This window comes from Leptodactylus fuscus, chromosome 1 (assembly GCF_031893055.1).
Source record: "Leptodactylus fuscus isolate aLepFus1 chromosome 1, aLepFus1.hap2, whole genome shotgun sequence".
NCBI lineage: Eukaryota > Metazoa > Chordata > Amphibia > Anura > Leptodactylidae > Leptodactylus > Leptodactylus fuscus.
In genome coordinates this window covers 126,367,819-126,496,500 of record NC_134265.1, presented here as the reverse complement: position 1 = coordinate 126,496,500, position 128,682 = coordinate 126,367,819, and the positions used below count along the sequence as shown (strand labels likewise).

General features: G+C 41.8%; 3 protein-coding genes across 5 annotated transcripts; 2 read left to right on the top strand and 1 right to left on the bottom strand.

The window, feature by feature from the left end:
* Positions 1-18,647: 18,647 nt before the first annotated feature.
* On the bottom strand, positions 18,648-43,590 carry CCDC157 (coiled-coil domain containing 157). The gene is made up of 10 exons (XM_075263024.1): positions 43,343-43,590; positions 40,526-40,688; positions 38,384-39,020; positions 38,210-38,287; positions 32,181-32,368; positions 29,849-30,025; positions 29,535-29,697; positions 25,257-25,396; positions 23,365-23,462; positions 18,648-18,857 (listed from the first exon to the last, which is right to left on the bottom strand). The coding sequence occupies exons 1-10, from the start codon at positions 43,588-43,590 to the stop codon at positions 18,659-18,661; spliced, it is 2,091 nt and encodes a 696-aa protein (XP_075119125.1). The 3' UTR covers positions 18,648-18,658.
* Positions 43,591-50,232: 6,642 nt separating this feature from the next.
* Positions 50,233-65,775, top strand: SF3A1 (splicing factor 3a subunit 1). 2 transcript variants are annotated; one of them, XM_075276649.1, is made up of 16 exons: positions 50,233-50,335; positions 57,800-57,915; positions 58,057-58,258; positions 58,754-59,011; positions 59,544-59,618; positions 59,884-60,034; positions 60,503-60,696; positions 61,431-61,548; positions 61,634-61,819; positions 62,771-62,892; positions 62,990-63,283; positions 63,426-63,636; positions 63,793-63,947; positions 64,033-64,134; positions 64,240-64,311; positions 64,828-65,775. In XM_075276649.1, the coding sequence occupies exons 1-16, from the start codon at positions 50,282-50,284 to the stop codon at positions 64,927-64,929; spliced, it is 2,412 nt and encodes an 803-aa protein (XP_075132750.1). In that variant the 5' UTR covers positions 50,233-50,281; the 3' UTR covers positions 64,930-65,775. The 2 variants fall into 2 exon arrangements, with proteins under 2 accessions (XP_075132750.1, XP_075132749.1); XM_075276648.1 differs by having other exon boundaries at positions 57,797-57,915.
* Positions 65,776-69,035: 3,260 nt separating this feature from the next.
* TBC1D10A (TBC1 domain family member 10A) lies at positions 69,036-107,727 on the top strand. 2 transcript variants are annotated; one of them, XM_075276657.1, is made up of 9 exons: positions 69,036-69,419; positions 89,806-89,905; positions 93,156-93,263; positions 95,463-95,569; positions 96,250-96,368; positions 96,452-96,513; positions 100,260-100,449; positions 104,696-104,850; positions 106,346-107,727. In XM_075276657.1, exons 1-9 carry the CDS (start codon positions 69,238-69,240, stop codon positions 106,829-106,831), a joined length of 1,509 nt encoding a protein of 502 aa, XP_075132758.1. In that variant the 5' UTR covers positions 69,036-69,237; the 3' UTR covers positions 106,832-107,727. The 2 variants fall into 2 exon arrangements, with proteins under 2 accessions (XP_075132758.1, XP_075132757.1); XM_075276656.1 differs by having other exon boundaries at positions 69,037-69,419; positions 96,250-96,364; positions 96,448-96,513.
* The last annotated feature ends 20,955 nt before the right edge of the window (positions 107,728-128,682 follow it).

The following is a 128,682-nucleotide window of genomic DNA, read 5'->3' as shown; positions in this document are numbered from 1 at the left end:
GCTAGCGGTCTACATAGACCACCATGTTAAAGGGGCGGTTTTTGAAGCGAATTCCGCTGTCAAAAACCTCCCCTTTGCCCACGTGTGAACTAGCCCTAAAGGTATTTAGTATACATCAGCCCAGGTATGGCTCATTACTGGGCCATAAAAATCTGCAGAGCCTGCACTTCTGGGAAGACCCTGGCAGATACAGGATGGGTCTGGGTCTATCCAGTCTGGTGAGAAAAGCTTGTTATTGTTGAAAATCTTGTGTTTTGTTTTCCCTAGTGGCTGGTAGTAATGCGGCGTTCACACTTGCGCCTCAACCTGTTTGCCGTTATTCTGCCTAAATCCCCGGAAAAACTGCTTAGGGACAGCTTGCCGGTGGTCAGTTGAAAAACCCATTCATTTCAATAAAGCAAACTGCCAGTGTCCATATGCAGCCTCTCCGCCGTGAAACAGATTATTTTTTTTGCATAGACACAAAGCTGGACATGCAGGACTTTGTGTCCGTGCAAAAAAAAAAAAAAATGGTGCCCTAGAACATATACAGTAGTAATATCTTGATGACTGCATGAACCGTGGAGGGTCTTACAATGCAAACTATTAAGACCCTACTGTGAAATAAGTACAGTATGTATGACAAAACAAAACATCTAATATTAGATTTATTGCTGTATTTTACTGCATGTTTTTTTTATCTCAATGTCATGTTATTACATAATGTCTGCTAAAGCTCAAGAAGATATAAAGTAAACTGATAAAGATAACATTCAGTCAAGTAAAGGCATAACCTTGAACAATATTCCTGCAAACCAAGCGCATCATAAACTGCAATTCCCTAAACCCTTCAGCACATTACGGCATTTCCTGTCACACTGAAGATTGGTGTACACATAACTATTGTTTACTGGGGTCAATCCAAAAATGCAGCTGACACACAGACCATGTAACACAGGCAGAACATGGTTGTATAAATAAGCCATGAAGTGAGCTTTTCCAATAGTAAAATAATATGGATTTGCTTACTCATGCTATTCCTTCTTGTAATCTATAATGTAGCACTAGGCCCCAAGTAGTGAGCCACAGCAAAAAAGCACAGCGGAAAAAAAACACAGCAGCAATGGATTGTGGTTTTTCTCACAGCACTTTTCACAGAAAGTCCGCAAAAGAACTTTCTGTAAAGTTCGAAGAAAGACATTCTGCTTCCATTATATTTATATGGAAAACGTCAGCATTTCTGTAGGTATAATTGACATGCTGCGATATTGTGTAATATACTGACTATAATGTAATATATAGAGATGAGCGAACAGTAAAATATTCAATATTTGTTTCGAATAGCCCCTCAATATTCGACTATTCGAATGAATATCGAATCCCATTATAGTCTATGGGAAAAAAAGTTTGTTTCAGGGGAAACCCAAACTTGTCTCAGGAGGGTCACCAAGTCCACTATGACACCTCAGCAAATGATGACAACACCTCTGGAATGCAACTGGGACAGCAGGGGAAGCATGGCTGGGGGCATCTAACACGCCCAAGTCACAGTTTTACCCCACTATTACAGACCATCAGGTAGACACTTTCCACACTCAAAAAACCTCTATGAGGCCGGGGCCCCACGGGACGTAAATGCCGCTGCGGGAAAAATCGCGGCGTTTTACAGTGCAAGCAAAGGGAATGGGATTCATGCAAATCGTAGCATGTCAATTATATCTACAGAAACACCGGCAGCTTTCCCATAGATATAATGGGAAGAGAAAGTCCGCAGAGGAAAACTCTGTGAACTTTCTCTTCAAAGCGCTGCGGAAAGAACTGCAATGCGATCATGCAACGATTCTTTCCACAGCGCTTTAGAGCTGCGATTACGGCCCGTGGGGCCTTAGCCTGAAAGTGGAAAAATACCTGGAAAACTTCTTTTCTTCCCAATTGTATGTACAGAAACCCAAATTATAAGCTAAAGAAACATTAGCATGCGCTCATCACAATCCCTGACTTGATAGCTGCGTTAAGCAGGGCACCATACTGAACTGGACCGAGCACCAGGAACAGGTGTTACAATGGCTAGCGGATAATGCTTACAGCTCCTTATCCACCAGCCAGTCAGCCACTACCTCAAGTCCTCTTCCTTGCCAAGAGTCTGGTCCTCCTTCCTCCCAACATGCCCAATCTTCCCAGCACAGTCATCCCCCATTTCCCCCCTCCCAGGAGATGCTTTCAGGTCCTTTAACTGTTCCTCACTCTGCCCAACCACTTCACCAATCCCAGGAGCTACCAGATGACTTTGTGTGTCCTGATGCCCAAACACTGGAGCATCCGCCATCTTCGGATGATTTAGTTGTTGTGGACCAGCAACCCGTCCTGAGTGACACCAGTGCTGGCACTGCAGTCCAGACCACCCGTCAGGTCACCTCCACATCTGCTTCTGACACTTTGAGGAGTTCACCCTCATCCTCCCCTTTTCCTGCCACTGCTACTTTTGCCTGCACCATCATGCGCCACTTCCCAGCAACTCCCCATCTCCCGGCAGAAGTACACCCACCTGCCCAAGCCTTCAATGGCCTCATCTTAAAACTGCTGGCCCAGGAGATGTTGGCGTCCTGGCTTGTGAAGACTCGGGCCTTCTGTGACCTGCTGGCAACTGCGGCACCTCGCTATGCCGTCCCTACGTCTCCCGATGTGCCATCCACGCCTTGCACCAGCACGTGTCCCGTAATATCAGGCAGGCCCTAAGTTGCACAAAGTTCCACTTGACCACCGACGCGTGGACAAGTGCATGCGGCCAGGAACGCTACATCTCAATCACGGCACACTGGGTGAATGTAGTTGAGGCTGGGACCGGGTCGCAAACTGTGATGGCCTGCCTTGTCTCCCCACCCAATATTTGTGGCAGGAGTGCTGAAACACCACCCTCCTCCTCCTCCGTTAAATAGACCCCAGCTATGAGCTGGAAACGGTGCAACACTGGCGTGGGGAGACGTCAGCAGGCCGTACTGAAGCTCATCAGCTTGGGGGACAGACAGCATACTGCCTACGTGGTGAGGGACGCCATCCTGGATGAGATGGCAATGTGGTTTTCGCCGCTGCACCTGGGCCCAGGCATTTTTTCATGTGTGATAATGGCCGGAACCTGGTAGCAGCTCTGGAGCTTGCCAGCCTCCAACACAGTCCATGCCTGGCCCACATTTTCAACTTATTGGTGCAACGGTCTTTAAAAACATACCCCAATGTTCTCCAGCTACTGGTGAAAGTTCGGCGCCAATGCGCCCACTTTGGAAAGTCTACAGTAGCTGCTACTAGCCTCAATACACTCCAGCAACGTCTACATCTGCCTGAAGCACCGGCTGTTGTGTGAGGTCACCGCACGCTGAAACCCTAGATACCATATGTTGAGCAGGGTGTGTGAGCAGCAGAGACCTTTGATGGAGTTCCATCTCCAAAACCCAAGGGTTCATCAAAGTCAGCTCCCTTAGTTTTTGCACCATGAGTGCCCATGGATGGCAGACTTATGTGAAATCCTATCCCATCCTTTCCACTGGACACTTTACAAACTCACTAGAACCTTTATGAAAGTGTATAAATAATTTGAAACCTTCTTTCCTCTACATTAATATGGACAGAAACATAACTTTAAACCGAACGAAACATTAGCATGCGCTCATCACAATTCCTGATTTGACAGCTGCGTTAAGCAGGGTGCAGGGTACAACGCAGACCAGGCCTGAGCACCAGGAAAAGGTGTTACAATGGCTAGCGGATAATGCTTCCAGCTGCTTTTCCACCGGCCAGTCAGCCACTACCTGCAGTCGTGTTCATACCCAAGAGTCTGCCCCTCCTTCCTCCCAACATGCCCAATCTTCCCAACAGACTCATCCCACCCTTGCCCCCTCCCAGGATCTCTTTTAGGGTCCTTTTACTGTCTTTTCCTCAGTTGAACCACTTCCCGAATCCCAGGAGCTACCAGACGACTTTGTGTGTCCTGACACCCAAATACATCCGCCATTTCCTGTCAAATTTGTGGTTGTGGACCTGCAACCAGCGTTTCTGGGCCTCAGTGATGATGACAGACACAGTTGCCATAAGGGCAAACTGTGGTTATGTGTGGTTTGCAGTAAAAGGAGAGTGAGCAATTGGAAGAGGAGTTGGTGGACGACGAGGCCCTCGACCCAAAATGGACAGGGGTGATGTCTAGCGGGGAAAGCAGTGTAGATGTGGAGGCAAACTAAGCAGGAAAAAAGGTAGCTAGAGGCATGGACAGGGGTGATGTCTAGGGGGGAAAGCAGTGTAGATGTGGAGGCAAGCGCAGCAGCAAAATAGGTAGCTAGAGGCAGAGGCACGTCCAGAGGCACAGGACAGCTGCTTCACAGAAGCCAGGCCTGAGGCAGCAAGGCCCAAGATGTTCCCTCTTCTAGCCATCCAAGAGAAACTCCCCCATTGAGGCCCCTGAACAATGCATCTGCCATGGGTAAATGAGGAATTAACAGTCGGGGCCCACCGGGGGATTCACAGGTTCCCCAGTAGGCCAGTCCGACCCTGCACTCTATGCCACCATGATTTTAAGGAGACGTTGATCCAGGGTTTTTATACTGACTGCCAGATTTGGAGTCAGGAAGGAATTTTTCCCCCTGAAATGGGGAAATTGGCATAAGCTTCATGGTTTGTTTTTTTTTACTTCCCCTGGATCAACACTGTAGGGGTTATAGGTTGGACTTGATGGACTAATGTCTTTATCCAACCTCATCTACTATGTAACTATGTAACTAAAAAGGCTAACTGCGTGGCGTACTTGCACCCCCTCACTAAACTCACCCAAACCTCAGCTGGGGGAAGCCTCCACTCACCCCAAGGGCCATAGGTCCAACTTCTACACCCAATACGTGTAAGGCACAGAGGGATAGAGGGATGGAGTGTGACTGTAGCCTTATTATGTACATAAGGACAGTACAGTACCATTTCACTTTCATTATATATGGACACTGCACAGTAACACTTCTCTTGTCCTGTATGTTGCGTGTAATTCTTAGTATCTGCTCTTATTCTGTATATAGGGACAGTGCACAGTACCACTTTTCTAGTCTTGTATACTGGGAGTAATTCCGGTGCAGCCCTTTAGCTGACATCATCTATGAAAAATATATGTCATGGACCTCATATTGATTTCAGAAAAATTAATGAATAAATTAGTATTGAGTATTACAGGAGATTACACATGGTTGACAGGTGCTTCCTCCTCATTGGATAGCTTATCACCACAAAATAGACTGTTTGACAACGAGCTGACTTGTGAAAAGCCCACTGCTTACACCCCCAACTCCAGGGAAATCACTGGTGAATCCTGATTTCACTAGCAGAAATATTATTTTAATTTAACTAGATAACCCCTCTAATTGTTATGGTGACCACATACATTAGACCTCTGTTTCCCAAAGTCTGAGTCCTAACCACCTGGGGAGTTGGTTAAAGATCTTTTGGGGGTTGCAGACCTCTCACAGATTTGTGCAATGCTGGGGGGAGAGGGGGCAACACGGTGGCTCAGTGGTTAGCACTGCAGCCTTGCAGTGCTGGAGTCCTGGGTTCAAATCCCGCCAGGAACAACATTTGCAAGGAGTTTGTATGTTCTCCCTGTGTTTGTGTGGATTTCCTCCCATTCTACAAAGACATACTTAAATACAAAAAAAAAAAAAAAAGTACATTGTGATCCCTATATGGGGCTCACAATCTACATTAAAAAAAAAAAGATTTGTGCGATGCTGCAGTTATCCTATTGCAGTTTATGGATGGGGTGGGACACCTCCATCAACAGCCATATCAGTTCATGGACAATGCACTGCAGAATCCACAGTGCCCACCCTCCTGACAAATATGAGCCAATGAGCTTGTGTCCCACCCTCCTAGCCATATATACCAGCACCAATCAAGACAGTTCCCACCTGCCTTCCAACCACCATAACTGGATGTGTATTGTAGTAGAAGTATCCCTAAGAATGACAGCGTTACCTGCTACAACTGCCCTAGCATAAACAACTAGAATAGTTGAGTACAGTACAATAGGGGTAGACTATAGGAGGATGGCAGAATTGAGGAAGAATACAAGAAGATGGAAGAAAAGAAGCTTAATTCTTGAAGAAACTTATTTTACTAATAGGGCAATACAGTATATATATATGGGGATCCCAAACAAGACTGCCAAAAGTTGATCCCAACCTCAGAAAGTTTGGGAATTACAGCAATAGATGATATGCTCAAAAGAGATAAACTTCTATCAAAAGTGCATGGCAACTGCTTATTCCCCTATCCGTATTGATAAGACATTCATTCAGCCAAGCTGAGACTGCATGTTTATGGGGGTGGGAGGAATAAATGTCGGCTAAACAAGTGCTTGAAGAAGTTATTGAAGGTGATTTGGCACCTTTACCCTTGATCTTCAGATCTTTTGAGTTTGTGCCGTATGCTACTTCAGTTATCTTCAGTATAAACGTGATAAACCACATAAAACTCATTGATTATCTGTGATGTAGAAAACTCAGATAGTGCCAGCTCTGTTGCAGTTATATATTAAAGATATATTAAACTTCTGATTACACAATTGCCCAAATCCAGTTTTACAGGTAGAAAATCAAACAAGTGCAAGGAAATGTGCCTGGTCAGGGCTTTCTCTGCCAGCGTCCAGAAGAATCGAGCAGCAATGAGCAGGGAGTGGCCTAAAGGATTTAGCTCCATAGTAAATTTCAACTGACCGGTAACTATGAGGGATGTGCAGGAGTAGAGAACTATCCATAGAGTAAAGGGTTTGCAGCTGTACACAGTTTATAGCTGTACATCAGAGTTTCAGAGTGATGCTTTACAAGCAGTCCTTGTGTTATAAAGCATTTTTACGCTGGGTTCACACAGCCCCGGAACTCAGTTTTCAGGTTTCCCTATTCTGCATGCAGAAGACAGAAACCTGTCATGCCGAGTCCGGACATGAATGCCGGTGAGCGTTTTATGTGCTCCGCGGCGAAACCGTTTTCTTTTTTAAACCGGACACAGAGTACTGCATGTCCGACTCTGTGTCCGGTTTAAAAATAACGGTTTCGCCGCGGAGAGCATAAAACGCTCACAGGCACACACGGCTGGAGACTTTTCAAGCCCATTCAAATGAATGGGATTGCAACATGCCGGCAGGTTTCCATCTCCTGCTCTGTTTTGTGCAGGAAACGGAAACCTGCAGAACGGAGTACGGGCGCAGATGTGGATGAGCCCTTTGTTAGGCTGCATTGTGGAACCACTTTCATTCCTGTGCTAGGGAATTGCATTACAAGCAATTACTTTTCTAATGAGAATAGTTCTATTAAGAAGGGTACCTGGGACCAAAAGCCTCCTTAGGAATGGAGCGCCAGTGTGCTTGCGTAACTAGGGCTCTATTCACTTCAGTGGGTCTACAGGGACTATAATCTCTGTCAGTACTTGCAGCCAAGTAGAGGTGAATGGAGCACTGGTCATGTACCCTGGTGATACCTTCACAAGGATGTTCTGCCACCTAGTCAGGAGCATGCCCAAGCGTTGTAGGGAGGTCATACAAGCCAAACACACTATTGGGCCTCATTTCCTTGTCTTGAGGCATTTCTTGGATATGTAGTATATAATAGAAGGATCTGCAACACTTGTTCAGTAAATTTAAAATCCAATAATTTTATTCATTTCTTCTTCTTTAAAAAATGTACAATAAACACTCCATAAAGATAGGAAAAAACACACAAAGGATAGTTGGACAGGACAATATAAAAACCGCTGTCAGTAACGCATAACTGTAGCTGACGCGTTTCGGGACCGACTTGGTCCCTTAATCATAGCTCTTGTACGTATTTGCTGGCCTACTAGCAAGGCTAGTGAGTTTAAATAATGTTACTTAGCAGATGTAACCCATTAACATAATTAGCTACATCACTGTGGATTTCAAACAGATACTACTCGTAATTCAGTAAATAAAAACAAGTAAGTATAATATGTCAACTTTACCAGAGATACAGCTTTGTCTATCTGATGAAAAAATAGAAAATGTCTTATACCAATAAACATAAATCGCGCCGATGTACATGTAACAAGTAGCTCTAAATGAGCCCTTCATATATTACTTTCCTCCATAATATCCATACCGATGTTACCCTAGGCATTGAAGACAATGTAGCTGGCCCTAGGATTGTAATATTGCTAATCATTATACGTGACATACTTTTACTATACGGGATATCCTGGTCTAGATGTTATTACTTTACATTGCGAGGAGCTCTCGCTATACACTCTAACCCATGGATTCTCCGGTCACGTGATGTTAATGCTCCTATCAGGTAGTCTCATGCTTCTTTGTTAGTACTATGAGACCACGTGACTAAATTCAGCCAATAAGCGGTCTCCTCACTTCTCATGATGCAATGTGAGGGAGTTTCCTTCAACTATTAACCCTAACTACACCTTGAGTCCTATTCTTAACCGCAAACATATCGGAACAGAAATTACCTTGGTCCTCAGTCCCGGAGGCATTGGATGGTGCACCTTGTTCATTTGGAAGGGGTGAGCAATATTGGACTTTTCTTTCTTTTTTGTTATTTCTTGGATATGTCTGTAATTTGATTTTCCACTTTGATTCTGAGTATCATTCCAAATCCAGACCTCCATTGGACAATAACTTAGATTTGCATTGATAATTTTTATGTTTTATTATTCTCATCGCATTACACTATGTAATGAATAAAGATTTGCAACCGGAATATTTAATTCATTGATAGCTAGGATGTGGTATTTTAATGTTTCCTTTATTTTTTGAGCAGTGTAGTGACCTATCCAGTGGATATCCAGTAGAAAGGTCATCAGTATCAAATATGGATTTGGGGATTCTTATCATCTATTATTTTCCACTTTGTCTGCATGAGGACTTGGAGATTGATTCGGGTTATGGTTTGTATAGGGTAATAGAAAACGATATACCTATATAATCTGCAATATAATTTTCATACAAATATTGGTTATTTAACACGTGTCTGAATTGTGTGGCATGCATAAGCGTCCTACATTTTACATTGCTTTGGAGTACATTTTGGTTGCATAAGTGGTCAGCTGGAGCATACATAGTTCCAAAAATGCAATTTTTGCTTAAAATCTTTTTGCTGCAAAGTTGCATGAATGTAGCTTTGTGTTGTTATATAGTAATTATTAAATGGGGTCTTTTACGTTTTTTTTTATTATGTAATAATGGTGCTGAAAAGCCTGTAAACATAAAAAAATACACATTACTCAAGTCTCCTCAGGCCTGTTTCCAGCAGTGGTAGCTCCTTCTGTATACAGATACCCTGGCTAACGTCACCAGTGAAGTCCTGTTTGTAGTAGGAGACCTCTGCAGCCAATTAGGTGTAATGACGTTTTATTAAATTTTGTATGAAACAGAACAAAAATAAAACATAAAACATAACAGGGCAATGCAAATAAGAACCATGACATAAGCCATTACATAGGCAAGTAACCAAGTCAGAGACAGGCAGATCAAAGTCAAAACAAGTATAAAGACAATGGAGATGAGGCATATGACGACAAAGAAACAATGACACGAGGGGGGACAGATCACAAGGGGGAGACACTAGGAGGGAGAAGGGAAGATACCAGGGCGGAGGTGGCCAGGGCAACAGAGAGGGGTCTCACAAGGACAGGATGGTCTAAGAAAAGAGGTTGGTAAACTCCAAAGATTCCTGGAACACAACTCATGGACGCCAGACGCTTCAAACTTAGAAGAGTCAGCTGAATCCTTTGCAACCAAAGCCTCCATTCTACTGATGAGAAGGAACTCCTGTAGCTCCTCCATCAACGAGGGTGTCGTGGTGTTACGCTAGTCTCAAGGAATAACCGTCCTGGCAGCTGTGAACAAATGACGCAGGAGATCTCCCTTAACCTTGGATATCTTGCCCGGGATAAGGGAGAGGAGAGCCAGTTGGGGAGAGGGAACCAGGGAGCGACTGCTAACTGTAGCATATATTGAGAAAACGGAAGATTGAAAGGTCTAGATCTCCCTACATTCCCAACAAATGTAGAAGAAAGAGCCTACGGCGGAACCACAGTGCCAACAAGCCTCAGAGACAGTAGGGTAAAACTTGTGAATGAGGACTGTGCAACAGTACCAGTGGGTCAGGGTCTAAAAATTCTTTTCCTGGGCACTACAGGGCAGCAGTAATTTATGAGCAATCAGGAAGGAACGAGTACAGAGAGATGCAAGCCAAGGTCCATATCCCAAAGTCTGGTGCAGCAGGGGAAGCCTGGGGTGGCAATGGTCAGGAGAATGTCATAGAGGAGCGAGAGGGTACGCGTTGAGGCCCCGGTCTGGAGAAAGATACTCTCCAAGGCGCTGGGAGTAGAGGAGAGCAGGGCCAGCAAGAGAACTCGTGAAGAAAGGTAGTCAATTGGTTGTACTCCAACCAGGAAAGAGGGGTGTTAGGAGTGGATGCACATAGCTGGCTAAGGAGGGAAATGGTGTTGACCCGGCGACCGTACCTAACCTAACGTTACCACTAGCAGACCAGCAAAGAAATCGATGGGCAGAGAGACCTGGCGGGAACATGCAATTACGAAAAAAGAGGGCTTAGGGGACTAGGGACTTTAGCCAGTGAGCCGGTCTTACACACACAGTTCCAGGCAGACAGGAAATGCAAGGTGAAAAGCAAGAGTCATGCCAAATTCAGACAATAATGGGAGGGGATCCATGGCAAGGAAGGAAGCTGGATAGAGAGGAGGTCTGCCTCTATGGGAATCCACTGTTTATCCGAGGCCCTGTATCGTCAGTCGAAGAGATGCAACAAGACAGCTGATCTATAATACAGGCAGAGGTCAGGGAGACACATCCCTCCATTGTTCTTGCGCCGGGTAAGGGTCCGGAATTTCAGTCTGCTGTGAGAAGGGCCCCAAACAAAATGCCCAAACAGCCTCTGAAGGTTTGAAAAGTACCACCTTGGGACTGGAATTGGTAGACCCTGAAAAAGATATGAAAACTGGGGGACTACATCCATTTTTAATGCGTTAATGGGCACGAACCAAGGGGTCATAGGACCTCACGTTGGTCGTGGTTTTCTGCAGCAGAGGGGTGTAATTTAAGTGGAATAAGTCAGATGGGTCAGCAGGACCTGTATTCCTAGATACTTAATAGAGCAAGGCTGACATTTCAAGGGAAACTGGGTGGAAAGATGCGCCACCTCCTTCTGTGGCAAAGAAACATTAAGACCCTCGCTATTACAGAGATTAAATTTAAAGTTAGACATTTTACCAAAGTGTCGGAACTCATTAAGAATGGAGGGAAAGGAAATACGGGGTTGGGTGACATAAAGGAGAAGGTCATCTACGTACAGTGCCTGGAACCGGCCCATCTGGAGACCTCATATGCCAGCCCACTCTCACAAAGCCACTGCAAGACATTGCATCACTAGCGTGTAAAGAAGGGGAGATAAAGGGCAACCTTGACGGGTACCATTGAGGACTGGAAAGGGATCCGATAGGAGGCCATTTAAGCACACCCTAGCTGTGGCGTCACCGTAGAGTGACAAGATTTGGTTTAGGAAAGCCGAAGCCAACTTGTTCCAGGGTGGCACGCCAAAATCCTCAATGCACATGATTTAATGCCTTCTCAGCATTGAGAGAAAGGAGGCAGAGTGAGGGCCACACGGTGACTCAGTGGTTAGCACTGTAGCCTTGCAACGCTGGGTCTTGGTGTTCAAATCCCGCCAAAGTCAAAAAAACATCTGCAAAGAGTTTGTATGTTCTCCCCGTGTTTGCATGGATTTCCATATTCCAAAAAGACATACTGATAGGGAAAAAAAATGTACATTGTGAACCCTATGTGGGGCTCACCATTTAAAAAAAAAAAAAAAAAAGAAGGCAGAGTGGAAAATTATGGAAGTGCTGCAGTTTCGGAAACAAGAAGAGTCTCTAGCTTCCCGACCGGTGATAAAGCCGACCTAATTGGTATGGATCAAGTCGGGCATCAAGAGTAAGAGGTAATTTAGCGTACAGTTTAATATCGATGTTAAGGAGGGAAATCGGGCGGTAACTTGCGTAACAGGTGGGGTCTTTGCAGGGTTTTGGCAGAACAGTGACAAGGGCAGAAAGACACTGTCGTGTGAACAGGGTATCACCATCTAGTCTATTGAACATCCGGAGTAAAGAAGGGGCTAACTGGGCTCTACATAATTCATAGAAACGGGAGGGTGAAGCCATCCGGCCTGGGAAATTTTACAGGATGGGGCCTGATTGAATTACCGCTGACCTCTTTGGTGAAGAGTTTGTCAAGGGCAAACCTGTCTGCCTCAGAAATAGTGGGAAGGGCCGTTTTGTTAACGTAGTCCTTCATATTCGTCATGGCAGACTCTGGATCCAGATCAGCGTAATGTCCCCTGAGGTTGTATAAGTCATGGTAATATAGGCCAAAGGTATCTGCAGTGGCAGTGGGGATATGGACAGGGTGGCTGGAACTTTCTGGAATGCAGGTGAATACACGTGGTGGAGACGCAAGGGTGAAGAGTGTCCCTGGCCTTGCTTCACACCCCTTTACATGGCATCTCAACGATGGCCTCCTCAACGACGTGACCTGTAGATCCGATGTTACCACCACAAAACGGGAGTTCAAGCTTGCCCACACTCATGATCCGATACTTCTCCCGCCGCAGTGGGTAGCCCTTAAATTTGTTCTCTGCGGCATCTTCATTAAACACAGCTCTTGGCTCCTCCTGCCTAGTAAAGATTCACTCTTTTGAGACGGTCCACAAACAGACCCTACTCCTTAACACACAAGAAGAGCTCCGCACCTTTCTGGACTAAATGTATATTCATAACAGGGATAAAATTAGGAAACATTATTATGAGTTTGGCGATAAATGTGGTCACTCCCTTGCCAAACTCTTTTGAGACGGCCCACAAACAGACCCTACTCCTTAACACACGAGAAGAGCTCCGCACCTTTCTGGACTAAATGTATATTCATAACAGGGATAAAATTAGGAAACATTATTATGAGTTTGGTGATAAATGTGGTCACTCCCTTGCCAAACAGTATTGTAAGTGGCCATTTTCTTGTGGCCGGTGGGCATGCGCAGTTGGTTTTGCTTTAGGCCTAGAAGTTTGAAGCCAACCCCCAGAAGAAGACGTGTCAAGACCCCACGGTGGAAAGGGAGGGAGGGAGGAAAAACCACCAAGTATCACGCTACACAGTAGCGCCAGGACCCCGGAGGTAGACGAGCTTTCCAATGATGGTGCTGCTTTCCCCCGGAGGCCCCGGGCAGAGTGAAATAACAAGGCAGAACATCAATATTTCATGACCAACCAGGCTGAGGTCTATAAAGAAATAGGCACAAAAAAGAAAAAAGGGCTAAAAAAAATGTGTACGAGATGGAGGAATGAAAACAGGAGCGGCTGCATCACCCGGGAGCACCAGGAGTGGCAAGGCCGACAACAAGTCCCTAGGACGTAAGAAGGTAATGACATCAACTCCCGGCCCCTCTGGGCAGGCGCCCGCCGCATAGTACAAATTACAGAACAGTGGACAGTTTAATAACAAGGAGGTGAAGCATCACGTCTTGCAGGACTGCCATCAGTAGCGGTCACGTTGATGGCGGCGAGATCTACGTTGAATCCTTGGTGGGTGCTACGCTGTTAGAGTGCCCAGAAGAGTAGGCCAGCTAAGGATGTCCACCGGTGGAGGGAGCCTGAGAGCCAGCATAAAGGAGGGTGAGGCGGGAAAGATCACGAAGAAGAGTCAGTGGGTGCTCCTGGAAGAGAACTTGCTCAGAGTCCCTGGCCTTGCGCAATATAGTTTCCTTCAGCTGATAGCGGTGGATGCTTAGTTTTCCCCATCTAGGGACCAAGATAGCGCCAGTTGGAGCACTTTTGGAGCAGCCTGGAGGCTTGACAAGGTAGGAACGAATAGATGTGCTTCTTCACGCTGCCATAGCCAGCCTCTGCAGTCAATTATAAGCCACCAGTGGTCACCTGGTAAAACCAGCAGAGGAATCTTTAGAACTGAAGATTTTATTTGAAGATGTCAAAAACCGTAAACATTGCTCTAGATACCAGAAATGCAAATTTGCAAAAGCCCCCGGCAGCAAATGATGTAGTCATAATAGCTTTCTAATAACACTTCAGTAGGAATTTACAATAACATGTAGTGGGCATTGTAAGGCAGTGATGAGGACAAGCCTAGGCAGGGATACCTAAGGCTGTCAGATTTGCAAAGGATCATTCAAGATTTGTCAAAATTATTAAGAGGCTCTTAAAAGTTCTGAAAAAAAGGCAGGCTAGGGCAAGTTGCATACATAAATATGAGACCCTACACCCAGTATTTAACAAAAAATAAATAAAATTATACATACAGGTGCCTCTCAATAAATCTGAATATCATCAAAAAATTTTTTGTTTTTTTTCAGTAATTCAAAAAAGGTTAATTAAATAATTAATTAAAAAAGGTAGAATATTATATAAGACCAAATGTAAAAAAAATATTTAACATATTAACAATATTTAAGTATGTACAGTAAATGCCCTCAATACTTGGTCGGGGCTCCTTTTGCATGAATGACTGCATTAAAGGGGTTGTCCCATCTCAAGGATCCTATCTATACTGGTAGCTTATGTAAATTGAAGACTTTTCCTAAATACATTACTTTAGAAATTATGCTTTCTTTGCCTGCAATGTGACCTTATTCCTTCCATTGTTTACACAGCGTTGCTATAACCACAGACCTGGGAGATATGACAAGTGATGTCACTTACTCAGTAAACGACAAGGATGACAGTTTTCCAGCAGGTCAACAATCCAACGCATACGATGAGATTAGAAAAGAAATGGTTAAATGACAATGAAGTAGAGGTGCTTGTTTGATCCCTGGACTTCAAACCAATCAAACATTTGTGGGTAGAATTGAAGAAAAAGTTGTATTCGTATCTGGTTGAGTTGAACAGTATGTACCAACACTGGTACTGGACATGGGATCAGATTTCGGTTTAGACATGCTTGGATTTGATGAAGAACATACCCTGAAGGATTCAGGCAGTGTTGAAAGTCAAAGGTGGATTTACAAAATATTAAAAAATAAAAATTTTATTTTTAGGAGCAAAACAGTAACAAGACAGTTACATGAAAAGAATCTGCATAACTAATCATATGGAAAATAGTTGCCAGCTAAATGTATGTATGAGATAGCCAAGATGATTGTCTATAAAATGATGGTAGTCTCACGTTGGAAGCTGTAGTGGATGGTGAGATATGGAGCCTGAAAGTCAAAAGTTCTAAACATTGTTACCCTTTTGCTCATCAGTGTATGTGGGGTTGGTGTTGGACTCTCACAGTTTACATACTGATGACACATCCTGTGGATAGGTCATCAGTATAAAAAAATCTATTTGGGGCTTGAAAATGCCTTTACATGAAATTGTATTTATGAGCAGTATGGTTTAGTGCGGAAGTAGCTGAGCAGATTGATATATAGTTTTGTGGAAAAAAAGACTAATTATAACTTCTAAATTATTCATGTAAATCTCTGCTCATTCGATGCTTAGGTGTCCAGTGGCTAGTACACCTTGTCAAACAGCAAACGTTGTCAATCACTGCAAAGGATCTGTTCATCATCTTTTGCTCTCTAACATGCTGCCTATAGATCAGATGCCATGTTTAACATGGCAGGTCCCATTTAAAAGATGGTTAGATATATTTGGAACAGTGTTATGTGGGCACAGTTTGTTGGATCATTAGGCACATTTCTGCAGGGACGGAACACTAGTATCCAGATTTCTGCTGAAATACCCATTATTAACCCCTTCCCGACATCCGCCGTAATAGTACGGCGCTGCCAGGAAGGACGTCCTGCAAACCGCCGTAGTACTACGGTGGCTGCATGGTGTGCACACAGAACCTGTGTGCGCACCATGCCCTGCGAGAGTCAGTGTATGTTACGGCTGACAATGCCCTGTAACACCCCCGGTCAGAACCGGGTCCAATCGCGGGTGTTAACCCCTGAGATGCCAGCGGTCAAACATGACCTCCGGCATCTCAGGGGTTTCGGTTTCAATCGGTCCTGATCGGCACCCCCCACGATGGTTTCGGGGGGTGCCGGTGTTGGTAATGGGCATCCCGGGATCTGATCAGTGACCTCGGGTCTGCCCCATCATTTCCCCCTCCACCTGGTTGATCCTGCCAAAATGGAAGCTGTCAGCCCCGTGCGTGTGCACAGGGCTGAGAGCTTCCTGTACACTGCAATACACGTGTATTGCAGTGTACATGTAGTTAAGCAGTGATCAGCAGATCACTGGTTCAATCCCCATGGGGACAGAAAAAAAAAGTTATAAAAAAGTAAAAATAAAAAAGTTTAAATAAGTTTAAAATAAATTAAAAATAAATAAAGCCCCCAAAATCCCATTTTCCCATATAAAATATTTTATTATGTAAAATAAAGAAAATAGAAAAAAAATTACATATTTGGTATCACCGCGTCCGTAATAACCTGAACAATAAAATTAAAACATTATTTAACTCAAACGGCGAACATCATTAAAAAAAAAACGTAGAAAACCGCACAAAATAATGATTATTCACCACCTTTGCTTTACAAAATGTTCAATAAAAAGTAATCGAATGGTCAGATGAAAACCAAAATGGTACCAAGAAAAAGCAGAGGTCATCCCGCAAAAAATAAGCCAGCAACCAGCTCTGTCTACCGAAAAATAAAAACGTTATGCCTTTCAGAAGATGGCGATGCAAAAATAATAGATTTTTTCCTCTGAATTGAATTTTATTCTGTACAAATAGCAACGCATTAAAAAATCATATAAATGAGGTATCACCTTAACCGTACCAACCTGCAGAATAAAGGTAACATGTTACTTATGCTGTACGCTGCATGGGTAAAAAAAAATGCTAAAAAGCAATGCCAGCATTGATGTTTTCTTTTACATCCCACCCAGAAAGAGTTAATAAAATGTAGTCAATAAGTTACAGGCACCACAAAATGGTGGCATTGAGAAGTACATCTAATACCGCAAACAACAAACCCTCATATGGCCACATTGCCAAAAAAAAAAAAATCTAGCTTGTACAATTTGAAGACAAAAACCCCCAAAGTCTCCAAATCATTAGGACATAAGTGGCTGCGACTAGAAGGAATGTATAAGCTGTGCGAGCGTTTTCAGGGGACTCCCCAGATTTAGGGCTTATGAGCGAGAATACACCAGTGCTGATCCCCCAGAATGCCCCTCTTCCCCGTCCATGTAATAGGAGCTAGTGGGAAAATAGAATGGGATTTGGTGTACCCAATTTACTCCGCACAGCTTACATATTCACTTCGGGGTTACTAATGCTCACTACATCACTTGATAAATTCTTTGAGGGGTGCGGTTTTAAAAATGGGGTCACTTTCTAGAGGTTTCCATTGTTTTGACACCTCAAGGGCTTTGTAAATGCGACATGGTTCCTGAAACTGATCACAGCCAGATCTGCCCTCTAAAAGCTCCTTGGCGCGCCTTCCCTTCTGCGTCTCGCTGTGCGTCCATATATTAGTTTACACCCACAAGTGGGGTACTATGGTAGTCCGGAGAACTTGCATAACAAATTGTGGGATGCGTTTTCTCCTTTAACCCCTTGTGAATGTGCAAATTCTAGGACGAAAATATTAGTAAAATAAATTCAAATGTGTAAATTTCACCTCCATTTTGTCTTAATTCCTGTTAAGCACTTATAGGCTTGAAATACTAGGTATATGTTGTTTTGGCTTATTTAAGGGGTGCAGTTTTGAAAATGGGGTGATTTATGGGGGGCTTTAATACAAGGGTCTTTCAAAACCTCTTCATAACTGGATTAGTCCCTTAAAAAATGGGTTTTGGAAATTTCTTGAAAATTTTGAATATTGTTGTTTCACTTGTAAACCTTCTAATGTCCGTAAAAAATAAAAGGGTGATTAAAGTTTGATGCCAACATAAAGCAGAGATCTGGGACATGAGATTTATGATATAATTTTGGCAGTCTGACTATCTGTATGCAATGCACATCATTTCAAACTTTATAAAATGCATATTTTTCAAAATTTCCACCAAATTTCCTATTTTTTCATAATTAAACACAAAACATATCTACCAAAATTTACCACTAACATGAAGTACAATGCGTTACGAAAAAACAATCTCAAAATCACTTTGGTAAGTTAAAGCATTCCAAAGTTATTGCCACATAAAGTGACACATGTCAGTTTTAAAAAATCGAGCTTGGTCAGGAAGTCAAAAAGTGCCATCGGCGGGAAGGGGTTAAATCACATATAAAAAAGACAATAGAACTCTTTCCTTATATATTCTAGCTTTTTCCAACCCTATATATGATAAGAAAGATTGTAGCGATAATGACTCTATATTGCCAAACCACATAGAAATTATGTGAGACAGCTGTCACACTAGCACAGGAAGATTGTAATTCCAAACATAAATGTGATTTTAGTTTATAAAAAAACAGAAATCAGAATACCCAATAATCCCACTTTATACATTACGACTATTTTTCATTTCTGAAGAAAGATATAAATGCAGACATTTCCGTTTTGTTTTGACGCTCATCATTAAAGTTAGAAGCAGCCATTGACTCTATTTCAGCTTGGATATAACCACATAGACTTTTTGGGGGTCTGTATTTTAGTTACTTGCGATCTGAAGGGGTTTGGTTTCTCCCCTTCGCTTGTCTAACACGGGCATAAGCTGCTATGGGTGAGTTTTCAGGTGGGAAACTAACAAGGTTTAAAGAATGATGTGATCCTTTTCTTTCTGGTTGACCAATAGTTGGAGATTTAAGTGTTTCCTTTGCGGGTGTCATTGTTTTTAGTTTGGGACTAGGAGGCCTATAAACAGAAAAAAACACACCGGTAAACACATATAAAAAGATTAATACAATAACACACAATAAAAATAATTATATTAAAATGTCATAATATCCTAAACCGGTCTACCTGAACAAAACCTGAAACCATGTATGGATACTGCACTGCTGTAAGTGTTGCCTTATGGGACAAAACTGCAACAATTCACATAGTAAACAGGCGTAAACAGAGGGACAGTGCAAAGAGTGAAGTTAGGTCACTAAAAATGCTATGTGTAAAAGTAGGTAAGAAGTGACAGGTTAAGAACTGACACGGTCATCTCTATCAACAGTGAGAGCTGGAACTGTACATGCTATTGATCTTTAGAGTAAACGCAATATTCATTCTCTGAAAGACCTTGAAATTAAGGACTGTCATCATTAAATAGATTGTTACACGTAGATAGTAATCCTCTCATGTGGTAATATATTGTATTATTAGTTTGAACAAAATGCAAACAAAATCAATCCTAATACAATTTTAAGAACTAGAATAAGAAAATTGCAAATGGTACCTAAAGCGTACCTGAAATTATAAAACTACTTTTCATAAACTAACAGTACAGGTGAATAATAAGACACCTTTCAATATATCTTATTAAAGAAATAACTTTCCATCTGTATTTATAAAGCTAAGTTACTTTTTACATACTAGTCTATTGAGAGGGGAGGAAGAGGCTACAGCAGGGGTAGGGAACGTACGGCTCTCCAGCTGTTGCAAAACTACAACTCCCAGCATGCATACCGGCTCTGCTGTTCTGGGAACTCCCATGGAAGTCAATGGAGCATGCTGGGAGTTGTAGTTTCACAGCAGCTGGAGAGCCAATGGTTCCCTACCCCTGGGCTACAGGAAAAGAATAAATACCTGCTGCTACACTCTATTCACATCAGAATAGTATTAAGAAAGGCTATTCTTCTCCTACCTTTAGATGTCATCTCCGGGCCGCCAGTCGGTATAAATCTTGGAAGAGAAGAAGATGGAGACGGTGCAGGAGAGTTCTCTTGTAGCATTGGGGACACCCCCAGTGCTGTTTGAGCACAGGGGACCACCCCTAGTGCTGTGAGAGAACTCATTTGAATACTGACGAAAACTGGGATTTCTACTGAAGGCGGCCCGGAGAAGGCATCTAAAGGTAGAAGAATAGCCTTTCTTAAGACTATTCCTATGTGGTAACCTGAAAAAATTGCATTTTAATGATAGAATCCCTTTAACCCCTTCCCGACATTCGCCGTAATAGTACGGCGCTGCAGGGAAGGGCTTCCCGCAAACCGCCGTACTATTACTGCGGATGCATGGTGCGCACACAGAAACTGTGTGCGCACCATGCACAGCGGGTGTCAGCCGTAATACACGGCTGACAATGCCCCGTAACACCCGCGGTCGGAACCGGGTCCGATCGCGGGTGTTAACCCCTGAGATGCCGGCGGTCAACATGACCACCGGCACCTCCGGGGTTTCAACATAACATGGTGCCGATCATCACCCCCCGCGCCGGTTTCGGGGGGTGCCGGTGTTCGTAGGGGGCAGCCCGGGGTCTGATCAGTGACCCCGGGTCTGCCCCATCACTTACCCCCTGCACGTACCTGGTTGATCCTGCCTAAAAAGGAAGCTGTCAGCCTGTGCGTCCACACAGGCTGACAGCTTCCTATACACTGCAATACACGTGTAACACGTGTATTGCAGCGTATCTCTATTGAAGCAGTGATCAGCCGATCACTGCTTCAATCCCCCATGGGGACAGAAAAAAAAAGTGAAAAAAAAGTAAAAATAAAAAAGTTTAAATAAGTTTAAAATAAATTACAAATAAATAAAGCCCCAAAAATCCCTTTTTCCCCATATAAAATGTTTTATTATGTAAAATAAAGAAAAAGAGAAAAAAACATAACATATTTGGTATCGCCGCATCCGTAATAACCTGAACAATAAAATTAAAACATTATTTAACCCGAACGGCGAACGGCGTAAAAAAACCCCGTAGAAAACTGCACAAAATAATGATTATTCACCACCTTTCCCTTACAAAATGTTCAATAAAAAGTAATCAAATGGTTAGATGAAAACCAAAATGGTACCAATAAAAAGAAGAGGTCTTCCCTCAAAAAATAAGCCCTCAACCAGCTCTGTCTAGCGAAAAATAAAAATGTTATGCCTTTCAGAAGATGGCGATGCAAAAATAGTAGATTTTTTTCCCTAAATTGAATTTTATTCTGCACAAATAGCAACACATTAAAAAATAATATAAATGAGGTATCGCCATAACCGTACCGACCTGCAGAATAAAGGTAACATGTTACTTATGCTGTACGCTGCACGGGAAAAAAAAATAAATGCTAAACAGTAATGCTAGAATTGATGTTTCCTTATACATCCCACCCAGAAAGAGTTAATAAAATGTAGTCAATAAGTTACAGGCACCCCAAAATGGTGACATTGAAAAGTACATCTAATACTGCAAACACCAAGCCCTCATATGGCCACATTGCCAGAAAATAAAAATAAAAATCTAGCTTGTACAATGTGAAGACAAAAACCCTAAAAGTCGCCAAATCATTAGGACATAAGTGGCTGTGACTAGAAGGAAATGTGTAAGCGGTGCTAGCGTTTTCAGGGGACCCCCCATATTTAGAGCTTATGAGAGATAATACACCAGCGCTGACCCCCCAGAATGCCCCTCTTCCCCGTCCGTGTCATAGGAGCTAGTGGGAAAATAGAATAGGATTTGATGTACCCAATTTACTCCGCACAGCTTACACATTCACTTCGGGGTTACTAATGCTACTACATCACTTGATAAATTCTTTGAGGGGTGCGGTTTTCAAAATGGGGTCACTTTCTAGAGGTTTCCACTGTTTTGACACCTCAAGGGCTTTGTAAAAGCGACATGGTGCCTGAAACTGATCACAGCTACATCTGCCCTCTAAAAGCTCCTTGGTGCGCCTTCCCTTCTGTGTCTCGCGGTGCGTCCATATATTAGTTTACACCCACAAGTGGGGTACTATGGTAGTCGGGAGAACTTGCCTAACAAATTGTGAGATGCATTTTCTCCTTTAACCCCTTGTGAATGTGCAAATTCTAGGGCTAAACGAAAATATTAGTAAAATAAAATGAAATTTGAAAATTTCACCTCCATTTTGTATTAATTCCTGTTAAGCACTTATAGGGTTAAATTACTAGGTATATGTTGTTTTGGCTTATTTAAGGGGTGCAGTTTTGAAAATGGGGTGATTTATGGGGGGGGTTTAATACAAGGGTCTTTCAAAACCCCTTCATAACTGGATTAGTCCCTTAAAAAATGGGTTTTGGAAATTTCTTGAAAATTTTGAATATTGTTGTTTCACTTGTAAATCTTCTAATGTCCGTAAAAAATAAAAGGGTGACTAAAGTTTGATGCCGACATAAAGCAGAGATCTGGGACATGAGATTTAGGATATAATTTTGGCGGTCTGACTTTCTGTATGCAATGCACATCATTTCAAACTTTATAAAATGCATATTTTTCAAAATTTCCACAAAATTTCCTATTTTTTCATAATTAAACACAAAACATATCAACCAAAATTTACCACTAACATGAAGTACAATGTGTTACGAAAAAACAACCTCAAAATTACTTTGGTAAGTTAAAGCGTTCCAAAGTTATTGCCACATAAAGTGACACATGTTCGTTTTGAAAAATCGAGCTTGGTCAGGAAGTCAAAAAGTGCCATCGGCGGGAAGGGGTTAACTCTGCTAGAAATCAATTGAGATGCTGCTTCCCCTCCCCTCTTCATAGAGTTCTATGTGTCAGATGAATACTGAGACAGAGCCATCTATAAACACACAGAATGAGTGAAGAGAGGGGCCACACGGTGGCTCAGTGGCCTTGCAGTGCTGGAGTCCTGGTGTTCAAATCCCGCCAAGGGCAAAAAACCATCTGCAAGGAGTTTGTATGTTCTCCCCGTGTTTGCATGGATTTCCATCCCATATTCCAAAAAAAGACATACTGATAGGGAAAAATGTACATTGTGAGCTCTATGTGGGGCTCACAATCTACATTTAAAAAAAAAAAAATAAAAATAAAAAAATGAATGAGTGAAGAGAAGGAGGCAAAGAGCAGCCTAATAAATGGAGAAATAACAGATTTCCTTAATAAGATATATTACAGTTTCTTATATTGATTTATGCAGATCAGGTTTATAATTGGTGGTATACTTTCTGAGCTATATTTTTTATGAGCACTGTGCTCTACTTTCCACTTCTTGCCAACTGCAGCATTGGTTGTAATATGAGCTAACTTCTCATTTTCTTCACACAATTGTAGTTTGAAAATATGCATATTTCAAGTTTTTTCTTCCATGTATAATATGACCAACACCTTTAAAAAAGCACTACTTTAAAGGTGCAAAAAATATAATACTTACTTTGTAAAACTAGAGGACAAATGAATTTTCAGTAGAAAACTTTCCATGCTACATGACATTTTCCAGAAGGCTAGTGACAGAATACTTACTTTGTTGTGCTACTTCTGCCACTGCTTTGTATATGAGGTTCGGGAGACAAAGGCTCTACTGTGGCAGGAAGAGTCCAGAGTTGAGTTTGAGGAATTACCTATGATACAAGAGCTGGGTGGTAACATTGGTTTCATAACATGTGCAAAGTACTTATACCAAAGCTAAGAATGGCCATTTATAATCGCAAAATACAAATTTCTGTTTTTGTGCAGTTATATAGTAAGGGTGCATTCACACTACGTAACGCCGGGCGTGTATGAGAGCCGTACACGCCGGCATTACGGCAGACTGCCGAACACTTCCCATTCACTTCAATGGGAGCGCTCGTAACAGCGGCGTTTACGAGCGCTCCCATTGAAGTGAATGGGAAGTGTTCGGCAGCCCTGCTGTAACGCCGGCGTGTACGGCTCTCATACACGCCCGGCGTTACGTAGTGTGCATGCACCCTTACAGGCGTATTTTTACAGGCGTATTTTTTACAGGCGTATTTTTACACTTGTAAAAAAATATCATTGAAGTCAATGGGATAGCAAAATTTACAAGTGTAATTTTACTCTACAAAATAAGCTAGCGTTTACTCAGTGTGAATGCACCCTAAGGGTGCATTCAGACTACGTAACGCCGGGCGTGTATGAGAGCCGTACACGCCGGCATTACGGCAGACTACCGAACACTTCCCATTCACTTCAATGGGAGCGCTCGTAAACGCCGCTGTTACGAGCGCTCCCATTGAAGTGAATGGGAAGTGTTCGGCAGTCTGCCGTAATGCCGGCGTGTACGGCTCTCATACACGCCCGGCGTTACGTAGTCTGAATGCACCCTAACTGTGTGAAATTACATGACAAATGTGAAATTTCATGACTCCAGTTACTAACCCATGGTTAGAACTGTTTATGAAGCTGTGAAATCAGTGTCATTTCTTTGTAATATATTCTGTAAATGTAAGCAATATATTTCCTTAAAACTAATGTCAAGTGCACAAATCATAGCATAGTCTTTAATAATGAATTAAATGAAATATAGAATTGCGGCCAATTGGACATTGGAGTAGCAGATTTACATTCTATTTTGTAGACCCTACACATTTTTGGTGTCTTGCTTTGAAATAGCTGAGCAAGCATGACTCCCATAGAAGTGAACTAGGAGAGCTGCAGTAATGCCTCCCATACCACTAATAGTGCAGTGGATGGGATTTTATTAGAAGCAGACGCAAACCTTTGTGGCCACAAACCAATAAAGTAATGCAGAGATAATCATAATTTTATGGAAGCAACAGAGGTGGGCCCATCTTCCCAGATTGGGCTAAAGACTGTCACCAATGCTCTGTTTTTTTATCCTGAACATGCTTGTTATTATGGGAAGCATTTTCGACTTAACAGGCTCCCTTTAAAGGGGCTCTATCATTGGGAAAACTCATTTTTAACTAAGCACATACTTGCAATGCCTTTAGAAAGGCTATTCCACACATACCTTTTGTATGTTAATTGCCTCAGTCATTTTTGAATGAGCCCGCTTTTATTGATATGCTAATTAGCCTCCAGCGTGCACCCCAGAAGTCTCAGCGAACACTGTCTGCTGTGTGTACAGTATAGGCTGCTGCTGCTGACTCATAAGCCTTCCCTCTCCCACACACAGCAGATAGTGCTCGCTGAGACTTCCGAGTGGCACACTGGAGGCTAATTAGCATATGAATAAAAGCGGGCTCATTCAAAACCGACTGAGGCAATTAACATACAAAAGATATGTCTGCATTAGCCTTTCTAAAGGTTATACAAGTACGCGCTTAGCGATAGAGCAATGATAGAGCCCCTTTAAATAAACTCCCTCTAAAGTAAGAATTTAGTTTATGTTCTCTGTTTTTCACTTTTCTCTGTATTTAGCTTGCACTCACCTTCAGTGCTGCTTGTTTGCTCTTCTCTACTAGTTTATGCAGGCTTACTCGTAATTTCGAGTTCTCCTCCTCAAGTATACTTATACGGATACTGTTAGCTTGAAGCTGTTTTTCCATATCTTCAGTAATGTTCCCAGTGCCTATGATGTGAAACAAGATGGTCTGTATTTACTGTGAAATGTAAGTGTCAGGGTCTGGGGTTGCTAGGTGGGGTGGCATAGATACACAAAAGTCCAGTTTCTTTAGTCCAAAACGAAGGTAGAGTTTATTTTCACTCAAAAAAGGCAGTGCAGCAACAAAAGGAAACAATACAAAAATAAATACCTGCCCGGCTAGGCTCTAACTAAACATAGAATAGGTTACCTCACCTAGAATCACAGAAATCAAAAGCCAGTTGAATCACTCAGGACACAGCTTCAAGAATATGACCTCTCTGTTTGCTCTCTAGCCAAGCTCAGCCAAAGCTGCTGGAGCTGGCTTCTTAAGCCTCCTTGACGAGGAGACTCTCTGCAGCTGAGTCGCTGCCGGAACATCCCCAAAGTGTGGACTGGACTGGAGGGGGATGGAATGACAGGTCCCACTACCAAACCTACCTGTCATTCCCAAAAATCCAGCCCAGTACTGAGCACTTACCCAAATGCTCAGCAGACGAAAGCTGTCTGCTGAGAACAAACATTCCTGGAGTTTTCTCATCTCACCCACCTGAGTAGTCTGGGCGAGATGTACACCCCCTCCATTACCTGAGAAGCCATCGGCTTACAGCGGTATTGCCATAAATAGGTGATGCTAGGTTCACACCTGCATTCGGCACACCGTTCTGTGGTTTCTGTCTTCTGTATGCAAGAAGATGGAAACCACAGACCGGGTCCGACCTGACCAGCCATCGGCTTACATAAGATAAACATTAACCTTTTCCCAATTTACTGTTGTGAGGGTGTGAACTTAGAGGGCGCTGTAGAGCGACCAAAAACAGGGTTAAAAAGGACCCTGACCACACCCATAAGAGAGAAAGGGGCTAAACTCCAAAGGGAATGCACACAGCAGGAGAGTGCTGTTAGTGACCTGCAGAAGCAGGTGCACTGTAGAACAGTTGGAGACAGACAGAAGGTCTGTCCCAAGAAGACTGAAAACCAAATGGGACTTGGTTAAGCTCAGTGTGAGCGAGACTGCTGTTAAGAAGCCTCAGTAAAGGATCTTGCCCTCAGTAGATAAGTCAGGATTCAAGAAGTGAGATATTGCCCTGTGTGTGGGCTAGGCTGTTTGTTATTTTTTTGTTCTGTTATAAGCTGAATAAAGCCACTTATTTTGGATTGCATCACCGGACCTGTTGTTTATTTGGCACCCAGAGCCACCAACACCCCTCCTGCTGTGTGCATTCCCTCTGGAGTTGAGCCCCTTTCTCTCTTATGGGTGTGGTCAGGGTCCTTTTTAACCCTGTTTTTGGCCGCTCTACAGCGCCCTCTAGGTTCACGCCCTCACACTGTATGAAAAATAATTGATGTATTGAAAAAATTTGATTCGAAAACTAATAATAGGTAGACTTATTGAGGTGTTGTTGAGAAAAAAAATGGCTACAAAGATCCCTGCAATCTATTTGTTCCAATGACAGTATAATATTATTTGCTCCTATATGTTTAGGCTTCCAGAAATAAATGTACTATGATAGTAATAGTGCTTCTGCATCTGTCATATGCAATCATTTATCTACAGGCCAGCACTACTAGTCTTCACTGGGGACAAATCTTACAAAATAAGATATAGTAAAGTGGACATGAAGATGAGAACAACTATGATGTAAAAATTGGAAGACTTACTGCCAATTCTATCAATTGGAGTTTTTGCCTGTTTTGATACTGCCTGTGCCAGACTGAGATGTGCCTAATTTAAGAGGCAAATGCCCTCTGTTTGTAAAGAAATTATAAATTATTGAAGTTCAGACCTGGTGAAGATTTGATATATAATTTACAATAGCTTCTGGTGCAAATTATAGTAACAGTCTTTAGCCACAGGAGGCTACACCATGGTTTGGACAGCATAGAAAAGCAAAAAATGGCTGCGAATACAGCCAAACAGTACAAGCTTCTTTGGAATGTTATACACAACTAATATGAGGCAATCAAGACCAAAATAGTGGAAAAACAAACATCTGACTGGTTAGATAACATACCACATAATTGTTTTTCACAAATGACTCCACATGTCTTTCCACTTCTTTAAAGTTTTGAGTATCCTTGTGCAACTTGAAATTCAAGATATTTTTTTACCTACTAGGAGATCATACTATATTCTTTACACGACTATTACTGTCAGAAATACCTACACAATATGTATAAAAGACAGAAAATCTCTGTATTTTTATGCCAAAAAAGCAGACTATATAAAAAAGCATACATAAAAACGGAAGCCAAGATAGTCATACATCATCATTATATAAGTACCCAAATTCTGTAGGCATACATAATACTTGTGAGAATAAATCCAAAATTCTATGTATATCAAATAACCAGTTTTCAAGGTTGATAACTTGTTATTTGATATACATGGGATTTTGGCTCTGTTCTCACTTGTTATGTTTGCTTATTACAAAGACTTTCATTATTGTTGACTACATATGACCATCTTGGCTCACACTGTCTGCAATTTCTTGTTATTGTTAACCCCTTCCCGCTGTTGACATTTTTTGATTTTTGTTTTTGACTCCCCAAACCCCATAACTTTTTTATTTTTCTGTTCTCAGAGCCATATGAGGGCTTGATGTTTGCGGGACAAATTGTTCTTCATGATACTTCCATTTATTATTCTGTACAATGTACTGGGAAGCTGGAAGCCTTCAGAAGGCTCTAGGCTGCTAAGGGATCAGGTTGGCTCCTTCGATCTTGCTGTGCAGGAGCCATCCTGCAACGGAAAATTAACAGGGCTAGTGGGTCCTGGCACCGCGGGCAAGTTTTTTTCTTTGCTGATCAGGGGCATTAGCTCCAGGTCACCGCTGTACATTGCGGTAGAGACCCGGTAGTTGTGGTATCCACTCTGTAGCAGGCAGCCTGCCATCTTTAAAGACCTGCCAGGAAGGGGTTATAGATTTTCTATTTTTAAGAATTTTTGGGTTTGGCATGTAAGTACAATACAAAGAGAGCAAGTGCACACCCTAAATAGATGCTAAAAAAAAAAAAATCATATTTTATTGTATGGTATTAAAAGCAGACTGTTAAGTTGATAAACATTGTGCTCAATTAAAAACTGGTGTCCAAAACTGCTAAACCACAGTTAGCCCTAAGGTATGGGTAAGTGCTGCCACATTATCTAAATGTTAAATCAGTAAGAAGCACATACACACCCACCAATAAAGCTATTGCCATGTCATTTTTCATTACACTGTAAAAACAAAATGTAAAAAATAATGAAGTAATTGTAGGTTTTTTCAGAGACTCCAAAAAAACGTTAAAAAAAAAAAAGCTTAATGAAATTAGTTGCCGCACAAAGAATAAGCCCTATCGTAGCTACACCACGGGAGATGGAAGGCAGAGATGGAAATTATGATAAAAAGTTGATGAACATGAACACTTAAAACCACCCTGCGTCATTAGCGGGTATATATATACCTTCGCCGGTTTCAGTTTTAAAAGATATTTATATTACATGTAGTAAAGTAATGAACAAATACAGTATTCGTACAATATCAAAAGGATTTGTGAATTTCCACTCACCTCCCCTGGGCCTCCACTTATTATACTGTGGGGGTTTGAGAAGACCCCAAAGTACAATATTTCCTAAAAATAAACTGGGGGACAGGGGCAACCTCATGAATATATTATACTATGTGAGATGACTATTGAGTATTATACTGTAGAGGCCTGCGCTGGAGTAATCTTGTGGAGACACTGTGTGGGACCACTGTGAAGCATTATACTATGGGGGGCTAAGGTAGAGCATTAGATAATTTGGGGCCACTGTGAAGCATTATACTGTGTGGGGGTCACTGTGGAGTCATTTTAGAGCATTATATACTGTGTGGGGCCACAGTGAAGCACTTTAATGCACCAAAGAACATAATATTTACCGTGTGGGGACAAAAGAATGGAAAATTATAAGATATATTGGAGGGGGGGAGGAATGCAAATTTTGGTGGTATGGGACCCCAAAATTTCTCATGTCAGAATAGAGTAAAAGGCAGAATACAATGCTAAAAGGCAGAATAAAAGGAAGATTACAGTTGAATAAGAGGCATTGTTTGATGACACAAGCCTGTTGTAGGAAATGCAACACTGTCTTTGTACTTACTCTCAAATTCTGTGAGTGGATGCAAATCTGGGTAACACACCAGTAATTTCTCTCTTTCCTTCTGTTCCTGTAAACATCCTTGTAGCTCTGTAAGCTGTTTGTTCACATCTTCAACAGACTTCTCCAGTGTTACCTTCTCCTGCTGAAGTGTATTTATCATGTTCTATATGTAGTAAAGTGAAAGAAAAAAGAATAGGAGCAAAAATTGATTTTCTTTTTCAATTGTAGTGAAATAGTGATGCACCAAGTACAACTGGGTGATATTCCTAACCCTCTATACATAGTTTTAGTGTACCGCAGTCGTTTAGCAGTACCTGTTGCTCCTTAATTTGGCTCTTTAGACTTTCTTCCTCTCTTTTCATTTGTTCTATTTGCTCTTCTAAGTTGTCTCTTTCTTCATCTGCATCACCAAGGGTACTGCGTAAGTTTTCACATTCTTGAGATAATCTGTCTAACTGCTGTAACAGTGATTTCTGCTTGGCCTGTAAGGACTGGGTTTAGCAGAAAAAAATCAGTTTATTAAAATTATGAACAAATTATGTAACTAAATGGAATATAAACATCAAAAGAAAAAAAAATATGAGGAAGGGTACAAAGTTTATTATGCATAAAGGTAAGTTATACTTGACAAAGTGCTTCTCTGGGGAATCAAATTGTTCTTGTAGCAGTAGGCATGTTCTGTTTTCAGAATAAGCCTTTGTGTGTACAAGACAAAAACATTATTTGTGATCATTACATGACTTGCATCTGATTTTTTCAGCAGTTGCCCCCTCTGTGGGCTTTATAGATGCAGACGCAACACACAGAAAGAAGTGGAAATGCTGTTTGCCTGTCTCTCCTTCATACACTAAGAAAAAGCAGCAGCATGGAGTACATTGCACAACACTACTGAGCAGCACTGGGTGTGAACACTTACTACCCTGTTTCCCCGAAAATAAGACATCCCCCAAAAGTAAGGCATGGGGGGAGGTTTTGTTATATTGCCTAATATAAGGCACCCCCCGAAAATAAGACATCCCATAAAACACTGCAGCCGGCAGAACACTGTGCACGATGTTCCGTGTGCACAGGTATGCCGGCTGCTGCCTCTGCTGTGATACCACTGTTCCTGCTGCTGTAAGATGAGCTGGGAAAGCATCGTATGCTGCGGGGAGTCCACTCTCCCAGCTCATCCCACAGCAGCCGGTACAGTGGTATCACAGCAGAGGAGGCAGCCAGCTTTCCTGTGCACATGGAGCACAGCATTCAGCCGGCTGCAATGCTCACTAAGTGAGGCTCTCCAGCACAACCGCCGGAAGCCTCACTAATCTCTGCTAAGCCCTGCCAACCACTTCCACCACCGTGACCAACAGCAGCACCAGCGCTGCTATGAAGATGGGGAAGGTAACTAGCATACCTCCCCACCACCACCTCTTGCACCACCTACAACCGGCAGTCATGCTGGCACTCCCGCTCCAGCCGCTCCATAAGACATCCCCCGAAAATAAGACAGGTCGTATATTTTGGAAGAGAATTTAATATAAGACACTGTCTTATTTTCGGGGAAACAGGGTAGAAGCAGCAGTGGCATCTCTAAGTCTATCTCTCTTTCTGTATATCTGTGCAGAAACTACGTTATCACTTACTCACTAAAGACAGTTTGCCAGTAAAATAAGCTTAAGTGATCAAAGTGTGGGGCAGGGAAAGAAATTGTTAGCTTTCCACTCCTTGACTTGTAACAACTCATTTATGTATTGAATAGAAGTTCTTTTAGGGCAGATGGCAACAATAGCCCAGCATTATAAAGATTGAGTATGGTTTGAGGGGAGGGGGTGCAATGAAGCTTATAGGGTTCCTTTCATTCCTTCTCTGATTACATGGTGGCACACATAAGGATTTTAATGGCGGGAAAATTATGATGCTGATAATTAGCTTAAAGAGAGTCTTCTACCAGCAAAATTGCTCCTAAACCTCTCAAAAGAGGTTAGGTAAATAGTTAAAAATGTGGCTGCAAAGAAAATTTTTATTCTTTATGCAAATTAGCAATCCAGGGCATGGTTACACCTCTCAGAGCATTTGTTTTTCATGTGTGTTTGTCATCCTATAACAGACTGACATGTACCAGACCACAGCAGAGAAGATAGACATTACTGTAGATGCACTAGTATATGAACTTCCCGCACATGCACAAGATTTACTTCAGGTAATCGTGATGGAGGCTCTGGAACAACATGTCAATCTGTCTCTCTAGAGACAGTGATCATATAGGTAAACCAATGTAGAATAAAAACTGATTTTCACTCCAGCAACATTTCTCTTGGACACAAGAAAAGTATTTTCACTACTCAATTAATGGCCCCAGCAACAACATTTCAGGAGTTTAGTGGCCATTTTTATTGTGACTATAGACCCCTGTAAAAAAAAAAAAAAAAAAAAAAAAAAAAAAAGATCTAATTTGTACTGGATTTTCGTAACATATTTATATATAAGGTTCAGTTAACTTATTATTTTAAATTTTTTTCTGGATAATAAATTATATTTTTAACATACTTAAATTTCGACTTATTTCCATCACTAAAAGTAAAGAAATGTAAAGTTAATACCTGTGACAAAGGGCAGCACAATACTACTCTATTGCCTGAAGATGTTTGCATTTTCAGGTCTCACCTCTTTGTGGTTTTGAAGGCTCTCTCCATGAGCTTTCTCCTTAGACATAGCCTTCTCAGACTCTTGAAGTTTCTGCAATGTATTTTCTAGGTGGACTGTCAAGTCACTAACTTTTTTCTCCAGTAAAGACTTTTCTTCCTTGTGCACCATGCTCTGCATTTCTCCTAAAAGTTTCTGTCTTGCTAGTTCTGAGAAGTATAAATCCCCATGTAAGTGCACACGGTTCCAATTATTTATTCTTTATATATATATATACATACATAAATTATCATTTCTATCATTAGAATCCCTTTTTTTCTAACTAACACGTAGGAATAGCCTTAAGAAAGCTGCAGTAGGCACTGCCCGAGGCCCACTGGCAGAGCCAATTGTGCTTGCGTAGAAGACTGAAAGCCAGGCTGGAAGATGACGCGTAGAGGCCGGTTCCTGAAGTAGATGGACGCGGCACTGGAGAGTTCTCTTGCAGCACTGGGGACGGAAAACTGAATATCTACCGAATGGCGGCGCGGAGAAGACATCTAAAGGTAGGAGAAGAATAGCCTTTCTTAAGGCTATTCCTACGTGTTAGTTAGAAAAAAAGGGATTCTAATGATAGGTTCCCTTTAATACAGACTTAAAGAGGACCTTTCAAGGTTTGTGGCACAGGCAGTTCTATATACTGCTGGAAAGCCAACAGTGCGCTGAATTCAGCGCACTGTCGTCTTTCACGATCTGTGCCCCTGGTGAAGAGCTATCGGTCCCGGTACCATAGCTCTTCACAGTCAGAAGGGCGTTTCTGACACTCTGTCAGGAACGTCCTTCTGCACAGCAGTGCCAATAGCACTGTGCTCTGAGACTGGGGAAAAACGCCCCCTCCCCTCCTGATAATACTTTATCTATGGACAAGCACTGCGAGCAGAGGGAGGGGGCCTTCCTCCCCGGTCTCACTGTACAGCACGATAGGCGCTGCTGTGCAGAAGGATGTTCCTGACAGACTGTCAGAAACACCCTTCTGACTGTGAAGAGCTACGGTATATACCCGGGGCACAGATCATGAAAGTCGACAGTGCGCTGAATTCAGCGCACTGCCGGCTTTCCAGCAATATATAGAACTGCCTGTGCCCCAAACCATGAAAGGTCCTCTTTAAAGTGGACCTGCCACCAAGTACAAAATACTAAATACCATACATCATTTGATTCTCATTGTGTCCCTGAACAGTTTGATGTTTTTAGTTTTAAAATCCATCCATTCAAAAGATATTGTCCCTGGAAGGTTACATATAAACTAACTCTTATTCATCAAGTGGGCGGGACCATTTTGTTTTTCTCATAGAAAATAAAGAGTTCCTGCCCAGCTGCTGAATAATTTACATATAACTTAACAGGGGCTATATCTTCTGAAATAGTGGATAGATTCTACTGTATAAATAAGGACACCAAAATGATCAGGAGCACAGCAAGATTGAGGTGATGTATTGCATTTAGTATTTTGGACTTGGTGACACATAATATTTAAACCAGATTGAGTTGTATGCTATGTGCAGGCAATTTTCAACCTCTAAGTTAATATACCATTAGTTCCATACTACTATATAATGCAGTCTAAACGAGTTAATACTGCAGAATGGAGCATATACTGTACCAGTGCAAAGCACCATCTAGAGGTTATAACAAGTACTGCACTTCTTGGTAACATTTGGCTGGAGGCTACATGTTCTGCACTGTTTTCAAGATGTGAAATCTGTTAAATGAATAATGACTTTGTTAACCAATAACAGTAGGTCTGAACAGCTCCAAAATACTAAAATGATTTACTGCTAAGGGCTCGTTCACATCTGTGCCCCGGTCTCTGTTCTGAAGGTTTCCGTTTCCTGCACAAAACAGAGGCAGGAGATGGAAACCTGCAGGACTCTTTCTCACCCATTCATTTGAATGGGTGAGAAAGCTGTCCGGCCGTGAGCGGCGGTGAGCGTTTTATGCTCTCCGCTGTGAAACTGGGTTTTTTAATCCGGACACAGAGTCAGACATGCAGTACTCTGTGTCCGGATTAAAAAAAATGGTTTCGCGGCGGAGAGCATAAAACGCTCACCGCCGCACCCGGTCTGTGGTTTCCGTCTTCTTGCATGCAGAATGCAAAATGCAGGTGTGAACCTAGCGTCACCTATTTATGGCAATACCGCTGTAAGCCGATGGCTGCTCATGCCTGCTTTTTAAAGGCTATTGAGGCATATGTGGGGCTCATATGGCATAATTTTGCTGATAGAGCCCCTTTAATGTGATAGAAGAAACATTAAAGTTTTATGCATTTTTATGGATTAGTGCTAGAACTCCTTTCCCTGATTTTGGATTTGTACCATACTTGGGACACATTAATGAGGAATGTAGGGACTCATTTACATGCTCAGCTGAGCTTTTCATATGTACAGCTATCTATCTATCTATCTATCTATCTATCTATCTATCTATCTATCTATCTATCTATCATATGTACAGTTATCTATCTATATATTTCTACAGGATATGCCCAAGAGTGAGACTATGGATCTATACACTGGGTTCTTTATTAAAAGGGGTTTCCTATCCTATCTCACTGTTTCATCCTCTCTTCTGTCTCCCCTTCTGCTTTCAAGCTTAGCCTGTGTAATGGACAGCTCATGCCAACAGCGCTCCAGGCTTGAGATTTACATACAGAGATAACAGAAGTGCTGATCAACACCCTTGTTCTAGCTGTTACCAGGGACCAACAGCTAAATGCACTTTCCAGAGCTGTTAGCTGTCAGTCACAATGAGAAAAACAGAATAGAGATGGCTAAGATTTAGTCAGCTGACCACTGCTGCTAGATAGCAGTCTGAAACCTAAGCAACAAACTGAAAACACTGAGGATACATATTTAGCAGTATCTAAAAAAGAGAGCAACATAGATAAAGTATTGTATTGGGAAAAACACTTCAGTTCGCTTAAGTTACAAGTTTAAATATGGGAATACTGCTTTTAAAATACAGTGATACCTCGGTTCTCGAACATAATTCGTTCCGGGAGGTCGGTCGAGAACCAAATTGTTCGAGAACCGAAACAAAAAAACCCATAGGAAATAATGGAAACTGGATTAATTCGTTCCAAGAACCAGAAAATGCCTATTTACTGGCCTAATTTGTATATAATATGTAGAAAAACATGAGTCTCAACAAGAAATAAGAAATAAAAGTGTATTTATTAAAACAAAAAAAAATAAAATGTACTGTACAGTACAGTAAATTGTGTTTCATTTACTGTACCTGTACCAACCTTTATGGCAGGAGGGAATGAAAGTGGAGGGAGGCGGGAAGGGGGATGGTTATTGTTCTGATGGGAAGTCCTCTTCAATAAAAACAGAGGGTAACTGCTCTTTGGGTGTTTCTGTTCTCTGTCTCTTTTGCTGAGGAGAATCAGAATCTTGCTCTGCAGTTGCTTGTCTGATTTCTTTACGGAAGAATTTGTCAATGGTTTGCTGTTTTTTTCTCCTTTGCAAAATTTTGCGGAAAGTGGACATAACATTGTCATTAAAAATGTTAACTGCTCTATTTGCTACCACTTTATCAGGGTGATGTTGTTCAACAAAATTGGCGATTTCTGCCCATTTAGCACACATTTCATGAATAAGGCCACTAGAAATATCCTCCACTCTCTCCTCTTCTTCAGAAGAAATTTCTTCAACCATATCCTTCTGCTGCTGTTGTTGTAGGTGCATCAGATCCTCGGTGGTTAACTCAGCAGCGTGACCTTCCACAAGTTCGTTGATGTCATCTTGTTGAATGTCAAGGCCCATGGTCTTTCCTATGGCCACAACATCATCAACCACAGCAACATCTTCATCAACGACAGGAGCTGACTCAGGTTCTAAAGCCTCACTGTCCCTTTCGGGCCAAAGTTTTCGCCATGCAGCATACAATGTGCGATGAGTGACATTACTCCAAGCAGTGTCAATCAAGTTTACACAATTCAGGATGTTGAAGTGTTCTTTCCAAAATTCCCTCAGAGTTAACTGTGTGTCATTTGTCACTTCAAAGCACTTCTGGAAGAGGGCCTTTGTGTACAATTTCTTAAAATTGGATATGACCTGTTGGTCCATGGGTTGCAGAATAGGGGTTGTATTGGGGGGTAAGAATTTTACTTTTATGAAGCTATAGTCATCAACTAGATCTTCTTCTAAAGCTGGGGGGTGAGCAGGAGCATTGTCCATCACTAATAGACATTTTAATGGCAAATTTTTTCCTGTCAGGTATTCCTTCACTCGAGGTGCAAAAACTTCACGCACCCACTCTGTAAAGAATTGTCGGGTAACCCAAGCTTTGGTGTTAGACCGCCACATCACAGCCAATTTACTCTTCATGACATTGTGTCTTTTGAATGGCCGGGGATTGTCAGAATGATAGACAAGCAAGGGTTTTACCTTGCAATCACCACTTGCATTTGCACAAAACAAAAGAGTAAGCCTATCTTTCATAGGCTTGTGCCCTGGTAGTGCTTTTTCCTCTTTGGTTATGTAGGTGTTGGCTGGCATTTTTTTCCAGAATAATCCGGTCTCATCGCAGTTGAAGACCTGCTCAGGAACAAACCCTTCTGCCTTGACATAGTCACTAAATTCTTTTATGAAGCTATTAGCAGCCTGCTGGTTTGCACTAGCTGCCTCCCCATGCCTAGTGACGCGATGTATGCCACTTCTATGTCTGAAATTCTCAAACCAACCTCTGCTGGCTTTAAACGTGAAAGCACCTTCACCACTTGTACCAGGTGTTTCTGTGTTCAGGTCACTAAATATTTGGAGTGCTTTCTCACAAATAACGACTTCATTGATGCTGTCACCTGCTAACTCTTTTTCTTTAATGAAAATAAGGAGCAGCTTCTCCATTTCCTCCATTATCTGAGGCCTTTGCTTAGTTAACAGTGTAACACCTTTGGCAACACTGGCAGCCTTTATAACAGCTTTATTCTTAAGGAAGGTAGAGATGGTTGATTTTGGCATGCCATACTCTGCAGACAGATCCGACACACGTGTGCCCTGTTCATATTTGCCAATGATTTCTTTCTTGAGTTCAATCGTTGTTCTCACAGCTTTCCGCTTACCTTTGTCTGCATTACCACTTCTGGCTTTCTTTGGACCCATGTCTAAGGGTTAAATTCAGTGTACAGTACAGTAATTTGCAGTACAGTGCAGTACTCTCTCTCTCTCACTGACTCACAATGATGACGCAGGCAAGGCGCTGGGCCGAATGAACGCCATTCGGCTCAACTCGGCTAATCTCGGACGTTCGGCTGTTCGAGTTCCAAATATTTGTTCGGATTCCAAGACAAAATTTTCTCGAATTTCCTGTTCGAATACCGATTTGGTCGAAAGTCAAGGCGTTCGAGAACCGAGGTATCACTGTACTGGTTTTACTATCCAGTTTATGGTATTACCATATAATGTTAAAGAGGACCTTTCACCACCTCCACCAAGATCTTAGTGCAAGTTCTTAGCATCTGTTAACAGGCGCCGCTCCACTTATTGCTATGCAGAATTTCACCTCTAGCCTACACCTATCCCGAACACCAAGTGCAGTTAGTTTTGGTGGTATTTAGACTCTGTAATGTCAGAAGGGCAGTGTCAGGTAGGGTGTGTGATTCAGAGTTCAAATCAGATACAACCAGTGTCAGATCTCAGAGTCACATCCCTTGTCTGCTCCTGTCTGACACTGCCCTTCTGACAGTACAGAGAGTAAATAGTATATCAGGCACCAAAACTAACAGCATTGATTACTCAGGAACGGTGGGGGCAAAAGAAAAAATTCTAACTGTGCCAGAATCAGCAGAGCAGCACTTGTGAAAAAATCATCTGTATTATGTCACAATAAAATGTATGCTTCAAAGGGGTATTGTGGTTATTTCAGGTTAACACCTATTCAGAGGATAAGGGGTCCTGTTTCCCTATCTGAATTGAACTATCAAGCATGTGTACTGCAGCTCCATTCATTCTCTGGAGAACTGCCAGATAAAGAAAAATATGTGGAATTCTGGAGTAACTGGACCTTACCCAGATCTCGTATAGTACAGTGCTGAAGCTTTAACTCTTCTTTCAGGATGTAAACTCTTTCTTCTAGTACGGCAGACCCTAAGTGAAGCAGAAATATTCATAAATGCATACAGCAGGGATCTTAACAAGGATACACACAAATATGTATTAGAAACAATGTAAGATAATATTTACCTTTCCTCAGCTCATCCTTGTCCCTCTCCAGCCTATCCAACATATCTTGGTTCTGTTGTCCTTTCTCTTTTAGCTTCTTCTCATGGTCACTGACCTGTCGCTGCAGCTCTTCTTTCTGTAGCTTTAGCTGGCTCTTGTAGTCTTCTATCTGTTGTTGTAGCTGGTGATTCTCTAAATTAGCAACCTCACACTCATTTCTCAAAGGCTGAATGAGCTGTGTGAGCTCAGTCAGATGTTTGCTGATACGAACCAGATCCTTGCTTTCTTCATTGGCCCAATACCTCATTTCAGAAGGAGACAGGGTGCCGCCAGGTGGCAAGACTTCTTGAATTTTTATAAGAGAAGAAGGCAGGTTCTGACTTTTGCACACACTAACAATGGCATCACTAACCTCTTTTAAAGTACTCTGAGCAATGGCGCATGCATCGCAGGGAACAAGAGCAGACTCCAAAGTCTGTGAGCCAACAGTGCGCATGTCCTTTGCAATGGAATGGTGCGATTCCTGTGGGGCATAGGCAACATGGTGCCTTTCTGTGCATGATAGGGCCGAATGTGCCCTGCGTGAAGATAGACATGAACAGTCTTTTGGTGTCTTGAGCTCTTTTGCCACAATGAAATTATTAGGGTAATTAGATTTCTGGAGATAGAAATAACTGTGAATTGGTAAAACAACTTGAATTTTTTTTATATACGTGTATATTTATGAAACTTCCTGAAAACAGCAACTTATGGTAATTATAAGATGTAAACCAATATAGTCAATATTGCATACTGAAAAGTATATATACTATTGATGTAAATAAGATTACATAAATATTGATCTGTAACGCTTATGACTATGACTCTACTTTTTGACTGTAAGCCCTTGTGGGTAGGGCCCTTTGTCCTACCTGTATAATATATTAGTATTGTACTTGTTTTTGTGTACCTAGTGTTTTGTATGTTAGCCCTCAAATGTACAGAGCCATGGAATTAATGTTATTCTGAAAATTAATTATAATTATAATAGTGACATGGAAAAAGTTTCCAGTGTATACATTATGTCTAAGTGTATTGATAGGAATCCATGAATCCAATGGAGGACAAAAGTTTGTTCTTTTCCCTTGGTCAAACAGGTATAAATCAGTATAACATTATTTTGCAAAACATCTTTGCATAGTAGAGTAGACGTGAAGACCTGACCATTCCATTAGAGAACGGAAAGTCATTGAATAATCAGGTTTGTTGTGTCTTTGTACAACTGGTTCTCAATTGGTGAAAGTAAGTCACACGACTATTTAATCTCCTCCTCTTCTCAAAAACAAGGTAGTACTTGCGGGATATATTATTGATCCATTTAGGTCACGTGAACGCTTGGATTTTGATGAATGTTACCATACTGCTGTATGTCGATATATGGGTTTCGCTTTGTCTATATATTGGTTGATTTGTATTGCATTGGTGAAATCATGTTTGGGAGGCAGTGAACAGTTCACTGTTTATGCAAGCCTGTTGGGAATAGTATATTGGAAAGAGACTATGGTTCTTTAATTAAATGAAATATAGGGTTAAAGAGATCATTATATGAATAAATAATAACAATACCCGGTAAAGTCCAGGTATAATACTTTTGGCTACATTTAGTGGATCCTTTATTAATGCTATGACTATGGGACCTTAGAGTCCCGAAACGAGTCAGCAGCGTGTTTTAAATCACTTTTTTTTGTTCAATTTTCTCTATCTATGTACTTTTTGTATGTGTTTTTGTGCTGTTTTTATTTTCTGATGGAATAAAAGTTAAATTTTAATGAAGCCAGGACGTGGATTCAATCCTTCTCCATTTCTTCACATATGTGAAATGTAGTCTGAAAGCCTGATGTGTACATAGCATTATATATTAAAAACAATATACAAAAAAACAAGATAATATTGAGTTTATTCCAAGTCTGTTCTCTTCTCTGCAGCGTGTAAGGTTTTTTTTCTCTCAAACCCTGTGTAATGTAATATACATTTACTGTACATATCTGATCTGCATTTATATTATATTTTTAGTAATCATAATAAATAATCGCTTATCAGCTTGTGGAAGGATACAGGAAGTGAGAAGAAGAGACAACAAGGACACTGCTGAGAGAGGGAGATGGGAAAATGACTTTAACTTACTGCTTTTTGGTAAACCGTCCCCAACTTCAGCATGTTGCTCCAATATTTCCGAACTGTCAAACCAATTGACATTGAGGGTCCAGGATCTCGAGGTGGTATGAAGCTGCCATCACTGCCTATAAATTCTGTGTATACTTCAAAGCTCTGCAGAAGTAGTAAGAGCCTGAACATAGAAATGCATTGTTATCAATCAGTGCTGCATATTACTACCTGTGCTGTGGAGATACACACATTGCGGAGATTTTTTAAGCATAAAGCGCCAGAATTCCAATGTAATTTGCACCAAAAAAACCTGTCTTAACATGTGTGCCACATTTTTAAGTGTCTTAGACATTTTATGATTTGACTGAAAATGGGAGTGTCCTCATAGGAAAAGGGCATGACTTCAGGGGAAAGGTTGTAGCCTAATTTGTGCCAAAAATAAAGCATGAAATTTTAAGCCATCTAATAGGAGGTGTAAGTTTATGCTAGACAGGCTAAGAATATGCCAGATTTATCAAACATCATACACTTTGATAAATCTGGTGCAGTTTAAGAATGTCTAGTCTTAAGTTTGCACTGTCTTTTATACAGTATTAGTAAATGTGTCCCATTATGTAACCAAACACAATGGACCATTGGAGAAGGTTGCTCCACAATGCATTTTATAAACAATTCAAAGGATAAGCATTTTTTTTTCTGTTGACTGGGAAAGAAGGATGGAGCTGCAGAGTTACCAATTCCTCCACCCTGCCTGTCTGCAATGAAAAGGTGTTTAAATGGAGCAGCACTGAGCATGTGCCTGCCACCCCTTCCGATATTTACAAGGTTCACAGAAACAAACTCTACATCGCTTAGTAGTGTAGATAGTTATTAGAGATGAGCGAGTACTGTTCGGATCAGCCGATCCGAACAGCACGTTCGCATAGAAATGAATGGATGTAGCTGGCACGCGGGGGGTTAAGCGGCCGGCCGCCGTCAAAGCGGAAGTACCAGGTGCATCCATTCATTTCTATGGAGCGTGCTGTTCGGATCGGCTGTTCCGAACAGTACTCGCTCATCTCTAATAGTTATATTGATAAAGTAATGACTTTTTTTCTTAATTTACTGCATTAATCTAGTACCTTAAAGTGAACCTTTCACTGCCTCCACCAATTCAAGCTCTTTGCATTTGTTAAAGGGATTCTAGCATAAAAAAAAGTTTTTAAAATAAAAGCATGTGGGAATAGCCTTTAGAAAGACTATTCACCTATATTTTTCAGGTCTGCGCCAATGTTTTCAAATTTTTCTTCTTTTCTTCATTATGCTAATTGTGCTTAGAGAGCACAGGGGGCGTTCACCTGTGCCCAGAGTTGTCATCGATTCCAGCACCATCTCTGGCTTTTGTTTTTTAGACCTCCAGAGGGTCTGATCTCTAATGCAATGCATTACAATGTGTTAGGGATTTGCCCGTTAAGCAATTCCCCAGTAGTTGCTGCTGGAACCTGGGAGGAGGGGGAAATACGGGGACAGTGAAACCTAATGCTAGACCCACCCCGAAGTCCGTATCTACTTGCCTCAACTACCCTAAACAATAGAGGACAACTGGACGATGGTCTATTCTATATACCCAAAGGGTTGGAACTAGACGGGCAGCTAGCTACAGAATAGGAATCAAGAAGAATAGTTGAAAGGTGAAGTGAAGGTCAGAATACAGATAATCAGAGAAGAAAGTAATACGCTAGCACACTCTAAGAGACTAATAGCAAGCACCCACGTGTGGACTGATGAACTGTATATGGAAAGCCCAGAATCTGCCCCACACGTGATTGGTGGGTGAGATGTCAATTATGGAGAAACTAACTTTAACTATTAGCAAACCAGAGGGAACTCAGAGTACTTGCTGGACTGATACACTGAAACAAACTCTCAGCTGTGCTAACACAGAATACAACAGGAGGCCCAGGTGCAGAAGTCATAAGTGGACATACCACCTGCGCCAGAAGATGCCACAGAAGTCTGAACAGACAAGGATGTTACACAATGCTAATGCATTGCAAAATACAGGCTGCATAGAGACAAGGCTCCTGGCTGTGATGGCAATGGATTGCTGGCCCTGAATCTTGTTTCGGGGGTGGAGATTTTCTCCAAAAAGGCAGCACGCAGGAGCCTCCAGGAAAATGTCAGCCAACCTAGCAAAGATTTCAGGCAGATGTTGGGAAGGGGTTAAGCTCTGTAATGTCAGAAGGGCAAAGTCAAGCAGGGTGGTGTGATTCAAAGCTCCAATCAGAGGCAGTCAGTGTTAGAGCTCACAGTCACACCTGTTGCCTGCTCCTGCCTGACACCGCCCTTTTGACAATACAGAGACTTAAAAACATAACAGGTACCCAAACTAACAGCACTCATTGCTCGTGAATGGTAGGGGCTAGATAAAAAATTCCAATTGTTCCAGAATCAGTGGAGCAACGCCCAGTAATTGATGTAAAGAGCTGGACTTGTTGGAGGTGGTGAAAGGTCCTCTTTAGATGGGTTGTGCCACTAATGACACATATGTTCCATCATGATCATGAGCCAGGAAGTCCATGAATGTGAATGGAGCACTGGTGTGAGGCATTGGCAGTGCTCCATTCACTTCTTACTTTATGTCCTGAAGTTTAGGAACTTATATAGGGTACATGTAGTAATACAGATCTAGCATACAAGTAACTGCTAAACACTAAAAACTGACTGACTCATAGTAATTCACTGACACATAATAATAATAATAATAATAATAATAATAATAATAATAATAATAATAATAATAATAATAATAATACATTTTATTTATATAGACACATATTGGAGGATTTAGCTTACCTGTCAATTACAATCTCCAATAACACAATGTGTGATAGCTGTGTGAACTCAGTATCATCCTCCACATAATCATATGTGCCCAACAACTGCACCAAGTCCAGATCACAGGACATCTTATCTGGGAATTTCCAGGATGGGAATCGTACAGCGCCGACTCTGGAGAACACATCGATCACAGTACCCTGGAGATCAGTAATGTCCTTTCTTAGACTTTCCATACATGAACGATCTCCTAACAGGCACGTCATGTTTCTAGAATTAAAGCAGAAATGTATGATACAACACAAGAAGGGGGAACAGGTTTTATGTTTATGTTGTCGGACAGCAGAGAACACTTAGCAATAAACTCAGGTACAGGTTTAGGATTTGCAATAAAGGGGTTGTGCAGGACAAAAACATGGCTGCTGTCATCTTCTCTGTAAGTGACCTCTCATCTGTTGATCACATGACAATGCCACATCTCCTTCTTCCATTGAAATGAACAAGACTGAGCTGCAGCATGGGCGTGTGGCCAATGGACATGATGTCACTTCCTGAGTAGAAGGAAGCAGCCATGTTTTCGAAGTCCCTTTAATTCAAATGAAACTGGCATGGAAATATCAGTACTGTTTTAATCACATAAAAGTGAGTTGTGAATTGAATGCTACAGGATGTTGCCAGTAAGGAAATGTGCAGGTATGTTCAGGATTCATAGTAAAAAATGTGTGTGTTACTTTGCAAAGGATGAAACCCATAATAATAATCCATGGCAAATATGTGACATAATAGACAGACTGTAGATTGCGTAAACAAAAAATGTGTGCTGGCAATAGTCTTGGAAAGATACCCTTATGGCTACAAACTAATGAAGCAATAGGTATGCAATCCAGCCAATGGAAGCACCAGGGCGCAGCTTGATTTGGGAGATTTGACTACAGGCAGCTATGATGCATGCAGACACTAAGGCCCCATGTAGTGGGTCGCAGCAAAAAAGCGCTATGGGAAAAACCACAGTGGCAATGCATCGCAGTTCTACATGCCGTGCTTTACACAGAAAGTTTACAGAGGTTTCCTCTGCAGACTTTCTGCCAGTATTTCCACAGAATAATTGGATATCATCACTCCTTAGGGAGAGACCACCATGTAGGTGTGTGGAGTCTTATTAAGCCATTTGCGCTCTACTGTGAGGGATCATGGGAAGAATATGCAAACGTATCATCCATGATGTAAATGGGAAGACAGTGCCTCAGTCATGTTGCCCACAAGGGGGAGCTCCCTTTAACATCATGCCCGACCTTCCCAGAGTCCTTTGCTGCAATAATGTGGGATTTTACCAAGACAGTCTTTCAGCCGAGGACAGCTGTTTCGATCTCTTTGGATCTCTACAGCCCGACACAGAGAAGATTAACTTGGCAGAGGTGAGAGGCTTCTAGACAGGGTTAAGGGGATATTGTCACTCCTTAGGGAGAGACTACCATGTAGGTGTGTGGAGTCTTAATAAGCCCTTTGCGCTCCAATGTGAGGGATCATGGGAAGAATATGCAAATCTGTCTTCCATGATGTAAATAGGAAGACAGTGCCTCAGTCATGCTGCCCACAAGGGGGAGCTCCCCACATCATTGCAGCAAAGGCCTCTGGGAAGGTCGGGCATGATGTTAAACGGAGCTCCACCTTTAACATAGAATAACTGACATGCTGGTTTGTGTCCACTACATGTATTACCCATCCACTCAGCTGTGACAATAAAATGTCCAGTTTTCTTTCCCTGCTGTGTTTAAACCGCGTGGGGCGCCTGCCTCAAAATGGAATTTATAGCTTTTTTTTTTTTTCTCACAGACCGAGCTCTATTTTGATCCAATCACACCCGCTATAGTCTATGGGTCTATGAAAATCATGGGAGCTCACAGATGCCATCTACATGCTGTTTTTCACAGATCTTAGATACTGTAAAGTATAGCAATGCTGTTAGAAAAATGGTTGAAAAAAGATCAACCACAGACAAAATACATCGAAAAAATCAATAGGAAGATGTGCTATCTGTGGAGAACATAGACAGTATATGTCCAACAAAAACGGAACTGTGAATAAGCCATTATTTGATAAGTCTAGTCTGCAGTGTGACATAGGGTTTTCCATACATGTACTAAAAATGCTAAAATGGCAAATATTTAAAGAGGACCATTCATGTCCTTAGCAACATGTATTTTACATACTGCTAAAAAGCCAACAGTCGGCTTTCCCATTATATGCCCCTGGGCTGGAGATATCGGTTCCAATACTCATCTCTGTCCACTGTCAGAAGGGCGTTCCTGACAGTCCAGCTGGGCTGTGAGGAATGCCCCTCTGACTCTACTTGTCCATAGATGAGTAATGGGGGGGTGTTTTTCACAGCTTAGTGTCATCGCTGAGTGGTAAGGAACACCCCTCTGACAGTGTAGGGCTATGGGGAGGCGTTCCTCACAGCCCAGCTAGACTGTCCGGGAAAGAAATCGGTAACGGCACTGACATCTCCAGCCCCAGAGCACATAACAGAAAAGCTGACAGTGTGCTGAATTCAGCGCACTGTCGGCTTTCTAGTGGTATATAAAACCGCATGTGCCTGAGGACATGAAAGGTCCTCTTTAATGGTAAATTCTGCCTCTGGACTTCAATTTACATTTAACAATGAAAATGAAAGAAGTAACTTTACATATACTCCACTTTCGGAGACCTCCAGTTATACAATGTAGTATTATACATCACCCATTTGTTTAACTATACATCAGTCTACTGGCTTAAAGTAGATCTTTTACCATCTCCAACTCTTTGCATCCTTCCATAGACACTGCAACAATGATTTAGACATGTTGTAACTTTTTTCTCTATCGTCTACTGTTCCTGAGCAATCAGTACTGTTAGCTTAAAAGGGTTGTCCAGGATTTTTTTTTTATATTAGGCCAGGAAAGGTGAAGAAAAAAGAAAAAACCATACTTCCGCTGGAAGAAAACACTAAAGTAGCAGGTTTGAACAGCATTGGGAGACACCAGGGACAGGTGAGTATGTTTTTGGGTTTTTTTTTCACCTTCTATATATATGTTATCCTGAACAACCCCTTAAAGAGATCCTATCATTCAAACTCAATTTTTTCTCACTAAAACGTCGGAATAGCCTTAAGAAAGGCTATTCTTCTCCTATACTCTGGATCTCCTTACCAAGACACACAAGACTGATCCCCACAATCACAGGATTCAAGAAGGCCCTGAAGACTCACCTATTCAGGAAGGTCTACAACCTCCAATAACACTATCACCACACCACCTAAACAGTCTCCCCCTCTCCTTCTGTCTCTCCCTCTTCCCTCATAGATTGTAAGCCCTCGCGGGCAGGGCCCACTACCCCACTGTGCCAGTCGGTCACTGTTAGTATTATATCTACCTGTACATTCTGTGTATTGTATGTAACCCCCAAATGTAATGCACCATGGAATTAATGGTGCTATATAAATAAACAATAATAATAATAATAATGACAGGATTTTTATTACTTCTTACCAGCAATGGCTGTTGGAGTCAGAGCAGTACTTGAACTGTGGAAAAATAGAGGAGTAAGTGGTGTGGTCTACCAACAGCCCTAGTTTGAACCCCAATTTGAACGCAGTGACAGGTTGGAAAAGTGCGACAGTTCCAATTTAAAATGAATGGAGAAGAGAGAGGCATTTTTGATTTGCTACTCCATTCAAACCGGAAAGCAAGACACCTCAGTTCTTGTGATCAATGGGCCTTCCAGAGGTCGGACACCCACCTATCAACAAACTGGTCGTTTCTTGTTACTGGAAAACCCCTTTAATTTGATTTTAAAAGTCCAGGTCACACAGTACAGCAGAGGACGTGTGGTTTACTTTAAGGGCATGTTTTGTGTTTCTATAACCTACATCATATCATGCATTTACCTGTATTTACACCTATAATAAAGACATAACGTGTGATTTTAAAAATAGATCTTGAACAAAATATGTATTTTTAGAAAATCAATGACATCAGTAACATTATATTCCAGGATTTCTTAGGGCCATATAATGAGCATCAATCAACAATACAGTACGTCATCTGGCGCTAGCTTAGCTTTTCCATGGACTATCAGGACTGTCTATGCTGAATGATCAGATGGATAATCACTTGGGCGTTTATATTTCTCCTTATGTTGGCAGTATATCCCTGTTTATACAAGCAGATGAACTACTGACAATCGACCGCCTTCTGTGCTGCAGAAAATACAGTATTTAAGACTTAACATTTATTAACTATATGGTAAGACAAACATACAATACTCCCTTGGACAGTAACCAAATCTAGGTCCATGAAAAAAATTGGGGTACAACTTGCAGCCCAGGAAAGGGTCAATCTGCCAGAGTCACACAATTTATACAAGTGGGATCTTACCTGATCAGATGGGGGACACTTGTCAAGTTCCAAGAGGGGAACCACAGGTCAGGCAACCAGAACAGTCCCTATTCTGCCAATATGTGTTTAGCCTGAGAAATAGGTATTTTTGTTCTCTTCCTAGAGTATTGTTTTTTATACGGAGGGGAGACAAACTTTTTTCCCAATATGTTTTTATTTTGCTCCAGACACCACTGTGGTAGTATGTTGAAACTGACCCATCACGAAGGACTTTTCTACTAACTTTTAGCAGTTAAGTCCTATGATGATTGGTGTAAACACACCAAGAAACGTGTAGGGACTATTGGGGTATTGATGCTTAAGAGTCCAGTTTGGTACTGCCCTTGTAAAGGCGGGAGTCACTTGGAGTGAAACAGACAGCTTCTTGAGGGATAAAATAGGACTTTTCTGGTTCCCTAGCCTGTGGTTCCCCTCTTGGAGCTTGACAAGTGTCCCCCATCTGATCGGGTAAGATCCAACCTGTATATCTTGCATAAACTGTGTGACTCATGCGTATGAACTATTTTCTTTGCTTCTGGTTTGTAAGTTGTAGCCCAATTTTGTCTTGCAGCTAGATTTGGTTAATAAAGCTGTGGCCCCACGTTGCGGAAACGCAACTTGTTTTTGTTGTTTGTTTTTTTTTAAGCCAAAGAACGGCTACAAAAGGAATGGGAAAGATATAGGAAGTTCTTGTACTTCTCCCTTTTACTCAATCCACTCCTGGCTTTCATTAAAAAAAACCGCAACAAAAAAAGCTGTGTTACCGCAACATGGGGCTTTAGCCTAAGGGCATTTTGTATGTTTGTCTTATATCTGAATTGGGATATTTTTTACCTTATATTTAATAAATGTTACGTTTTAAGTATGTCATCATTGTTTTATACTTATTTAGGATTTTCTAATGATCCGGTGTCTCTCTTTTTGACTAGTGGAGTCACAAAATTTAGCTCAATTTTGCTTGTTTGTTCTGCATAAAATATTAAATTGGCGGACAAACCATTAGCAATAGCAGTTCATATCTGCAGTGGTGGCTCCTGTCGCACATTTCATCATTAATACCAAATATAATATTACACAGCATATTCTGTCCATCATATAAAATATGCAAATGTGAACAGAATCTTAACCGAAAGAGCAAAAACTAAAATAACACGACCTTGTATACTACAGTACATATAGTTATATTATGTATATGTATTGTGCAATAGTAATATCATAAAATAACACGACGTTGTATACTGCAGTACATATAGTTATATTATGTATATGTATTATGCAATATCATAAATTAACACGACGTTGTATACTGCAGTACATATAGTTATATTATGTATATGTATTATGCAATATCATAAATTAACACGACGTTGTATACTGCAGTACATATAGTTATATTATGTATATGTATTATGCAATATCATAAATTAACACGACGTTGTATACTGCAGTACATATAGTTATATTATGTATATGTATTGTGCAATAGTAATATCATAAAATAACACGACGTTGTATACTACAGTACATATAGTTATATTATGTATATGTATTGTGCAATATCATAAAATAACACGATGTTGTATACTGCAGTACATATAGTTATATTATGTATATATGTATTGTGCAATAGTAATATCATAAAATAACACGACGTTGTATACTACAGTACATATAGTTATATTATGTATATGTATTGTGCAATATCATAAAATAACACGATGTTGTATACTGCAGTACATATAGTTATATTATGTATATGTATTGTGCAATAGTAATATCATAAAATAACACGACGTTGTATACTACAGTACATATAGTTATATTATGTATATGTATTGTGCAATATCATAAAATAACACGACGTTGTATACTGCAGTACATATAGTTATATTATGTATATATGTATTGTGCAATAGTAATATCATAAAAACAGAGAATTTTCCACACAGTCCTATTTCTAGCCACAGGTCACACCACGGATGACTTGTGAAACAATCCACGCTCACATTATAACCTGAATATTCTGCAGGTCACGTGTGCACAGGGTCCTGGCTGTGGCTGCTCAGAGAAATGCGTCTTCCATGCGGCAAGTGAGAATTGACTGATAAAATGATGCGACAAATGTGTGTACTTCAGGGGGTAGGACTTCGACTCTTCTGTACACCAAATTCATTGCTATGACAACAACGCAATGTGCGTTTGACGACAGAAGTCGAGCGTGCGTACACTTGGCACTACGTAGGTTGCGTTTTAGAATCTACCAATTGTAAAGCGGGGGAGGCAAATTATTTTCTCGTCACAGATTTATCTTTAAAAAAAATTAAATTGTTTACTAAACCTAGACACGTTAGATAAACGTAATAAGCCAGTGCGTTTTTATGTTAACCGAGACCAGTTTATTGTTCTCCTTGCATAAGTCTGTAATGGTACGTTCCCCGCTTCCTCCCAAGGCTTGCTGCTAACAACATCTATCGCGCCTGCGCTGCTGCCATTTTGGTGTCCTGAAACTGGTTTCCGCCTGCGAACCGGGGAGACGGACAACATGCCGGCTGGTCCCGTGCAGCTGCTAGCGCCTCAGGCGCCCGATGGAGGGCAGGTACGTATGCTGTGTATAGTACATAGGCTACAGGGCCGCTGCCGGTCTAGCAGGCCACGTTGTGTACATGTAGGACGTTGCTGAGCGCACAGTTGCCCTGAGCAGTGGCCACGCCGCCACGATTGTTTACCAACCCCCCCTACAATCACAGTTGACCATGTCTGTATACAGAGCTTAAAGGGGCCATCCAGCTTCCAAAATTAACTGCAAACGTGCCCAAAGCAGTGCTAAATACTCCCTGCTCCCTTGTCCCCCTTTATTTTACTTTCTGCTCCTTGTATCTGTTATTTACATTTAGTGAATCTATGTAAGAATTACATTTCCCTTGAGTCATCTGCATGCTGTCTGTGTACCGCTCTCTTCTCCATTCCCCCTGTGTGAAAATTCCCTCCCTGCAGGATCTGCTTTGTGTCTGTGTTATGCCTGAGGCTGGTCTTACACTACTGTAATGTAAGTCCGCAATTGAGGGTTTTCAATTGCAGACACATTATAGTCAGTGCAGCCTCTTATACCACTGGATATTTTATCTGTGGTGTGGCCGGGCCGCAACCATGGTCCACAATTTATAGAGCATGGCCGTGGATTGCGGCACTGCATGGACTCGCCCATAGAACTCTATGAACATAGAACATGAACATAGAACTCTATGGGCGAGTGCAGCAGTTTACGGGCATCTGCGGTGTCTATGTTGGTGATCAGCAACTAGTGTTGCTGTTCAGCAACTTGTGGACCCTAAAATCATTACGGTAGTGTAAGACCAGCCTTACTTCTATTAAGCTCCTGCATCATTGCTCTCCTCCGCATATCTGACAAGGCAATAAATCGCTGCTATGAGTGGCTCCAAGGGGCAAGGAGATTATATGCTGCTGTGGTGTTTACTGTGCTGGCTGACCTGCTCACCGGGAGGGTTAATAAGCATGCAAATGAAACGTCACAGCTGTGGTTAAAAACTTGAAAAATCAGATAAATGGTGTAGAATATAAAGAGGACCTTTCATCAGATTGGGCACAGGCAGTTTTATATACTGCTGGAAAGCTGACTGTCGGCTTTCCCGATCTGTGCCCCGGGTAAAGCGCTATCGGTCCCGGTACCGTAGCGCTTTACAGTCAGAAGGGCGTTTCTGACAGTTAGCCAGGGACGCCCTTCTGTCCAGCAGCGCCTATCACGCTGTTCAGTGTGAGCAGGGAGGAACGCCCCCTCCCTCTGCTCACAGTGCTTGTCCATAGACGAGTACTATCAGGAGAGGGAGGGGGGAGTTCTGCTGTGGCGATTGGCATGGTTTTCACAGGGAGTCCATTAGCAGAAAAATCTGTATCAGACTTAAAGGGATCCTTTCATTTAAACTGAATATTTTCTGCTTATCATGTAGGAATAGCCTTAAGAAAGGCTATTCATCTCCTACCTTTAGATGTGTTCTCTGCTCCGCCGTTCCGTAGAAATCCTGTTTTTCGCCGGTATGCAAATGAGTTCTCTTGCAGCACTGGGGATGGGCCCCAGCGCTCAGACAGCACTGGGGGCATCCCCAATGTTGTGTGAGATCTCTCCAGCGGTGCCTCCTTTTTTTTTTTTTTTTTTCCAGGAACAGGTCGTCTTCGTGTCTTCTTCCAGGGCTTGGCTTCAAACTTCTAGGCCTAGGGCAAAGCCGAATGCACATGCCTGCTGGCTGTAAGAAAATGGCCGCTTAAAATACTGTGCAAGCGGCCGTTTTCTTGTGGCCGGTGAGCATGCGCAGTCAGCTTTGCCCGAGGCCTAGAAGTTTGAAGCCAACTGCCGGAAGAAGACGCGAAAAATACCCGTTCCTGAAGAAGATGGAGGTGGCGCTGGAGAGTTCTCTTGCAGCATTGGGGATTCCCCCAGTGCTGTTTGAGTTCTGGGGCACCGCTCCCAGTGCTGCAAGAGAACTCATTTGCATACCAACGAAAACCGGGATTTCTACGGAACGTCGGCGTGGAGAAGACAACGAAAGATAGGACACGAATAGTCTTTCTTAAAGCTATTCCTACGTGATAAGCAGACAAAAATTCAGTTTAAATGATAGGATCCCTTTGCCAGTACCTTGTAGGGCGGCTTCTATATTTTCCAAAGATGCTTTTCCTAGTCTGTATTGTAGCTCCATTTTCATGAAAATTTTATTCTTATACAAATTAGCTGAAAAGGGCTTTAGGGATATTTCTTTTCTTGCCAGGGTGTTGCTGCCCGCTCAAGCTGACAACCTCTAACTCCAGACAAAGTAGAAGATGTCACTTAAAGAGGACCTTTCATCAAATCGGGCACATGCAGTTTTATATACTGCTGGAAAGCTGACAGTGCGCTGAATTCAGCGCACTGTCGGCTTTCCCGATCCATGCCCGGTGTAAAGCGCTATCGGTCTCGGTACCATAGCACTTTAGTGTCAGAAGGGCGTTTCTGACACTTAGCCAGGGACGTCCTTCTGCCTCGCGGCGCTTATCGCGCTGTACTGTGGAGCGGGGAGGAACGCCCCCTCCCTCTGCTCATACAGCTCGTCCATAGACGAGTATTATCAGGAGAGGGAGGGGGCGTTCCTCCCCGCTCCACAGTACAGCGCGATAGGTGCCACGAGACAGAAGGACGTTCCTGGCTAACAGTCAGAAACGCCCTTCTGACACTAAAGCGCTACGGTCCCGGGACAGATAGCGCTTTACACCGGGCACGGATCGGGAAAGCCGACAGTGCGCTGAATTTAGCGCACTGTCAGCTTTCCAGCAGTATATAAAACTGCATGTGCCCGATTTGATGAAAGGTCCTCTTTAAGCAATGGGGGAAGAGCTGGGTGGCAATTAGGGGCGATTGTCTAGAGTAGAATGCCCCTGAAGCCATTGTCTGCTTATTTGTGTAACAATAAAACTTAATTTCAAGGTATTTTTTGGAAAGTGCAGATGTAGGCCTTACACGGTCATTAGTTTTAATGTATAAAAGTGTAACCTAACCGTTTAATGACGGTATTTGTCATTAATACAGTTTGTAATATACTTCATTAACAAATTAAATGAGTGGCACCAGGATAAACAATTGGAATTGGTGCCAAACTAAAACTGATGAGCTTAAGGATAATCCATTAATATTATGAAAGTGGGTAACCCCTTTAATTGTTAATTTTCAACATGAATACAAGTATAAACAGTTGGTCCCGTAAAGCTGATCTGTGGGGGGGCTATCAGCCTACCACTGATCAAATATCCATGGCTTAAACCTAAGGAAAGGTCATACATTTTTAAATGGGACCTTTCACCAACACTAGTTCTTTGCATCCTTTAATAGAGGCCGCTTCAATGGTCTTCCATGCCGGTTATGTAGTAGATAAATAAAATGCAAAAAATCCTTCCCAACTACAAATATGTCAATTAGACGAAGGCCTTCAATCAACATCCTATCCCAGAAATCCTTTTCATAACCTATCTTGACCTTGTGTAAGTTATCACACATCCCACATCGTGTGGCAGTGAATTCCATAGTCTCGCTTCTCTTAGTATAAAGAATACTCAACAATGACTGTGGTAAAACCGTTCTTCATCTAGATGTGCAGGGTCTCCTTGTCACAGCTGTAGGCCTCTGTTTAAAGGGGTTATCCAGCAATTTCAGAAGTTGGGGAGGAGCTCGGTAAAGGTGAAACATTCAAAAAATGTAAAAAACAAAACACATACACTCCTATCTCTGTGACTGGTGTCTTCCACCACTATCTGGTCCAGTGCGTGCCATGCCTTTGCAGGCTGAAGTAACGTGTCTGAAGTGTCTGAGTGCAGTCAGTGGCCACAGGAACTGGTGATGTAAGTAAGTGATGTCACCAGTTCGTTTCCTGTAGCTGCGGAATCGCGCACAGCACAGGACTTACGCGGGAAAAAGCACAGCATGCGCTGAACCAGATAGTGGTGGCACACACCGGAGGCAAGTGCAGGAAGACTGTCTCTTTCTAGCGGTATATAAAAGCGCATGTGCCTCACAATGGTGGTCTATGGAGACCGCTTGCGGAAGAAAGAATCGAGCTGCCCTTTCTTCAGGCAGAATCTGCAGCTGATTCCGCCGCGGCGTCCGCCTAACGGCAGCACACTCTGGACTAAGCCCATTGATTTGGGCCTACGCCGGACCGGAGTGCCGTGACTGTCGGAAGAGGCGGCTGGCGAATTTTGACCATATTCTGACGCGGCTTCCCACGTCAGAATATGGCCAAAATCCGCCTGTACTTCCCCCGTGTGAACTAAGCCTAAGACCTCATATGACTGAGAGCAGAAAAATAAAAAAAAGTTCTGGGGCTTTGAAGGAGGGAGGGGGGGGGGGTGGCGAAGAGGGAGTCAAAAACGAAAATTGAAAAATGCCTGCAGCATGAAGGGGTTAATATCTACACGTTCCAATTCCCTCAAAATCTTTGTTCCTCTTGAGATGTTTATTTTTCCCTATTGTTACAGGATTGCTTTGTGAATACCAACCCCTTTACTCTCTAAGTTTCAACAGAAATATCTTTATATGTATATTCTAATACACACAGATGTCATTTGTTACGTAAATATTTAACTTGTTGTGTAAATTGAGGGTTTGAAACAGATAAACAGTTTGGGCAATTTTGGTCATGATGTGTCTAAATAGACCACAACCTTATAAGCAGTATGCACATTCATTTCTAGATGAATCTCTGAGATCCAATGGTGTTACATATTAAATTATCCTTATATATGCATATATTCTTCTAAATAATCTAAGATACCTGAAGTATACAGCCAAGGAGGGGAGTTTGTGAGTTCCTTTATTGTATCAGTGCAAGAGTATGTATACCGTATTTTTCGGACTATAAGACGCACCCAGGTTTTAGAGGAGGAAAATAGGGGAAAAAAATTTTGAAGCAAAAACTGGTAAAATATTTAATATATGGGAGTTGTAGTTTTGCAACAGCTGCAAGGCCACATTGACAGGTGACCCTGCAGCTGTACGGGGATGCATAGAGTGTTTTTTTTTTTTGCGGGTCCAGAAGTACTTTTTAGTTATACCATTTTGGGGAATATCTATTGCTTAGATCACCTTTTATTGAAAAAAAAAACCCGGTGGTTTATTATATATGATTTTCTACTTTTATATATATATTCTAGGGACAGGAGGTGATTTATAACTTTTATTTATTTCATATTTTTATTTTATATTTTTAAAGCTTTTTTTTTTTTTTTAAACTATTTTATTCCCCCCCCGGGGCTTGAACCTGCGGTCACTTGATTGCAAGTCCCATAGACGGCAATACAACTGTATTGCCGTCTATGGGACATTCTGTGTATTAGTATTACGGCGGCTGGTCATAGAGACCAGCCGCAATACTAACACAGCAGTGACAGGCCTGGGAGCCTCATTAGGCTCCCGGCTGTCACCCGAACAGGTCGGCTCCTGCGATATCGCCGCGCAGGAGCCGGTCTGCAACTTCACAGGTACGGGGCCGGTGGGGACCGGCCCCGGGGGAGAAGAGGCCGCTGATACAGACTGCAGACCCGGCATCCGCTGTACTAGAGAGGCGGATGCCGGGGAGGGATAGACGCCGGGGCCTGAGACATCGCTGCCCTGCCCTGCATGAAGCCAGCGGCGGGGGGACGGAGGAGCGGAATAGCATCACTCCTCCCGCTGCTGGCTTCATTCAGGGCAGAGGAGCGCAGCGATGTCGCAGGCCCCGGCACCTGTAATGGCGTCTATCACTTGCCGGCTTCCGCCTCTCTATTACAGCGGATGCCAGGCGCCACATTCGGCCTATAAGACGCACCCTTCTTTTCCCCCCAAATTTGGGGGGAAAAAAGTGCGTCTTATAGTCCGAAAAATACGGTAATTTCTAAACAGTAGCTGTGATAGGAGTTTGTCCTCACCCATTGACTCCCATTCAATACAGCTGTAATAAAGCACAAACCTCCGTCTATACAGAAATTGAGTGTGTTCCTCAGAATGGCTTCCCTTAGAGGAAATCTTTTTTTTAAATGGAGTGATTTTATTAGTAGGACTTGTAGGCATAGGATATATTCACATAGAGTTTTTTGGTGAGGAAAAAAATCCGCTTCATGAGTTAGGAAATTTTTTTTCCCTCCAGCACAGTGTATGGACCTTGAAAAAAAGCTAGCGTTTTTTTCCACGTGGTTTTTGCCCATTCCACATGGATTTTCTGCCTCCCTTTGACTGCGTTAGTTTTTGCAGGCAGAATCCGCCAGAAGGAGGCGTTTTTCCACGTGGATTCTGACACGGATTCAGTGCCAAAATCCTCACCAAAAAACTCTGTGTGAATGGACCCTTAGATATTGCCTAATCTACAAGTAAAGTTTTCCCATGTGAAAATTCCTACAAAGACCTAGCTGTACACTGAACCATGTATGTTTAGGTGATTTATGAATAGCAATGTTAGAACAGTAGTTTCTCTGATTTCCACTGCCGTGTTTTTGTTAAACAGTGCACATTTATAGTAGTTTTTATCAGTAATGAAATTTTCTATTCTTGCAGTAAGTTCACATTAGCATTGCCTCTCCACTGTTCTGGTCCATCAGAGGATCAGGACAACGGATAGGCGTACAACTAAAATTTTGGTTACATATATGGAGAAAACAGACCCCATTAACTATAACTGGGTCCTTTATTCTAAAACTCAAGCTGTCAGATGAAATAGCCATGTGTGCAGGACTTTATTGGCAGACACTAGTCCAGGCCCTCATAATCTCCCACTTAGATTACTGCAACACCCTTCTCCATGGACTCCCAGCTAACACGCTCGCCCCCCTCCAGTCCACCCTAAACTGCGCTGCTCGCTTAATTCACCTCCCTGTTCTTCATCGGCCACTCCCCTCTACCAATCCCTTTACTGGCTACCCATTACCCAGCGAATTGAGTTCAAGCTGCTAACGTTAACGTACAAAGCCATCCACAACCTGTCCCCTCCATATATCTCCAACCTAATCTCCCGCTACCTGCCCACACGTAACCTCAGATCCTCCAATGACCTCCTACTCCGCTCTGCCCTCATCCGCTCCTCCAAGATTTCTCTTGTGCATCCCCCATACTCTGAAACTCATTACCAAGACACATAAGACTGACCCCCACAATCACAGGATTCAAGAAGGCCCTGAAGACTCGCCTATTCAGGAAGGCCTACAACCTCCAATAACACTATCACCACACCGCCATCTGAACTATCTCCCCCTCTCCTTCTGTCTTTATCCCTCTTCCCTCAGAGATTGTAAGCCCTTGCGGGCAGGGCCCTCTACCTCACTGTGCCAGTCGGTCATTGTTAGTATTATATTTTTATGTTTTGTGTACTGTATATAAACCCTTATATACATAACCTGGAATTAATGGTGCTATATAAATAAATAAACAATAATAATAATAACATTGTGACCGAGTCTACAGGCAGCACAAATGTGAATGTAGCCTTATTTGTTTTTAGACCAGTATGGTTTCGTTTAGTGATGTACACTCTTTCTACTCTTTCTATAGCAGCAAATGGAGGAAGAAAAGAAAGATGATGTTGTTCCATCCAAACCCATTGTGGGAATTATCTATCCTCCACCAGAGGTCCGAAATATTGTTGACAAAACAGCAAGCTTTGTGGCAAGGTAAATCATTTTTATATGTAGGTCTGCTTGGCTGCTTTACTTGCCTTTGCAGTATAGCTCCATAATGTACTTGTGATTCTTGAACTATATGAATTGAATAGGATGGGTAAATGTCTTATCATGATCTTTCTGTTTCTGCAGAAATGGCCCAGAGTTTGAAGCCAGAATTCGCCAAAATGAAATTAACAATCCTAAATTTAACTTCTTAAACCCAAATGATCCTTACCATGCCTACTACCGTCACAAAGTCAATGAATTCAAAGAGGGAAAAGCACAGGAACCATCTGCAGCCATTCCCAAGGTCATGCAGCAACAGCAATCTGTACAGCAGCTTCCTCAGAAGGTAAGCAGAGCAGTCAAGGCTGGTGAGGCAAGTTAAAAGCACTTTTTAGAAATTTGGTATCCCTGGAATTGTACCAACGCATAGGATATAGATTACATGTCATATAGTCTGTACAGTGAACACTGTACAAGCAAAGTCCCTGAGAAAGTTGCACTAATGCAGTTTTTCTTCATTTCCACTCCATTATGAATTTTTTGCCATTGTACAGAATATTAAATGGTACCATTATGGAGCACAATTTGTTCCACATTCCCAAAGTGCTCATAGACCTCTGTGAACACAAAAATAAAAAAAAACATATGGCTTTTGGAAAGAGGGGGAGTGAAAAAACCAAAATAAAATGGCTGTCATGGGAAGGGGTTAAATGCTATTACCAGAAATTGCTGTCCCCAGTCTGGGGGGGGGGGGGGGGTTTGTCTCATTTTCAGATATGTTTAAAGTAAAATAATGTTTAATTTTTTTTTATTTTTTTTTTTTTTACCAATTTCTTGTCAGGTCCAGGCTCAAGTTGTCCAAGAGACTATTGTTCCAAAGGAACCTCCTCCAGAGTTTGAGTTTGTGGCTGATCCACCTTCCATATCTGCCTTTGACCTCGATGTGGTGAAACTGACAGCTCAATTTGTTGCTCGTAATGGTCGCCAGTTTCTCACACAACTGATGCAGAAGGAACAGAGAAATTACCAATTTGATTTTCTTCGGCCTCAGCACAGTCTCTTCAATTACTTCACAAAGCTTGTGGAGCAATACACCAAGGTATTATTTTAAGTAGTAGACGTCTTGAGCGTTTTGATTTCCTTTCTTTTTTTGTTCCATTTGGACAATCTGTATTCAATCAGAACTGCAGACATTATGACTTTTCTGCCAAACAGAAGAATCCTCTCGCCCTCGGACTCCTGTGTGTTTTAATAGGACATATGATTTTTTGGGGGGTTGTGATTCTTGTGGTTTGAACTTGGTAATTGCTTTTTCAAGATAAATGCATGTTTTGGTAAATTCACAAGTATAAATTCTATATTTTATTTTTGTAGCACTCTTTATTTGTGTTACTGTTAATAAATAAGGCTGCTAATCTTTTGTCATTATTGCCAACATATAAATATTTCCAGTATTACATTTTTTTCCATAAGTATACTTCAAGAGGCAGCTGGTAAAACTGGCAAGAGTCAGTTAGCTGTTCTGCAAATGATTGGCCTTATTACAAAGTTATTAATAAAGATGACTGTGCAAGCTCTCAAACTCTGACACTGGAGAGCACTTTGTAAGCGATCCTATTCGTCTGTTTCAGATCCTGATTCCTCCAAAAGGATTACTTACCAAGCTGAAGAAAGAGGCTGAGAACCCCACCGAGGTTTTAGATCAGGTAATTGTAAAACTCTGACTATTGTTTGGCTGTTTTTCCTTTCTTTCACTTCTTGTGTTAATCGCCTTCTAAAAGACGCATTCAGTGTAGTGACTTTCGTTTCTACAATGATGTGTGATTGACTGTGATGTTCAGCAGGGATCATCGCGATTAAAAACCCTCCTGTATACCTTTTTTTGTTTTTAATTTAAAAAAAATCTTATGTTCTTTTCATTAATAGCAGGTTAAGATTGTAACCTCTTATCTTCCCAAAATGCATTTCTAGGTTAGATACCGTGTGGAGTGGGCAAAGTTTCAAGAGCGAGAGAGAAAAAAGGAAGAGGAGGAGAAGGAAAGGGAGCGCGTGGCTTATGCACAAATAGATTGGCATGACTTTGTTGTAGTGGAAATTGTTGACTTTCAACCTAATGAACAAGGTAAAAGAAGTAAAGGTTTGCTAGATGATTATTTAAGATGCTTGGCTTATCTCCTGTTCTGTCATCTATGTCTTACACACTTTGCACCCCTGCACACAGCCGTTAGTTCTAGAAATGTTACTTTACAACAGTCACAATGCTATAATTTTTAATCAGAGAAAAACTTGTATTTTTGCTGCATGTTTGAACAGGGCTTTGTATTATTATGGAGTATTTGAAATGTTGTCCTGTTACACTATGTCATTGTATTTGCAACGGTGGCTAACAGGCAGCTGCTGTCTGTAATGTAATGAATAGTTCTTAATACATTTCTCTTCAAAATGAAAAGGCTGTTTACATTTAAAAAAAAATAAAATAAATTGGCTAGGCTAAAAATAACTACTGCATGATCCCCTTAAACTTGAACATGTATAGGGGTTATAATGTGATCTCAGAATATTGTTAATAATGTAATGTTGTGTTTTAAAGGCAACTTTCCTCCTCCAACAACACCTGAAGAACTGGGTGCTCGTATTTTAATCCAAGAACGATACGAGAAATTTGGAGAAAGCGAGGAAGTTGAGATGGAGGTTGAATCTGATGATGAAGAAGAAGTAAAGGATGGAAAAAACGAAGAATCTTCTCAAATGGATCAAGATACTCAAGTGCAAGATATGGATGAAGTAAGACCTCATTGTATCTTTGTCTTTTATGGCCACTTTTCTGTTTGACCAAATTTGAAGATCTGAGTGAATTAACTTGGCACAGGCACCTGGAAGATTTGTGCCTTTGGTCCTTTATTTCTCACTCAAAGTATGGCAAGTGGATTTTTGCTTACGCAGCACTTTCCTTTTGTATGTTATTTTTCTCTTTGATTCCTTAATATGGATTTATAACTAATTTGAACAGTAGACAACGAACGCGTCACCTCACTATACTAGCTGTCTATGTTGGAGTGAACCTTTTCAGTGTCAGCTGTCTCCTGACACTAATAACTTAATTGGAGGTTTATAATCCAGCATTCTGTGAAAATCCTTTGAATAATTACTGTGAATATTATTTACCAATTGCCCTACTAGTTATGACTGTCTCTTAGATCAGGCAAAAATAAAATTTGTAATGCGTAACTTGGTTACAGATAAACTGTACGAGAGAAAAATGAAACCTCAACTATATAGTATAATTACATTCAGCTTTTGGTTTCATATGCTTCATTGCACCGAGGCCTTACTCTAAGAACATTGAACTAATCGAACTATTTTTATTTTCTATATATATATATATATATATATATATATATATATTTATATTTATATATTTTTTTTTTAAATTAAAAAGTGTACACTTTTGTAAAGAACGTTAACCTGTGAAGAAGCCCTTCTATGCTGACTGTTGTACATCTTCCCCTCCCTTTCAGGGCTCAGATGATGAGGATTACGCTCAAAAGGCTCCTCTTCCTCCTGAATCACCAATGCCACCACCTTTACCTCCAACTCCAGATCAAGTAATTGTTCGGAAAGATTATGATCCCAAAGGTTGGTAGAATCATTGTTAGCTTATAAATTACATGTTTTCAAATCTTTGTTCCTAACTTGTTCCACGTCTTTTGTTGTACTCCAGCTTCTAAGCCTCAACCACCTGCTCCTGCACCAGATGAATATCTGGTATCACCTATCACTGGTGAGAAGATTCCTGCCAGCAAGATGCAGGAGCACATGCGAATTGGTCTTTTGGATCCACGTTGGCTTGAGCAGAGAGATCGCTCCATTCGTGAAAAACAAGGGGATGATGAAGTATATGCCCCAGGTGAGCAGGTTTAGCAATGATATTTACATAGATTTGTGCACCTGTAGTTTATTTAACTAGTCTAGTACTTAAGGGTATTTAATATGGGTATCAATAAGTGAAGTATGCCATCACCAATAATATTGCAGCATGAAGGATGGTATCTCAGGGTCTTAAGTTGCTGTAGTCCAGTTTAGGTAAATCCTTGCAGAACAACCTTCATTTTTGGGGGGTGGTGGTGTTGAAAGTCAATTAAGTAAACTTTTTTGTTTTTCATAAATCAGTTCAAGCTAAAGTGACCAAACTTGGCAATATACTTCACTAAAGAGAAGTGCCTGTATCTTTTTAAGTATTACTTCTATCTTCATATCTGAGTGATTTTTGGTTATTAAATAGTACACAAGCAGGTTACGTTACAATACAGCCTTCAAAGCGAGGATGAGAAGGAAAGACAGACACAGATGAGGGCATCTACATCAGAAGGCTGGATAGTAATTCTTGATAACCCAGCTATGTTGTGAAATTAAAATGGTCATTATAGTGCAGAAGTCTCTGCTTTGAGGAGCATTTTTTTCTTCTCCCCTCTCCATAGATGTCAGTTGTAAATTATTTTATTTATTTTTATCAGGGAAGAATTGAGTATTTACAGTTTGTTCGTTTCACCGGCACTTATGATTTATGAAAAAGTTAATGAAAACATACTAGCACTTTAAGTAATCTAGTGGTCCTATTCCCCCACATTTATGAAGCTAGTGGAAACCATATAAAATTATACTGGTATCTTTTTCATTTAACTACACAGATGGTCTTGATCACTGAACAAAAACTACTTGCGGCTGACTTATTTTGTATGCTAATTAAGTACGTTCAGCTGCCATTAGTTTCATATAAGGTCATTGCTTAAGATTGTTGATATAAGTAAAAGGAAAAGTTCTGTGTTTTTTGTTCTCAGTATTTTTGTTCTTCTTTCAGGATTGGATATTGAAAGCAGCCTGAAGCAGCTGGCTGAACGCCGTACTGATATTTTTGGTGTTGAAGAAACTGCAATTGGTAAAAAGATTGGAGAGGAAGAGATCCAAAAACCAGAGGAGAAGGTGTGTGTGTGTTTTGTTTTTGTTTTTCTCTCCCCTCTTAAAGCTGGATGCAGCAATTCTGTACTACCGATCACTTAATGTTTTTTTCTTTTTGTAGGTCACATGGGATGGGCATTCTGGCAGCATGGCTCGTACTCAACAGGCAGCTCAGGCTAATATAACTCTGCAGGAACAAATTGAAGCTATCCATAAGGCTAAGGGTTTGGTACCAGAGGAGGATGGCAAGGACAAGATTGGACCTAGCAAACCTAATGAAATCAACCAGCCACCACCTCCTTCTTCTGCACCTACCATTCCCAGTCCATCGCCTCCAATAAACTCTGCTCCAAGGCCGCCTCCACCTGTGTCTCTACACCAACAGGTCAACCCTCCTGTGTCACGACCACCATCAGTAAGTACTACAGTGACTTATTATTAGATTAAATACTGTAATAGAATTGAATTGGTATACCCCTTTTTTAATACTAAATATATTGTAACGTTTAAGCTGAAGAAAGTGGCTACAGATTAATGAATATGATTCTACCTTTCAGATGCCACCGCCTATACGTACTACTATGGTATCTGCTGTTCCTGTAATGCAGAGGCCTCCAATGGCTTCTGTGGTTCGTCTTCCACCTGGTTCTGTTTTGGCTGCTCCCATGCCACCAATTTTGCACACTCCTAGGATTAATGTAGTGCCAATGCCACCAAACCCACCCCCAATGATGGCACAGAGAGCACCACACATGATTGTTCCAGCAGGTAACTACAGCATGTCTGATGTAGTCTGTGTAATGAGGCTTTTTCAATAGTTTTTCTCCACTTAATACATGTTAATCATCATAATAAAAAAAAACAAAACAAACTAATTTGCATTCTTCGGTATTGATTTAAACTTTTTTTTTTTTTTATAAAAAGCATTTGTTCCTGCCCCACCTGTTGCCCCTGTACCTGCACCAGCACCACTGCCCCCTGCTCATCCTCCTCCACCAATTGAAGATGAACCATCTGCCAAGAAAATGAAGAGTGAAGATTCACTGATTCCAGAAGATGAATTCTTGCGCAGGAACAAGGTATGTATGGTTTTACAAGGTACATTTTTCCAAGCTTTTTAGCTTTGTCCAGAAAATGTTAACTTTTAAATACTTTTTGTTTCAGGGTCCTGTCACAGTCAAAGTACAGGTACCCAACATGCAAGATAAGACTGAATGGAAGCTGAGTGGTCAAGTTCTGGCATTCACTCTGCCTCTTTCTGATCAGGTAAAATACAGAACGGGTTGTAACTTCACTGCCACGTGGCATATATTAACAATTTTGATTTGTGGTTAAGAAGACACATTTTCAATAATATTTTGTTTCCTTCAGGTCTCTGTAATAAAGGTTAAAATTCATGAGGCAACTGGCATGCCAGCTGGGAAACAGAAACTTCAGTATGATGTAAGTACAATTTTTAAGTAGATTTAACTAAATTGCCATTTACAGGGTAAATTTTGCAGTTCATAAACACAGTGAACCACATACTAAAAGTTTGGTTGGCAGTCTGAAAATATCAGATTTATCACAGTGCCAGATTAAACTGGTGCAGCTTGAGTGTTTTTAGGGTAAGATCACACAGATTTTTTTGCAAGTGGTTTTTAAGGCGGAATCAGCTTGAAAAATCCTCCCAACTCTCCATTCACATCAATGGTAGTCAGACAGCGGATATTTTCTGACTCCTGTTTCAATTGGGTTTGCAAGGCAGAATCTGCCTAAAGATAGGCCATGACATAACTTCGTATAACTTTTCCTATAGCAGAAAAATCAGTCAGAGGTGAAATCCATTTGCAAAGAAACTGTGTGTCTGATAGAATTTTTCATCAACATTTTGATGCATTTTGTACATAATATCTGCCATTTGATTTTGGATGCCTCCAAAGTTATATCACTTAACTATTTTCGTTTGCTGTTCTACAGGGTATCTTTATTAAGGATTCAAACTCCCTTGCTTACTACAACATGCAGAATGGAGCAACAATCCACTTGGCTTTGAAAGAAAGAGGAGGCCGAAAGAAATAAGATGTATAATGGCAACCTTTTGGTTATACATTGACCGTTTTCCTTTCTCTGTAACTCAGATACATAGGTTGTGCTGTAAAGTTACAGTTTCAAGTCTAGAGTACACATTTAGTGTATGTTAATTGTTAGGGCTGGGCAATTAATCCAATTAAATTGATTGATTTACCATTTTAAAGAATCACAATTCTGATTTTTATCAGTTGTGAAATTGCAGTTAGCCGTGTTCTTGAGTTGAATATATTCTTTGCAGACTTTCTCCTCCTGCCATACGTTATCATTGTACTCAGTTGTTGGTGCCAGCTCACTGAACTCTTTTTAGCTTCTTTAAGAAAACAAAAACAAGAAAACTGAAAAAAAATATATATATATTTTTTGGGGGGGCAAAATTGCTCAGCCCTCGTTTCATTAGAGAATAGCTCATCATTGCCGTCACTGAGCATGAGATCATGCAGGCTGTACATTTTAAACGAGATCTTTCACCCCCAACTCAAACACTTCATTAGATGCTGCTCTACTTATTCTGAGGCGGTTGGAATTTTTTTTTTCCCTCTAGCTCTTATCATTTCTAAGTAATCGGTGCTGTTAGCTACAGCACCAAATATTTTAATTAGAGAACCTAATTAGCATATTGAGTGCTGAAGCTAACAGATTTGATTGCTAAGGAATAATGGGGGGCTACGAAGAAATTTCAATTGTCAGAATAAGTGCAGCTGAACGTATTAAAGAATGCATATAGTTAATGGAGGTTGGTGAAAGGTGCTCTGTATGCAAGAGGTAATGTATAGTTAATGTGCAAAAAGATACTGATAAGCATTTGTATTAATAAAACCTCAGCGAATTAAAACATTTTGTCTCCATTGGATATTGCATGTTAAAATACCATAAAATACTGCTTTTGAACAATATTCCATAGCTGAAATCTAACTAAAAAGGATAATTTTTATATATACTTGTACTGACTTTGTTAATTGGGTCTTACTAGGTGTTCATGGAAAAGAAATACATTTTCCTGGTTCACTAGTGGAATTTGTGTGGTTTAGATTCACTTATAAAACCACATCTTCAGATATTGTAACCTGTCATGTAAATGCCACTTTGCACTGCACTTTGCTATCCAGAAACCAGCAGAATTTTTGATGTACCATTTGAGTGGAAGAGGTTATATAGAACTCGTGGCACTGCTTTTGGAAGAGAGCAGCCATGTTTATCAACTCTTGGACACACTTTTTAAACATTAATGGGCAGTGATTCAAAAAAAAGTATGTGCAGAAATATTAATTTATGTGGGTGGGGGGGACACTGGAGCACAGGGGAACGGGTGCGTATGTTTTCATTTTAAACTACCTACAAGGATAAAGACTCAAAATAAATACCAAAAACAAAGTGTAAATAAAAAAATATGAAATAAATTTTTATTAATGAGTCACATGATTATCATTAAAAACGCTAAAAGGAAGAGGCTGTGGTCCAGATAAACAGTAAAACCAGTAATTCATATATAAATTCATGTGGGGTTACAACAGTAAATGCTACATAATATCACTGAAAATAAAAACATAAAGGTGCGCAATCTAATGAAGTCACATGAATTTCATGATTATATAGAGCCAATATGCAAAAAAAAAGGCACTGTGCCAGCTAAGTGAAATATAGCAGCAATGTAAAGTATCAATACATTGTTCAGCTTCAGTTAAAGATAGATAAATCAACAAAATAAAATGCTTATATCCAGCCACACTATGTGAGGGATACGTTCCCCAGAGCCATCACGTATAGTCGATCATATGCGTGGGCTGACAGCACACTGACCCATTCATTTCTATCTGGGAAAAACCTGGATAGCACACTGACCAACCCCACAATCGTTAGCAAGGCGGCTAATTGGATAGTAATATATTAAGATTTAAGTTTGTTATTAAAGAAATTTTTGATAAACCTGTTGGTAAAATATGTGAATTCTGAACATACAGGTGGCAGACAAAGATTGGACTACCTACAGTATATCTGGTACCTCTGGCTTAAATACTTGTCTGGTTGAAATGCAACATTGGATTAAGGCAATGCACGGTTGTACTGTATGATTATCTGGATCTTGTCAAGAGTAATTCGGATCATCTATATTATATTATGTATTCATATTTTTAACTGTGTGTATAAATCATAAATGAGGCTAGGTTCACACTTGTGCTGGACTCATCGTTGTTCGTTTTTTTTTTAGGTAGGGTTCACACTACTGTTGGTGTCCGTTTTTATCCACATGCTAATTAGCCGCCTCCGTGCACTCCGGAAGTGCCTGTGATCACCGTCTGCTATTCTCTGTGTGTGTAAGAGCAGAGAGGAGTCATCAGCACGGCAGCCTCTCTGCTCTCATACACACAGAGAATAGCAGACGGTGCTCACAGACACTTCCGGGTGCATGCTGAAGGCTAATTAACATATGAATAAAAACAGACTTAATCAAAAACTACTGAGGCAATTTACATATAAAAGGTATGTTCGAAAAAGCCTTTCTAAAGGCCATGCAAGTATGTGCTTAGCTAAAAATGACTTTTCCCAGAAAACGGACACCTATCATAATGGACTCAAATGGCTGTTCTGCACATATCGCTCAGATGTTAGTGTCTCTTGCATCAGTGCTAGAAGTGGTTGACCGTTGTATTCAGTGGCTGCCCAGATCATCACATCAGCAGTTAAGGCAGTGTGTTGCTCTACAACAAAACCAGGAGTAAAGTGCTCACCACCATAATCAAACATTATTGTTCGTTCTCAAACAGCCTGGATTTGTAGCTAAAGACAATACAGTCCCAATGTGTAGTAGCCAGGATACTTGTCCATGGCACGGCACCACTGAAAATGTCTACCTGGGCCTTCAGTAGCCTGTTCGCCATGTACCCTCACATAGCCACCACTCCTAATGGGTAGGTAAATACAGCCTAGAAAGTGGGAAATTGGTCAAACCCATCATCCCACTTCTTATAGTCCAGTAATAGGTACCCAGAGATACACTACCCAAAAGTAGCCTCTAAAAGCCTTCTTATAGGACAGCTGGGGAAACACGTTATAAACCTATTAGTGCAAGACCCAGTGTCTGATCAGATAACACCTGTAATCCTTTACATATCTGCCGATTTGCAGAGTCTGACATGTCTGTCTGGGTGTGTAACTTTATTTTTTTTAATGAGTATATAAAGGAAACACTTATTCGCCTCTCTTGTGCCTAATCCACTCCTGGCTTTGGCTAAAAATAACAGCAAAATCTACGAATGTTGGCCCAGATTTCAGATCCATAAATTTCTTTCTATTGCTGCAGTGACTACAACACATCGTTCTCTGACACCGCACTACTCAAGGTCAGTGCAGATAATATTTCCTTCAGTTGTCACACAGATCCTTATATGGACATGCCGTCTTTATCTGTGTGAGATTCTGTTCCTTTTACCCAGTTTTTAGGCAGTGCCAGTTTGTGTTTTCAGCCTAGAGTATTAGATTGGTATACTGGCATCACAAAAACAGAGTTCTAAAAGCTCCAACTTTATAATCAAGTGCTTTTTGTATATTGGCAGCCATCACAAGCTATAGCTTTGGCTGGCAGTGGAGAGCAGCATCACTCTCCTGGCCTATGTCTAACCATGGCACTTTGTGGCCATCGCTTTGCTCTATGGGGCCAAATATTTGCCATTGCTTGGCTTGCTGTATGTAACGTGTAGAGTCTTTCCTAAGACTATTCCTGAAGGAGTTAACCAACACGTGGATTTAACCCATGCGCCACAAGTGTTCATTACATATGGCATTTGACAGTTTCCAGGACTCTGGAGGGGCTTGTGCTAATGGGACGTCTCGGGTATGTCTGACCACTATCAGGGCGGAGCTAGAGTGACTGACACTATGGGAATGTTTGCAGGACCCCGCCGGAGCGCGAGTATCAGACATGGGCACGTCACGCAGACGGACACCGAGAATCTGTAGTGCCTCACACTCCTATTGGCTCTCGTTACTAGACGCGCCCGCTGATTGGCTGAAGTGGAAGACGGGATGGGAGATAATCAATGTTATGTATTGCTGGATACCTTACTTGAGTGACGGCCTGTTCTCTGTCTTGATTGGCTGACTAAGGCTCTCTGCGTGTATCTATTGGCTGACTGTGTTGCTTTCTGACGACTGATTGGGTGCTGGACTTGAGGGGTGGGGAAAGTTAGTAAGGCCCCGGGAGGTGTCTGCTGCTGTAGGGAGAGAGCAGAGGGAGAGGTGCGGCGGGGGCCGGGGTTATGTGATGGCTCCGTGCTGTTGAAGAGGTGGAGGGGAGCCGGTATGGCGGGGAGCCCCGGGGAGGGCAGTGTGTCTCCCTCTGCTAGTCTACGTGGAACCAGGGAGACCCTCAGTGACCCGGAACTGGAGTCCATAGGTTCGGACTCGGAGATCAACGGGTTTACCGCGGAGAGGAAGACTGACAAGTACGGCTTCCTCATCAAGACCGAGGAGAATGGTGACCGGTGAGTCCCGGGGAGCAGATCCCGGTTTAGCTGTGAGTGTGCCGTTGAACTGTTGAGAGTGCTGCGCTGGAGTTAGTGCGGTCAGAGTACGTGTCACTAGTGCGGCTGTCACTGTGGTCAGGTGTGTGCGTAGTGCTTGTGCCAGGCCGGGGTAGCTGTCACTAGTGGAGGTGTGTGTCCGGCCACGAGATCGTCTCATCCCATTGGAGCTATGATCTGCGGTGATCCCTTCTCACCACACAAGTTACTTCATTAAAAGTTTTCCTCCTATAATCTCTGCTGGGATCCATTGTGACCTTTGGGACTTGGAGCTCGATTATGAGTTCATTTACACCCCTCCTCCTTGCCAAATAGGTTTCACATGTGTTTAATGGATGCAAATAAATGGACACAAACACTTGGTCGTTCAGTTACATAGATGTATTTTATTTTTTTTGGGAGGGATGGCCACAAAAGTACGGTATACAACATTTTTGTGTCCAAAAAATAGGAATGGATACAACAAAACAATCACTAGCCTGTACTCGTATCCAGGTGTATGGAGAGAAGACCGTCTGGTTTTCTTTGTCAGTCTGACAAACTGTTGACAAATCAGTAATGCAGTATTGTGTCCTTCCTTCAGATGCATCAGCAGGAAAATAAAAGGGACAATACATCTTATTGATGGTCGGCTGTAAAGTTTGCATGTGTTTATAGTCACAATTGATAAAAATCTCATACTACAAATGAAAAGCTCTCATAGAGCCCAAACTCACTATATGCCCAGCTCCAGCCTTGCCAAGGATGGCTCCTTTCCAGGAAAGGCCTCCATACATTATGGATCTGTAATATGGCAGCATATATAGTCGCATATCACAGCTGAGTCATTTTTTAAAAGTTGTCCTCCACCAGCTTCTGTGGAACCCAAAACCACTAAACCATGATCTTCCACTCTGCATAAGCATTATACTTAACCTGAGGTCAGTGGAGAAAAACCTTGTTTTAATGAACATTGGCATGGGGTAGATTTTGCCATGAACTGGCCAAAAGTTCACTCTATGCCTTGTGGAGGGAAAAAGCCACAATGATGATCTGCAACATACATTGACTTGCGGCAGATTTGTGCCACAGCATGTGGATGAGGTTTGGTATAACATCATCTAGCTGTGGATTTTCTCTTTATCTTGAAGGGAACTTGTCACATGGGAAATGCAGTACAATAATCTGAAGATGTTATAGAGCAGGAGGCGCTGAGCAGCTTGATGGACAGGCCCTATCAGTGATTGACAGCCATATCTGTATACACAATGATAGCAGGAAGGTTGTCATTCACTAATAGGACCACCCTCTGGACTCCTCGGCAAAAAAAATGTGAAGATACAAAGAAATCAAATTAAAGTAATAATCTTTTCTAACAAAACTGTATATCCGTCTGCTCAGCTCCTCCTGCTCTATAACATGCTTAGTACAGTTTGGCCAGTGTTTTTGAAGGTTCCCTTTAAGAAGCTGTTGTTTCTTGATCTGCATTTGATTCCATAGCAAATTAATGGACAGATTCTGCTTTGCTCCTTGGCTTATAAGGCAGCGTTTAGAGCTTTTGTCCATGGCTTATCTTCAATATCAAAGTGCATTCTTTATTTGTTCGCAGAATCGCTTATAAAGTTCAATGTTTTGTGTATAAAATAAGCTGCACTATTCCAGGCGTTTCTGACAATGCTAAGTTCATATGAAAGGCTTGTGGTTAGTACATTCCGGTAGAGGGAGTTTGCCTTTGCTGCTGGGTTTGACTGCATACATCTGTGCACTGTCACTTTTTATCTGGAGAATAGTGGGATTGTCTGCTTAAAGGATCAGTACACCTCTCCTGCCTTGTTGTAGCTTTAACATGAGTCACAACAGTGGGAATTTGTAGCCAATGTGGACAGGCAATTGTTCAATTTTACTTGTATTGAGAAGAAATTCAGTGGGCTGTGCCACTCACATATTTGATGCATCACACAAGTCAGACATGTGCTCTGTCAAAGGTGTCATTTATTCTAACAGACCTTTTCTGTACCGAAGTCTGCTGTCTTCATGTTCTTTCTGCTGTCTTTCTTCATACACTTACTAAAGGTTCACACCTGTGTCCGGTTTCCATTCTTCAAGTCCGCTTGGGGACACGAAAATAGGGAAACCCAATCTGCTTAAAAAGCAGTTACTTTGGGAACCCATACACTATAATGGGGTCTGTTGGGCTTCCATCCAAAAACTTTTGAGAGAAAAGTCCTGCTTGCAGGACTTTTCTCTCTGCATTTTTCAAGCAGAATGGGGACGGAATCCCTGAACGTAATCCAGACGAAATGTGCGAATTTAGCCTTATGGTGACATACATTTTACAGTAACAAATAGATTGTTTTACTGTGAAACTAATAACACCAAAGATGGTGGTAAAATGAGTTTTCACTAGTGAACATTTTTATTGATGTTCTGATATCCCATTCAGTAGATTAGGATGTTCTGAAAAACTAAGGGACAGACTTGTATCTACCAAAAATTATCTAGTGAGTTGGAAAATTTTGCCTGTTGGCGAGCCTAAAATAAGTGGTGGTTGATGGATTCCACAGGCTTTTTGTATGTCTAGCCTTAGTCACAAGCTATGCCCATGCAGCACCTTATACAGATATTATATATCTATCTTGTGTGTTTGATAAATATGGCTTGTGACAGTCTTCAATTTCCAGTTGCGCCGTGTTAATCTTCTCCAGTGTTTGTAGATTGCACAAAATAGGGAAGTAGGAGCATGTGATTTTTGACAACTGCTTTTTTAGATCAAATTGATGCCAGTCAGCTAATGGGATCTTATCTTAATAGATTAGGCAACTCATTTCAAAATCTCTACAGCACTCGTTGGTGAAATTCAGACTATAGCCTGGTGGTTGTGTCTAATGTTCTCTTGCTGTTTTTTTAGACTTGCTATAATAAAAATGCTGTAGACTTGTATTCTTTGAAGCCACTCTGGTTTCAGTAACCTAAATTGTAATAATCAGAAATCCTGCATATGGGCACACTTCCCAAAGGGTTTTGGTGTCTGGGAATTCAGTCTTGGTGAAGGAGAAGACTAGGTGAGGGCGCAGTGCTTAAATTCTGGAGCTTCTTTTCTTAAAATTCATTGTTGTGCCATGTCCTGTTATTTCTTCTAAATCTGTACAAAACATTTGACAGTTGTGTGTTACTATTCTCTCGTCATAAGATGTATCCATACAAAGCATGGCAAGGTCAGCATTGATTTGAGAATATCAAACTGTGTATCCCCAATTGGTAACACTTACTTGTCAATTTATTCTTACATTTCTAGAAGAATGACAGAGCAACAACACAGAACTATAAGATAGTTATTATAAGGAATAAAAGGCTCGAGTATTAACAGATCCTCTTCCAACATCTTAGTGAAGACATTTCAGTGGTGACCCATAGATTTCAATGGGACCATTCTGCAGTACCTACACTTGCACCTACAGTTTGTATGGCTAGTGAGCCGCACAGCTCATGGTATGTATGCATTAGAGAGCCATGCTGTCTTGGTGCAGGTGATCTGTGAGGTCCCAGTTGTCGTAACCCTACAGATCTAATATGGATGACCCATTCTAAAGATCAGAGTCAAAGTTGTAGAGACTGCCCTCATATTTGTGGCACATGCTTGCCCATAAAAATGTATATGATCATTCAAGTCTTTTTGCGATCCATGATTACGAATGACTTACTGATGAAATGCAGACATGTTTTCTGCAGAACATGGATATGTTCAGTAAAAACGACTAAGGTCATGTGCATGTAGTCTTGTGATTGCCTGTACAACTTGAAGAATTTCACATTCTACATACTTAAAGAATGTAAATGAGGGACAAACGAAAACCTATAACCAGAAAGTCTTTATTTATGGTGTATTTATCCATCTATTAAAATGTACAAATTAGAGCACTTTAGGCCAATTGATTGTTCTTCCTCCTTGCAAGTTGTTAATAGTCGTGTGAATCGCTGATGCCATGGTGTGCTATCTGGCCAAAAAAACTATTTTTTATTACTAATTATGTTTCTTGGATTTTATCAGTTTATCTTCTGCTGAATATACTTAATAAAATCTAATGATTCATCGTAGCTAAATAATAATTAGTCATCCCTGCTTCTTAGATATTCTGGGTGGCTTAGCTTGGCAGATCACAGGTAGCCAATTAACATAAGTAGTCTGTAAATATGGGTGTAATGCATAGACTTCATACCTGAGTGTGATGGGCAGCAGTGGTCACTTATTGTAGGAGTTACGTCTTTGCTGCAGCTGACTAACTAGGACGATGGGTAGCACCTGAACAGTTGTGCTGGAAGGGCAAGAAATATACCAGATATAGTACTGCAAATTTATCCTCTCCCATGAAAGAACCACTTGTGAGTCGAACTGCTCACCTAACAGGGAACCACAACAATGACTCCAGGCCTGGCTTTTCCTTATCAGGCTTGGTTAGCTATTGCAGCCTCTCCTTGGGTGTTAGAGGACATAGAGCAAGGCTTCTGTCTAGAATTTGTCTCGAATTCTCAGGAACACGTTCGTTTGTACACCATGTCCAAAAGACCCAGTAATGAATCTCTCCATGCATTGGGAGGTCAGATCCCTGACTCAGATGGGGGTAGTGGTTCCTGGAGATGGGTTTCTATGCACCTCACTTTATGGTCAAGAAGCCTAGTGGGAATTTCAGGGAGATTATAAAACAACTCCCTTCTTCACCTCCAGTACCCTGCCCTCCTCACTGGGGTCTCTCAGGCTCCCAGGGTTTTTACTAAGTTTGTGGCAAAGATGGCAGACTTTCTCATCAAGCAGGGGCTGTTACTTATTACATATTTGGCCCATTTTCTTTTGATTTTTGTCCTCCTATCAGTAATCCCTGGAGCATTGTCTCATTCTCTGAATAGCCTTGGAGGAGTTGAGATGGAACATCAACAGGGGAAAAATCCTCTTTCCCTCCGAGATCAGAACCTTCTTGGGCATCAAGCTGTCAGAGGTCTTTTCTCCCTCTAGAAAAGATCATAACTGAGAGAAATTTGATCATGGAGCTTTTCCTGTCCTACAGTTGCAAGGCAAGTTATGTCCGTCCTTGGAATTATGACTTCCTCCATCCCAGCTGTCAAATGGGTCAAGTTTCACACTCTCCCACTACAGCAAGAGATTTTGAATCTATGGGACAGGTCCTTCCTGTCCCTGGATTCTGTCTTTCATCTCTCTTCCCAGACCAGGATCTCTTTGGTGTTGGCTAAATCTGGATCACCTGAAGTCTGGAGTCCCTTTGTCAGTCCAGAACCATCTGATCCTGTACAAAGGCGTACAAAGGGGTTGGGGTGCTCACCTGGGAGAGGATTTCCGTTAAAGTGAATGTCCGATGGCTGTAAGAGGTGCCTTCTCAAATTTCAAGTTGCTCCTGGCCATTCAGAAGGGCATGCAAGCTGCTCAGGAGACGATAGAGGGGCTAGGAGTAAAAATCTGCTCAAACAAATTCCACTGTTGTCTCATTTGTAAAAATTTTCAGGGAGCAACGCAAAGGGCTCGTTCACACTGGGAAAGTGGGGGCAGATTTTGACGCTGAATTCACCTCAGAATCTGCCCCCCTCACAATAGAGGTCTATGTAGACCGCTAGCTTCCTTTTTTCCATGAGCAGTATGTTCCCGCTCACGGAAAAAAGAAGCAAGGTACCCTTTCTTCAGGCGGATTCCGCGGCTGATTCAGCCCCGGCCTTCGCCTTGCGAGAGCACCGTCCGGACTAGGCCCATTCATTTGAGCCTTCTCCGGAGCGGGAAGCCGTTACTGTCGGAAGTCGAAGCAGGCGCATTTTGGTCCTATTCTGACGCGGCTTCCTGCGTCAAAATCAGAACCACAATACGCGGTCACAACCCCTGTGTGAACTAGCCCAAACTCAGTTCTGGAACAGAAACTCCTAAGTCTATCTGCAGTTCACCTAAAAGGGAATGAAAACGTAATGACATATTTTCTGAGCAGTCAGGGGAAGTGGAATCCACAATGGGAAGTGTTCCTTCAAATTTGTACACACTTGGGGATTCTCGTGATAGACCTTTTGCTACCAGAGCAAACAAAAAGAATTTGACTTCCTAGATGCCTCAGACCATCCAAGAGGGGTAGATGCATTCAGTCTGTATTGGGGAGAAGTTTTGGGGCTTGCCTTTTCCCTTCTCTGTCTGATTCCAAGGACCCTGATAAAGATTCGGCAGGACAAAGCAAAAGTTAATTTGGTTGCTCCAGACTGGCCTTGGAGGACATGGCGTACCATCCCTTTGTGGCCCATTCCTTGGAGTGAGGATCTTCAGCAGTGCCCTCTTCTCCATCCCAAAGTCCAGAACCTCCACCTAGCATTTGAGAGTCTGATGTTTGTCACTTATGGGGTTGTCTCAGGAGCTTATAGCTTCTCTACTAGCTACTAAGAAGCCATTGCATCAGACCTATATTTGAAGGTATGTAGAGCCTTCTGTAATTGTTCAGGGAAAGACCAGGATTCTTTTCTCCTCCCAATATTCTCTTGATTTTTGACTTTTTTTCACGCAGGGCTAATACAGTTGTGACCCAGTATCTTGTGAAGGTTTTTGCATTTAGCACCTTTTTTATATTAAACTGGCAGTACACCTCTGGGTCAGAAGCGTCTTTTCTGCAGCCAGGTCTCTCAGCTCTAGCTGCAGGTATCTTGTTTCTCCATGGGACTTACATTTATTTCTCAGAGGGGCATGTGAACCTTTTTATATCTTCAGGTATCCTCTCCCGTATAGGCAGTCCTACTTGCAAGGAATGCTGACGTAAGCTTCCAGAAAAACAATTACCAGCAAATTGGGGGGGGGGGGGTTGCCTGATTTCCCCTTAATTTTCCATGTCACTATTTTTTATTTATTTATTTATTTTTTTTAAAGTACTGTCATAATTTTTACTCTGAAAACCTGATAGGCTGGCACTTGCCAATTCTGTAGAGGATTTCAGTCACCTAATTTTAAATACGAGACAGACAGTACTACAATAGAAGTTAACACTTCTATTGTCATTAGTGGATACAATGATGACTGTATGTTATGTTCTCTATAGATGTCGCAGCTTATTTACTCCCCCCCTCTCTACACAGAGGAGGTCTAGAAAACTCTCTCCAGTAGACCTCAATGAGAAGACCCCAGACTATTTCTGCCCATAACTACATTGTGAAGCGTATCACTGTATGTTATTAATAGGACAGAATAGAAGCCCTGGCAACATGGCAACCCCCATAATCATGTACAGAATATGGTATTAAAAAAAGAGAAAAAAGTCCTATATTCCACTATCCTCTCATTCCTTTTAAGCCATACTAATTTATCTTTATTTTGTATGTTGTATATCCTCCAATTAGATATTAAAGGGGTATTCCCACGTCGCATACTCACCAGTCTTCGTTGCTGTAAATTCTTCTTTCTTTCGGCTTTGTTGCGTCATTAGTGGGCGGGGTTACATATGCTGCTGGCCCTGCGTGCACGCTCATAGACCAGTCTAGCCTTCACAATGCGAATACAGACCCGGCATCCGCCTCTCTCTATTACAGCGGATGCCGGGTCTGTATTCGCATTGTGAAGGCTAGACTGGTCTATGAGCGTGCACGCAGGGCCAGCGGCATCTCGCCATTTGGCTTTGCATATGTGAATACAGACCCGGCATCCGCTGTAATAGAGAGGCGGATGCTGGGGAATGTAGCGTTATTCCAATCCTCCGCCCACCCTGGAATAGCAGCATCGCTCCTGCCGCTGCTGGCTTCATGCAGGGCAGGAGCATAGCGATGTTGCAGGCACCTGTGCTGGCGTCTAACCGTCCCCAGCATCCGCCTCTCTATTACAGCGGATGCCGGGTCTGCATTGGCGGCCCCTTCCCCCCAAAGGGTAAACTACCCCCCCCCCCCCAGGCTCGCTCCCGTGCACTGAGCCCCTCCTCCCTCCCCCCTGATACAGATACATCACTTGACTTATGACCAGATAAGTCAAGGGATGTGTAAAAAAAAAATGAATAAAGTAAGATAGTGGACAAAGCAAGCAGTTTTGCTGAAGCAGTGTATTTAGGAAAAGTCTTACATTCACATTAACAAGTAGTATAGATAGGATCCTTGTGATGGGACAAACCCTTTAAGTGGTTATCTCTCAATAAAAAGAACAGACATTAGGGCTCCTCATTCAGAGAATAGAACGCAGTTCTCCTGTTACTGACCTGAGGACTGAAAGTTTTTGTCTGCCAATGAGTATTCTGATGAAATGATTTTATATTTCTCTCAGTTTTCTGTTGATCTGTCAGTCACTGATCAGTCGTGTAAATGATCTACTCCTTTAACTTTCTGTTGTACTAAAATGCAGGGTTTAATTTGGATACCTCGCACGGCTTTCCACTGGGAGTCACACCCTGGACAACTATTATTATTAACTAAAAGTCAGAGTTGCGCCCAGAGCTGCCTTTTGCTTTGGAAGAACATGGTTTCCGATAAAAACATTAGATGCCACTAGTTCTCATAGGGTACACAGGGCTGCTTTGTCTTTTCTCACACTGATAATGATGATTTCCTGCAGCATCACCACCCCATTCAGATTGTTTCTGGAGCACCTATGAGGTGCCCCTGTCACCATGCAACCTTTAGGGGGATTTGTGTCTACAGATAGCTGACAAAATCTATGGGTGCTCAGGTCTGTAAAGTCGGTAGACCAAACCTCTGACTTCTCTATTTTTCTACAGCCTGCCTCCTGTCCCCATCCCCCTGAGACTCTAACTGGCCATTCACATATCAGTAATATGTCTGACTGTATGAAGATTCTGTAAGTGTCCTATAACTGTACACTTTTAATGCAAGGTCTCCTATACAGCTTACCAAAATATTGGCAGCAATTTTTACTGCCTTGAAAGTGCTGCAGTGCTGCCCACTGAATTCAAGCAGACTAGCCCTTTAGCCACTACAGGGTGAATTTACCCAATTTAATGTTTCAGTCCATTATGTCATTGAGACTTGTCCATTGATGTCAATGGGTACATGACATCAATGGGGCAGCATACAGATGTTGTAATAAAGATCTCCTATGCTGTAATGCAATAGAAAATATCTTCTGTGATGTGGGTCCTTTCGAGCGGTTGGGACAAAACTAATTTTTATTTATTTCTACTTTAGATGTTAGACTGATGACCTATGGTAGAAATAGGGACTATATATGGAAGTGATACTGACTCCATACTCAGTGGCATAACTAGGAATGGCGGGGTCCTATGGCAAACTTTTGTCCCCGACCGACCACCCTACACCCCCCCCCCCCCCTGCATTCCTGCACACAGTATTACGCCCCATAGTGACCCCTGCACACAGTATTATCCCCCATAGTGGCCCCTGCACACAGTATTATGTCCCACAGTGACCCCTGCACACAGTATTATGTCCCCATACTGGTCCCTGCACACAGTATTATGCCCCATAATGACCCCTGCACACAGTATTATGTCCCCATACTGGCTCCAGTACACAGTATTATGCCCCATTGTGGACACCCATGAACAATTATTATATTCTGGGGTCTTTTCAGATTCTACAGTATAATAATTGGAAACAGAGGGGGGACATCAACATAAAAAACACTGTTACTTACCTCTCCCTGGCTCCGCTGCACTCCTCGGTGGTGTCGGCCATCTTAAATGACGTGCGGGACGTCACATGACTCCGGATGCAGGCCCTGGTCATGTGATGTCAGGGACGTCACAGAAGTAGGCCCGAAGGCTATCTGGAACCCATAGAGGTAAGTAACAGTGTTTTTTTATGTTCCCTTACCCCTCCTGGGCCTCCGATCATTATAGTCGGGGTTCTGAAAAGACCCCGGGTATAATAATAGTGTTTGTGGGGCCCGTGGCGTCACTTACTGATCCCAGCTTCTGCCAGGATCGGTGAGTAAATAGGGCCCGTTACCGGCTGGAGTTACTCTAGCCGGTAACAGCCTATTAAGAAAAAAAAAACGCCCTGTGGCAGCTGCTACTGCTGCTACCCCGGTAGTTACGCCCCTGTCCATACTGATGAGATGTTTTGTTTTTTTTCAGGCATTAGAATTTTGTATCATCCATAGTAGTACTCTTTGTACACCAATGCTTTCCTTTTAGTTCCTCTTTAAGTAATATCCTGTTTTTCCATTATAACACACAGAACAGCAATTGTAAGAAACATAATGTCCATGGTAGTTTATTCTGTGGGTTTCTTCTAGATAGGAGTAAAACCAGTAACCTGTGGAGACCTTTTGTGAACATAAGTAGTCGCTCGATCAAAGAGGCCAACTTGTTACTGAGTACAGACTGGCACAGGCTCCGTTTATATTGGCAGATATGTAACAAGGGGACTTATGCAGCCATAGTTGTCCTAGAACTCGGAGGTAGAAGGTTAAATGTTGGAGGAACATCCCCCACCACTGCTATTACCTATCCTTTAGAAATCGCTGTTCCTTAGAAACCAGCCTGTTCTATGTGGCCTTCCATCTTTTCAGTACAGTTTGCACTCTCTGCATCTGTTTTCGGAAGCACTTATACTTTCACCTTCTGCTAAATCCATTTTTGGATTTTGTTCAAAAAAAGCGCAGCAAAACTTGCAACAATAAAAAGCATCTCTTGTACAACGTGGAGCCTCAGTCTCGACCTACACTCTTACGACCGGCGGACAAAATGGCTGTGAAAAAGGGAGATTTTTCTTCACTGCCATTTGGAAAGGAGGGCACCTGTGGTCCTTTCCAGTCTGTTGTTTACTTGACTGTAGTGATGATGTCCCCCCTCTACCCTCATGACTACTGCATCCAAGCAGAGGTCAATGATTGGTTGTAGGTCTCCTGGGTAGACAGATATATTATATATCAGCTGTTCAGAAAGGTCAAGATCTATTTGCCTTCATTGAATAAGATTTAGTCTTACATTCAGAGGCTGAAAGCTTGTACAGATCTGTCACTTTTCATGGTGGAGAGCTTTTTCACATGCAATTCCCCCTAGGCTATCTTTACGGTATCATTGTCAATATCTGTTCTTGTCATCCATCATAGGATGACCCCAGTGGACTGTACAAGAGTAACTGATGCAGACTGTTCCCTCTGCCTGTATCCTTTCCCATTGACTCGAACACATACAACATGACAGTCTGCATTCTTCCCAAATATGACTGAAGACCACGTCCAACACATGAGGGGGCTCAGTCTGCATCTGTCATTCTATGTCTGCTGTTCTCATCTCATGACGGATGAGAGCAACGGATATTAAACAATTTCTGTCCGGATAATTTGCGACAATGTATCAGTGAAGAGAAAAGGTATAAGCCTACAGTCCATGTTGGGTTTTTTTGCCCTGCAGGTTGCGGCTTCTTGGTGAAATACGGATGTTTATATTAACTGACCACAAACTGATCTTGAAAATGGCAAAAGATAAAAATTGTATTAGAAAGTTGCATACTATTTTATCATGTAATGGTTATGCTTTTGGTTACAGAAAACCTATTTAAGATCCACAGATGACTTGTACCGTGTTGACATAACCACAAGCAGGAATAATATATTTTGTGGCGGGAACAATTCTCACTATTATTGCCATGTAAATTGTTTAGAAACAGATTGGTGTTCATTTCCACCCCGTCATACCCATAGCGGATTATGGAAGTTGATGCTCAGGCACCATTCCCTGAATTGAGAGAAAAAGTTATGCTATTTTAGTTCTGTCAGACATGCGACCTAGATTTCGGACTATGAATAAACTGTAGTTACTGATTCCCCCCCCCCCCCTTCCCCATAGGGAGATTATAAATGTATTCTGACAAGTAGATATACACCCCTACCTGTTTATGTTCTTATTACTTCCTCTTTTCTCTTTCCTATAAGTACATAGAATGGGAAGTGCAACTGATGACGTTCAGTATTACTGGTGTGAGAGTACGGTTATTACTATACAGTATTGCTATATACACTGACTGTGCTGTCCTGGGCCTGATATAGATTTTCTGCTGTGTGGTTACAGCTTATGGTTCCATGTAGTATTTTCCGTTCCTATTATCAGGGATGTCCAGACTGCTAAGCAAACATTTCAGAGAGTTCCTAGTATTTTCCATCCTCTCTCCTGCTGTAATTCCTTCTTATTGCCATCTATCAGTGTATTGTTGGACAAAGAAGTAGAAGTATCTGGTGCAAATGTAGAGGTTAAGAAGCAGGCTTAAAAAAAGAGAAATAAAAAAAAAAAAAAAAAAAAAAAAAAAATTAGAGCTGTAGCAAAGTCATCCCAGAAATTTACCAACACATACCTGCTAGTCAAAAAATATATTTGTATATTAAAGGGATCCTATCATTAAAATGCAATTTTTTTTGTGACTAACACGTAGGAATAGCCTTAACAAAGGCTATTCTTCTCCTACCTTTAGATGTCTTCTCTGCCCCGCCATTTGGTAGAAATCCCAGTTTTTGTCGGTAAATGAGTTCTCTCGCAGCACTGGGGGCAGGCCCCATCCCCCCAATGCTGTGAGAGAACTCTCCAGCGCCGCCTCCATCTTCTTCAGGAACCGCCTCTTCTTGCGTCTTCTTCCGGCGCTGGGGGGGTCAAACTTCTAGGGCTTGGGCAGAGCCGACTGCGCATTCTTACAAGCCACAAGAAAATGGCCGCTTACTTAGTTCACTCTCCTCTTCTTTTTAGTGTTCATAGCTAGGTAGTCAGATTGTCTAATGACTGTACAATAGTTTGTATGTTTGTGGCCTGCACAAGAGACCTCTCAACTGATATGTTTGCACACTTGGCTTGCATCTGCTTACCCATCCAACAACTATGGGATCCTGCAATAGATCCCTAAACATTTTAGATGGTCGACTGAACACAACAGTTTTATGGAGACCAATCTTCCATTTAAGGGCTGCTTTAAGAAGTTTCCCAGCTGCTCAACATTTATAACAGAGGACATCAATTTAAGATTGGCTGCAGTTTTGACTTGAATGGGACAATCACTGGTATTAATAGTACACGGAGTGACCACTACAGCATGCTCCGTCACAGGGACACTACTGAACTGTGGAGGTCCTGGCAGTCGGACCCCTGCCGTCTACAGCTGATGCACTTTCCTTGTGATAGCTCTTCAGAACTGATGTTCTAAATGTCTTGGTTGAAGTTTTACTTAGTTTTTTTTTTTTTTGTAGAAAGCACGTTTGAGCATTTAACAATAGACACAGAAATTTGTTAAAAACTTATGTTTTTACAATATGATTTTGGTGTGTAAAACCTTCTGCCCTGTTGTACTGAAGTCTCTTACGGTGTCATTGTTTGATCACCATCTCAGAATGCACTTTAGGTACTTTATATTCTGTTGTAGGAGATGAATAAGCTGACATGGCTTTCTACGGCTTATTACAAACTAATGTAATCCTTGGCTTTGGTGTATAGTGATACTGAGTAAGGTGATTCGCTTTTCTTCATATGCTGCGGAAAGACGGGTTTTGTACAACACCTCGGTGCTTTGTCATAAAGGTAACACACACTGACAGTTTGATGTGTTTGGAAAATGTTGTGTAACCCTATATCTATCTATCTATCTATTGATCTATCTATTGATCTACATAAATCTGAAATCTGAGAGGAGTCGTATAGAAGGAAACAGAGGAAATGGCTGGCCCTGAGGCCTCTTCTCTATGTATTGGGGTTGTGCCATGTTTAAAGTGCTCAAATACCTGACATGTTTTGGATATTTTAGTTATGTCGAAGGATTAGTCAGTTCTGTACAGTGTGTCCCATTTATTCACAAACTGTTCTCCTCCCAAGTAAAAAAAACCAAAACACTTCAACTTTTTTTAGCTATAGTGACAAACGGCAAAATATTACTAATGTGGCATATGTACAGGGATAGGCAATAGTTCTGTACTGTGCCAGAGCCACAGACCTCTCCAGGAGTCCGCTGGTCTTTGTAGTTCCCCCTGTAATACGAGCATTTACACTTGGATAGTAACAGTTCATGTAGAAGTTTCTTCTTTAGGGTCCATTCACACGGAGGAAAATGATGAGGAATTTGGTGTGGAATTTCAGCGCTGAAAAAAAAAAAAAAACTCCCATTCACTTCAATGGGTTCCTTTTTCTGCTAGTAGAATTTGGTGCGGAGGCCGTCTCAGATTCCAGACCAAAAAACAGGTAGCCGTGACTGGATGCCGGTGCAGTGCATCAACACCCAGTCACGGCACTCTGCTCTTGATTAAGCCCAAATGAATAGGCCTAGTCGGGAGAGAATGTCTTTCGCTCGCGGAAAAAAGAAATGACCGGCTTCCATTGATTTCATTGCTTTTTGTGGTCAGGATTTTGACGTGGATTCCGTGTTAAAATCCTGACCAGTAAATCCTGTCTGAACTCAGCCTAACTTTGTGAGGTTGACTACCGGGCTTTTGTGATTTATCCAGCCCTATGTCAGACAGGACTATGCACCATATGAGGAGTGTAATCTGCAGATCAATTGACTTCCATTATAAATCATGACTGTTTTAGGTTTTGGGGTTGTTTTTTTTGTAATTTTTCATTTTAATATGATATTACAAAGTATATTATTATACATAGATCAGTGGAGGCAATAACTGAAATGAGACACTAGACACACTAGTCTGGACAAATGGATGTCCAGCTAGATATAATGAGGATTTAGGCTGAGGAGGTCTATGGTAAGCAGGTAAATGTGTTTAGCAATGGGAGGGGTGAAAATTTGTATTTTTTTTTTGAACTCTAGTTTTTCTGTTATTTGAAAAAGATGTTGGACAAGCAGTAAAACTTAGATTTTAAATTGATACAGAATAAAATATGGCTTGGATCACTTACAGGAACAGCACGTACAATGCACAACAGATAAAAGGGCAGATTTATTATGCCTTGCATGCCAGTTTTATTGCCAAGAAAAGACACAAATATGTGTCTGTTACTTTGAGCTACCCTCTCCCCTCCTCCTAAAAGAGGACAGGGCCAGCAACCCCTCCATATTTGTCACTTACTGATATAAGTGATGTCTGAAATAGTACAGTAACTATGAGCTGGCATAGATTTTAGCATAGGTGCATGGCCTTGTAAAGGTGTATGGTAACGTGGACCACTAAAATCAATGGACAGCAAAAGTACAGGACTTGCAGCACTTTTTCCTCCACCTATTTTCGGTGGTTACTGCAGTGGAATTTCCAAACAGGCTCCGATGCAGATGTTAACTCAGCTTGTGCCTGTATTGTGAATAAAATATGGATATGTGGTATATGAGATTGCCAAATCATTGCATTCTTGTTTTTCGTTATGTTTTATTCAGAGTCCCAAATTTCTTAAAATTGGGGTTGTGTGTATGTATATTTATATGTGTGTGTGCGCGTGTGTATGTATAGATACAAAAAAAGACAGCACTCTAATATTTAGGAAAAAGTGATCATTACTGTGGGTTTATTCCATTTGCAACGTTTCAGTCCTAAAATACCTGGACCTTTCTCAAGCGATGCGATATTGGTGGTGTACAAACTTTTATAGCAAAATACAACTGTTACAAATCCTTCAGTTATTACAGCAAATAAATATGTCAATCAATAAACAATGTGAAAAATCGATGATGGCTAGGGAAAAAGGGAGGTGGTGTGAGTGAGAAAAGGAGCTAGTGTGAGTCAGCTCGGAGTGGCCCAAGCTATCAGGATAGTTGTAAGGAAACAGAAGGGGAAGATGCCAGGAGCTCACAGAGAACCTCAGAAATCACCTAAAACACTGCTAAAGGTATTTGGGTGCACTTCTATATCTATTAAAAGCACTCAGATCTTTTTTTTTTTTTCAAAAATGTATTCTAGCCTGGAAAACCCCTTTAAGACTGAGGCCCCATGTTGCAGAAACGCTGCTTTATTTTGTTGCGTTTTTCTGAGCCAAAGCCAAGAATGGCTTCAAAAGGAATGGGAAATATACAGGTAGATCGTATACTTCTACCTTTGGTCAATCCACTACTGGCTTTGACACAAAAAAACGCAACAAAATATGCAACAAGAAAAGCTGCGTTTCTGCAAGCCTAGGGCTTCTGGGAGCGAGAGGAGATTCCTTGGCTCTGTCCTGAGATACTGAAAGTCTGGCAGAAGAATAACCAGAACGAAGGGGCATCGCACTTACTCCAATATTTTCTAAACTTATTGGAGTAAGCGCGCTGTCTCTTTGTTCTGGTCGTTCTTCTACTGTTCACCATCCCTTGCAGGTGTAGAGGGCCGCAGCTGCTGTCCACTTCACCATTGCCCAAGTTATCCAGTGCTCTGGAAGACCTTCTGACTGGGTAACAGTCGTCTTGCTCGGTACCTTACATTGTTGTGCAACTGAAAGTCTGGTGGGACTGTACTGTGCTATTTTGTTTGTTGATGTGGTTGGTAGTAAGCCACTCGTATATATTAGTTAGTTTCATACTGTTTGTTAGTGCTTGGACAAGCAGGGTTTTGTTTGACGTTTTTGCCAAATTTAAGGCTGTATTTTATTTTGCTTATTTCGTACCTAAAGTGAATACTTATTTTGCTGTTTTTTTGTAAATAAACCTGTTTGCACCAGGTTTTGTGTCCCTCTCTCTGACTGGTTGTGTCTGTACCAATGCTGCTACCGAGCTACCTTCTCCACAAAATAAATTCAATATATAATAACAGCATAACTTTTTGGACTAAAATTGGAACGCTCTTTTATCGTTGTGGATATAGATGAAACTTTTAACCTTTAGCTGAACAGATCAAGCAGCAAGTAGAACTCTCTCCGGAGCATGAAGTCCAAAGGCCTGGTTCAGTCTGTTTTTTAGGATGTCAATATAAATTGCCTTATACTGTAGTATAAATAGAGGAAAGGCTCTGCAGTTTGGACTTGTAAATTGTCACTTAGTTAATGTGTTGGCTTAATACAATGCCTCTTTCTGGGTTAAGAAGGCATTGTTGATGCAACACCTCAGTCATGTGCGAGGATGGTGTGATGAGACAGTAGGGCGTTCATTTACTTCACTGCCTTATGCGTGGGATACAGAAGTCTCTGCTCTAACTTCCTCTGGATGAGTTTACTTTCCTTCCTAAGGTCATGGCTGTTACAGAAGGGGCAGTCAGCCCCCATTCCGTTCATTGCATCGCCAGAAAAGGAAGTGCCTGATAAATACCCGTATTTTGAACAATGTGTTATCAGATCCAATGCAGAACTTCATCCGTCATATGCCATGTGTATGTATAGCTTCACTCTCCAAGCCTTTCATTCAGAATGAATAGTTCTTCTGGTAAGAACATAGGCGGGAGTTGGCTTGACATGGCATTGATAAACATCTTGCAATTATGTGTTCTCAATAGCCTACAATAATCGTGCTAAAGAACTGGGCAAACTTTTAACCTTTTCAGAGCAAGTAGCAGTCGTATCCTGGTACAATTCAAGCTCTACCTCTGACTGTGGTGCTGGTTTAAGGGTAGTCTATCACCTCTCTTTTAACATCTTAATGCACCATGTAAATACAATGCTGCATTGTATTGTTACCGTCCTATCGTAAGCGACACTGGTAACTTTCCTCTTTTTGACCTGTTCTTCAGTTTTAAAGATTCCATTATGTGTAATACTATGAATCACATCACATTATATATAATTCTGATTATCAATTCATTATTATTAAAGATAAATTTCTACTAACACAGCAGGCTCCTGCCAGGGCACTGACTGTTTATGCATTAATTCCTAATTTCAGAAAGCAGAACTGCAGTGTAAAGCATAGGGAAAGGACTGGGCAACCGCCAGAAACCAGATAAGATTTCATATTTCACTTACCAGTTGAAGCTAAGGCCTGGTTCACATCTGCATTCGGTATTCCATTTGGGGAGTCCGCTTGGGGACCCCCCGAACGGAATACCGAACATATTGACAAGCGATGAGCAATGAAAGAACACAGACCCCATAGACTATAATGGGGTCTGTGTGGTTTAGACACAAATCATTTGGAGAGGAAAGTCGTTTTGAAGTACTTTTCTCTCCGCATGATTCGTGCAGAAAACACACGGACTCCGTTAGTCTATGCGGTCTGTGTGCATTCATTGCTCCCTTTTTTTTTTTTTCTTTCTTTCGTTCGTTATTCTGTTCAGGCGGTCCCCAAGTGGACTCCCCGAATGGAATACCAAACGCATATTTGAGCTGGGCCTAAGCTGCACATGCTGATTTACAATGCAAAACTGTGGTAGGGGAACCCATGTTTACCACCCCTGGCACTTCCACTGATTAGACCCATCCTTTGCGCATAAAAGTAGTTGGTTGAATACTTGAGTAAGATTGTGCCAAATTTGAGTTTTTTGGGGAAGGAAGCTAGTCAAGATAGAGCGCTAAAAAGAAAAAAAAAAAGGGGGAGCTAGTGTGTGACTCCAATTGGAAATGATGGGACTTTAGTGCATAAAGTCTCCAAAATCCACACACAGAAAACCCCATCGTAAACATTATAGGGGCACTTGTAATATTGAAGTCTACCCAAAGACTTTAGAACAAGCCATGCATTAATGAAGATGTTGAACTTAACCCAAGGTGACCAGAGTGATACTTGTTCTATACTTGTGTGCCAGATATTCTTGGGTTACATTGTGGCCAAAACTCTTATTTGTACAATCGTATCCACTTCCTTTATTACACTATGCTATACATGGCCTCTTTTCAGTGCATGCATTATGCATATACTATACTACCGTATATAACCAGCCAGAGTTTGTGTGTGGTTTGTTTTTTTTAAACCTATTATACACTGTTGGGGATAAACATTACCCACTATCTTGTACTCGGGTCACAATATTACAGCACAGTCATTCCTCATGTATGTTCTACAAGTTTTAGTACTGTTTTTAAAAAGTTTGCTAAAGGCTTCTTTCACCTCCACAGCCAAAGTGTAAAAGTTACTTTCCACTATTTTTGTATGTTTAGGAATATTCAATATGCAAAATTGGGCCAGATGGTTATCTGTGGTAAGTTATAAGGGAAACTGGTGACAAAGTAAGGTAGACGTCGTGGAGAGCTATTGTGACATATCTTGGTGAATGTTGATATTACTACATCTGGGTAGAAAAAAATTGTTACCACATTGCTGCAGGTTCTACAAGAGCACTTCAAGTTGAAGGACGTCCATCTGAGCACTTACAGAACCTACAGCCATGGATTAAAAGTAGTTCTTCCTATCACAACAATGATAAAGGTCTATCCTAGGCTGAAACGTCATATCCATCACTTGTAAAGTGTACAGGTCTATGTCTATTAAATATGTGTGAGCATCACAATTTGAGTGCTGTGGTATACTCCTTATCTATGATTTTGGTTAGCAACTAGTCCACAAGCACCTCCACTTTCCATGAGCAGAGTTCTAATACCATATATTACCAATAGCAGTTTTACAGGATCAGAACTGCTTACAGATTCCTTTTTAAAGGAATTCTTTGATTTAGACACAACTTTCATATTCCATGTATTAATACAGAGGGAGACTTCAGCCCATTGAGTACAGCAGAAACTGACAGGCCTGCCACCACCAAAGAAGGTTGTGACCTATCTACAGGGGTTTATTCTCCCCTGTGTGGATGGTACAGCAAGTTCTGTTAGTGCATTGCCACTCTGTTCATTCTCTGTGTCTACCAGAGATGGCGGAGTGCTAGATTTGGCAATCTGCGGCAGTCCCATAGAGAGACAATTATGAATGGTATGACTAACCTCACCTTTCACATGGGGAAGATTGGACCAAATTCATGGCCATTCTATTCATGCTTCATTTTTCCTACAGGTAAATATATATTTTCAGCTGGGTTCCAGAAGTAGAACAGTTGATCAGCTTATTGTCAGAGAATTTTAATTTTTTTTACCAAAATGAACTGTCCACTGCAAATCCTTTTTAAGCCTTGTGATCAGTCCTGAAGGTAACATGAAACTGCAGTCCAGTCTACTGGGATCATCTTCTAGAAAAGGAGGTGGTAAAAAATTCAGTGTAACTTCAAAATCCCTTCTTGTTCTGTGCTTAGGAGTCCAGTGGGCGGTCCTAACCACTGATTGACAGCCTTCCCTGTATAAACATGGATACATAGATGGCCAATTAGTGGGTTCCGCCTAATGGACTCCTAAGCACTAGCAGAGATTTAAATGAATAAACTGCAAGTTATAATGAATCGTTCCCATAAACTATATATCATTCGGTTCAGCCCCTTCTGATCTATAACTTACTGCTGACAGAATGCTGACAGAACAGATTGCTTATTCCGTATGACCCTTTCCCTTTAATATTACAAGCCAGTTCTTGTGGTCGTTGATGGCAGCAGTTCCCCTTTATTGTGTGTTTAGTGAACCATGCCAACCACACATGGGTTCATTTAGTTACAATCTGTCTTGTCGTATTTTCTTCACAGGCAAGAGGAGCTATCAGTTGAAGTTCTAAGACAAAGGGAAGGAAAATGGCTGGACATGCTGTCTAACTGGGATAAATGGATGGCAAAAAGACATAAGAAGGTAGGCTAATGTTCTGTGCATGGAATATGCAAATCCATCATTCTGCTGCCCAGTTTACAGAACCTGTACCTTGCTAATCATGTCATCATTCACTAACACCACCACCCTATCATCTGGGTGCAGCAATGTAGGGTGTGCTCAGAGCACCCTTGGGTGTTTTGGGACATATATTGTTGTTTAGTAGAAAGTTTCCTGTCTGCTCCAGCAGAATGGGCCTGGGTTTGACTGGAAAGACTGGCAAGTTCACGTGGAAAGATAAAAGGTGAGGCACGTGCACAGGTCAGGAAAAGGAACCCTGCTTTGGCTTGTACTTTGTATACAAACTGGTTAAACTATATACAGGGCATATGCTAACAAAGTAAATTAGGTCATACGCTTTCAGCTCTTCAAAGGATGTATAGCCTAGTAAATGCTGAGGTTTTTTTTATGTAGGAGACAATTAATGACTGTTGAAATAGTAGCGCGCTATAGCACAGTGATGGTGAACCTTTTAGAGACGGAGTGCCCAAACTGCAACTCAACACCCACTAATTTATCTCAAAGTGCCACCATGGCACCTGCAAGATACGGTCTTTACAGAGCTTTCAGTGATACAAAACAACTTTGTACTGAAAGGTAAAAGTTTTCATTTGGTATAGTTTTGAACAATTAATGTTCACTATTTACATTGCACAGTATCGTTTTATAGTGACCGTGCAATGTTATTACAGTCTGTACTAATATCACGTCTGCTATAAAACTGATACTGTGTGATATAGTGAGGGGTCCCCACACTGGCCCCCACACAGTACAATCTGCTCCACCGATGGGTGCCTGCACAGAGGGCTCTGAGAGCCAACTCTGGCACTTATGCCATAGAGTCGCCACCACGGCTATAGCACTTATTCTACAGTGCTTTCTCTGCGTAAGGCAATGGCTCGGGTGTACAACAACAGGTCTATGGTAGTGGTTTGTGGTTTGGAGCTGTTGCTTTCACAGTAAATGTTGGGAATGAGAAGTGTTGTCTGCTGTAGACATTAAGCAAGTTCAGTCTTGATCCTTATGACTTTGGCTGACTTAAGAAATTTGCAGAAGGTATGAAGTATAGCTCATACTCGGCACTGACTTGTGAAGAGCTGTGGATTTGAGAGTGCAGCAATATGTCTAGACAGAACCTTCTGGAGCCAGTCATTATGTGTCTATGATCTGCAGGGTAATTAAAGATGGTCAAAGGGAAATTCTGCTTTAGAAGCACAGTTTAGAAATGCCCCCATACACAATAGTGTAAAGTCAGCTGTACGTGCTGACGTTTCGCAGAATCGGACGGGGATCTTAAATGTATTGGCTCCTCTTAGACTGTCCTCTAAGGTGTCAATAGAACTGTCTAGTAGTGATTGACCCCCCTCTTCTCATTGCCAGAGCATGCTTGGCTAAGCCAGGTATGCATGTACATACAAGTTAGGGAGGAATAGCTGTCTACTAAACAAGCATTGGGCCAGTAGCTATTGCAGGTGTATAGGTACCTTAACAGTTAAAATCCTCAGGAATCCTGAGCAAATGTCTTTCTCGTTTTTGTACTGACTTGAGTTGTATGTTTTCTGCTATTTTTATGCCTAAAGGGTCATTTCAAAACTCTCCTGGTTTCTGGTTACTAGAAAATAATGTGACAGCTACAGAGATAGAAATAAGCTGTTAAATCATGTCTGATGGCATAAAGATGCTACAATGCTGAAAAAATGTGATGCAGCTGTGTATATGAATAGAGGAAGATGCTTTCAATATCATGGACATGGTAATAAAATATTAAAGCACAATACCTTCAAAGTCAGCCTACTCTTTTACTGAGATTTCCTTTGTTAAAAGTGAATCTTAGTTTGTTAAACAGCGTTCTTAGTTACACAACACCTAGGTAGGAAATGACAAATTATGCCACACGAGTTATAGTGAATTACCAATAGAAATTTACTTGAACTGTGTATCAGATTACCACCTGAAGGAAACAGTTTACTATAGATCCGGATTAAGAAACTGTATGTGAAAGGCCAAAAAGCCCTTCAGATAATAGAGTTGGTTAACGGCACCTTAAAGTTGATGAATATTTCTACAGGGCGTGTTTTTTTTTTTTTTTTTAGTAAAAGAGAACTTTGCCTGATGATTTAAGTATAATAAGGGGTTTACCAGAGAAATTTTAATATACCGAAAAACCAGATTCTCCTTGTGCTGAGAGAAAGCCCTTTTTGTCAAATATGCAAAAGATGTCTTTGGAGTAGTGATGGCCTTGCTGTTGCTCCAAAGTGCTCTTTTGCATATTGACAAAAAAGTCATATCTCCGCAATGGCAGCAACGTTTCACTGGGATGGGCTTCTAGTGACAACACGGTCAGTTTTTCTTAGACAGGGGATGCTCAACCCTCGGTTTGGGGAAAACCTGCAGATCTTAATGGCTACTAACTCTTGAGACACAGGTATTCCCATTGTTGAATTTTATAGCATACCCATAGGATAGGACATAAATTATAGGTTTCATTTTAATCTTTGGGTCTTCCAATATAGCTGGGGTATATGTATTATCTGAAACGCCACCTATCAGCTGTATCCTATTGGTATGCCATAAGAGAACAATATGGCTTTCGAAATTATTGCAGCCCTTTATAGTCCATACAACCTGACAATTTAATCCTTGTACCAGAGAACACGCACCTCCGTGCTAGGCTGTTTTGATATATAATACCCTATGGGTTGTCCCTGAACAGGGCATTACTTTGTAGTATTTTTTTGAGCAAGTAAATACCCAAATTATTCTTTTATTATTATAATAATAATAATTAAAATTTTTATTATTAATTATTATTTATTATTTCTTAGTTATGATTTTCTGGATAATCCAATTGTCTCATTTGTAAAACATGGTATTCACAATAAAATATTCCTGTGCTGAAATTTCCTCTTGTTTTAATTAAAATGTAGTGTAAAAGAAGAAAAATATTTTAAACTTATTCTCAAGAAGTTAAGTTTTCCTCATCCACCCCTTCCCATGAGATAACTTACATGTTATTGCATATCATTGGCAAATGCCTAATGTCAGCTGCACATACTGACTCATGTTTGCCTCCAGATGGCTTCTTGTTACAGCTCCCCTGTGCTCATATAGCTATGTAAAGTGACAAGTCCACTGGAAACATTGGGTCACAGCATGTAATTTTTCTTTTCACAATCCATAGTTAGTTATAGCTTTTGGAACACATTTGGAAATCCTTTTTTATTTTTGGCAGATAAAGCTAAGATGTCAGAAGGGGATCCCACCTTCACTGCGTGGTCGTGCCTGGCAGTACCTTTCAGGAAGCAGGGTAAAGATGGATCAGAACCCCAACAAATTTACTGTAAGTCTTACTGAAAATAATAATAAAATAGCATTCTTACAAAGAATTCTCTGGATCATTAGCAAGATACATGATCTAAATTGTAGTGAAATGGCTGTTTGATAGTTGTCCACTTTGTTGTGGTCCTCAGCTGTGTCTTGTGACCTGGCATAGCATCTCGTGTGGATAGGATGTCTGTTTCTGTAGTCATTCCTATGACAGCTTTGATTCAAGTCTAGTAGGAATACATAGGATCTAACTTCGACACCTAAGACAATAGTCAAAGTTTCTTCTAGTTAGAAAATCCATAATATTGTCTGATGCTGGATGTTAAATATGGTACAGTCCTATGAAAAAGTTTGGGCACCCCTATTAATCTTAATCATTTTTTAGTTCTAAATATTTTGGTGTTTGCAACAGCCATTTCAGTTTGATATATCTAATAACTGATGGACACAGTAATATTTCAGGATTGAAATCAGGTTTATTGTACTAACAGAAAATGTGCAATATGCATTAAACCAAAATTTGACCGGTGCAAAAGTATGGGCACCTCAACAGAAAAGTGACATTAGTATTTAGTAGATCCTCCTTTTGCAAAGATAACAGCCTCTAGTCGCTTCCTGTAGCTTTTAATCAGTTCCTGGATCCTGGATAAAGGTATTTTGGACAAACAATTCAAGTTCAGTTAAGTTAGATGGTCGCCGAGCATGGACAGCCCGCTTCAAATCATCCCACAGATGTTCAATGATATTCAGGTCTGGGGACTGGGATGGCCATTCCAGAACATTGTAATTGTTCCTCTGCATGAACGCCTGAGGATTTGGAGCGGTGTTTTGGATCATTGTCTTGCTGAAATATCCATCCCCGGCGTAACTTCAACTTCGTCACTGATTCTTGAACATTATTCTCAAGAATCTGCTGATACTGAGTGGAATCCATGCGACCCTCAACTTTAACAAGATTCCCGATGCCGGCATTGGCCACACAGCCCCAAAGCATGATGGAACCTCCACCAAATTTTACAGTGGGTAGCATGTGTTTTTCTTGGAATGCTGTTTCTTTTTGGACGCCATGCATAACGCCTTTTTTTATAACCAAACAACTCAATTTTTGTTTCCAAAATGAAGCTGCCTTGTCCAAATGTGCTTTTTCATACCTCAGGCAACTCTATTTGTGGTGTACGTGCAGAAACGGCTTCTTTCTCATCACTCTCCCATACAGCTTCTCCTTGTGCAAAGTGCGCTGTATGACCGATGCACAGTGACACCATCTGCAGCAAGATGATGCTGCAGCTCTTTGGAGGTGGTCTGTGGATTGTCCTTGACTGTTCTCACCATTCTTCTTCTCTGCCTTTCTGATATTTTTCTTGGCCTGCCACTTCTGGGCTTAACAAGAACTGTCCCTGTGGTCTTCCATTTCCTTACTATGTTCCTCACAGTGGAAACTGACAGGTTAAATCTCTGAGACAACGTTTTGTATCCTTCCCCTGAACAACTATGTTGAACAATCTTTGTTTTCAGATCATTTGAGAGCGGGCTGTCCATGTTCGGCGACCATCAAACTTAACTGAACTTGAATTGTTTTGTAGAAAGAAATGGTCCAAAATACCTTCATCCAGGATCCAGGAACTGATTAAAAGCTACAGGAAGCGACTAGAGGCTGTTATCTTTGCAAAAGGAGGATCTACTAAATATTAATGTCACTTTTCTGTTGAGGTGCCCATATTTTTGCACCGGTCAAATTTTGGTTTAATGCATATTGCGCATTTTCTGTTAGTACAATAAACCTCATTTCAATCCTGAAATATTACTGTGTCCATCAGTTATTAGATATATCAAACTGAAATGGCTGTTGCAAACACCAAAATATTTAGAACTAAAAATGATTAAGATTAATAGGGGTGCCCAAACTTTTTCATAGGACTGTATACGGTATCTTTAGACTAAATCAATTGACAACATGATTTTGGTGCATCTTTGCACATTTAATGCATGTCCTTTCATAGAAGCCACACCTACATGTCTACAAAATCTGAAAAAAATTAACTTGACCTGTATTTCCCCCCAGATGTGCTTAAGATGCACAACATTTTCACCAGTGGCAACCACTTTAATAAATCTGTGTCAAAGGGAGCAGATAAGTCACAATTCCAGCTCGAAAATTGTCTTCACTCCAGTTTACATCATTTAATTTTCTAAAACTCTTTGGATTTTCCAGGAGCTGGACTCAATGGCAGGTGACCCAAAGTGGGTGGACATCATAGAACGAGACCTTCACAGGCAGTTTCCTTTCCATGAAATGTTTGTTGCTCGAGGGGGTCATGGGTAAGTTATTTCTGGATCCGGCTCCCAATTGTAAGCGGGATATTTGCTGCAGATGAACACCATTTGCAATGCTTATTGATTATTCATTTTCAATGTCCTGGCATGCTGAAGTTAACAACGTGGCTTTTTATATTGTTTTATTGGCAGTTGTCTGTTCTGCATTATTCAGGCTTTTCCTGGCTATGTAACCACATTTTGTTCAGGTTATTGATTTAGGTCTGCAAGCCTGAGGACAGCAGATTTCTGAAATCATGTAATGGCATCATGCCACGATTATTTTAGAACTAAGCTTTAAGTGCTGTATAATTAGAATACCTCTCTGCCAACTGCATACAACTCTGAACGCTTAACCCATTCCATATTCATGAGGATTAGGTTAAGATTTCAGTAAACACCTTCATTTATAACTTGCTATTTTATTCTGGATAAATACAGGATTTTAGAGACTGACTCGGATGGCTTTTATATATAGTGCTATATCTTTTCCTGTTTTTGAGTTTATGGCATACAACCTCGCTTCTATACGCTTCATTGGATACAGTTGTATTGATTGGTCAACGTGATTTATCATCAAACGTCAAAACTATTATTTATATATATCTGATGAAATATTCTTCTGGCTGTAAATCACATAAGCATTGGATAGAGCAAAGTAATCTGGTGTCATTTTGTCTTTACAGTCAACAAGATCTTTTTAGGGTACTTAAAGCTTACACTCTCTACCGGCCAGATGAAGGATACTGTCAAGCCCAGGCACCTATTGCAGCCGTTCTGCTCATGCATATGCCAGCGGAGGCAAGTAGCGTAACATGGCCTGCAACATATTGTATATTTAGTTATATCTTCTGCAGTATTACAAATTATGTTCTCTTCCACAGCAAGCGTTCTGGTGTTTGGTGCAGATCTGTGAGAAATATCTGCCGGGTTATTACAGTGAGAAGCTGGTAAGGACAGATGGATGCTTATTGGTTTGTTTCTGTCACATGCACACAGTGTGTATATGTATATATGAAAAATATTTTATATTTTTTTTTTTTTTTTTTGTGTGTCCCTCATTAACGCAAGATATTGTCACCAAAGTGTAAATTGTTCTGAGGTCAAAGATTTGGTAGCAACTTCAGGGATACAAGTATAGCACCTACAACTGCAGTTATCAAGAATATGGTGAGTGAGCAGCACAGCACCTGGCATGGAAACCATACTGGAGCTGCGTACTGTGGGAAACAGCTGATCCTCAGGGTCCTAACAGTTTAAGAGAAATAAGCGATCAGTGGTGTCCAACACATGGAGCCTCTGCTGAGCAACTCTTTGAATATAATGTGGTGCTTTTGCAAGCTCTGTGACTCCTTCACTATTTACATTGCACAGTATTTGTTTTATAATCACCATGCAATGACATTATAGCTTGTAGTGATAGTGCATGGCTGCTGTATAACAGTTGGCATGTGATATGAATAGTGAAGGGGCCCCACACAGTATAATATGCTCCACAGTGGTCCCCAGACAGTATAAAATGCTTCCAAGAGTTCCCCTAGAACCAGTGCCATACGCCCCCAGAGTATAATAGGCGGAGGCCCAGTGGAAGTGATTAAAAATAGACCATATACTCTCCTTACCTCTCCTGGGCATCATCACTCCACCTGATTCTCCAACATCATCTTTGGTCCTCTTCTGCCTGACAAATGAGGTGAAGTGCCCCAGACGTCACTGCTGGGGCTTGTGATTGGGCCTCAGCGGTTATGTGGAGCTTTCTGATGTCATTACACAAGTATGACCTCAGTCACAGGACAGAAGAGCTGTCACCTGGACTGGCATCTATTGGAAAGGGACCCAGTGACATGCCAGGCCCCTTTGCATTAGGAATATGGATAGCAATTGGGGAACCAGGCTATTCCCTGACCGCTATCATGGTGGTCCGGGGTCCCAGCCATTTCCAGTTGGCCATGGTCCCCGTACCCCTCTGGTTGCGGTCGCATCCCCTGCAATTGTGATCTTTACACCACTGTTCCAGAGCACATATGCAGTCCAGGGATCAGAGCATGCAGCATAGTTTTGAGTTTGTTGTTTGTCTTGCTTTTTTCCCCTCTTCCTACCCCTCTCAGATACTGAGTGTCTTTCCTGTTAAAACATCTATAGCATATCTATAATATCAGTGGGGACTGATCACTGATTTTAAGAACATACTTTCTATTCATGATGTGCTGGTCCTATAATGACCAATCATTCTTAGAGAATATGAGGTCAGAGAGGAATGAGGGGAACAGCGCCCTGCGGACAATATTTACTACCCACTGAATTATTGATGTATCCCAGGAAATGTCAATACTGACAAACTATACAGTGATGTAACAGTCAAAAATTAATATGTATAGTCAGACTTTTAATATAAAAATTTCTGATTGTCCGTTTATTAATGTTCTCAATGGGCTTGAATGATCTCAAGCTAACTTTTTTCTGCCGTGAATGTTTGTTTGAGTCAATGGCTTTTTCTGTTGTGCATTGATGGAAATTGCGACGGCTGTGGTTAATCGTTTACTATCGGAATTAATATTTAATATATTTTACTTTTATTCTAATAGTCTTTATATGTGAAGTGTTTCTAGTGATCAGTATTTATTAACTTATGCAATGGTTCTAGAAGACTTTGCTCTTGAGGCCTCTTTATAGACTGAGCATCGACTGCCAAGCTATTTGTAGGGCATTATTAACCATTCATTCCTATTATGGAACTGCTCCCAATTCTAGGAGTATATATTAGGAAAACATTGGCTACATATTTGTTTAGGCTCACCTAGATGACTTTACGTTTTGTCACACTGGGTATTTCAGTAGCCTGAACTCATGGGGTAACGTGATCTTAGTATACTTTCAGGGATCTAGGAAATTCCTCAGGGGAGATTGTTGCTTAAAAATTGGGCTGGACAATCAATCTGAAAATAACTGAAAGTCAGCTTAATTAATCAATGTGAACTTGCTCATATTGATTTATTTTTGCATCCTTGCCATCCTGTCTCCCACTGCCATTAGCTAAAGCATATGTCACTAACTGTACACTATCCATTCAGGATTGTCGGTATGTGAATAACCATAAGTAAAATTCAGTTTATAAATAGGGGAAGTGGCTTGTAAAAAGGTGAGGGCCTAAAATAAACATTCATTAATCGGGAGATTGATTTAGGTCAGAATCGCCCAGCCCAACTTGAAACGTGTTTCTGATGTACATTGACTATTTACTACTCGTAGGTGGAATCCCTTGGCCTTGTTTATGTAGGCTGAGCACTTTGTAGGACAATATAAAGAATATAATTTTGTAGTTATCATTTTGCTAGGGGTACAGGGATCAAAGCAGGGTTACGGATTTTCATTTACAGTGTCATTTTAAGGTTCCTTGCATTGGCAAGGCTTGATTACAGTCCTACAGTGCAAAGTTAATGGGGTTGTCCAATCACAGACAGGATCAAGAGAACGAGGGACTGAAAGTCCCTTTGCATTCCCCCGTATATAAGGTACCAGTGCACTTGCGTGACCAGCATGAAATTCACTTTTACTTGGTTAAATTCTGCTTTCTTTCCAGGTTTCAGTGTCCTATGGAATTGTAAGGCCCTGTACTCTGCTTTCTCTAAGAGTAGTGGGGTGTACAGGCAATTGTATATTGCTTGGAAAGGTCTCTTCAAACTGATATCTCTGGTATTATAAAACCTTCTGGATATACAGTGATGAATATCATCTTTCACATGACATCAGAACGATCACCAGTTTAAACAGTCAGGATTGATAGCAGTTGCATATAAATGTATCTTGTGCACTTTAGAACAGAAGAATCTGATTGAATCGACACCCGGCAGCTTTCCTGCATTATACATGAACCTGTCCAACCATACTCCAGTTACAAGCAGTGTACAGATTTCAACTAGCAATAAACAGGGAAACAAAGTGGATTTCAGTCAGGATTTCACATAAAGGAGTCCAAATTTGTTTCAAATGTATATTACAAAATGTATTAATATCACAAATGACGACAAAATTTTTTAGTTGTGCTTTAGGAGTTAGTTCTGTACCTGAAACTGACGATAAAACCAAAAAAAAAAAAAAAAATCAGTTTATATGATATGTAATAAAACAAGTTATACCTATATGTCTTCTCGGCCACTAGTGTGGGGCTGTATACACCGATCACTGATGTGGTGAATGACTGACCTCAGCAGTCTGTGCTGTATACTGCTGATGCCAGTGACTGGCTCTAGCACTGTTCTGTGTATATGGCATCTGTCCACTGCAGCCATGTTATATATTCTTGTGCTTAGGACAGGAGCTCATCACTGGAAGCGGCTGCTGGATGGAGGGGTAAGTATAAGGCTGGGTTGAGAACTATGTTTGTGCACTGTTCAGGTATTCCGTCCCCCGATCTACTGGAAAAATACAGAAAAGTCCAACATGCAGGACTTTTCTCAGCGTTTTTCAGGTGGAAATCTGGCGGACCCCTATATAGTTTATGGGGTTCGGGGGTTTCCACGCCTAACTGATTTTTAAGCGGATTGGGTTTCCGTTTTTGAGGTCCCCAAGCTGACCCAGAGAACAGAAACCTGAGGGTAGATGTGAACCTAGCGTAACTTGTTGTTAATGACTTTTATTGACTTGCCCTCTAAAGAAATGAGTTTGTTTTATAGCATCTTTCATTTAATATTTGCAGGAAGCAATCCAGTTAGACGGAAGGATCCTATTTTCACTGCTCCGGAAGGTGTCTCCTGTGGCCTACAAGCATCTGAGCAAGCAGAAAATTGACCCCATCTTGTACATGACTGAATGGTTTATGTGCGCATTTTCACGGACGCTTCCCTGGAGTTCGGTGTTGCGTGTGTGGGACATGTTTTTCTGTGAAGGTAACTGTACCTGCTGGATGCTCTGACACTATTTTGTGTCTCGACAATTTAACTGCTTCTTAAATGATTAAAAAATACATACTTAATGTCAAATCCTAACTGATGGTAGAATATACTTAAAAACCGCTTACCCTGTGTGACTTTGGCACTAATGCATTAACACAAGACATCTTGCAAGACCAGCATATCCCTCCAGTAAAGCTGATGGTTGGACTCAGCAGATGTTGTATGATTTACTACAAGGTCTAATCATCATTCTGCCCTCCAGATTATGGAAAAGGAGAATGAAGGTTTTGTTAATCTGTGGATTACAGTTGCTATATTGTACGCGATGACCTCAATAGTGGGTGAGGGATTGAAGCAGCATTGATAGAAAGTGGAGGTGACTCACTCGGGCTGTGTTTTTGGTGATGGTTATTAGTAGCAAGATGCATATCGTGGTGTCACTAATGGAAGAGATGCCATGTGACCATGCTTAGAAGTAGATAAGAGATTATGCTGTGTTTGAGTGTATTGAGCTGTATTATAGTCTGAGGTGGTGGATTAATGGAAAAGGATGAAGTGTAATTCATGAGCATTGCCATGCTGTAGATCGCTGCCTTGTGCGTATTCCTTGGTCTACATTCCCAGCCTTTCATTTTAAACAAACAAGCCTTGTTCTAGATAATAACCGTGATAGTGGACTGTGATGTCATGTAATTTTGGCCTTGATACTGGTCACGTTGCAGTGCTGTGCAACATAAGTCTGACAAGGGAATGATGTGTTATGGTTATTTTGTGAACAGTGATATAAATGCATATTTATAGCCTTCTAAATGATGGTGGGAATATGCTCTCACTGCTATATTTGCCTAAGCAATTGCTTGGAGATTGGAGGTTGTAATTTACAATTCTTCATATCAGGAACAGGCTTTTCATGTTTTGTGTGATAACATTGCTAGCCTTGTTGCTTTGCTTTGGCTGTAGGTTTGATTTGTTTGTGTCCTATGGAGTTGTAAGGCCCTTCAGACATTTTGAGAATTTGAGAAATTGTATATTTGAGAAAATGTGGTGAAGTTAGTGTAAATCTGAGCAATGATGACATGAAAAGTGATTAACTTTTCAGTTAGTGATTAACTGCCACAGTGACCATTCCTCCTAACAAATCCCTCATGCACTGTACGTGCTCCATCTGTTAGGACGGCACATGCCTGGTTATGTAGCAGTGATCTAGTAAGCGGCTATAGGGAAGGACTAGAGAAACTGAGCATGCTCGTCCTGGATGGGGATGGACTACAGTACGTATCCAGCGGCATCAGTGCTGAAACAGTGGTAGGGAGAGGGGATTACATTGGCCCTTTCCTAGTGACATATACAATCTACTATTAATGAGTGACAATTCTTTTATTAGTACCTTTTATATGAAACTAGCTTTTACCCGCGATTTAAAAAAAAAAAAAAAAAGGGTCTTGCGGCGGAGAGCATAAAACGCTCACCACCGTTCATGGCTGGACCCGGTCTGACAGGTTTCCGGCTTCTGCATGCAGAAGATGGAAACCTAATATGGAGTGCCGAACGGTAGTGTGAACCCAGCGTCAGCCGCGCTTAGGGGCGAACTGTGTGACAACAGAAGATGGAACCGCAAGAACGGAGAGCAGACGGTGGTGTGAACTGAGTGTACGGGAGCCTTGACACGGAGTGAACGTGTGTGTATTTGTGCAAAATACACATGTAAAATTAAGACTCCTATTGACTTCAATGACATTTTACAGGCGTGTAAAAAATATCATTGAAGTGAATGGGAGTCTTATTTTGACACGTGTATTTTTACATGTGTATTTTGGCAAAATACACGCGTGTTTACGCCGTGTGAAGGCTCCCTAAGGGTTTTTGTTTTTGCAACCACAATATGGCGGGGCCAGATTAACGGTAGATATAACATTCTGGGGAATGAGTATTGGTTAGATGAGCTTTTATTGAAATGATAGACGAAAGTGTGAACTAAAATGGTGGTTTGTTACTTGTGAGTTTGACGTTGAGGGAGTAGGGCAAATATTTTATTAGTAGACGGGGCATTTTTGGGTGGAATGGTAACTAATATGTATATGCATCACAGTAGTTTGGAGTTTATATGTGTTGTTGGATGATTTTTTTTTTTTTTTTACTTTTTTCTTCGTTCCACTGAGGGTTGTGAACCTGCAATCATTTGATTGCAAGTCTCCATAGACGGCAATCCAAGTGTATTGCCGTCTATGAGAGTTTGTGTGCCTTACTATCGCGGCTGTCCATAGCCCAGCTGCGATAGTAGTATTGTAAACACAGGCCTGGGAGCATTCAGTATGCTCCCGGCTGGCAGCGGTTCCTGTGAGGTCAGCAGGCAGGAGCCGGTCTGTAACGTTGAAGGTAAGGGGAAGGGGTGTTTGAGGGGGAGGGGGGTCAAGTGTTAATGCCTGCAATCTCAGACCTTTTTGATTGCAGGCAGGAGCAAAGGGCCTCTGTGTGTAGTGGAAATCTATATATAAATGTGAGTGAGTAGAGTGAGGGCTACTCCTGAGGTGACAGTAAGGAGTGTGCAGGCAGGTTGTGACAGGAAATGCCAGGCAGTGTGTGTGAGTCTATAGCTGGGGCTAGGAGTCCTGCTTTTGTGAGTCTCCTGCTAGGAAGCCATGTTGTTTAGTGGCACCAAAAGTAGCCTATGTTTCAATCCCAAGGGAAAACTATGTTTGTGGAAAATTTCACGCAAATCCGTCAAGGTGGTTTAGCGTGATTGAGGAACAAACATCCAAACTCACAAACATGCAAACATCCAAACACACAAACTTTATAATATTAGTAGGATGATTATTGTAGGAATACTCCTTTAAGTGACTGATACAAGTAAGGACATACATGAATGTATGTAAATGTTTGTCACTGGAAGTACTCCCTTATTGCGCAGTTCACCAGTCTACAGGGGCTATTATAATAGCATGCCACATGACTAGGATTGTTCAGTGGCAAGAGAAACTTGAACATCAAGAGAAAGCACATGTGAACAGAGCCTTAGCCATCACATGGTCATATTTGGGATCTGTTTTATACAGATCCATAATATAGCAATCACAGCCAATTTCATAGGTGCAAACGATTTTTCTGAGACTTTACATGACCAATCACTTTTTCATGTACATCATATGGTGTATTTGACCATTGCATGCAGACCATTTTCCTTGAATATGCATGCCTAGTTTGTGTGTTTTTGTATGGAATTAAGGTCACCCCTCCCACAGGGCGAGGAGTGACGTAAATGAATGTATTCTAGCTTGGCAGTGTAAATGTACTCTAAATAATTTTGGTTAAATGTTGTCACTTCATTGTTCTGGTTGGAGATATACACTTAAGGTTACAATTGTTTTAATACAGGTCATTGATACATTTACTACATAGACTATGCCCAAAATAATATGATTTGCTCCGGCAGTGTTGCCAGAGGTGTGTATAACAAGAACATATGATGAATGGGGAACCTGTTCTTGTGACTCAAGTTTGATGCACTGAACTCCTCTCACCCATTTGGGAGGGTTTCAAAGGGCATTCCCAGGCTGGTGCCAGCTCAGAATGTGAGGTGTGCAGTGTCCTTATTAAATGGGCAGGTTAGAAGCAGTTGCTCATTATAGGGTGTGTGTCTGCCTGTGTAGCCTGCCCGTACATGTTCTGCTAGGACTTGTGACAAGCTGACGGTCTGTTTTGGTTACAGTGTGTCAGTCGTGTCTGTCTGAGCACCCCTCCCTGTATGTGTCACTTGAAATCTTTCTATTGCATACACTTTTGTACACCCAGAACTTTTTAAAAAGAATATTAGCTTATCTCTTTCTAAACAGTTCATTATGCAAAATTTTCTCTATTTTTGGAGCTATGAGCAGCACCTATCATCCATTCACTGGATAGGCGGAGCATGTCTAAATACTGGTTATCTGGCCATGGGAACCTCCACTCATCACAGTAATGGGGATCCCACGTTTCCTGTTTGTATGGTTATGGTCACGCATGCACATTGCCGTCCCATTCCAAGTCTATGGGACTGAAGAGATAGCAGAGTACACTGCTTGGCTATCTTTCTCAGTAGCTGGAAAGAGCGGCAGCATTCCTGAAGTAAATGACCCCCCTAATGATCAGACTCTGAAAAGTTTCCATACATAAGAAATGCGCAATCACCTTGATGACATCCAATAAGCTAAGCTAATTTTATTTATTTTTTTCTTGTCCCATTTACAAACTATCCTTATAGGTGTCAAGATTCTGTTCCGAGTTGCTCTTATTCTTCTGAAGTATACACTTGGTTCCTCTGAAAAGCTCAAGTCGTGTCAAGGTCAATATGAAACTATGGAAAAACTAAGGGCAATTGATCCAAAATATATGCAAGAGGGTTTTCTTATCCCAGAGGTGAGAAAATCGCTGATCTCTGTAGAGAAATATGAATAATTGCGGAATTAAATGTACAAGTGTTTGTGTAATACATATAGATATTTTTGCTGGGCCATTGTGTGAGTCAGCCCAAGCCAAGGATCAGCAACCTTTGGCACTCCAGCTGCTTTGAAACTACGACTCCTAGCATGCTCCATTCCCTCTTATGGAGTTCCAAGAAGATCAGAGTGAGTGTGCAGGAAGTTTTAGTTCTACAACAGCTGGAGTGCTGAAGGTTGCCTACCCCTGCTCTAGTCTGTCACTTAGACAGCTACAAGGGTTCTTTTGTCACGTTCCTCCATTTGTTAGATGTCTGCACGTGCTGGACGTCACTCTCTCCATATTTAGTACACTACTTACTTAGTACGATCACTGCAGATCTCAAAGTACTTGATATCGATAGATAAACCTTATAAGTGAGACCCTCACCAGCCAACCAGTTTCTGAACAGTGTATGGAAGGATGCAGGATCATCATAAAATGAAAGTCTAGAGGAGAATTATTACTAGGTTTAATAGGTGTCTAACTGAAACAACAGGTACCAGAAGTGACGTCTGGAGGACAAAAAACCCTGAATATGTTTAGTTTAAAGGGGTTGTCCAGTTTCTGCCAATAAATGTTATTCTTTATGTAATTTAAAATAATACAATTTTCCACAGAAACTATATTGGAAAGTTGTACAACTTTTCAGTACACAATGACATTTATTTACTGGACAGCCCCTTCAAATAATATGTCCGATTGGTTTCCATACATAAACTAAGTGGTTTTAAATAAGGAAGTAGGAGAAGTGATGTGTGGAAACCTTGTGTAATATTAGTGCAGTGTCTGAAAACCACATTAAAACAGCCCAAAAACCACTATGCATTTTACATGCGGCTCCGATTTGCTTTTATCTGGAAGTTTATTTATTGAATCCAATGGGAGAGGCCAGTTAACTACAAGTGTTGGGTTTTTTGTTTTTCACATAAAGTGGTTTATAACGTTCAGCCTGCGCCATTACGTGGATGCCCAGTAAAGCCAGCAGGTTGCAGTTGCCTCCCTGTGCCAAGGCGAGTCACGTGGTGTAAGTTGGGCTGCACATTTTAACTCTACCTTTGTCTAAGGCATGGGTCCTCAAACTGCGGCCCGAGGGCCACATGCGGCCCGCCAAGCACTTCTGTCTGGCGGGCCGCATGAATGAAGCTCCTGGGGAGCTCGGGCCAGGCCATGGAACACACTTCACTTTACCTATTGGAGGGCACCGCTCCCGATGTCTGTGCGACCTGCTCTGCCTCCGGCCCACTGTTTAAAAAGTTTGAGGACCCCTGCTCTAAGGTGTAGTTACGTTTTATACACTTTATAAGGTGACAACTGTAAGTGGTAACAACATTTAAAGATGTTTATCATGATGGCTGACCTGTATTTACTGCAGAATGTAGTTAGTTTGTTGGGCCCTGAATACAAACTAACATAAAATTTCTTTTCTTTTGAGATTGTGGAGTTGCCAATTACAGAACGGGATGTGGAACGTGAGCATTTAATTCAGCTGAAGAAGTGGAAGGAAGAGTATGGAGAACTACAGTGCAAATCACCCACTCGATTGCATGGGGCTAAAGCCATCAGTGACGCTGACCCAGTAGGTCACAAGCCTCTTGTTCACTCCCCATCCATTATTATTCCAGCCAATGTAGTCTCTGGAAAGAAAACAAAGGAGGAAAAAGAACAAGAGAAGCAAAGGGCTAAGGAAAGAGAAAAGATGGAGAAGGAAAAAAAGAAGCTAGAAAAGAAAAAGAGTAAAGGCAAAGGTGACCAATCTAATGGGGCTATGAAAGAGGAGAATGGTGGGGAGGGGACCAGAGAAAACCGGCAGGAACCGGTACAGCCTTTGTTGGCCAAAGTAATCCAAAAGGACTCTCTTAATGTGCATCAGTCCAGTGAGAGCTTGTGCTCCAAGGAGAGTGAAGACACCTATTTATAATTTCCACTTGGAGAAATGTTCACTCAAAATTCACCCTTCAGTGTGCTTCAGGAGTTCTGACCCCTGTACTAGAGCTCCCACAAACATGAACCCGCTCATAACACAAGCTACGTTCTCTACATTGGAAACAATAAAGCGGGGCCAAATACAAAACCAGCATTATTAGTTGTTTAAAGAAAAAATGTGTTTGGAATTTGTCTCCAGGTCCTAAACTATTTGTACCTACTAAAGTCATTGTTGACCAGGGAACACAAAACCTCCATTATGTATTGTGCTAGGATTCTTCATGCTGGTTACAGACTGGACTAGCTAGAAATACCGTCCAGTATAGGCTGCAAGGGGATCCTTTCTGTATTTTGACTGATGGGAAAATGGGTGCTGAGTCTGCACCCTGCTGTGTATTCCATTCCAGATGTTTTGCTGCTGAAAGTGGAACGTCTTCTACTATGCACAACGAGCTTATTGTTTCCTACTTACATGGGACCAACCAGAGAAATGAAACAGGCTCCCTTCCTCCTTCCCACAGACACTCTTTGTACCAAGAAATGGATTAAAGAAGAATGAATTTTGTTCTTTCACCACACAATAAAGAGTCTGTTCAGTTCCTTCACCGTCTTATTAGATCTTGTACAAGCGGAAACCTAAGTTCGTATCTTGGGTCTCTGAAAAAGCTTCTAGGAATGAACTGTACAGTATACTCTGAATTGTATGACCAATCAACACTATTGCGCCCTCCTCCTGAGGCTACAGGGAAGAGCTTGTATTCCACAGTGTATTATAGTTACACTAAACACAGCCAAGCAGGAATATTTATTTATCTATGGTATTAGCTCTTGCAAAAAAAAAAAAAAATTAAAAATAAAGACGCTTGCCAATATTTAGAGTCCAATAAAATTGTGGTATTCCTTTTTGCCATACTTGTATTGCTTTTTGTCTAAGGGGAAAAGGTGGTACACAGAATCACCAATAGGTGCCTAAGGCTGGGGCGTTTTACAGTTACATTAACACTTTTTGTAGAAAAATACACGGTTTTGGAAATTGCAGCATGTCAAATATACCTATGGATATGTCGTCTGTTTCCCTATATGTATAAATCGGGAAGAAACTCCGCAGAACCTCTGTGGACTTTGTGAAAAGCACTGCTCGAAAAACCGTAATGCGTTGCTGCCATGTTTTTCCAGCAGCGGGTTTTTTTTGTTCCTGAGGGACACTACATGTGGCCGTAGTCTAAAGGATTATATTATTGCCTTTTGTAGTGAGTTGTCTGAGTTTATCTAAGGGTATGTTCACACATCAGTATGCCATCAGTCCGTTTGAATTCAGTTTGAGACTAAAAACGGACTGATGCACATACTGATTGTATACTGACACCTTTTTATGCTGATAGCAAACACTGTCTGCCCCCTAGAGGACAGATAAGGGGATTAAAAGTAGCAATTGTAAACAGAGTAAACCTATAATAAATGTCCTTATCTCATATAATGTCCTTATCTCTACTATGTTTACAGTTGCTACTTTTAATCCCCTTATCTGTCCTCTAGGGGGCAGACAGCTATCAGCATAAAAAGGTGTCAGTATACAATCGGTATGTGCATCAGTCCGTTTTAAAGTCTCAAACTGAATTCAAACGGACTGATGGCATACTGATGTGTGAACATACCCTAAGACTGCACGCAAGTCTCAAGAGAATCTGTCAAATAGTGCATGTTCAAAATGTACATGAATTAATCCCAATTAACTAAAATGAGCAATCCTAATGTGCCCTAAAGTTGACTGAGGTATTTATTAGAATAAAAAGTCATTAAAGGGATTCTCACTAGATTACTTTTTTTTTTTTTTTTTTTTAACTAAATACAAGTAACCATTATTATCTGATCCGTGCTGCTGCTCCTTTATCTTATTTCTTCCTTATGCAAATGATTTTCTCACAGCACTGGGGGCATCCCCTGTGCTTCATGAAAACTCTCCAGTGACAGCCTCTGTCTTCTCCACCTCTTCTTTCGTGCTCCTCTTCTTCTCTTCAAAAAGCGCCGACTATGAATGTCTGTTGGGTGACGGATATGCGTAGTCGGCGCCTTTTGAAGAAGAGAAAAGGATTGTAAGAGAAGAGGCGGAGAGAGAAGACAGAGGCCGTTGCTGAAGAGTTTTTATGCAGCACAGGGGATGCCCCCAGTGCTGCAAAAGAACTCCTTTGCGTAAGGAAGAAAGATATTTCTAAGGAGCGGCGGCGCGGATCAGAATAATAAAGGTTAGAGAAGAATAGCCTTTAAGGCTATTCCTACTTGAATTTAGTTTAAAAAGGGATTCTAGTGATGGAATCCTTTTCATTTTGTAAGTAAATGAGAGAGCCAAAATAATGTCAATAATATTGTGGAAATAATTGCAATAAGCATAAAAAAAAATTCTCATAATGTTGAATGATTTGACTGATGCTGACTGCCCTAATGTGTTTGTAGTGAATCATAGTTTATGATATGGGGCAGCTGTTATTTAATAAAAATCTAAATCTTAGCTAAAAAAAAACCCCCCAAAAAAACCAAACTATATTTTAAGGAGATCCTATCATTAAAATGCAAATTTTTGTGACTAACACGTAGGAATAGCCTTAAGAAAGGCTATTCTTCTCTTACCTTTAGATGTCTTCTCTGGGCCACCGTTCAGTAGAAATCCTGGTTTTTGTCCGTATGCAAATGAGTTCTCTTGTAGCACTGTGGGCAGTCCCCAGCGCTCAAACAGCACTGGGGGCGTCCCCAATGCTGCAAGAGAAATCTCCAGCGCCACCTTCATCTTCGCCTGGTTCAAACTTGTAGGCTTCGGGCAAAGCCAACGGCGCCTGCTGGCCACAAGAAAATGGCCGCTTACACAGTAAGTGTAAGCGGCCATTTTCTTGTGGCCAGCGCCGGAAGAAGACGTGAAGAGAGGCCGTTCCAGACGAAGATGGAGGCAGCGCTGGAGAGTTCTCTCGCAACATTGGAGACTCCCCCAGTGATTTTTGAGCGCTGGGGCCCACCCCCAGTGCTGCAGACGAAAACCGGAATTTCTACCGAATGGCGGCCCGGAGAAGACCTCTAAAGGTAGAAGAATAGCTTTTCTTAAGGCTATTCTGACGTGGTAGGCAGAAAAATTACAATTTTACTGATATCCCTTTAATAGGGAATTCTGTGTTCAGAATCTTCTTCTCTTGGCCAGAATGAAAACTGTTACCAAGGACATCTGTCTTTGAATTTACTGATATGAATGTACCCTGTTTAGTGCTCCAAAGATTACAAGTCATCACTGGGGTCCCAAATTAACATTTCACCTTTCTAAAAAATAGGGATTATTTACAGGGGACAACCTCTAGTGTAGCTTCACATAAATTGTCTACAAGCTAATATATTGTATTAGGGGATGGGGAATTGAGGAACAACAATGACTTACTACTAGGGTTGAGCGATCGGGATCGGAAAAGATTGGATTCCGATCAGCGATCCAGTAAATTTCACAATTGGAATTCCAAGGAGGGGAGATGTGAGTGATGCACTCACATCTCCCCGCCCTGTACCCACCCACACTCTCCTAAGCCACAAGCCCTGCCTTCTTCCTAGGTCTGTAACACTAACCTGGGAGGCGGGGGCAGCGGGGTGAGAAGAGGAGCAAGAACAGAGGGGACCGAACCAGCGGCAGCGCTTCTGTGCAGGTAAGTGGACACCAGGGGGGACTAAGTAACCAGAGGATTTTTTTTAATCACTACACAGCGTGGCATCTAACAATTAAAGCGTTCAATTTTTAGATTCCTGCTGTCTAGTGAATAGGATCGTTTTTAAAATCCGATCTTCAATTATTTAAAAAAATCCCATTGACTTACATTGGGATCGGGTTCGAATGGAAAATGATCGGAAATCAGATTTTAAAAATGATCCTGAAATCTCAAGATCGGCTCAACCCTACTTACTACACGTAAACTGTTTTTCACATGCGCTCAAAAATATGTGCCTAAACCATTGAACTCATTGGCTTACTACATTTTACACGTATATTTTTACTCGTTTAAAATGGACAAAATGCACGGAGCGTAACTCTGTGTGAAGGCACCTTTACTAAAGAAAAGCCTTTTGTAAAAATATAATAAATTGTCACATTCCAAGAGCCAAAACTTTGTCATATTTTCACATTTGTAATGGTTATATAATATCAATTTTGTATAATAATAGACATATAGTTTGTGACATATTTACTAAAGAATTTGATTAGTAGGTTTTATATTGAGGAGGTCAGAAGAGCTTTACTGCTTGACTGACCATGGTTGTCAGCCATTTATGAAGGGCTGTGGAAAATGGAGGACTTTGGATGCAGTGGTTTGGCCTACCGACTCCATAGCCCTGCTTGTTTCAACCATCAGTGGGGGTCACTGACCTTTTTGACATGTTCCTAACATATCAGAAGTTCTCTAAAATTACAGATATCCTTTAACCCCTTCCCAACATCTACTACAGTGGATGCCAGGTTTTTAAATATCGCACCCGCTCTGAAGCGGTTTCATAGAGCAGAGACTCTGTGTTAATGCCCTTCATTGTAGCATGACCCGATTGTGGGCATTAACCCTTTCATTTAGCCCACAGTACTGGGATTTCCCCCTTCAGTGTTTTCCCTCTACATTTTCTCTTTCTAAGACCACACCACAGTAGCTGTACTAATGCTATGAAAGCGTCCTGGCCTATCATAATACTGTACATTATGTATTAATGCTTGCCTATGCATAGAATACATTAGTATTACAGTTGTGTGAATCTGGCCTAATCCTGTGTTCATATCTGCACTGAATACTGTTAGAAGCACCCATTGGTCATTGAAAAATTGTGCAGGGTGCTTTGTGCTTTTCTGTGTGATAAAAGGCTGCACTCCCTATGGTGCACCAACCTCTCCGTACAGTACCTTACGCGAAACCACTAGTGCAGGCTGTAGCAGTTCTGTGTAAGGGAAGAAAAGGCTCTAGACCCCTAGCTGTGGCCATCCTGTGTAAATGGTATTTTACACAAAGGTGCTGCAGCCAGGAAGGACTTCTGCCCGTCTTTTCATACTTTACACAGGACTACAGGCACTAGTCTTCCATTAGGTATGAAGAGAGAAGCAGCAGATTGTCTAACTCCACCGCAGCACCTCCAACATGGGATGCCGGGCAGAGCTAGGCAGACTCCCCCTATGGCTCACCATGCAGAAGAGGGCGCTATCATTCTGGACTCACATACAGGGCAGCAGTCCTGGCTCTTACCACCACCAAGCCTGGCTGAGCCACAGAGCCCTGAGAAAAACTGATACCCCCCAACCAAGCATCAGCCATCTGCCAAGCCAAAACCCCCAACATGCCCTGAACAAGGCTCAAATAAAAGGAGTAATTGAGAGAGACAAAGAACGGTACATCGAGGAATAGAGAAGAGCAATAAATAAATCCAAGAAACTCACCGTGTACCAGTCATTGCAAAGAGACTACACCATGGCCACCTACCTGGAGAGAATACGCCACCCCAAACAGAGACAGACCCTGAGCTGGTACAGACTGAGCGCCCACAACCTGGAGATGGAGACGGGGTGACACAGGCAGACGTACAAGCCACAACAGACTGTGCCAGCATTGTTACCAGGGGGCCCTAGAAGACGAGACCCCCTTCCTGCTACACTGCACCAAATACTCAGCTGTGAGGGCCGTCTACTACCAAAGACTCTCTGCCCACATCCCAGACTTCATATCTGCAGACGAGAAGAGGAAACTCTACATCATACTGGGAGAAGAAGAGGCCACTGAGGAGATCACTGCCCAATACGTGTCCAGCTGTCACCAAACAAGAGGAAGATGAGACCCCACGGACTGTTATACCCCAAACCAACCACCCCACCCCACCTCCCCATATAGCGGGCACCAACTAAGAGGAAGATGAGACTCCACTGACTGTTATACCCCAAATCAAACCCCCCCCACACACACACACACACACTTTACTAGCTTTGGCAATGCCAAATATCTATTCGGACGTGCCAATAAGGCCTATTTGATTTGATTTGACTACTTGCCCAAATAGTCATACTGATAAGCCCCAGGCCCCATACACTACTGGTAATGTAGGCAGTTTCTCTCATCTCATAGAATGAGAACAATGGTCTTAAAGGGGTTATCCAGGATCTTAAGGTAATTGGTAGTAATGACCAATCCTATCAGTAGGTCATCATCAGTAACAGATTGGTTGGTGTCTGACACTCGGACCCCATCCCAATCAACTGTTTGAGCTATGTTCTAGGGTATGCGTCTGGAAGCAGCTCTATTCCTACACTGTACAGATCTAAAGCTATATAAAGTGTACAGAGCGATGTTCACTATAATGGTGATATTTGGAACTGCACCCCCACTCCCACCCACATGAATAGGAGCAGGGCTACTTTCAGCGCTAAAAACAGCTGGCGACTTGACAAGCCGATTATCGCTACAGCAATTTGAGGATCTTCTGACTTGCCATTCTTTGCACTTGAGAAAGGGCCAGTTTTGGGCCCGAAACGCGTCATGCTATGATGTTACTTACCTCAATAACGTTTGGAATCTTGGAATTTGTATTGCCATCTCCTTTCTACACCAGGGAGCGCGTTTTTCCTAGTGTGGATCATTAGTCCCAGTTGTTTTTTGTCCAAAAACAGCTGATTGGGACTTATGGCAGAAAATTGACGGACATCATTATAATCTATGGTGTCCATGGGTCACAGTTGTTTTAGTAGATGGGGTATCTATCGGTCAGGTATCCTCATGGACCAGACCGACGAAGATACCAGGGGTAGTGTGAACCTAGCCTAACAATATAAGAGATTATTCACTACAACTTCTATGGTTATGGCTGGTCTACATTGATAAATGAATGGATGTAAAGATGGCAAGACATGAATTTGGAACACAAAAATAAGACCTTATTGCCTGAATTTCTTCATGGATTACTGATAAAATGTGGTCTTATTGTTCAATAACATTATACTACATATAGGCTTACTTTTAAATGGCATAAACATTTTTTTTTTTTTAAATGCTGCCAAGGAAATCAAATTTTTGCCAAAAAGATCTTGGGCGATGTAATAAGGTAAAGACCTAAAGGACACAACTAACTCAACTAAAGAATAGTGAAAAAAAGATATGTGTTTTGGAATTACCAGGTTAGAGTCCTAAACTTAACCCTATCTAGCTGCTATGGCATGACCTAACGAGGGATGGATGCATAGTTAGCCAGATACATGGTTGTATGGATAGATTGAATTAAGAATTCCACACAAAAGTGATATAATAAAGGGACAGAAAACAATCAAGTAAAAGACAATAAACAAGAATACAAGCACTCTTATGCAAGCTTGGGGAAAATCCAATGTCGGCTAGTTGCCACCTCAAGGTATACAGCCAATTGACAGTTGATGAGCCTCCAAGCAGATGTCTGGGCAAAGGATTGGCTGGCATTGCGTAACCCAATGTTTTCTAATGTTTCTCTCAGCCACCATTTTTAACGTATAGAACTATCCAGAAGCTACATGTATGCATGCCTGTTGGTCACTGGTTTGGAATGTCACCTTACACCTTTTGTATCAGACAGTACTAAGACATTCCAGAAAGTTTAAGCAGCTAACAGAGAGCTAATTGAAATGGAGGAGTCGTTTTAACCCTTTAAAATAAAATATAAAATGTGGATAGACAGAAATAGCTGAGTGGATGGATAAATTATAGATGGATCGCTATGTTGAGAATTAGATCAGTAATTCCCTCTTAATCCGACATAAAATACATGTGGCTTCGCATTCCCTGACATACAAGACTACTATAAGGCTATCCACCTGTCGAGAAGGCTTGATTTACTTTCCACTAATACTCCCCACATCCATATTTCCCTGGAACAGCACTTATTTCCTGCTCACTGCCAATGGTTCTTCTGGTCTTCTTGCTACACCCCTAATGCTAGTACTGTACTTAGCGACCTCACCAGAGGCACCATTCATATATGGCAAGCCTTTTCAGCCTCTCTATTCCCCTGTACTCACCACTCTCCCAGACTGTCTTAGGCCTTCGCACTAGCTGGGGCTCCTCTAACCCCAGAATTACATTTTCCCTGGACCCACCTTCTCCTCGTCCCTCTCTGCTCTACATTGTTAGATGTGGACCCACCTCCCCAGCTGTCACTCTTGCCTGAGGGGGATTGCCATAACATGACCTTCCTCCACTCCCTATATTTCCACCTCTCCTACATATCCTTCACCTGCTCTGTCCCTCTTCCACTTGGGGATCTCAATTGACTTGAGAAAATCCCTCCAAAACTCCAAAAACCCCATAGATCCATTTCCCATACATATAGCTGTTTAGTCTCACCCCCTTCCACACCATACTTTGTTGGTGAATGGGAAAGGAGCTGGGACTTGTATTCTTGCCCTGTGATGTCAAACATATTCTGTTACTAGCCTTTGCCCGCGACTTAATCTGCGTGTTGTTGGCATTGATTATCCGCCTATATTCAGGAAATTGGTGCCATCGATGATCCGCCTGCTCCAGCGTTTCGGCAGCTCTCAAGATGTCCTGCTGCTGGACTTGTTCCTCAAACTGTGCCTGTGATTCTTCCGGCGTCTCAGCAGCTGGCTGAGACGCCGGAACAATATAATGAGCTCTTCTTGAGGAGAACTCTGTTGACTACTGCCTACCTTCATAGCTCTCATTGTTTTAGAATTTTGCGACAAATTATATTTTATTTTTCCCGGCATGTTTAAAATTGGCAAACTGCCAATTTGGATTAAAGGGGTTTTCTCATGTCAAGGTCTCAGCACTGGAGCAGATCAGATAAGATGCAAATGCTTGTACACAATGGACTCAGTGTTATCTGTGTGTTCACATAATTAATTGAGATACTGCTGCTGGCAAGAGCAGTTTAATATAGTATGTGAACATAAATTCATAAGTCATGAAGCCATGTCATTTACCAAGATAAAAGCCCATGTGTTCATGAAGGTTACAAACTATCTATGTGCCAAATTTCATCCAAATCCTTTCAGCCATTTTTGCGTCATTGAGTGACAAACATCCAACTATACAAACTTTCAGATTTATAATAATGGTAGGATGTTCCCACGGCTTCTGGGTCTCCTACCTTTAAATTAGTGCCTGCTTGGAAGTGATTGAGAGAGAGATAAAGTCCATTTTCCATGTAGATTTAAAGATGTGCCCCAAAACCAATTTTGCTATGGGTAACCTCTCCCGTCTTCTCCCCCAGAAGGTCTTGCCTTATTAGCTGGTTATCCAAGCGGCCAAACTATTGATCCCTCAGAGGTGGCACTAGAGTCCCCTTCCCCCTTCCATCCCCCAAGGATGGATGGAAGGAAAAGATTAACCAACTCTACAGATTTGAAGAGCTTTGCAGTTGGAGACTTCCTGTTCGTTCTAGCTTCCTCTCCACCTGGGAACTTTGGAATCTACACGCTCGCTGACATACTTAATTCATACACACCCCCTTTTTATTTTTTTGTATTTGGCTTCTAACAGCCTCTCAGTACACCAAATGCAACTCACTCTATATGGACATCTATGATATTACTTGAGCCTACCAACCACCCACCCTCTTTCTTTCCTCCCTCCCTCCCTCCCCCCTTTATTTCTTATTTCTTGTCTTGATATCAGTTATTGACTTATTTATGTAGACAGATGTTATTAGTTTCACTGCATTGTCTGTATGTATCTCTGCTGTACCATTTTGATGTCTTCTGTTTATTCTTTTTATGGAAAATCATTAAATAAATATTGGGAAATTTTTTTTAGATCAGTAACTGTAGATGAACAGAAAGATGGATGTAATGATAAAGGGACAGGCTAATGAATAGAAAGACAGACTATCGCTGGGTTCACACCAGCGTTCGATCTCCGTTTTCAGGTTTCCATCTTCTGCATGCAAAAGACGGAAACCTGTCATGCTGAGTCCGGCCGTGAACGCCGGTGAGCGTTTTGTGCGCTCCGCGATGAAACCGTTTTTTTTAAACCGGACACAGAGTACTGCATGTCCAACTCTGTGTCCGGTTTAAAAAAAACTGTTTCGCCGCGGAGCGCATAAAAGTCTCACTGACGCACACGGCCGGACACTTTTCAAGCCCATTCAAATGAATGGGCTTGAAACATTCCGGCAGGTTTCCGTCTCCTGCCCCTGTTTTGTGCAGGAAACAGAAACCTACAGAATGGAGTATGGGCGCAGATGTGAACGAGCCCTAATGGATATAGGATTGGATGGAAAGATGGTGAATGGATGGATGAAATTCATGTAAAGATGAATGGATAGATTTAGAACCGACTGAAAAGAAAAGATGATGTATAATTGGTGGATGGATGGATGGATGAATTGTAGATAGTATTGTAGTAGTAGGTGTTAGATGGATATATGAATGGATACATGTATGAATGATGGATGGAAAATGAGAGAATGGATAGGTGGTTAATACTATGAGTACTAACGATGGCTAGATAAATAATGGAAATATGGAAAGATAGATAGTAGATGATTTGATATACAGAAGGATAAACTGACAGATGTATACATGATAGGGTGCATGGCCTGGCTATAGCACTGTGAGGATGTGTTTTCCTTGATTCCCATTCTGGAGTCCTCCCTGGTACAAATACCAGCACTCACCTGGAACTATCCTACCCAAACTTATGGGCAAGCAGAAGAAGCGCTCCCCAGTCCTCATTGACCCTACCTGCAGCGTCTCAGAGCCAGTCCCTGTACAGATTCCTGTTGTTCTCTGGCACACCCGAGTACCATGCAGGGGGTCCTAAGATAGCATCTGTGGCATGGACCTCGAATCTCCTTGGAGACCTCTCCAATAGAGCTCCCCCCACTCCAGACCACCTCTCTGGATCATCTGTCATTACCGGCCATTCCACCTTCCTGCGCCTCTTTCTTTGGAATGATATTGTTGGAGATACAATTGGATATATAAATGAATAAATTGATGGATAATTGAATATATGGGTAAAGGAATAGATGAATAAAAAAAATTAAGGGATAGATTGATGAATAGGTGGATAAAGTGGCAAATTGAATGAATTTATAGATTATTAGATAAATAGATGAAAGTTTAGCTATATACTGTAAGTGGAAGGAAGTATGGATGCCTGGATAGATATACTGTACGAATAAATAGACAGATGAATGTATGTGTAAAGATAGACAGAACTGATGGATTAATAAATTACAAAAATGGACAGGTTCATGTATAGACAGATAAACGGATGTATATATAAAAAGATACATGATTATAGATGTAGAAATGGATGAATGCATGACGGATGGAAAGATTATGATAGATAAGTGGATGTATAAATGGCAGACAGCTTGCAGGTAAATGGTTGAAGCATTGAGAGATGAATAGATAGATGAGATGGAATGGTAGATAAAAGGAAACATATTTGAATGGATAAATAAAAAGATGAATTGACATATTGATAAATGAGAGGATGGTTAAGTGAATAATTGGACTGATATAGATCATATATAAAAGGACAACTGAGTGATAGATGGAAGGATACAAGGATGGAAGGGTATATGTATAGGTCAGGTGCATAACTAAAGGCTCATGGACCCTGGAGCTCAGATGGGGCCCCTACACGACTTATTCTCACAACCATCAGCCATGTTCCTATACATTTGAACAGCATTTACATTTCTCTGTCCTTCTCTAGCTGTTCTCAAACCATCATGAACACCTCATGTCACAATAAGTCTGTGCACACAATCTTCCCATTATTTGCATCCCCTGTTGGTATCCCCCACTTAGTAATCATGCCTCCATTTGTGCCACTGTCTTCCCCACCTAATACCTCAACTATTTGTTGCTGACCAATATTTTTGCCATGAAAGGGTTAACTTTTTTTTTTTTTTCTGAGGATAGAAGGATGTGTATCAAACCAGAGGGCAGGGATCATGAAAATCAAAGTTAATCAGAAAGAAGATCAAAGATGTTTATCTATGCCTAATGTGTTGAGGGTGATCTGTGGGACCCCTTGACTTCTGGGCCCAGTCGCAGTTGCCACCACTTGACCCCTATAGTTATGCTAGTTAGGGCTGCATCTGTCATGAGACAAGATTAGTATCTCACCTCAGGTGGCAGATTGTTGAGACCCTCAAGGGGGAAGCACTGACGGTATTTGTTGGGCAAATTTGCCCAGCGATTTTATTTGGACCGAACACGTCCAAAATAACACTGCTATTATTATACACATTAGACATTCCTCAATTTTTGGTCTTCATGGCAGGTGAGGCCATCTCAGACTCCCTCTTGCATTCTTTCCTCACTTTTATTCTGAAACCTGGAAAGGACAACCTTGATTGTAGGAATTATAGGCCCATTTCACTTTAGAACACAGATCTTAAGCTGTTTACCAAGCTTCTTGCATCCAGACTGAATACGTGTCTCCCGTCCCTTGTCCATGAGGACCAGGTAGGGTTCGTCCCCTGTCGTCATGGTGGCGATAATACTAGGAGAACTATTGATCTTATTGATCTGACCTCACGTTCTGATTCTGATCTCTTGGTACTTAGCTTAGATGCGGAAAAGGCATTTGAGGCCTTGACCTCTTATGGTTTTTGGGACCCCTTTTTGTCGGCAATCAGGAGTCTTTATTCATCCGCGGTCAAACTCCCCAATGCCTCCTCCCCCCGTTTCGGTTACATAACGGCACTAGGCAGGGTTGCTTGTTGTCTCCCCTTCTATTCATTCTTTTTATTGAGCCCTTGGCAGCATCTGTATCCCTATATCTTGGTGGTTTGAGTACGTGATAGGGAGTTTAAACTTTCATTATTCACGGACGATATTCTTCTCACTCTCACTACTCCGCATATTTCCCTCCCTAACCTTCATGTTGTTCCCTCCCTAATCTTCGGTTGTCCGGATATAAGATTAACACCTCTAAGACGGAGGCCTTACCTATCCGTGTTCCCCCTTCTATTTGGCTGGCCTTCACAATTCCTTTAGGTACACTTGGCAGTCCTCCTCGCTGAAATACCTAGGTCTATATCCGACGGGGTCCTTTTTTCAACTTTACCAAGCCAATTTCCCCTCACTCTGTAGACACATTTAAGCCCTCCTTACTAGGTGGCGGGGATTGCCTTTGTCTCTCTTCAGCTGCATTGCCGCGGTCAAGATGAATGTTTTACCTAATTTGTTTGAGACCCTCCCGATACCGGTCCCACTTCGGGATCTTCGTGCGCTGCAGGACTCACTCCTTCGGTTTGTGTGAGCTGAAGGGAGACACAGGCTCTTTAGGTGGCTTATGATGACTCCTAGGGTGCAGGGCGGCCTTTCCTTTTCAAATTTAGTCATGTATTACTGGGCTGCCCAGTTACACAGGATTCCAGCTTGGTCTACTCTCCATGCCTACTCTAAATGGAGATGGAGATTGAGAAATTGTGGTTGGCCCCACAGCACCCTAGCTCTCTGATCTGGTCCAGCCCATATTCTCCTCCTGGGTCTAGTCTTTTGGGCCCCATGGCATTCACCAGAGATATTTGGCGCACTTGTCTGGCTCAATTTCCCATTTCCTCTTCCCATTCTACTATGACCACCTTTCTCCTGCACCCTAACTACCCACCTGGACTCACTGGGCCGGTGGCTGAAGGCAGGCCTCTTCCGGCTAACTGACATTATCGATTATCGGACTCAGACTCTCTTGCCATTTGAGAGCTCCGGTCCAGGTTTGACCTCCCCGGGTCCAGTGAGTTCACATACATCCAGATTTCCCATCTGGATAACATGTAGTGAGGACAATTGCAATATAGGCAAAATCAAATGAGGCAAATAAAACATAATATAATTACCACAAGGAGATAGTAACCTGCAGCTTAAATAACGTGAATCATTCTGGATCCATCACTTGTACTGTCTTTCCTCGAGGGGTTTGAATCATCAATGTGATTTTTTTCATTAACATATATAGTTGCAGCTTTCTAAAAAGGGAACCTAATATACAGAACTTGGTAGTCAATAAAGATATAAGTTCTTTAAGGAAACTACCCCAACAGCAATTTCTCGAGATCACAACGACTCAGAACAGGTGAATATGTTTTACATCCACACACAGCGCAACGCTTTCACATTAAAAGTAACTTTACATGTGAATTCTTGTACGGTTTTTATCTTTTGAAACATCTGTGTGGCCTCCTCTAACCTAAATCCACAATTAGGAATAAAAAATCTTTTTCTTCCTGTACTAAATCATTTCAATGAGGCAGGATATAGGGTGCTACGGCATTTTTCGGTTTTAGTTTTTGACAGCCCCCCCTTCCAAACCCCATAACTTTTTTATTTCTCTCAGAGCCATATGAGGTCTTCATGTTTGCGGGACAAATTGTTCTTCATGATATCCCGCCAGGATCAACATCTGCAAGGAGTTTGTATGTCCTCCCCATGTTTGCGTGGATTTCCTCCCATTCTACAAAGATATACTGAAAGGAAAAAAAAATGTACATTGTGATCTCTATATAGGGCTCACAATCTACATTTAAAAAAAAAAAATGTTCTTCATGTTACCATTAATTATTTTGTACAAAGTACTTGGAAGCTAGGAAAAAATCAGAATGGGGTGGATTTGAAGAAAAAGTGCATTTGTGCGATTTTCTTACGGGCTTCGTTTTTACGGTGTTCAGTGTGCAGCCAAAATTACATGCCATCTATAGTCTACAGTGTTGTCCACTGTATTGGCACCCCTGTAAAGTATTGGCACCCCTGCAATTCTGTCAGATAATACTCAGTTTCTTCCAGAAAATGATTGCAAGCACAAACTCTTTGGTATTAATATCTTCATTTATTTTGCTTGCAATGAAAAAACACAAAAGAGAATGAAAAAAAAGTCAAATCATTGGTTATTTTACACAAAACTCCAAAAATGGGCCTGACAAAAGTATTGGCACCCTCAGCCTAATACTTGGTAGCACAACCTTTAGACAAAATAACTGCGAACAACCGCTTCCGGTAACCATCAATGAGTTTCTTACAATGCTCTGCTGGAATTTTAGACCATTCTTCTTTGGCAAACTGCTCCAGGTCCCTGAGATGTGAAGGGGGCCTTCTCCAAACTGCCATTCTGAGATCTCTCCACAGGTGTTCTATGGGATTCAGGTCTGGACTCATTGCTGGCCACTTTAGAAGTCTCCAGTGCTTTCTCTCAAACCATTTTCTAGTGCTTTTTGAAGTGTGTTTTGGGTCATTGTCCTGCTGGAAGACCCATGGCCTCTCAGGGAGACCCAGCTTTCTCACACTGGGCCCTACATTATGCTGTAAAATTTGTTGGTAGTCTTCAGACTTCATAATGCCATGCACACGGTCAAGCAGTCCAGTGCCATCGGCAGCAAAGCAACCCCAAAACATCAGGGAACCTCCGCCATGTTTTTTCCCCTGTAAACTCTATGTTGATGCCTTTTCCCAAAGATCTCTACTTTTGTCTCATCTGACCAGAGAACATTCTTCCAAAATGTTTTTGGCTTTCTCAGGTAAGTTTTGGCAAACTCCAGCCTGGCTTTGTTATGTCTCTGGGTAAGAAGTGGGGTCTTCCTGGGTATCCATGTAGTATCCATGGGTATCTATGTAGGCTGCTACATAGAGCAGCCTGCAAAAGAAAGTCACTGCAGACAGGCTGGGGAGCCTTAAAGAGGACCTTTCACCACTTTTGGGCACAGGCAGTGTTATATACTGCTGGAAAGCTGACAGTGCGCTGATTTCAGCGCACTGTCGGCTTTCCCGATCCGTGCCCGGTGTAAAGCGCTATCGGTCCCGGGACCGTAGCGCTTTAGTGTCAGAAGGGCGTTTCTGACCATTAGCCAGAGACGTCCTTCTGCCTCGCGGCGCCAATCGCGCTGTACAGTGGTGCGGGGAGGAACTCCCCCCTTCCGCTCCTGATAATGCTCGTCTATGGACGAGCTGTGTGAGCAGAGGGAGAGGGCGTTCCTCCCCGCTCCAAAGCACAGCGCGATTGGCGCCGCGAGGCAGAAGGACGTCTCTGGCTAATGGTCAGAAACGCCCTTCTGACACTAAAGCGCTACGGTCCCGGGACCGATAGCGCTTTACACCGGGCACGGATCGGGAAAGCCGACAGTGTGCTGAAATCAGCGCACTGTCTGCTTTCCAGCAGTATATAACACTGCCTGTGCCCAAAAGTGGTGAAAGGTCCTCTTTAAGGGCTAGTTCACACGTGGGCAAGGAGGCAGATTTTGACAGCGGATTTCACCTCAAAATCCGCCTCCATACAATGGTGGTCTATGGAGACCACTAGCGTTCTACTTTCCGCTAGCGGCATGTTGCTGCTAGTGGAAGAAAGAAGTGAGCTTCCCTTTCTTCAGGCGGATACTGTGGCTCAGTGGCAGCAAACTGGCGGCAGCAACCTCCAGAGTCGGCCCATTCATTTGAGTCAACTCCAGAGACGGGTTTTGACCTGAGTGTGACGCGGCTCTCTACGTCACTCCCAGTGCCAAAATCCGCCCCACTGCCCCCTGTGTGAACGAGCCCTTACAAGGTTCCCGGCTGTCATGCCAATGTGACGTCAGCCCTGGAGCTTGCTCCAGGTGCTGGCAAAATGGCGGCGCCCATGCACCTTCGGGAAAATGGCGCCTCGGTCAGCTGTGCGGCTGCCATAGTTAAACACATAGTACGGCATATGTCAGAAAGGGGTTAAACAAGATATTCAACATACACCTCTACATTCAATCCAGGCAACCCTGAAAACCTGGACTAACCTTACAAATGACCCAATGCAAAATGTTCTTATTAAGCTACAAAAAAAAAATGCCATTGAATTTGTTGAAAAAAAATTACAGCTGATCTTAAAATCTGGCATTGGAAAGAAAGAAATTTTATACATTCGTCCAAACCCGCTCTACACTTTCCACGTTGCTAAGTATGTTCGCAGAATAGTCGTCCCCTATAGTACTGTGCACGCCCCAATAGCTCCATGGTTAGTTCAAGCACAGTACTGTATGTGAAATGATATGGCCATGGAGCATTACATGTATGTGCAAGATTATAGTGAGGGAGCTGTGATGCAGACATAACACACAGGGTAGCCAGCAGGAATTTTGATCCCCCCCTTCCACAGTATAATGCATCATACCCACATGGTATACAATGCACCACAGAGGCCCCACACAGTATAAAATGCTCCCCTGGGCCTCCCATGGTGCCCCCACATGGTATATAATGCTCCACACTGTATGATATTCTCCCCAGGGCTCCAATACAGCATAATGCACCCCAGAGCTTCCACATAGTATAATACCTCTTGGTTGGTCCACACAGAATAATATGCTCCACAGCAGCCCAACACAATATAATATGCTCCACGCAACATAATAGGCTCCCCACAGAGTATAATATGCTCCCCAAAGGGACCTCCCATGTATAATGCACCACATTGGCCACACACAATATAATATGCTCCCCAGAGTGTCCCCCCAGTATAATTCCCCAGTGGCCCCACATATGCTCTGTAGAGGCCGCCCCCCCCCCCCCCGGTAAAATGCTCCAGAGTATGATATACTCCCCCAGAGCCTCAAGCTGCTTCAGGCAAATATTCAAAAGGTTTTTCCATTCATTTCAGTGCTGTTATTATACTCTGGGGTCTCTTCAGACATTACTGGAATTGCCCAGTCTGTCCCCTCCCATAACGCCAGCCCTGCATAAAGGTACACCAGTATCGCAGTGGGACAGTCCGATCCTGAACTATTTTACAGACAAACCTTTTAAATATCATTATAGCGCTTAAAACATCGTTCACGAAAACTAAGTTAAAACATTGACTAATCTGTATCTGTAGTTACAGGGAAAGTTAGGTAGTCACTTTTTCCTCCTTTGTGGGGTTTTTTATACAGTTTTTGGCATTGCAGACAGCTATTTGCATTATTTGTGATAGAAAATCCCTTTGAACATAGATGTCAGATAAGAAAGTTCATAAAGTCCCCTGATGAATGGTGTGTTACTGTACCAGGAAACGCGTAGGGACTAGGGACACTTAGGGTCATTTTGGAGGGTCAGTTTGGCACTGCCTTAGTAAGGGCAGGAGCACTTTTGGGGTTTGAGGGTGAGCATTGGAGGGTGAATATAGGGACCTGTGTTCTCGTTTATGATGCACCCTCACCGAGGAACTCCTGCCTACATATGTCGGTAAGAGCTTTCCATTTTCCACCTCTTATACTACCTATTTCAATATCTGCTGTGGAGAACGTATCTCTTTAAAAGTATTTATATGTTGCAATAATGCCTTTAGTTAGATTCTGGGAATTACACCGATGCTTGATATATGTGTGCTGGCTTAATAGTCTGTATCTGACAATGATAACCAGACTTGATATAAAAATGTCTAGTCTATAATTTTTGTTTGTTTTTTTTCTTTTGAAAAATTATCTTGACTATACCTGTACTTACCTTTTTAAAACAATAATTCCCACAAATATGAAGCAACATACACTGGGTGTGTGGAACATACAATAATACTTCAAATCAAAAAGTAATGGCCACAACTACACGAGAATTCATATTTATTAAATAAAATACAAATATAATAAGAAAAGGGGAAACAGGGAAATAATAACTCATCCAAGTAGGAAACAATATAGGGAAATATATGCTCAGTATACAGTGAAATAAGGACTAGGTAAAACTGTTACCATATACCAGCTGTAACATTAATGGTACAAGCACTTTGTGCAAAACTAGCAATTTCAATGCAGCATACTGTATACACACAGCAGGCTACTCTCTGTCTCCTTGTGGTAATGATATTGTTTGCCTGTCTTCCTTCCTTGATGGCTTATCACCTATATCTGGTGACCGGCTTCATTTGATTTTGCCTATAGTGCGATTGGCTTCACTACATGTTATTTGTGTGCCTTCTATATTGCTACCCCTATACCTCCTCAACTATAGGCCATTTCCCATATCCTCTTTGTTTCATTTACTGGGAGTTAATTTTCATTATTTTTCTATTTTCAGCAATTTTTTTTGTCATTTTTCATTATTATTTGTTACCTTTATCATTTTGGAGATTGATTTCAGTTTATTACTTTACTAGCTATAACCCGCAAATTCGTCCGCTATCCCCTCACCCTTGCGCGATCCACCTGCAGCATGGCCCGTGGCCCCCCACGGCCCTTTCCTTGCGGCCAGCGAGGTCACCTCCCACAGCGTCGTGGGCCGGAACCCCATGGCCCTGCTGCTGCACCTCCGGCCCTTCCCCTCCACCCGCGCCCCCGCCTTTCCCCTTACCCCCTACCCGCGTCCCCGGCCCCCTTTCCACCTTTAGAGTTACAGTCACCTCCAACATCTACCCCTTCCCCCCAGCACCACCCACCCGTGACCTCGGTTACCTTCCCCCCCCTTTCCACATGTGCAATCTGGCCCCCCTCCCCCCTACTTGCTTTCTGCCCTCTGGTGTGAAACCCGACCCCTCTGTAACCCCTACCACCAGCACCTCCCCCAAACCAGCAAACCCCCCCCGATCCCTATCGATCACCCGTGCCCCCCCACCCCTCTCCCCCTTAAGCATGCCTGCGATCCCTTTTCCCGCAGCACTCACCATGTAGATGCTGGGGAGCTGTGTGTCCTTTCCGTGTGTGCGGTCCTTTCCGTGCTGTGTGTGTTCCCGGTTGCACAGTTCAAGGGTAGATGTGGCTGGGCTTGTTTGGGCCGGGTGCACTGCTGCATGCTACGCCAGCCTGAGGCAATGTGTGGCCGGGCGGCATGTCAGCGGCATTCGGAAGCATACGGGCAGCCGCCATGTTCAGCGACGAGTCCCCGTGTGCTGGCCACGCCCACAATTCGGCGCCAACCTATGGGCTGCTGTGCTGGCTCCCTATCCCGCCCACACACCGCCATGCACCAATAGGAGTGGTGTATAACTACCTGCGCTGACATTCTGCCGACAGTGGACCAGGCGACAACTTTGGAGGGTCGCAGTGGCGTTTTGGGCTGAGTGAGAGACTGTTAAAGTAGCCTATTTCCCTTTCCTGGCCAATTGGATTTGTACCCATTTTTTTCTTGATTATTGTGCTCCTTCGATATTTTTCCTTCCTTCCTAACTAGATAGATGGATAGATAAATATAGATAAATATCAGGAGAAACCCCAAGCTGTCATTATAAATTAGTTTATAGGATTTATTCATGATTATACCTAATAGTATGTAGATATAATCTAATTACTGGTGGACTCTCTGCTAAATTATCCTTGCTATACTTTAACTGACCTGAACTCTCCCTGAAACATGTGACCTCTAGCTACAATAGGTTTCTCTGACGCATAGCTGGCCCTGGCTTTCTACACTCTATGTGCTAACATCTTTCCTTTTTCATGATCCAACAAACATTACCCCCTATGCCTCCTGTACACCTGTCAAGAGGCTCACTCTATTCATCCTGTCATTGTTACCAACATCTCTCATACAGGATTTGCATGGATAGATAGAAATGTGTGCCTCCAATGACTCTCATCAAAATGGTGTCAGAACCAACTGCCACTTTCTTTTTCTTCATGTGCGATCATCTAAGACTCCTCCCACTTGAACACTGCTCCAATCAGAACACATGGCTGGCTAGATAGAAAGAAATGTAAAAACAAGCAGATGTGTGGCTAGTGGTAAGGGGTGATGTTACATATATAAATGGAAAGGTATCTATATAGATGGATAGATAGACAGAAGAGAAGGTGGATGGATGGATGGATGGATGGATGGAGATATGGTGGATAGACTGGCAGAATTCAATCCAGTCAATAGGCTCACACCATTCATCCTATTATTACCAACATCTGTCATACAGGATTTGCTTACATAGATAGAAATGTGTGGGTGCATGGATAATAGAAAGGGTTTATGATAAATTAACAATAAATGGATGGACAGATAGAAAGGTCGATAGACAGATAGATAGATGCATGGATAGATAGAAGAAAGGGTTGATGGTAGATGGGTGCACAATGTTCACCCATTTTCAGTGTTATCCCTCCTCAAAATGGTGTCTGAAGCAACTGCCAACTGTCACTTTCTTTTTCTTCATTCATCATCTGAGACAGCTCCCACTGGATCAGAGGTTGAGGGCTGGATTGATTGCTAGATGAATGGAATGGATACATGGGTGCAGGGCCGCTTTAACCATAGGGTTAATGGTGCACTTGCCCTGGCCCCACGGGGCCCTCTTTGGACAGCGGGACAGTCCTAAATTTGCTGGAGTGCTGTCCAAGGCAGTGGGTCCGAGCTACTCCAACTCATCGGCGTCCTCTGAATGCCAATGAGTTGAAGACAGTGATGAAGTACAGAGCCGTCCGCTCCCTGCTTCATCATCTAGCCACTGTCTTTGCTCCCGGTGTTTTGGGAGCAGGAGGAAAGCGATGTAAGTGGCATCACTTACATAGCGCCTGTTATTCTTAGATGACTCCAGGACCAGAGAGAGGAGTGAACTGGGGAACAGTGAGTATTACATTTTTTTTGTTGTATATATATATATATATATATATATATATATATATATATTTATTTATATATATATATATACAGTCCTATGAAAAAGTTTGGGCACCCCTATTAATCTTAATCATTTTTAGTTCTAAATATTTTGGTGTTTGCAACAGCCATTTCAGTTTGATATATCTAATAACTGATGGACACAGTAATATTTCAGGATTGAAATGAGGTTTATTGTACTAACAGAAAATGTGCAATATGCATTAAACCAAAATTTGACCGGTGCAAAAATATGGGCACCTCAACAGAAAAGTGACATTAATATTTAGTACATCCTCCTTTTGCAAAGATAACAGCCTCTAGTGGCTTCCTGTAGCTTTTAA

What these genes read in the sequence shown, in the direction of transcription:
- CCDC157 (XM_075263024.1), bottom strand. Translation starts at nt 43,590, where the DNA reads ATGACGTGCCTGTTAGGAGATCGTTCATGTATGGAAAGTCTAAGAAAG. An exon ending in GGACGGTTTACCAAAAAGCA is followed by an intron (nt 39,021 to 40,525) that starts GTAAGTTAAAGT and finishes TTCTATCTCCAG; the next exon opens with AAATCTAATTACCCTAATAA. An exon ending in CAAGGATGAGCTGAGGAAAG is followed by an intron (nt 38,288 to 38,383) that starts GTAAATATTATC and finishes TGCTTCACTTAG; the next exon opens with GGTCTGCCGTACTAGAAGAA.
- SF3A1 (XM_075276648.1), top strand. Translation starts at nt 50,282, where the DNA reads ATGCCGGCTGGTCCCGTGCAGCTGCTAGCGCCTCAGGCGCCCGATGGA. An exon ending in CCACCGAGGTTTTAGATCAG is followed by an intron (nt 59,619 to 59,883) that starts GTAATTGTAAAA and finishes ATGCATTTCTAG; the next exon opens with GTTAGATACCGTGTGGAGTG. An exon ending in CTCTGCCTCTTTCTGATCAG is followed by an intron (nt 64,135 to 64,239) that starts GTAAAATACAGA and finishes TGTTTCCTTCAG; the next exon opens with GTCTCTGTAATAAAGGTTAA.
- TBC1D10A (XM_075276657.1), top strand. Translation starts at nt 69,238, where the DNA reads ATGGCGGGGAGCCCCGGGGAGGGCAGTGTGTCTCCCTCTGCTAGTCTA. An exon ending in GTTATTACAGTGAGAAGCTG is followed by an intron (nt 96,514 to 100,259) that starts GTAAGGACAGAT and finishes TAATATTTGCAG; the next exon opens with GAAGCAATCCAGTTAGACGG. An exon ending in AGGGTTTTCTTATCCCAGAG is followed by an intron (nt 104,851 to 106,345) that starts GTGAGAAAATCG and finishes TTTTCTTTTGAG; the next exon opens with ATTGTGGAGTTGCCAATTAC.